Consider the following 144,179-nt stretch of genomic DNA (forward strand, 5'->3'; position numbering starts at 1 on the left):
AATACAGAATATTTTCACAACCATAGCAATATAAAGAAAACAAAGATAAGAGCAACGACACCGGGAATAACATGGTTCGGCAAAGCTTGCATCCACGGGAGCAATCTTTTACTATGAAAATCAAAGATACACAATACAATGATTTTTACTCATCTTCCCCTTTGAAAACATGCCCAGAAGGACTTATATAACAAACTCTCGGAGGTTTCCCTCCAAATACCCAACCATCCCAACGTTCCAATTCAAAATTTGAATTCTTTCTCGTAGCCTAGAGCACTCGTCGACGAGTAGGGCACTCGTTTTGTTGTCTTGAAGTTCATGAATTCTTGGATCTTCTGTGTGAGATGCTAGAAGTCTTCTGTCTTGTCACCACCCTTCTTCTCCTGACCAAGTGTTGTTGTTGACGACTTTCATCATTGCTGACTTTAAAATTTAACAATTCTTTAAATCTCTTCCAAACTTGATATAAAGTTTCACTCTCTTTCTGAACAAAGGTTGAGATTTGTCTCTTCAAAGCATTCGTTTTGTGATGTGGAAAATACTTGTGAAAAAATGCTCTAGTCATCTCAGCCCATGACCCAATCGAACGTGGTCTCAATGAATACAACTAACTCTTTGCTCTTTCTTTTAAAAAATATGGAAAAAATTTTAGTCTGACTGTGTCCATTGTATCAGGTTAATTATGAAAAGTTGCAACTACCTCTTCAAATTCCCTAATGTGCACATATGGGTTTTTGTTTTCAAGTCCATGAAAAGTGGAGAGAAGTGGAATCATCCCCAATTTAAAATCAAAATATGGCACATTATGTGGAAGCATGATACATGAGGGTGTGGCAGTGCATGTAGGATGGAGATACTCGTGAAGAGTTCTAATGGGTTGGTCCTCATGATGACTCATTGTGAATAAAGATTGTGATGCAATGAATGTTGTATCTGAATCAGGAGGCGTATTAAATAGATTTGGAAAGAGAATGTCAGTATCAAAATCAATGTTGTGTCTCTTTGCGAATCTACCTAATTCGTACCTATACCTATGCATACTTTTGAATAAAAATAAAAATAAACTACTTTACTAAAACAAAAAATCAAACTAAAACTAAATAAAGTAATAGAGAGGGGAATGCGATTACTGCCCTTGATGAATCAATTCAGTAAAATATATTCCTCACAATGCTCCTTGTTGTACCTTCTTCTCAGCACTGACGCCAAAGTTTGATTACGCTCAAAGAATAATGCGGTAGTTATAGCACAACTTTGGAGTGTTGATTCCACAGGGAGATGGAAAAAGGAACACAAATGGGCAAATAAAAATAAAAGTAATAGTAAATGATTATTAAAGAAAAACAACTGAGTTCTTCTTAGAAAGATTTAAACTAAGATTATTTTTGTGGATGAAAAAAAGTTTGTAAGAACCAAGGCATTAGCAATCCCTCTCACAAATTAGATAATCAACATATTTTTAATCCATTGGTTTTCTCAACTGAAGATTTTACATCCCAAATCTCCAATCGGAAGATATAGAATTACAAATCTTTGATAAATTCAAAAATAAATTTTCTAAATATTATTCATCTCGTTAAAAACACAAAAGCTATTAACTTTGTTAACAAAATCTAACGACATCAATATATCCGGAGACAATATTGCAGTAGAAGAGTAATGTAACAAAATTTATAGTTTGTTTTGAACATATTCATGGATCCTTACAATTCTATGGAAAAAGTACGACTGAATTCATGAAGAGATTCAAATATATGAATATTCAAGGGTGAAATAAAACAAATAATAATTGATGAACAATAAATAGAAAATATAAAAACATTAAAGAACAACAGTATGGATTAAAAAAAAATTGAAATATCTTTATTTGATCAAGTTCATCCCTAGTCAAGGTTAGGGAATTAGTTCCTCATAATAAGATGAAAGAAAAATAAACTCTAAAAAAAACCTTCACAAAACCAAGAGGGCCACTCAAAATGAGAGTTTTTCTTTATATAGTTCCTTCCCCAAAAGCCTAAAAACGGACTAATATAAAAAGAAAAACGCTAAAAAATATCCTTTAGTTTTTGGGCTTGGATTGTGGCCCACTTTTGGCCTAGTAAACGTCCGTATTAGCGAAATACTATCTCACAATGAATTGTAGCTCTTTTCGTAAGCTTTCCAACGCCACTTGAATCATGCCAATCCGATATCAGATGAGAGAGTTACAATTAAAATACCGAAATATGTCTAAGCTGTCTCCTAGCAAATTTCGTACTTGGATTGTGACCCACTTTTTACCTAGTAAAAGTATGAGTTAGCAAAAGGCTATTGCAAGATAAATTGTAACCCATTATGTAAGGTTTTCAACACAACTTGAATCGCCTAAAACCAATCTTGGATGAGACAGTTATGATGAAAATGCTGAACGGTGCACGAAGACTCTTCCAAAACGAGATTATATCATATATAATATTCTTTTCTCCAATCTAGGTAACTGATCTTCTTCATTTATGCTAAGGGTTGACTTCCAAATCTTCTTAACTTCATTCCTATGATAAAATCATTAAAAATTAATTAGAATTAAAAACTTTATAAAATGAAGATCATGTCAGAAACTTATCACTAATATATTCAAATTGTCCTTATAAATTAGCAAATAAACAAGAAAAAGTAATGTTCAGAGTACACTTTTATGCTCTCATCAATGATGTAATGTATAGAGTTAAAGCAGGTTGGGTAAAATGAAGGAGTGCTTCAAGTGTGCTATGTGATTGTAGAATTTTTTTAAAATTAAAAGGAAAGTTTTATAGGACAGTTATAAGACCAGCTATGCTATATAGATTGGAATGTTGGGTAACGAAGAAATATAATATCCAAAAAGTAAAAGTTGTTAAGATGAGAATACTTAGATGGATGAGTGGTAAAACATTGAAAGATAAATTAAGGAATGAACATATTCGTGATAAGTTAGGTGTAGCTCCTATAGAAGATAAGATAAGGGAGGGACGACTCAAATGGTATGAACACTTGCAACGTAGATCACTTGGTGTACCTGTGAGGAAGAGTGACTTAGTTACTGTGGGGGCAGTAGAAGGGGTAGGGGTAGACCTAAAATAATTTGGGAGGAGATAGTGAGTAAGGATTTAATATTCTTGAATTTATCAATAAAAAGGATCCATAATCGCATAAATTGGCGGAAAATGATTCATATAGCCGACCCCACCTAATGGGACTAAGGCTTGGTTTTTATTGTCATTTTTGTTGTTATCCCTTACTCTATTTACATCAACAACACCATCTTTTAAGTTTTTGTCTACAATAATTCCTACTCCATTCGTATGTTTTTCTTTTCTAGTCTACCAAACTTTAAAATCTTGATTTATTAATTTCTCTAACTTTGTCTCCCACCGACCTAGTTTCCTGAAGGCAAATTATATTAATTTTTCTTCTAATCATTGTGTCTACAATTTCCATGCTTTTACCCGTAAGTGTCGCTATATTCCAAGTTGCTAATCTAATCCCAGTTTCTTAAACTAACTTCTTTACCTGCTCACGTCTAGAATGATGTAGGGAACCCTCGCCTATTTAACACCATACCTAGGCACCAACACGACGCATCACTTCGGGGCGACGATCTAGCCTACTCTCGCCCACTTTTCGCTCACCTGGGGGGTACAAGTACAACGTGTCACTCGTAGGGGATGCCCCAGCCATGGTTTTAAATAACGGCCGCGATGGTTATGTAACGCCGTTACATGATGGTTTTTTTAGCTACCAATATCATTACATACTGCGGAATTGGTGGGGAGAAAATCACGGCTATAACAGCCATTTGGACTGCGACCGTTACGTAAGGGCTGCTATGGCCGTTACGTAACCGCTATAGGACCGTTACACCAAAAAAATTATTTTATTTTTTACTTTTTATTCTCACTTTTTCCCTTTCTTTCATAAATCATTCTCAATATATTATGTGGCAAGGGGGAAAATATTATAAAGAGGATGACAATGATACAAAATTTACTATTTCTTTAAATACTTACAAGAGATGCATTAATTAATAATTTGAAAATACTAACTCGTTAGGATATAATTTTATTTTGATAATATCAGTAATTTGATTTTTGTGTTCTATATTTTCAACTTCAACCTTCTTCTTTTCTAGTTGTTTTATATTTGTATTATTCGTATGTCCTATGTGTCTAATAGATTAATGGAGTGTATAATGTATTTTCTTTTATTAATTAATTTAGCATACATAATAATTTATCACAGATAAGAACAATGAGAAATATAAATACACACAGACACAGACACACACATAATTTTCCTATCAATGGTGGTTTAAAACAAATGTAAACTTGTTGCCCTTACCAAATAATTTAGTCGAACTAAAGGATCTAAAATATACTAAAACTCTTTCTAAGAAGGGTTAGAAGCTTAAAACATGCAAGTACACTAATATGCACAAGGTTATGTGTGCTTAAAAAAAATGCACAGTTGTTACACCCGCTTTCCGTTATGTAACATCCACTATTGTCGCCACCCGTTACACCTATTACCATTACGTTATGTTATCCGCTACCATGATTTAAAACCATGGCCCCAGCAAATATTCGGTAAGAATTCATATCATAGTGATCTGACAAATTTTACGCTGACTGTTAGCTACCTAACACAACCCTCCTTTACCAGGGCTTGGGACTGGCTGTGTGTGAAAGATTAGGACATTAAGTGCATCACAGGCGAAGTTCCCTTCCAAGGACTTTCAAAAAATAATCTCAAACTCAAATTAGCATCCCACCCATTATATTGTAGGCTAAATTTTCTCTTAATAACTTTGTGCCAAAGGGAGGACTCCTCTAAGGGAAATCACGACCACCCATTATATTGTAGGGCAAAATTTCTCTTATAACTTGTGCCGAAAGGAAGACTCCTCTAAGGGAAACCATGACCACCATTAGACACCAACTTACCAAGACCCAAATCCCCCTCCTTTTAGACCTATAGACAACCTCTTAACTGAACAAATGATCTTTATTCTCCCCAATTATGGACCAAACAAAGTCTTTTGTGATCTTCTCAATACTACTGGCTATCCTAAAATGTATTCTAAAGATAGAGAATAAAAAAAAAAAAAGAAAAAGGAATACCAGCAAGGTTACCTTGAATGAGTAGTAGGGATACTGATAGGTTCCTATTGTGCTGTAGAATGGAGCCCAAGGATAATGACCTGAGAAGTGGCTCCGAGGAGACTGCGAGCGATGAGTCTTCTTTTGTGCCTCGGGGTTTGACGAGGAAAGTGTTACGAGAGATCAGGCGGAGTGTGAGGAGACGCGAGTGCTCTTCTTTTACTGTGGGGTGCACCATTGAGAGGTTCACACGCATGCATCCTCCAAAGTTCTCTGGAGGACCTGACCCGACGATAGCAAAGGATTGAGTGGAGAAGACTAAAAGGATTTTGGAGGTCCTGCATTACATGGATAGGCAGCGAGTCCTCTATGCTACCTTCCAGCTATTTGGGGAGGTGGGTCGATGGTGGACTGCGGTGAGTATGCTGGAGAAGCAGAGAGCCGGTCCTGAGGAGATGACGTGGAGCCGTTTCAAGGAGGTGTTCTTTGATAGATACTTCACAGCTTCTGTACGTGATGCAAAGGCAGATGAGTTTTTTGCTCTAACTCAGGGGAGTATGACGGTGTAGGGGTATGCGACTCGGTACATAGAGTTGTCCCGCTTTGCGCCATGTTTGTTATCGAACAAGTATGAGAAGACTCGGAGGTTCGAGAAAGGCCTAAGGAAGGATATCCGCAGATTGGTGGGTATGCTTCAGATTCACGAGTTCTCGATGTTGGTGGATAAAGCCACGGTGATTGAGACCGGTATCTGAGAGGACGAGATGGATTAGGAATCGAGGAAGAGGACAGTACCTTCTGGTTCTCAGATAAGATATTGTCAAGGATCATGGAAGAAGAGGAACAAGGGCTTCGATTACCGTCAGAATATCGAGCGCCAGGGTTTTCAGGAGAGCTAGACTAGGGATCATTGTATCAGATGCCACAGATGGCACGAGGGTGAGTGCCGGTCATTTGGGGGTAACTACTACAACTGTGGCCAGTCAAGTCACATGTTTCGTGATTGTCGTGCACCAAAGCGAGATATGTTTGCATCTAGTGTGAAACGAGAGAGCGATCAGATATCTCGAGGAACCGTTTAGACGAATACAGCTCCTGCCAGAGTATACTCTCTTACTCCAGCGGACACTGAGCATGCAGGGAACGTGGTGACAAGTACCTTATTATTTCTTTCGAATAAAACTTCTATTTTGTTTGATTCGGGTGCAACCCATTCCTTTATATCTGTGAATTTTGTTGGATGGTGTGGGGTTGAGACTCGAGTCATAAACGAGGTGTTGTCTGTTACTACGTCATCGGGGAGTGTATCATTCTATAGGAAGATGTTGGAAGACTGCCCAGTGGTAATTCAGGGGAAGCTGCTACAGGCGAATCTTGTGATATACGACATGTCGGGGTTCGATATCATTCTGGGGATGGATTGGTTGTTCTCCAGTTATGCTGTAATCAACTGTCGTAGGAAGGTAGTTGTTTTCAGGTTTCCTGGGGAGCAGGAGGATGAATTCGTGGGATCGTGTGTGCGTCCAGCACCATAAATTCTATCGGAACTACAGGCGAGGAGGCTACTCTTGGATGGATGTCAGGGGTACCTAGCTTGTATGAAGAAACCGCTGCGGGATGAGTTGAGGCTCGAGGATATTCGGGTAGTCAGTGAGTTCTCAGATGTGTTTCTAGATGATTTACCCGGTTTACCTCCTGATTGTGAGGTGGAGTTTGTGATAGAGTTGCTGCCTGGTAAGGCATTGATCTCTAAAGCTCCGTCCCAGATGACTCTAGCAGAACTTCGAGAGTTGAAGGAGCAGTTGCAGGAATTACTGGACATGGGTTTCATTCTGTAACAACTCGAAGAATAATGGTATTTAAATAATAAAAGAAAGGGAAATGGAAACCGGAAACAGAAGGAGGCAGTCGACTTCGTCGACAACATTGCATTTTGAAAAGGATAAATTTTGAGGAATTTTTCAGCTCCTTGTCGATGAATACAGGGGACTCGTCAACGAGGGTATAACAGGAGCTCGTCGACGAGGGTTGGAGTTCGTCGACAAGGATATACCGAGGGGATGATTTTGAGGTTTCTGAATTTCATCGACGAAGGGGAGAGTTCGTCGACGAATTTTGTATTGACCTCGTTGACAAGGTGACGTGGCTCGTCAACGTAGGCCACAGTTTAAATTGGCCCAAAGTTCATTTTTGGACGAAATTTTTTGCGCAGAACTTCTCTGTCTCTTACCCTTTGGCCCTTTCCCTTTCTCTCTTTTATTTCGAGCCGAATCTTCACCGGATCGACAATCTGAAGCCACCACGATGCTCCTGGGAAAGTTCTCTGCAAGTCTATCGGAGCGGATAGTCGGTGGGGTTGAGGTGGAAACCATCTCAAATCCAGGGTAAGACTTTCTACTTAATATTTGGATTTTTGACAGTTGAGAAAAGTGTTATACGCGTAAAAATACTGAACTTTAGTACTGGGAGTTTTCATTTCCAGGGTGTTGAGTTGGGAATCCTGCGGGTGCGGGACAGATTTTCTTAGGTGCTTTTCAAGAATCAGGTAAGAGGATAAACTAAGCTAGTTCTTTTGAGAAAATGTATGCATATGTAGCATTTGATTTCAGGAAATTAAATATGTCTATATATATATGATTTATATTTGAGAAAACACTGTTGAAAATGATGGTATGTTGAATATATGATAACCTATTAGTGTGGCATGAGTAGAAATTATTATGAAATATTGTTTTCTGGGAATGTGTTATTGATACGAATTTTTATAATGGAAAACTGGCGTACGGGCTGAGATTTTTATATGATTTGCTGGCGTACGGCCGTGTTATGTGTATGATTTGCCAGCGTACGAGTTGAGCTATGGATATATTTTACTAGCGTACGGGCTGTGCTATGGATGTGATTTGCCAGGGTACGGGCTGTGCTATGATATGATTTTTCGGCGTACGGGCCGAGTTATGGATGTGATTTTCCAGTGTATAGGTTGTGCTATGATTTGCCGGCGTACGGGTCGAGCTATGATAAAATGTGTAATACCGACGTACGGGCCGATGATTTTCATGATATACGTATATATGCAAAATGATATGATTGATCTGATAATTAATGATATGAAATATCCATGTTTCACAGTTTCAGTATATGTTATATGATATCAGAACCTGGTTGGCTTGGTTTAGGTTAGCACTTGCACGGTACCCTTGCTATGTGTCCATGGTCTTCGTGATCATGATATTTGTGTTAACGCCGCTGTATGAAGTGGTGTGAGATTGGATGGTCGATGTGATTTTTAAGAAGTGTGTGAGCGCCCCTGGTGTATAGACCAGGTCTGGCAGACCCATCAGACTTATAGACTGTACTTTTGACTTAGCAGTGGTCGGCCAACCATTGTTAGGTCTCGCCTTTAGGCCACACAACCCAGTCATGTGGGGGTAATACATGACAAGAGCCAGCTAACCTACCAGGAATGTTTTTGTGTTATTATTATTATATGAGATGAGATATGTTTATGAAAATGTAGTATATTCTACCATGTTTTGATGATATATATGTTTTCCCAGATATGACAAAGTAGTTACTGAATATGTTCTGTATGGTATATGTATAATACGGAATACTTATGTTGCCACACACTGGTATTAGTTTATTTCTCTTACTAAGAGGTGTCTCACCCCAAAATTTTATAAACTTTTCAGGAGCCCCAGATAGGAGAGCGGGAAAAGCCCCACTGATCTAGAGTTGTTGTTTGCCCTTTTTGAAGGGTGAGTTTTAGTAGGGACAGTTGAATTTTGTGGGAAATGTCCCTAGATTTTGTTTTTGGGATGTATATACTGAAATACAGTGGATATAGTGATTGTGGTATTTATAGTAATGTGATGGATGTTTTCGTATCTATAATATTGTGATTGTATGTTTCTTGCTGCTTAGGCTTCCATAATGTGTTCTGATGTATCCCTGGTACCCACAAGTCCAGGTGGATTATGATATGCGGAGTTGGGATTTGTGATATTAATTTTATAAATAAAAATGTAGAAATTAAGTAGGTCGTCAGGCATTCGACCTAGTGTTTCACCCTGGGGAGCTCCAATACTGTTTGTGAAGAAGAAGGATGGGTCAATGCGGATGTGCATTGATTACCGTGAGATTAATAAGGTGACTATGAAGAATCACTATCCTTTACCTCGTATAGATGATCTCTTTGACCAGTTGCAGGGGACGTGGGTCTTTTCGAAGATCGACTTGCGGTCAGGATATCATCACGTGAGGGTCAAATCGGAGGATGTAGAAAAGACAACTTTCCGAACTAGATACGGCCACTACGAATTCTTGGTCATGCTTTTTGGGTTGACGAATGCTTCGGCGGTGTTCATGGATCTGATGAACAGGGTTTTCCATGAGTACCTAGATCGGTTTGTAGTGGTATTCATTGATGACATTCTGGTATACTCGAGGAGAACAAAAGAGCACGTGGAACATTTGAAGTTAGTGTTACAGATTCTGCGGGAGAAGAAGTTGTATGCTAAACTGAAGAAGTGTGAATTCTAGTTGAATCAGATTGCGTTTTTAGGCCATGTGGTTACTGGGGATGGTATATCAGTTGATTCTAGTAAGATTGAATCTGTGGTTAAATGGGTGAGGCCAAAGAATGTGCACGAGGTTTGGAGTTTTTTGGGACTAGAGGGTTATTATCGTCGGTTCGTGGAGGGGTTCTCTAAACTATTTGGGCCTCTGACTCGATTGACCAGGAAAGGAGTATAGTTTGAATGGACTAGTGATTGCGAGCAGTGATTTCAAGAATTAAAGCACCGGCTGGTTACTGCTCCAGTGTTGACCATTCCTTCGGGGGATGGTGGGTTTGTGATTTATAGCGACGCGTCTCTGAAAGGTCTAAGATGTGTGCTTATGCAGCAGGGTAAGGTAGTAGCTTATGCTTCTGGGCAACTAAAGGAATATGAGAAGAACTATCTTACGCACGATTTGGAATTAGTTGCTGTTATGTATGTACTGAAGATCTGGCGACACTATTTGTATGGTGTGCAGTGTGAGATCTTCACTGATCATAACAGCCTCAGGTATTTCTTCATGCAGAAGGAGTTGAATATGAGGCAGAGATGATGGCTTGAGTTGATTAAGGACTATGATTGCACAATCAGTTATCACCTGGGGAAGGCTAATGTGGTAGCTGATGCGTTGAGTCGGAAGTTAGCACCTGTGGCTGTATTTGCAATTGTAACTCAGTGTCACATCAGACGAGATTTGGAGAGCTCGGGTATAGAGTTGGTATCTGGTGATCATCAGGCTTTCATTGCCAGTTTGGTAGTCCAGCCGACCTTATTTGAGTGTATTAAAGCTGCGCAGGCTAGTGATGCAGAGTTGGCAGAAGTTATGGAAAAGGTATAACAAGGACTAGCTACAAAATTTAACATTTCTGAGGGAGGTGTGCTGAGGTTTGGGACCAGGTTATGTGTTCCAAACGACGATAAGATCAGAAAGACGATTCTTGAGGAAGCATATCGTTCTTTATATATGATACATCCTGGTAGTACAAAGATGTATCGATATTTGCGCAAGACTTTCTGGTGGTCTGGTATGAAGAGGTAGATTGCTCAGTTCGTGGAGCATTGTTTGACGTGTCAGCAAGTGAAAGCTGAACATCAGAGGCCGGCAGGGCCGTTGCAACCTTTGCCTATTCCGGTATGGAAAAGGGAGCATATTTCCATGAATTTTGTGACCGGATTGCCGCTAGCACTTCACGGGCAGAATGCTATTTGGGTGATCATGGATAGATTGACGAAATCTACTCATTTCATAACAATGAAGGTTAACTATCCTTTGAGTAGGTTAGCAGATATGTATGTGCATGAGATTGTGAGAATGCACAGGGTACCAGTGTCCATTGTGTCAGATTGAGATCCGAGGTTTACTTCTCAATTTTGGATGAGCTTGCAGGAGGCATTGGGGACGAAGCTTACTTTCAGTACAGGGTTTCACCCCCAGACTGATGGACAGTTGGAGAGGACGATACATATTTTGGAAGATATGTTGCGAGCTTGTGTGTTGGACTTTGGTGGTAGCTGGATACAGTTTATGTCACTTGTAGAGTTTGCTTATAATAACAGCTTCCATTCTAGTATTAGGATGGCACCGTTCGAGGCTTTGTATGATCGGAGGTGTCGATCTCCTTTGTGTTGGGATGAGGTTGGTGAACGTCAAGTGTTAGGATTTAAACTTGTGCAGCAGGCGTCTGAGAAGGTGGGTTTGATTCGGGAGAGGATTAGATCAGCTCAAAGTCGGCAGCAGAGTTACGCAGATGTTCGCCGCCGTGAGTTAGAGTTCGAAGTGGGAGGTAAAGTATTTCTACGTATTGCTCCGATGAAAGGGTGATGAGATTTGGGAGGAGGGGCAAGTTGAGCTTGAGGTATATCAGACCATTTGAGGTTCTTGAGCAAGTGGGTCCAATAGCCTACAGGATTGCATTACCTCAAGCACTTTCGAGGGTCCGCGATGTGTTTCACGTATCTATGTTGAGAAGGTATGTGCTGGATCCATCACATGTTATTAGCTATGATGAGTTGGAAATTGGGGATACTTTAACGTATGAGGAGATACCTATTCAAGTTCTGGACCGTAAAGTTCATAAGTTTCGTACTAAAGATATACTATTAGTGAATGTATTGTGGCGAAACCACGAGGTTGAGGAAGCTTCTTGGGAACTGGAAACGGAAATATGTCGAAAGTATTCACAATTGTTTTGAGCACTTGTATATTATCCTACCTTGGATTGGGATAGGTGGTTAGTCGTCGGGAGTGTGTGTATTGTGAACTCCTGAGATGGTTGTATATAAACCACGGTATTCCTCCGCCATAAGTGAGGGTATATATGTGTATGTGTATGATGGGGCTGCGCTGTAGTACTCGCCAGTTTCGAGTAACCGGAACTAGCGTCCTGGTGTAGGGAGCGTAGTGGCCGGTGTACTGCGGTTAGCGCTTAGGTAAGTGCTAGGATTGTATTTTGGTGGGTTGCCATTTTGAGATGTATTTGGGCACTCTTTTGTACGTTTGATGGAGCCTGTTTCTGTTCTTATATAGAATCTGGTATGATACTGTATATATATAGAATGACCTTTTCCGCTGTGTATATTCTGTTGTATTTGGATGTGTTTAGGGTGCTTGGGAACCCCACGGGGTTGGACACTCATCCTTTGTACTGTATCTTAGGATGTTTTATCGGATACAGGGATAGGTTAGATTACATTTTCACCCCCGGGTCCCATTTCCGGGTTCGGGGAGTGACAAATCAAACTTCACATTTTTCCTCGTGAGTCATGTTAGTGGATTCGATAATTTGGAGAAACCATCTATGAAGCATTGGTAGTAGCCTGCCAAACCCTGAAAACTCATGACCTCCTGGACATTTCGTGGCCTCACTCAACTCATCACTGTCTCTATCTTACTCGGATCGACTGATAGTCGTCCCTAGAGATCACATGTCTAAGAAAAGTAACCTGTCTTAACCCGAATTCACAGTTCTTGAATTTTGCATACAACTTTCTTTCTCTCTATATTTACAACACCAACCTCAGATGATGCTCGTGCTCCTCAAAACTTCTCAAATAGACCATTATATCATCAATGAATACCATAACAAAATGGTTCAGAAACTGATGGAACACCTAATTCATTAAATCCATAAATACTGTTGGTGCATTAGTCAACCCAAATGGCATCACCAAAAACTCATAGTGCCCGTATTTGGTTCGAAATGTTGTCTTTGATACATCCTCTGCCTTGACTTTCACCTGGTGATATCCTGACCGAAGGTCAATTTTGGAATAGACCCAGGTCCTCTGGAGCTGGTCAAATAGGTCGTCAATCCTAGGAAAAGGATATTTATTCTTAATGGTCAGTTTATTTATTTCCCTATAATCTATGCACATCCTTAAGGTCCCATCTTTCTTTTTCACGAACAAGATCGGTGCTCCCCAAGGCGACACGCTGGGGTTGATAAATCCTTTATCCAGTAACTCTTGCAACTGATCTTTCAATTTCTTCAATTCGGTTGGAGCCATAAGGTATGGTGCTTTAGATACCGGTGCCGACCCTGGTAGTAGATCCATGGTAAATTCAATCTTTCGGTTTGGTGGTAAGCAAGATAATTCCTCTGGAAAAATATTTGGAAATTCTTTAACCACAGGAATATCAGCTTGTTTCAATTCTTCCTTTGGCAGCTCCTTTATGTAGGCAACAAATCCCTAGCAACCACCCAGAAGTAACCTCCTCGCCTGAATAGCTGATACTAACTGTGACAAGGCACGTACCCGTGAACCCATAAATCTACATTCTTGCTTATCTCAGGGTCTGAAAATCACTTCTTTCTGATGACAATCTATGCTAGCGTGATTGGCTGCTAGCCAATCCATACCCAATATCACATCAAATCCCTGCATATCTAATATCACGATATCAGCTGGTAGTACTTTTCCCTGAATGCCCACTAGAAAGTTCCTAAGTACCTTTCTACGTCTCACAATAGATCCAGTCAGCGTGGCCACAGATAACTCAACATCTAACAACTGTGCTTCTACCCCAACTACTTTGCCATACCCCGGCGATACAAAGGAATGGGTGACACCTGTGTCAAACAAAACAACAACTTTATATGGTAAAGCAGTAAGGATACCTGTCACGACATCTCCAGCAGTCTCAGCGTCTCTCGGCGTCAATGTATAAACCCTCTTCAGTGTTGTGTTCCTCTGCTAGCCTCCACGGGGCGCCTGATACTCACCCCGGTAAAGTCTGTGAGCTGGTGCGTGGATCAACGGTCCTCGGCATGATCGTGCCATATGACCAAATCTCCTGCACTTATAGCAAACATTCTCTCCCAACCAACATTCACCTTGGTGCCTCCGACCACATCAAGGAAAGATAAGAATAATCTGCCCACCCTAAACATTGTTGTACCCCATCATATATCTATGGCCTCCTCCATATTTATATCCTCTCCATGGGCCTCGGCTGGGACCTGCCTGATAACTCAGAGGTGTGGGCCTCTTCCTCTGGCTCGGCACCCTCACATCTACCTGCTCACTCTCCTCCGTTACCGTAGCTCTGTCAACTAGCTTAGAGAAATTCAAAATCTTCAGTACTACCACCTGCTTATATATGTCTCGTCTCAAACCCCGCTCGAACATCCTGGCCTTCTTAGCTTCATCTGGTACTTTATATGGAGTGAATCGTGGCAGTTCGATAAATTTTTCCGCATACTGCTGAACTGTCAATGATCCCTAGGTTAAACTCAGAATCTCCTATACTTTAGCCTCTCTGACTGTGGCAGGATAGTATTTGTCAAAGAATATGTCTCTGAATTAGGTCCAGGTTATAGACACTTGGATGGGCCTCTACTCCTCCAGTAATTTTGTAGCCGTCCACCATCTCTCGGCCTCCTCCTATTTATATCCTCTCCATGGACCTCGGCTGGGACCTGCCTAATAACCCGGAGGTGTAGGCCTTTTCTTTTGGCTCAACACCCTCACATATGCCTGCTCGCTCTCCTTCGCTACCGTAGCTCTGTAAACCAGCTCAAAGAAATCTGGAACCTTCAGTACTACCACCTTCTTATATATGTCTCATCTCAAACCCCGCTCGAACATCATAGCCTTCTTAGCTTCATCTGGTACTTTATATGGAGCGAATCGTGACAGTTCGTTAAATTTCGTCGCATACTGTTGAATTGTCAATGATCCCTAGGTTAAACTCAAACTCCTATACTTTAGCCTCGCTGACTGTGGTAGGATAGTATCTGTCAAAGAATATGTCTTTGAATTGGGCTTAGGTCATTGACACTGGGATGGGCCTCTGCTCCTCCAGTAATTTTGTGGTCGTCCACCATCTCTCCGCCTCTCCTGCCAACTTATACGTGGCATAAAGGACCCTCTGCTCGTCGGTGCAGTGGAGCATCGTCAGTACTTTCTCCATCTCCTGCATCCAGTTCTCAGCAACTACAGGATCAGCTGCTCCTGAAAATGCTGGAGGATTCATATTTGTAAACTTTTCTATCGTGCACCCCTGTGTAGTATATGAACCTCCCTACTCCCTGGAGCTCCGTGCTATCTCAGCCATGGCCTGCTGAGCTACACTGCGTAGTACAACATCTGAGTCCCTGCCTCCCATGCCAGACTACTCTACTCCATCATCGCTGCTAGCATGGACACTACTACCTCCAGAGTTCATCCTGTAATAATAACAAATCATTCTGAGAACCCAAACCTCATATTGCTATTCTAACTAAAATATCTTTATACCCTCTATTACTAATTTAAGGTCTAGTCCTATTATATGGAAATAGAAATCGACGATAATTTACTATGATTTTCTTGAAATTGTCACCTTAGGAAAATCATAGAAATCACCCCGAAAGTTCTTGCTTCCAGACTGCAGAACAGAACCCTAAATTCTCATCCTAGTTCTCCAACATTAACTCACTGATATTATGTTCTATTCTTTTCAAAATTCCATTCCTATATTCTGGTATTATTTTTCGTTGTACTCTAGAGTCTACAGAACCTAGTAACGTAGGCTCTGATACTAAACTGAAATTACCCAAAAATCTGGACCATTTTTTTTCCATATTTAATTAGAATTACTTTGATATCCTTGTATTACCTGCTATAACATTTCAAACCCCAAATGAGCATTGAGGAAACACTGTTCATTTCATATACCTACACAGTGGAAAACATAAAACTGTATATCCATATTCACAATACCAGAATTCAGTAATTACCCCAAAATATACATACATATTTACATATCATCCCTGTATCATCTACCCAGATAGTCCTGTACACTACTAAAAAATACAACCTCCTATTAACACTTACCTTACAGTTAGGGTAGTGTAATCACCCTTTCTATTTGTGAGTCTGATCCGCTCGCCTAACTGGATCACCTGAAAAATATTAAATCACTGGGATGAGAACACGCTCAGTAAGAGAAAATATTCTATTACTAGTATGTGGCAGCTGAGTTATATAAATATTATATTGATAAATATAGGAAACTATAAAAACTGGTAAAAACATTGTACGATACAATTCACATCTATTATAGTTTAAAACACAATTGTGATATCTCTGTTTTCTACTTTTCATACTTCTAGTATCATAATATGTCTGCTGATATTCCGTAAATCTGTATACATATACATAAGTGTGATATTTACCATGAAAAATTGTACGTCATAACTTAACCCCTCATGATAGGGTCATGCGACCCGTAGGCGAGACTCAACTCTGGTTGGTCTACTAGGATAAGTCAACTGTACTCAACCATTCCTCAGTCCGACCACCTGCAATCTCTTCGAGGCACAAAACTAGTATCTACCTCGGCAAACCGACCACCTCAACCCAGTCTTCTGGGGAGCCTGCAATCTCTCCAAGCACGATTGACGGAAACCTCCACATACTATCTAAGTTATGTTGTTGCACTCTAATTTGTAATAGCAACGGTACCGTGCTCTGCTGATAACTTATCTAATTTATGAGGATCCGATACTGTATAATACTATTTTCTATATATATATATATATATATATATATATATATATATATATCCTACTGTTTCATCATGATTCCAAAATAACCATAACACCGAAAGCTGTTCTGAAAATACTGTAATATTTGTACTATATAAATTGCAATATCATAGTGTTACGGAGACATAACCATAACACCGGAAGCTGTTCTAAAAATACTGTATTGTCTGAACTGTATAAACTATAATAACTGATCTGTACTATTTGAATTGCATAAGTTGTAAAATCATAGTGTTATGACTTTGCTACTATGGGAATCATTGAAATCTATATTGCTATAAAATATTTGTCTGTATACATACTGTTTTGTAACTTCTGATAAAACATATTTCTACATAAATACTATAAATCATATCAATATGAAATTGTATAATTTCTGTACTAATCTAACATTATCTCATGACGCACAACTACATGAGTAAAATATCACATATTCTGAAAACTGTATTTTTTGAATTACTATAAATCCTGAACTAAATAATAATTGGGAAAACAATACAATTTTACTAATAATCATTCTATAATTCTAGCATAGCATATTTCCCTTACCTATCTGATTGGGAGGCTTGCCTCTAATTTCGACCCTCACGCCCGAGGCGTACCAATCTCAAAATCCTGAAATTATACATATATACATTTCTCTATCAATCAACTGAATTTCCCAGAATAACTCTCATACTTACATTTTCTTGAATTTATAAACTATTAGCATTACTTGAGTTCTTGGGAAAAACACCCATTAAAACCTATCCCTCCTCCAATATTTTCACCAAACCCTGCATTTTACAAAGACCCCAATTTCTCAATTTAACTCTAGAAATTCATTCATATCTATGTTTATACCTTAAATAAGTTAACAATTAACCCAAAAACACCCTTACCTCAGTTTTGGGATTGTGCCGCAAAATCTCAAACTGAAATTCTACTCCACCTACACTGTAGAGAATCTTCCCAAGAACCCTGTAGTGGTTCCTGATCATCAAATGGAGGCTTATTGGAGTAAAAATTGAAGAGAGAAGGGAGAGGGGTCATGGGTTTGTGAAGAGAGAGAGAGAGAGAGAGAGAGAGAGAGAGAGAGAGAGAGAGAGAGAGAGAATAATTTTATGTTTAAGAAAAATAGCTCTCGGTACTTTTAAATCTCAACCCTACAACCGAAAATCGTCGACGGTTTTCTTGGCTTCATAGAAAACCGTCGTCGGTTTTCTATTAACCAACCCAAGAATTACCATTTTTCTTTTACCTGGCAGCAGTAACTTCCAAAACCGTCGCTAGTTTTCTGGTTCCTCCAAAAAACCATCTCCTTCTCCGGCCAAAAACCCATTTTTCTGATTTTTCTTTTATTATTTTATTTTTCCGAGTCACTACAGGTGTGCTCTGTGGGGGTAGGCCAATTTGGGCCAGACCATGTTAAATCTTTGTTTTTACTTGTTTATTTTATTTGTGGTGTGATTATTGCTCCTCGATCCCTAACATGCAATCATTTTTGTGGTTTGCCTATATCATCTCACTTTTAAACTAAGAAAAAATGATGATATACGGGGGCATGGTTTTGAAGAATGAATGGGTTAATTCACCTGGGTTATAATTATTGGCATTCTCTCATTTTGGTCATGTTTTATTTGCATTGCTCAATTTGCAGGGTGCTGCTGCTGCTGCTCCTCCCGAAAAGGGAAGGAAGAAGATAATTTTTGCTGATGAAGTTGGCAGAATGCTGTGTCATGTGAAGCTTTTAGAGGAAGAGGCAGCTTCTCCCCCGTTGGAGTCTCAAAGTGAAAATGGGCAATAATATGGTAAATAATTCAGAGGCATTCGCTGTTTGTATATTGCTGCATTTTTAGTGTTCAACTGCTAATTTAATTGCCCTGGGGTTTGGGGAGGTTGCTTGCACGGCGAGTAAGGGATGAATTGTATACAGCTAGAAGCCTGCAGGCCTGACGCTGTGAATTGATTTTGAAATGCACTGCACTGTTGTTCCTGGCAATCAATTGTTAATCCAAGCCCCTAAAGCATCAAGAAATTAGCGAAATTAAATTTATAGGTTGAATAATATAATTAAGTGCAATTGAAAATATATGTATAAACTAAAACACAATTTTTAAGAATGACAAAATGAATAAGAATTTATTTTAAAGATCCCATGACTAGAAGTAAAAGGTCTCTCAAATTTTCTTAATTTTTACGTTGATTTTTAGGTAAACTTGTAATTTTCACATTCCATTGTAGACAATGGATATCGACATTATAATTGACCTCTGGTAGATTTATAGCCGGCTGAATTCTCAAAGGAAAAAAGAGGGTGAATTTTGTTCAAGCAAAGGAAGGAAAACATATGAAAGAAGTCTTCTTATGCTGGCAGCAGAAAACTCGTCGACGAGTGCCCTGTGCTCGTCGACGAGTAGATACCGAGAGTTAAAAAATCTCATAGTTAAAAACTCGTCGACGAGAGGATAAATTCATCGACGAGTGTGACTGAGCTGTGAGAAGTTATTTGAATTTTGAATTTAAATGTTGTGACAGTTGAGGATTCAGAGGGAAACCTCCGAAGGCTTATTATATATGCTCTTTTGGGCATATTTTGAAATGTAAGAGAGTAAAAGAGGAGTGAGAGAAGAAGAGAAGATCATTGAGTGTGTATCTTTGATTTTCATAGTGAAATCTCTTGCCGATTGCTCTCGTGGATGTAGGCTTTGCCAAACCACGTAATTCCTGATGTCGTTACTCTTATTTTTACTCTCTTTACATTGTTATGGTTGTGGAATAATTTTGTATTTCACCATTTTAGATTGTTGCATATGGTATTGTTTGATCCTTTACAATATTTATTCCGCTATGCATTGTTGGACCACAGGTTATTTTTTTCACAACACTTTGTGATTTATGAGTTTTGGATCCAAATCTCGTGAAGGGATTTGAAACAAAAATTGAGTTACCTTCTAAGTTTTATAGAAAAAAAATATAGAGCAAAAAAATATTAGTGTGGTCTTCCAATTAATCCCCTCGTCGAATGAAACACTCCAATTTGGAAGCTTGAATTTAAATTTATGTAAATATAAAAGAAATTTAGTGTAATTTTACATGAACTTTTGTACAAGTTTATATAAATTCGGATTCAAAATCTGAAAAATTCATGCTCCCATTAGATCGATCTCCCACTGGGCCTTCCCTTCATTGGGTCCATTAATTCCAATCCACTAGTTGGATCAATACATCACTGCTGAGGCCCATGCCAAGAAGCCCGTCAAATTGTTGACTACCTCACTGAGCCCATTATCCAAGGTCAAAATTGAATTGTGGTTGTTGTTGTGCTATCGTGTTGTGGGCTCAATACACTATGGGCCCATCCTACCCCTGGGTTTTTTAGCTTTGAGTATCTCAGTGTTCTTAATGATCCTTCTTAACACCCCTGAGATATGTATATAATTTTCATTTTAATTTTTATGTTTACTAGTGAAAGGCACATGAAAAATATCATTCTATATGTGAAAATATTTAATTTGAATGTTAAATATATTCTTCCTACCTCACTATCTGAAATTCGCCACATCAGATGGATAAATTAGCAAAAATAAATAAAAATATTCAAATTCCTTTTCAGTAAAAAATCATGTTTTTTTGTGATAAAATAAGTTTTAAATTTCTATTATAATTAAAAAAAATGCAATAACAAAAATACAATATAGCCATCAAGATTACATTTGAACTCAAAAGTTCCATAAACATTATCTACAAAAAAGAGAAAAAAATGTCAATGCCAACATTTACACCCAAAAAAAAAAAAATGTTTGAATGGTTTTACACTGTGTCAAAGGAAACAAGTTTTTAAAAGCTTTAATCATTGGTCTCAAAGTCAAAGTAAAATAAAAAATGAACAACCACAAAACAATCAAATATTCTAATAACCTATTCACCTTTATAACCTTCTTACCATTGATATCAACTAATAAAATCAGCCTCTTTGAACAATCTCCTTCTCCATGCAATTAATTTATATTTCGAGTGTTGCTTCGGTGCTACAAATTTGCACCTTTGAAATATAAAGATCTACTAAAAATATTTTTTTTCCAAGAAATCAAGGAGAATTCTACAACCGTGATTAAGAATTCTTCCCTTACTTCTTTTTCCAAGATATCATGATTTAAAAAAATTTCATAATACAAAATAAGTATGAGAGAGAATCCATTGGTTAGCTTGCGTCTGATCTTGTATAGGACAATAAAGAGATCTTTGTTCTCTTGTATAGTATGCCAACTTTTGATTTATTATCCTTTCCAATATTTTAATTAGGTAATTCAATTAATATATTTATTCATCTTTGAGTTTTAGACTGCTTGCTCTTGAAAATATCTAGACATTTTATTCAATAGGAATTTTTTTGAGAGGATTTAAAATGTATAATATACATAATATGCTTAATGTACTTATTGAAAAAAACAAGGTAAATTATGTGCTTGGTTATTAACTTTTGGTAATTATTATTATTATTATTATTATTATTATTATTATTATTATAAAGACACAAAATGGGAAAATAAAGATACAATCAAATTAGAAATTAATTAGATTTAGAAGTAAGGATATGAAATTGTAGCAGAGTTATAAATAAAATATATAATTGAAGAAATTTAAACTTGATACAGAAGTTGATACAATATTATTGCAAACTTTAATACAAACTTGATATAAACTTACAAGATTTAGCAAACTTGAGGAAAATTCATATAGGATTTTGCAAACTTGAGGCTATAAAAGCACCTTTCTTCACAATTTTTTCACGAAAGTGGTAGTGAGTGAAAGAAGAAGTGATGCCTTTAAACTTAGACAGTAGCTTGTTTATCTACTACTGTGCGCATATTTGGGGGATTTTAGAGGAGAATAAAAAATTAAAAAAAAAAAAAGGAGCTCATGTGCACCAGTTTTTTGAGGAGGTCGTAGGGAGCAAGAACAGCAACTACAATTGTTGTGCTCAAAGGGTAGAGAGGAAAACAAAAGGGGAGCTAGAGAGCAAACAAAGGAGAGTTTTGGAGCAGCTGAAAAAAAAAAAAGGAAAAAGGAGAAGACACAACAACTTTAATAGCTGCTGTGTGAGCAAACCAAAAGGGCAGCAAGCTGCTATGTTTCGGCAAATCACACTCTCTCTCACTCTCACTCTCGGCTCACTGTCAATTGTTGGACAGACCATAAATTTGAGCTCCATAGGTGGCATGTTAGCCTTTGCGTGGAGGAAGATCATATTATTTGCTGAAGTGAGGCAAACGACGCTAATATATTAATAAAAGAAAGAAGATAGCAATGCAATTCAGCAGGGCCAAAGAAGGAAGCTCTTAAAGACAGCAAGTAGACATGAATGAGCTAGAGAGAGCATGCATTTAGGAGGTAGCCCATGCGCAGACCAAGGGCAGTCCGAACCAAATAGAGCGGCAACTTGTTTATAACTGCTGCTGCGCGCATATTTGGGGGAGTCTAGAGGAGAATAAAAAAAAGAAAAAAAAAAAGAAAAGGAGCTTATGTGCACCAACTTTTTAAGGAGGTTGTAGGGAGCAAGAACAGTAACTACAATTGTTGTGTGCAGAGGGTAGAGAGGAAAAAAAAAGGGGGGCTGGAGAGCAAACAAAGGGGAGTTTTGGAGCAACTGAATAAAAAAGGAAAAAGTAAAAGACACGACAACTTTAATAGCAACTGCATACAAGACCTAAAGGGTAGTAGCTACTATGTTTTGGCCACTCGCTCTCTCTCTCTCACTCTCACTCTTGGCTCAATGTCAATATTTGGGCAGACCATAAATTTGAGCTTCATAGGCGGCAAGTTAGCCTTTTCGTGGAGGAATATCATGTTCTTTCCTAAAATGAGGCAAAAGATGCTAATATATTAATATAAGAAAGAAGATAGCAATGCAATGCATTAGGGTCAGAGAAGGAAGCTCTTAAAGACAACAAACAGACGTGAATGAGCTAGAGAGAGGCCCATGCAAATGCGTGGGCCATGTATTTAGGAGGTAGCCCATGCGCAGACCACGGGCAATTTGAGCCAACTAGAGTAGCAACTTGTTTATAGTTGCTGCTGTGTGTATAGGAGTCCAGAGGAGAATAAAAAAAAGAAGAAAAGGAGCTGATGTGCACCAGTTTTTTGAGGAGGCCGTAAGGAGCAGGAATAACAACTATAATTGTTGTGTATAGAAAGTAGAGAGGAAAACAAAAGGGGGTTGGAGAGCAAACAAAGGGGAGTTTTGGAGCAACTGAAAAAATGGAAAAAGGAGAAGACATAGCAGCTTTAGTAGCTACTGTGTGCGTAGACCAAAAAAGCAACAAGTTGTTATGTTTTAGCCACTTACTTACTCACTCTCACTCTCTCTCTCTCTCTCTCTCTCTCTCTCTCTCTCTCTCTCTCTCTCTCTCTTGGCTCACTATCAATTGTTGGGCAGACCATAAATTTGAGCTTCATAGGCGGCAAGTTAGCCTTTGCGTGGAAGAAGATCATATTATTTCCTAAAGTGAGGCAAACAACGCTAATATATTAATATAAGAAAGAAGATAGCAATGCAATACAACAGGATCAGAAAAGGAAGCTCTTAAAGACAACAAATAGACGTGAATGAGCTAGAGAGAGACCCATGCAAATGCATGGGCCATGCAGTTAGGAAGTAGCCCATGCACAAACCAAGGATAGTCCGAACCAACTAGAGCAGCAACTTGTTTATAGCTGCTGTTGTGCGCATATTTGCAAGAGTCTAAAGGAGAATAAAAAAAAAAAAAAAAGAGCTAATGTGCACCAATTTTTTGAGGAGACCGTAAGGAGCAAGAACAACAGCAACAATTGTTGTGTGCAAAGGGTCGGGAGGAAAACAAAAAGGGGGCTGGAGGCAAACAAAGGGGAGTTTTGGAGCAGTTGAAAAAAAGGAAAAAGGAGAAGAAACAACACCTTTAGTAGCTACTGTGTTCGCAGACCAAAAGGGCAGCAATCTACTATGTTTCGACCACTCACTCTCTCTCTCACTCTCACTCTCACTCTCACTCTTGGCTCAGTGTCAATTGTTGGGTAGACCATAAATTTGAGCTTCATAGGTGGCAAGTTAGCCTTTGCGCGGAGGAAGATCATATTCTTTCTTGAAGTGAGACAAACGACACTAATATATTAATATAAGAAAGAAGATAGCAATGCAATGCAACAGGGTCATAGAAGGAAGCTCTTAAAAGAGCAAATAGACGTGAATGAGCTAGAGAGAGGCCTATGCAAATGCATTGGCCATGCATTTAGGAGGTAGCCGATGCACAGACCAAGGGTAGTCTGAACCAACTAGAGCAGCAACTTTTTTATAGTTGCTGTTGTGCGCATATTTGGGGAAGTTCAGTGGAGAATAAAAAAAAAAGGTGCTAATGTGCACCAGTTTTTTTAGGAGGCCGTAGGGAGCAGGAACAACAACTACAATTGTTGTGCACAAAGGGTAGAGAGGAAAACAAAAGGGGGGCTAGAGACAAACAAAGGGGAGTTTTGTAGCAACTGAGAAAAAGGAAAAAGGAGAAGACACAACAGCTTTAATAGCTGCTGTGTGCGTAGAACAAAAGGGCAGCAAGCTGCTATGTTTTGGCCACTCACTCTCACTCTTGACTCACTGTCAATTGTTGGGAAGACCATAAATTTGAGCTTCATAGGCCGCAAGTTAGCCTTTGCGTGGAGGAAGATCATATTCTTTCCTGAAGTGACACAAACGACGCTAATATATTAATATAAGAAAGAAGATAGCAATGCAATGCAGCAGGGTCAGAGAAGGATGCTCTTAAAGACAATAAATAGACGTGAATGAGTTAGAGAGAGACCCATGCAAATGCATGGGCCATGCATTTAGGAGGTAGCCCATGCACAAACCAAGGGCAGTCTGAACCAACTACAGCAACAACTTGTTCATAGCTGCTATTGTGTGCATATTTGGGGGAGTCTAGAGGAGAATAAAAAAAAAAAGGAAAAGAGCTTATGTGCACAAGTTTTTTTAGAAGACCATAGGGAGCAGGAATAACAATTACAATTATTGTGCACAGAGGTAGAGAGGAAAACAAAAGGCGGGTTGGAGAGCAAATAAAGTGGAATTTTGGAGCAGCTAAAAAAAAGGAAAAAGGAGAAGACACAATAGCTTTAATAGCTGTTGTGTGCGTAGACCAAAAGGGCAGCAATCTGCTATGTTTCGGCCACTCACTCTCTCTCTCCCTCTCACTCTTGGCTCACTGTCAATTGTTGGGTAGACCATAAATTTGAGCTTCATAGGCGGCAAGTTAGCCTTTGCATGGAGGAAGATCATATTCTTTATTGAAGTGAGGCAAACGACGCTAATATATTAATATAAGAAAGAAGATAGGAATGCAATGCAGCAGGGTCAGAGAAAGAAGCTCTTAAAGACAACAAATAGATGTGAATCAGCTAGAGAGAGGCCCATGCAAATGCATGAACCATGCATTTAGGAGGTAGCCCATGCGTAGACAAAGGGCAGTCCGAACCGATTGGAGCAGCAACTTGTTATAGCTGTTGTTGTGCGCATATTTGGGGGAGGTCAAAGGACAATAAAAAAAAGAAAAGAAAAGGAGCTGATGTGCTCTAGTTTTTTTAGGAGGCCGTAGGGAGTAGGAACAACAACTACAATTGTTTGGCGTAGAGGGTAGAGAGGAAAATAAAAGGGGGGCTAGAGAGCAAACAAAGCGGAGTTTTGGAGCAGCTTAAAAAAAGGAAAAAGGAGAAGACACAACAGCTTTAATAGCTGCTGTGTGCACAGACCAAAAGGGCAGCAAACTGCTATGTTTCGGCCATTCACTCTCTCTCTCTCTCTCTCTCTTACTCTTACTCTTGGCTCAGTGTCAATTGTTGGGCAAACCATATATTTGAGCTCCATGGGCGGAAAGTTAGTCTTTGCGTGGAGGAAGATCATATTCTTTGTTGAAGTGAGGCAAACGACGCTAATATATTAATATAAGAAAGAAGATAGCAATGCAGTGCAGCAAGGTCAGAGAAGGAAGCTCTTAAAGATAGCAAATAAACGTGAATGAACTAGAGAGAGGCCCATGCAAATGCATGGGTCATGCATTTAGGAGGTAACCCATGTGCAGACCAAGGGCAGTGGAAACCAACTAGAGCAGCAACTTGTTTATAGATGTTGTTGTGCGCATATTTGGGGGAGTCTAGAGGAGAATAAAAAAAAAAAGGTGCTAATGTGCACCAGTTTTTTGAGGAGGCCGTAGCGAGCAGGAACAACAACTACAATTGTTGTGCGCAGAGGGTAGAGAGGAAAACAAAATGGGGGCTGGAGAGCAAACAAAGGGGAGTTTTGGAGTAGCTGAGAAAAAGGAAAAAGGAAAAAGGAGAAGACACAGCAGCTTTAATAACTGCTGTGTGCGCAGACCAAAAGGGCAGCGAGTTACTATGTTTCGGCCACTCACTCTCTCTCGCTCACTCACACTCTTGCCTTACTGTAAATTGTTGGGCATACGATAAATTTGAGTTTCATAGGCGGCAAGTTAGCTTTTGACTTGATCGGTCATATCCAATTTTGATAATCACAAATACACTTGGTACTGATGTTTGCATGGAGAGTTGCATGTAGGTTTACTCTACTCGTGTATTTGAACATAATACTATATCATGATAGCGTATGGTGATCACACAGAAGATTGAAGAATATTGTGTTGTATTTGTAATTGTTTTATTATATTCTTCATTCGGGGTTGTAATTAATCATGGACTGTAACATAATACAGCAGGTAATAATCTGCATCATGCATGGTAGGAAAAATATGCTCTGAATGACCTTAGATGGACCTTAGGTTCCTACACTCAATGCACAAAGCCTCAGTATAGTTCTCATATTGTCAGGGGATATTTCAAAACATAGAAAAGGACCTTTGGTAAAAATTAAAACGTATTCAGGCGACCGAACCTGGCAAGTCAAATTGTCTCGGTCGACCAAACCGTGGACTAGTAAAAAAAGTTGACCTAAGTTCGACAAATCAAACAAAAATGAACGTATCTTCCTCGGTCAACCGAATGTCCATTCTACTTTTTCCCACCAACTCGACAGCCAGAACCTCACGTTCAAAATAGCCTCGGGCGACTGAACTTCTGAGTTTGTTATATCGAACTTCAGACCGAGCGACCGAATTGCGGTCTTTTTTAGGAATCGCCTCATTTAGCAAACCAAACTATAATTCAAGCACCCGAACCATGAAATTAACTTTTCCTACTATGTCTGTTCGGTTGGCTGAACTTCAGCTTGGGCACCCGAAACTCTCGAGTTGCTTTTATTTTACCTCGATAATTTGGGGTTAAAGTGAGTTAAAATCTTAAACTCATTTAAATCTTTTTTAATAATACCCATTGAGTCCCCAACAATCATAATTTTGCCTATGCCTATATATACAAGCTCATTTGCAAAATTAAGAGATGATTAGCACATAGATTATCTTGAAAATCCTCTGAAATTTTAAGTGCCTATTTTTCACATACAAACCCAATACACTTTCCTATTGTGATTCCTTTGATAAACCAAGTTTATTAAGAGTGTTATTGAGTGATCTTGAGTAGCTACACTTGCTCAAAACTCTCCTTACTTGAGATTGATTGTTTGATTTTATTGGAGAGTTTCAGCTAAGATTTTTCCCCGGATTAACTAATATTCTTTGTGTGGGAAAATCTTATAGTTAGTGAGTCTTTACATCTTGACTGCAAGACTCATCAAGCTTGTGGATTTTGATTTCAAAAATATTCTTTTACACAAGCTTATATATTTTTAGATATCTCTTGAGCTATTATTTTTTGAGAAAATCTTGTTTGAGATATTTTGAATATCATTGTTAGAACACTTTGAAACTTGTGGTAATTGATTTACATTGTTTGTTTGTTTCAAAGTTTGCTTAGAAATACACTCCAGATCCTCACTGTATATTTCTATTAGATTGAGTGTTTAGAACACATCATTAAGCACTAAACATATTTACTATCATCTATGCTTGCATTACTATCTGGACTGTATTGTGGTACATATCTGCTTGTTGAGAAGCATATTTCTGTGTACGCAAAAATTATATTGCATATTTGTTGTATTTCAGGCGTGGGCCTGAAGAGGGAGACTAGTCCTGTTGAATAGTTCCGGATTGGCTTAGACTCGATTAAGAAAGTTAGGTGCTCCATCCTGGTAAGGTGTATGTAAACGGTGCCGCTCCACCCATTAAGTGAGCCGTATTAGAATCCTTGTGCTGGTGAGCCAAGGCGGGGACGTAGGTACTTTGGCCGAACCTTGATAACATATCGCGTGTACAATTTATTTTTTCTGCTTTTTATTTAACGCACGTGTATGTTTTATTTATGATTGCATAGACAGACCCTTAGTTGCGTAATACTATTGCAAGATTTGTTGACCGAGGGATAAATTTTTAAATCTCCAATTCACCCCCCCCTCTGGATTGCACCAAAGCTGACAAGTGGTATCAGAGTCTCGCTACTTAGACTTAAACGTTACTTAGTAAAAGATCATGATAGCTTGTGTTGGTGCATCCCCTTCATATGAGGGACGGTTAGTTACGAACTCTCCAGTATTTTGTGGTAAAAATTTTGCTCTATGGAAATTTAGAATGACCATATTTGTTAAAGCTTTAAATTGGAGGTTCTAGAAAGTTATTGATCAGGGAGATATTGTGCTTGTAAAAATCATTGACTGTGTTGATGTTCCTAAATTTGAATTTGAGTTGAATGATAATGATAGAAACTTAGTGCAAGTAAATTTTGATGCTATGACCTTGCTGCATGCCTTAGATTCTAATATTCTCTGTAAGGTTATAGCATGTAATAGTGCCAAAGAGATCTAGGAAGAACTTGAGAGAAGATATGGAGCATCTATGCAAAATAAAGTGATCACTCCTTGTAACTCAAGCTCTACGGATCTTGAAGGAGGTAAACCGTGCTTCATTGCCTTGATTAATGATGAGGTAATCTCGACTCCTTCCATTTTATTGGATAAACCTAGAAATGATTCATGTGATGATTTGAATGATGCATCTGATACTGAATCATGTGATAGTAATGATAGTGAAAACATGCCTACTTATGAAGAACTGCAAATTGAATATGTTAGAATTCATAAGTCATTTGTTAAAGCTAATAAAAGATATACTGCTTTGAAAAACAAGTATGAGGCATGTGAGAAATAATGTGAGTCAAAAGTTCTTGTTGAAAGGGAAAATGATTAAAGATTAAACAGTTAGTAAACAAGAATGAAAAGTTAGAAAAAGAGTTGAATGCAGTAAGATCTCAAATATCAAGTGATAATAATAAAGATCTTCTCATAACAGAACTCGAATGTAAAGCAAACAACATGACTAAATAGTTTATAATTTAGGAAATATGAGTATAAAATTTACTCTAGGAAATTCAGTTGATTGACAGGGAAATATATATGTGTAATTTCAGGATTTTGGTATTATGGATGCTGTGGGCGTTAGTTAGAAATTAGCAGATGAGCGTAGTTGCCAAATAGGGAAATATGCTATGCTAGTTGATTTAGAAATATTTACCAATAAAATATGATATATAATTATAGGTATTTTCAGAGTAAGAAAATTATACAGTTCTACAGATTTTAGTATATGTGTTTTATTTAATTAATTGTGTGGCATGAGAGATTATCAGTACAATACAAAATTTATACATATTTCATGTTATCAGGATTTATGTAGTTTTACAGAGTTAAATATTAAGTTTTCTTAGTACTATGGTTATACAATTTATACAGAAAGCACAATACGCAGTATTAGTTAGAATTATGATTTATGTAGATTTATGATTTTTACTGCTAATACAGAAATATGAAATTTAGTTTAAGTAAACCACGATATATAGATTCAAAACCATAACATACAGATATTTCAGTTTATTCAAATCAGTTAATTACAGGGTTATGATTATTACAGCTAAACAAAATCATGGTTAATAAGTAATATAAAAATATCAGTTATATATATATAGTATCAGACCTTGATGGACCAGATTAGTTTTCAGAGCTTGGTACTGTTATTTTAGTTCAGAGTGCAATCACATATCTCAGATAGTGTATGAATTTTCAACAGTCGATCTTGCCTTAGTTGTGGATAGGCTCCCCGTCAATTAGGTTGAGGTGGCCAATCTGATTATCAGAGTTCAGTTGACTTATCCTGGTCGGCTAACTAGTGTTAAGTCTCGCTTACAAGCCACACAACCCTATCATGAGAGGTTAAATCATGACTTTTAGTTATCCATCAAGGGAAGTTTTCTCAGTTATTATTATTATTATTATTATTATTATTATTATTACTATTATTATTATATAACTAGATTTACAAAAACAACAGTCATATCTATAAATATTAAAAGTATGTTTGAATAGAATATTCAAAAACAATTTATGTTAAGCAACATCGGTGTGAGTTGTACTGTGTATTACTTATAAGTGTTTTCTCAGACTCAGTTATTTATAACATATAGTATTTTTTAAATCAGATATTACAACTATGCAAACTCATCTGTCACACACTGGTAATAGCATATTTCGTCTTACTGAGAGTTGTCTCATCCCAGTAAATTATCACTTTTCCACGTGATCTAGGTAGGCGAGCAGATCGGACTCAGAGAGAGAGGGGATTTTGTACTGCCCTGTCTGTAGGGTAAGTATATTGGGAGAGACACATTTTGAGTAGTCCCTAAGTGATCAGGTGGGGCATTTTGGGTATGGTTATGTGTATATATTTTGAAAAATTTTGACACTCTGGTATTGTATATAAATGTGGTTATATGCCCTTATGTAAACCGCTACATAGGTAGTATATGGATATACAGGTTCCACGGTCCCCACTTGGACCGTGATGATGAAATGGACTACTCTCTCTCTCTCTCTCTCTCTCTCTCTCTCTCTCTCTCTCTCTCTCTCTCTCTCTCTCTCACAATTGTTGGGCAAACCATAAAGGCAAGTCAGCCTTAGCATGGAGGAAGATTATATTCTTTCCTGAAGCTTGCGACTAGGATTTTTTTTTTTCTTCTTTTTTTGGGTTGGGCAAACCATAAAGGCAAGTCAGCCTTAGCATGGAGGAAGATTATATTCTTTCCTGAAGCTTGCGACTAGGATTTTTTTTTTTTTCTTCTTTTTTTGGGTGGGGGAGTTTAAATGAACAATACATTGGGTTGGAAGAGGGATTTAAATGAACAATACATTTCAAAAGAATTTGGTTATTTATGAATCCAATGCAAGAATAATAAATAGATGTATGGTATTTTAATAAGCTTAAGTTTTATGAGAATATTAAATTTTATGAACTAAATGTTGAAGGAAAAAAGTATAATAAAAGTGGTACAATTAAATAATATGAATACGTATAGAAAAGATTAGAACTAATTAAGAGATTAATGAAGATGATAAAAAACATATGCAAAATTTGACAACTAATAGATTTATTCTAGATAATCATGGAAGTTAAATTGAACATTAATTAAATTAAATAATTGATAAAAATATATTAATTAATAATAAAAAAAGACACCTATTAGTGAAATCATTTGCTATCTCTATAAAAATGGAATACATATTTATACATAAGATTAGCTGCAAGCTTTAAAAGGCCACGGACTAAAAAAAATATATAAAACAAGAGCTTAGTTACTTAACTCTCCCTCTTAATTATAAAAGTGATAACCTACTATTGTACATATAGTCAAATTTAAAATATGAATGTGAAGCATGTATTTTTTTTTTAAGGGACACTTAATAATTAAACAATAATATATTAGGATTAATTTATTTATTTTTTAAATTTAAATGTTGATAAATGTTAAGGATAAACTAATATTTTACCGTTGTTTATGTTAAAAATTATACCTAGCAATTGGCTGGCCAAAATATTGCAAAATCAAAGTTGGAATTTAGAGTTTTGTAAAATTGTACTACATACCAAAGGCAATATAATTTATGTTTTGTAATTTTATTAATTCTACACAAATTAATCCATGTCGAGCATTTTAAAAGTCATGTTACAATTCAACATTTGTGCCACATCAACTATTGAGCGAACATTCGTGTCACTAATAAATTATCACAGACAACCTAATTTCAATTAATGCATCTTAATTCAATATTTTAATCAAAGTATGGAATTTGAATCTTAAATTATTAGATTGATAATAATTTGACTACAAATTTATGTTATATCTTGCCTTAGAATTTTAAATCTAATAAATTTATAACAACTAATTTATCCTTGGGAGCATAAATTTGAGTTATAGGTTTGGGTTTTTATGAATTGAGTTTAAACATGTACATCACAAAATTATGTCCAAATCTAATGTTCAAAGTCTAAAAGCATATGCTCCTTAACAAAAGATTATAAATATTCTTGGCAAATTAACAAACTTTTTTCTTTTAATAAAAGAGTTTGTTTCATCTAATTGGGTGGTTTAGAAATCATTGCTATTCATAAAAAAACAAAAGTAAATAATAAAAGATAAAGTAGCTACTAATATGGTAGAACACTTTCACCCCACCTGCAGTACACTTTCACCCTCCATCTGCTTCCATTCGTCAAAATTGCTCCATCTGCAATCAGCCTCTGAGTGAGTCACTTAGTCCGCGCTTGGAGACCTCAGCGGTAGTTTGCTTCATTCCTTGGCTAACAGCCTTCTTTCATCGCCTGAAACTCTTCCGTTCGCTGCAATCGCTTTCCAGAATGTCCTTCCGTTCGTCAAAATTGCTCCATCTGCAATCACTTATTGCAAGAGGTAAACTCTCGTCCCCTGCTGTAACAAAAACCTCCCATTCCCATAATTTGAACCAAGCCTCACTTGAAATTTTTTTGAAAACAAACTGTGAGTCAGCTTTGAAGTCCAAAGCCAAGGACAGTGACGCCTCAAAAGCAAGCCTCCGCAGTTACCTCACAAACCAAGGAGTCAACGCTATTACAGTTTGGATCATCGCTCGGCGTCCCATCGTCCTCCACCGCCTCACATTCCGCTGAACTTTCAGCTAAATCCCCCCATAATGCCTCTCTATCCAATAAAAATTATCTGAGAAGTGCCATCGATTCTGCAACTCGGAGTTTGGAGACCGAGTCACCTGCGCATTTCTTAATCAGAAAACTGTTTTTTTCTGGAGCATTTCACACGTGCCTTTTTTAAGTTTAATGTAATTACTATAGCAATTAAAGGCAATAGTTTATCTATTTATTTATTATTGATTTCGAAGCAATAAAAGTAATTTCAAGAAGCGAGTTAATGCAATATGAACTGCATTTTTCTTTTTTTTCTATAATTTTATCATGCACATTTTATCTATTTATTTATTATTGATTTCGAAGCAATAAAAGTAATTTCAAGAAGCGAGTTAATGCAATATGAACTGCATTTTTTTTTTTCTCTATAATTTTATCATGCACATTCCTAATGGTTAGAATTCACATGTAAATATACTGTAGTTACTAGACAAAAAAATTCAGCTATTTTTTGGTAGCTGAGAAAGAGGGAATGGAAATGAAAATTTGGAATTTCTTTTAGCAACTATTCTGACATTAAGTGGTTAAATTGGCTTGCATTAAATTTTCAAGTGGGCGTAGGATGGCTGAATAAGCTTATTGATATTCTTTGTGTTACCTGATACTATTTGTATTCTATAATGTAAAGTAAGGAGGGAAGGAAAAAGTGTTGTTTTCTTCTAGTGGGTGTTATTTGCCTGCAACAGATTTGAATTGCGAAGGTTAAAAATGTCTAACAACAGTGCTTGAGTTTTGGAACTTAATTTTCCTACAATCTCTTTCATAAATCTCATTGTAACTAGGTGGATTGTCAAAATTCAAATGTTGCCTTCAGTTTCTGCCATAACATTAAAAAAGAAGAAATTCCACCCATTCTATTAATGCTCGCTGACTGCTATGTTCCATCACTTTTGCTTAATGTATTGTTTTCCTTCCATATTTATTCATATGTTAATTTCACTTGCAGGTGATATATCTCTTGATTCAGCTAGTTCACCTGATCCAGAATTGTGTTTAAGCATTTTCAGGTCAAAGTTGAAAGGGAAATCAGAAAGAAGGTGAAATGTGTGCACTCGGATAATGGTGGAGAGTACATTGGCCGATTTGATGCATATTGTTATAGTCAAGGCATTAGACATCAAAAGGACCGTCAAGAAATCCCTTAACAAAATGGAATTGCCGAAAGGATGAACTGCACCATAGTGGAGAGAATGGAGACGTATGTTTCTCATGCGAAGTTGCCAAAATCATTTTGAGGTGAAGCAATGAGGACGGCGGTGGACTTGATAAATTTGTCTCCTTCAACTCCTTTGTGAAGTTCCCGAAAAAATTTGGAAAAGTAAGGATGTCACTTATGATCACTTGAAAGTGTTTGGTTGTCGTGCATTTGTTCACATTCTAAAAGATGAAAGATCCAAACTTGATGACAAGACGAGACAATATATTTTTCTTGGCTATGGGCATGATGAATTTGGATATAGATTGTGAGATTCATTGTTAGAAACTGGGATGTTGTATTTTTTTGAGCAATCACAATCTAATGAGAATGATTTCGTTGACTCAGAGTCACCTTCTCCTTCTTTGGCATATGATGAAAATATGGAAAATGTTCATCCACCTCTTGAAGATGTTGGAAATGATGAAATTCCTAGTGATATTGATGATGACAATAAGGGGGAGCAAAGGTGTTAAGGAGGACAAAAGTGAAGTCTGGGGTTTAAACCCTACCAATGAGGGGGAGCAAAGGTGTTAAGGAGGTTCACCAGACGGCCTTGGACAAAGGTGAAGTCTGGGGTTCAAACCTTGCCGCCTGTAGCGCACATCCGCGATTTCCCTCCTACGTGTTGGCTAAGGACATGGCTGGCGTAGGCATGGGATAAGTCTGGCGCATAAGCCCAGGAAACCTGGCATATTAAAAAAAAAGAGTCAAGACCTTCAACTAAATATCCATCAAGTGACTATGTTACTCTAACGAATCAAGGGGAGCCCGAAAACTATCAAGAAGCCATGAAACATGAAAATAAAGCTGAATGGATGGAGGCTATGCAAGAGGAAATGAAGTCCATAGTTGACAATCATACTTATGATTTGCTTAAACTTCCTCCTAGAAAGAAAGTTTTGAAAAACAAATGGGTGTTTAGGTTGGAAAATGATGGAAATAATCTTTGGTACAAGGCTAGGCTCGTGGTAAAAGGCTTTGATTAGAAAAAGGAAATTGACTTTGATGAAATATTCTCACCAGTTGGGAAGATGTCATCTATTCGGGTTGTTCTTGGCATGACAGCAAACTTGAATTTAGAAGTTGAGCAACTATATGTAAAAACCGCTTTCTTACATGGTGACTTGGAAAAAGGAAATTTACATGGAACAACAGGAAAACTTCAAACAAAGAGGGAAAGAAGATTTAGTGTGCAAATTAAAGAAAAGTTTGTATGGGTTGAAGCAAGCACCACGGAGATGGTACAAGAAATTTGATTCTTTCATGATTGATCATGGTTACTCAAAAGCCTCTTCGGATAATTGTGTGTTTGTAAAAAAATTTCCGGATAGTACTTATATTATTCTCTTACTCTATGTTGATGATATGCTCATAGTAGGACAAGACTCTTCCAAGATTGACAAGTTGAAGTTGGAGTTGAGCAAGTCTTTTGCTATGAAAACTTGGGACTGGCAAAGTAAATTTTTGGCATGAGAATTATTCGTGATCGTGAAAATGGGCAAATTTAGTTGTCGCAAGAAAGGTACATTGAAAAAGTGCTTGAGAGGTGAGGTTCAATATGAATAAAGCAAAATCCGTTGGTTGCCCACTTTCTAGTCACTTCAAGCTCAGTACAAAACAAAGTCCTACAAGTGAGAAAGACAGAGAAGAGATGAAGAAAATTCTTTATGCTTCGGCCGTTGGTTCTTTAATGTATGCAATGGTTTGCGCAAGACCGGATTTAACTCATGTCATTGGAGTTGTTAGTCGGTTTCTCTCTAATCCGGGAAAGGAGCATTGGTTAGTGGTAAAATGGATTCTTCAATACGATAAAGGCACTTCAAAAGTGTGTTTGTGCTTTGTAAATGGTAAATCTATGCTCCATGAATTCACGAATGCCGATATGGACGGTGATGTTGATTCCAGAAAATCAACTTCGGGTTATTTGATAGACTTTTGTTCAGTGAGTTGTGGCATGGTAATTAAAATTACAAAAATGTGTTGCTCTATTTACTACAGAAGTCGGGTTTATTGTCATTACCGAAACTTGCAAAGAATTGCTTTCGTTGAAGAAATTCTTGAAAGAGTTGGGCATGGAACAAGGAAGGTATGTTCTTTATTGTGATAGTCACAGTACCATTCATTTGAGCAAGAATTCTATCTTCCAATCAAATTCAAAACATATTGATGTTAGATATCATTGGATTCGGGATGTGTTAGATAAGAAATTGTTGCAATTTGACAAAATTCATACCAATAATAATGGTTCGGATATAATGACAAAAGCATTATATGAAGTGTAGAGTTTTGACCGAATTAGTGGAGTCATCCCCATAAGCCGGGAGGGGCAGACTTGTTGGGTTTCCCTCCTTGTGGGGTCCAATGCCTTGAAAAGGTTTATATTTTTTAATGTCTGAAATCTGGAGCATGCTATATTGAAACTCCAAAAAGGAACCATGCGCAGCAGCCGTATTCTGGAGCTCTAAAAAGAAGCATTATGTGCAGCAAGTAGCTGCGCCCAGTTTTCATCACCATTTTGATCTCCACTCTCTGATTTTCCACTCACACAGCAGCAAGCCGACCCCCACAGTTTTTCTTCCAATTTGATTTTCCCAGACAGCACCTCACTGTGCGCCTCACGCCTGCGCCAGTCTTCTCTGCTGCAGCAACCTGCTGCTGCTCTTCTCTTCCTCCGACTGTGCATTATTTTAAGCTTTTTGGGAGCTTTTGGTTGTGCTCTTTGGTTGGTTGTTTGGAGTTTTGTTCACAATATTTGGTGATGCCTTTTCATCTTGCTGCATTTGTTATATAATTTTGGGTATTTGTTGTTGTTTTTTTGTCCCATATTTGTAGAATAGTTTCACATTAATATAAAAAGTTGTCCTACATTGGAGAGAAGTGTTTTTTGAACTTGAGGTTGAAGTTATATAAAGAGTTCAACTCTTCATTTGTAAAACACACCTCAAAGTTATACTTTGTCAAGAAGTAGTGGATTGATCATCGGCGCCCGAGGACGTAGGTAATTCTATACCGAATCTCGTAAATTTCTTGTTTTGTTCTTTTTACTGTTTTATTATTAGTTTCTGCATTGCTTTAATTTCTTATATATTCAATAGCAATAGTTGTAGCATTGGTGTTTGGCACAAGTGGAGTGCCCGACACAACAATTGATATCAGAGTTAGGTTGAATAGTGTCGATACAGACGTGTTCCTCTGTTAGGATCCTTAATTCTACGTTTGATGCTTAAAAAAGACCTTGTCTAAGCGAGTGCTCAGAAACCATTGCGGGTCAGTCGCTCCCTGAAGGTCGGCCTAATCAAAGTGGAATTTCATAAGATAAAATAGAGTAGACACAGTTGGTACGTACTACTCATCCTAGGCCTTTTGCTTTGTTGGTTGCTATTGAATATATAGAAGATGGCAGAAACTAGTGCAGTAGTAGAAGAAACTCTGTCCACACGAACTCCAACCCCTTCGACTTCGACATCATCATCAAAGACGATAGCTAATGCTCATTTTGAGGTGGAGAAATTTGATGGTACCAATAATTTTGGTATGTGGCAATGTGAGGTGATGAACATCTTGTATCAGCAAGAACTAGATATTGCTTTGGATGATAAACCAGTAGATATGGGTGACAGAGATTGGGAGAAGATCAATCGTCAAGCATGTGGTACGATTGGTCTATGTCTCGCTAAAAATAAAAAATATTGTGTTATAAGGGAGACATCTGCAAATAAATTGTGGAAGACATTGAAAGATACATTTATGACCAAGAGCCTGAAAAATCGGCTCTATTTGAAAAAGAAATTGTTTCGCGTCCAGTATTAACCAAGTATTTTGATTAATGACCACATAAATGCTTTCAATAAAATTTTGACTAATTTGTTAAATTTGGATGAAAAGGTGAAAGATAAGAATAATGTCATGCTGTTACTGAATTCTCTCCCTGATGAGTATGAACATTTGACCACCACTTTATTGTATAGGAAAGATAAAGTTACTTATGACACTATTTGTACAGTATTGATTAGTACTTAATGCAGAAAGATTGATCAAAGGGGCCATAAGGAAACAACAGAAGCACTAACAATAAGAAGACGTTCTCAGAGTCGTATGCCTGGAAGGAAGAGTAAATCTCATGGGATGAATAAATCTCGTGGAAGACCTACTAAAGATGAATGCGCCTTTTGTCGTGAGAGAGGGCATTGGAAGAAAGATTGCCTTAAATTACAGCAGAAGAATAAGGACAAAGCACATTCTAATGCCAATATAGCCAATGATGATGGAAATGAGTTAGATTTTTCTCTTATTGGAACATCTTCATCACATTATTTTGGTGAGTGGATTTTGGATTCTGGTTGTTCCTATCACATGTGTCCAAATAGAGAATAGTTTTCTAATTTTGAAGAATTAGATGGTGGGGTTGTTTTTATGGGAAATTATAATACTTGTAAAACAACTGGAATATGATCAATACAGTTGAAATGTCAAGATGGAACTATTAAGACCTTGACTGATATTAGGTATGTTCTAAACCTAAAAAAGAATCTAATTTCATTGGGTGTCTTGTAATCTAAAGGGTTCACTATTACTTTGAAAGATGGAACCTTAAAGATTAAATCAGGTGCACTAGTGCTGATGAAAGGAATAAGGAAAAATAACTTGTACTATTTACAAGGTAGTACAGTTATTGGCTCAGCAGCTGTTGTTTTTGAGAAAGATGCAGGTTCAGATACAACCAGATTATGGCATATGCGATTAGCACATGCAGGAGAAAAATCTTTGCAACAATTAGTTAAGCGAGGTTTGTTAAAGGGTGCAAAGGTGTGCAAACTTGAATTTTGTGAGCATTACATTCTGGGAAAACAAACTAGAGTGAAATTTGGCACAGCAATCCACCATACTGAAGGTATTTTAGACTACATCCATACAAATGTATGGGGGGGGCCACAAAAATGGCTTCGTTAGGTGGTATGCATTATTTTGTCACTTTTGTTGATGATTTTTTCAGAAAAGTTTGGGTGTATTCTATGAAGCATAAAAATGAAGTGTGTGATATTTTCCTTAAGTGGAAAAAATTAGTTGAAACTCAAATTGGCAGAAAGATTAAACGGCTCAGATCAGATAATGGTAGTGAATACACGAGTGACCCGTTTATGAATGTCAAGATGAAGGTATTGCTCGACACTTCACAGTTCGAGATACACCACAGCAAAATGGGGTGGCAGAGCGCATGAATCGGACTTTGCTGGAGAAAGTTCGATGTATGTTGTCTGATGCTGGGTTAGACAAAAAGTTGTGGGTTGAGGCTGTGAGATATGAGTGTCATCTCATCAATCGTCTACGATCATCTGCAATAGAGGGAAAAATACCCTATGAGGTATGGTTTGGAAAGCCCGCTAGTGATTATGATTCTTTACATGTATTTGGTACTATGGTTTATTATCATGTTAAAATATCTAAATTGGATCCAAGAATCAAGAAAGCAATATTTTTTGGGATAAGTGCAGGAGTCAAAGGATACCGTCTTTGGTGTCTAGAGACGAAAAAACTGATTTTAAGCAGGGATGTAACTTTTGATGAACTTGCAATGATGAAGAAAACAATACGCAAGGAGTCACGAGTTGAAGAGAAGACCGGTGGTACTCAACAACAGGTGGAGGTTGAGACAATTTTGAAAAATCCAGTGAGAAATGAGACTACACAAGGTAACTCTCTAGTTACGGTGGAAAATAGTGTACAAGAAGAAGAGATTTCAATTCAAGAATCTTCACAGCAACAAGAATCAATTGTTTCTCAGAGGCCAAGACAAGAAATTCGAAAACCTGCTCGGTATACTGATATGGTGGCCTATGCACTTCCAGTTGTGTATGATAATATTCCTTATACTTTCAAAGATGTAATGAGGAACTCTGAATCAAACAAGTGAAAAAGAACGATGGATGAAGAAATGCAGTCTCTTCATCAGAATCAGACTTGAGAGTTAGCCCAGCTGCCCAAGGGTAAGAAAACAATTGGTTGCAAATGGGTTTATGTATAGAAAGAAAGATTTCCAGATGCAAATAATGTTCGCTTCAAAGCTAGATTGGTAGCTAAGGGCTACGCACAGAAGGAAGACATTGATTATAATAAGGTATTTTCTCCAGTTGTTAAACATTCTTCCATTTGAATTTTGTTGGCTTTGGTAGCACAATTTGATCTTGAACTAGTTCACCGCGATATAAAAACTGCATTTTTACATGGTGATTTGGAAAAGGAAATCTATATGACTCAGCCAAATAGATTTCAAGTTGCTGGAAAAGAAAATTGGATATGTAAACTAGGTAAATCGTTGTATGGTTTAAAATAGTCTCCAAGACAGTGGTACAAACGATTTCATCAATTTATGATGGGTCAGAAGTACATCAGAAATAAATATGATCATTGTGTTTATTTTCACAGACTACAAAATTGATCTTTTGTATATTTACTCTTGTATGTTAATAATATGTTGATAGCTTCAAAGAATAGGGAAGAAAACAACAAGTTGAAAAGTCAGTTAAATCAAGAATTTGAGATGAAAGATCTTGGTGAAGAAAAGAAGATACTTGGCATGGAGATTCGTAGAGACAGAATGAGAGGAAAAATTAGTTTGTCTCAAAAATAGTATTTGAGGAAGGTAGTACAGAGTTTTGGCATGTCTGAACAGTCAAAACCAGTAAGTACTCCTCTTACTCCTCATTTCAAACTTAGTGCGGCTTTATCTCCTAAATCAAATGAGGTACGTAAGTATATGTCACAGGTTCCTTATGCAAGTGTTGTTAGTAATCTGATGTATGTAATGGTTTGTACTAGACCTGATATTTCACAAGTTGTTAGTATGATGAGCAGGTATATGCATGATTCGGGTAAAGAACATAGGCAAGTTGTGAAATGAATTTTGAGATATATTATGAATACGATTGATGTTGGTATAGTATTTGAGAAAAATAATACTATTGATCAACGTGTTGTTGGATATGTGGATTCTGATTTTGCAGATGATTTGGATAAACGTCGATCAACTACTGGATATGTTTTTACATTTGCTAATGGTCCAATGAGTTGGAGATCTACCTTACAATCTACCATTGCCTTGTCTACAACAGAAGCAAAGTATATGACAGCTTCAGTGGTTGTTAAGGAAGCTATTTGGTTGCAGAATTTACTTGAAAATTTGGGAGTTGTTCAGAAACACATTGTTGTGTTCTGTGATAGCCAAAGTGCTATTCATTTGGCAAAGAACCAAGTCTACCATGCACGAACGAAGCACATCGACATTCGATTTCATTTTATATGGGATATTATTGATGGAGGCAAGATACTTCTTCAAAAGATTGCTACAACTGAAAATCTCACAGATATGTTGACCAAAATTGTGACAATAATCAAGTTCAAACATTGTTTGAACTTGATCAATATCCTGCAAGTTTGAATATTTTTGGAAGGCGCCGATGATGTGGAACTCCATAAAATGTTGGTGACTGAAAAATTTGTTAAATATATCGTCAAGGTGGAGATTTATTGTTTTTTGTCTCACATTGGTAGAATAATTTCACATTAATATAAAAAGTTGTTTTGAATTTTTTGTATTATTTGTCCCACATTAGAGAGAAGTGGTTTTTGGACTTGAGGTTGAAACTATATAACGAGCTTAACTCTTCATTTGTAAAATATACCTCAAAGTTGTACTTTATCAAAAAGTAGTGGATTGATCATTGACGCCCGAGGACATAGGTAATTCTATACCGAATCTTGTAAATTTCTTATTTTATTCTATTTACTGTTTTATTATTAGTTTTTGCATTACTTTAATTTCTTATATATTCAATAGCAATAGTTGTAGTATTGGTGTTTGGCACAAGTGGGGTGCCCGACACAACATTTGTAAGGCTTGTGCCTTTTGTGTCCACTTTGTACGAATTTGGTGATAGTGTTGCACGAATTTGATGATAGTGAACAGTCTTTCATGATTTTATTTCAATTTGTTTGAAACCTCCAGCTTTCTTTTTTTTTTTTTCATTATTCGCTCTCAATAAATTTAATTTCCAATTTAAAAAAAAAAAAATTCTTCTAATGCCTTGAGAGGCAGAGAGAACAGGAGATTAGGAGATTACCTCCTTAAAAAATTCTGTATTCTCTTCATCATTGCAGAATTTATCCTTGAATGGCTCGAGTAAATCAATGGCAGAACTAAATCAAAGAAAGTGAGGGAGTAAGCAAACAGTAAATGTAAAAATATCATTGAAGAAAGACCAGAATAAAGAGCAAAGGACCTTAAATGCTTGTATTGGACACAATGTAAGATAACTCCGCGACAACCATCATGCCAATAGCCTGAATTCTCATCCAATCCATCAAGTAGTCGAAGCAATCTACTCAACTCTCCTTCTGATTGCAAGTTCCTCTGCCAAGTAACCAAGAAAATGTCAATGTTAAAAGATAAAGTAGACAAAATCTCAACAAAAGAAACTTACAATGAGAGATATGACGGCTCTGGGCTCGAGATTGTATCCAGCATCTTCAATTTCTTCATATAGGCTGACAGCATCAGACATTTGCCCATTGGATGCAAGAGCAGAAACCAACACACATTTAATTTCATTCAAGCTCGTAAGTGGCACTTTTTTGTCTAGGACTACCTATTAATACACAGGAGATAGTCTCAGTGAGGTCATAGTAATTAAAATGTTAATGGAAAGCTGCAGCCAGGCTTACCATAATGAGAAACAGTTCCAAAGGAATACATAAGATTAATGTGAAGGATTTGTGGAACAATTCTCAACAAAAGACAAAGAATTATATATAAGGATAATAAATCCAATCGGTTAAAGACCCCAACATTCCTGGGCAGGCAGATATACACAGGAGGAAAGCACGGATGCTAGTTTCAAATTTCAGGATAGGACTTGGAGGGGTTTAAGAAATAGGATCAAATCTGTTCGTGTTTCCCAACCTTAACAGTAATCTAAATCAATTCTGAGGCAAACATACCTGTTTTGCCTTCTCAAATTGTCCACAAGCTGCATAAGCCTTTATAAGTGACCTGAAAATATGCTTTGTAACTCGAACTCCAGCATTCTCAAGCTCATCATAATACTACAATAAAAACCGTCAGATTATGATACCTTATCTGAAACACATACATGTTACACTTGCCAGCAACAAAATGATAAAAATTGTTCAGAATAAATAACGAACATTGTGTTAATAAAGTACTGAGCTTCAAAGTTTTTGCACAATTTAAGAAATTTGATCAAATAAGTGGCGGTAGAGATGAGTAAATTAAGAAATAGAAAAGTTCCTATGAATTAGACTGCCCATCCAATTAGACTTAATAAAATGTTCACTTCAATAGTCTGAAGAAAATTTAAACACATCAGCATAGACTTCTCAGCAACTCTCGCAAGGTTATCAGAACACCGGAGCACAAATTACAGCCTGCACCTAGAAACACTACGCAATCACCTAGTATACATAAATAAATGTCATACATAACCTGGGCTGCTATGCTAACAGTACATTATCTACCGAGTACATAATTCAAATGCAATTTGACAAGTATCGTTCGAGTATTGAACAAAATTTTGTAACAAGAGTCCTGAGACACCAAGAGTTTCCCATAGCAGGTTCAGAAAAGTTGCATTGGACAGCATATCCCTACCATATGGGCAAGAGAAAAAATTGTTGAAAAAAAAAAAATCAAATATCTCAGACATAATCAAAAACTAATTGCTAGTGTGTGGAAATAAAGTGAGATGTGAGTTTACAGTCAAATTTTAAATTTGAAAATCTGAAAAATAAATTATTAAACTACAGGTACATACTATTCCTCACTTGAGAAAAAAAATCACAAATCACCTTGTTAATATCCTCCTCACAATTACAGTTGCCTATTAGATTGCTGAAAGTTTGAGAATCCGGTTTCACATCTGCAGCTTTCATTTGCCTGAGAACCTTTAAGCCACCAAAAAAATTTTTCTGCAGAAATTATGCAACAGGTAGATCAATTAAATATGCAAGAAAGGTCCAAGATTGCATCCTCCACTCTTGAGCCTCAATAGTAATTTATGCATATGAAAACATCACTTCATCATCATATTTGAAAACACAACAAACTAGCCCTAATAGGGATTTTTTTTTTTGGATAAAAAAAATGGGTATCCTGAGAGATAGAGAGAGAGAACACAACTTAGGCGATGATATGAAATCTAAAAAATAAATAAACTAACAATAATTATCCAAAAGATTCCCAGTTTTTTTTAATCGATTTAAGAAGAAGAAGAAGTACAACAGGGAGGATAAGAAATCCTACTTAAAAGATGCAATAACAAAAAAAAAAAAAAAAAAAAGCCAAAACAGCACAGCCACCCAATCATGCTGTAAACCAGAAGAAACCTCTGAAACATCCTGCGGCAAAAATCCCATAAGGCCATGCACTGAATCCTATCGCAAAGCATAATTAGAGACATCCTCATCCCTGAATAAGTACAAGTATCTCGCTCCAAAAAAATCCCCCACAAAACTGCAAAAATCCAAACCACCATAATAATAAACCATCATTACCCCTTTCAAAATAAAAGCCTTAATCTTGAAGGGGACTATAGCCTTCCTAAAAGATCTATGTAGCAGGAAAGATAAGTTTTTATTGGTTAAATGCTGAAAAAAATATTTACAAGAATACTCCCCGAAAGAATAAAAAATCCAGGACCAGTAGTCTCCCCTTCCAGGAAGAAGCCTACCATCCAACACACTTAATAAGGAGGCAAGCTCCAGCACAACCCCATCATTAGGAGCCATATGAAAATGGAAATCCCAATAGAAACCAGCCCTCACTTAATATCTCAAGAGTCAAAGAGAGCCATTTCTGAAATCTGTTTCATAATTATTTAAAATAAAAAGGAAAAAAAAAGGTACATTCTTTTGATTGGAAAGCCTAATTGCCTTTTTTGGACATTCTCTTTTTTTTTTTTGCTCCCTTGCTTTGTAGGAAGATGCCCCACTATTCTTCTTTTACAACTTTGTCTCCTTTCTCAAAAAAAATAAATAAATAAAAAATTACTCATTTATCCTGCTACTGGATTAAGTCTCAGTTATTTAGTATTGCTCCTGTGTGCTAGTAAGCATGTGTCGATGGTCATTGTAATGAATATGACACATATTACAAAAGAGGCAGAGATTTATCATGTGATTAGGTCTTCCAATTTAGAAAACATTGTTTAACATGGTCTCAAAGAATGGTCCCAAAACCTAAAGCCTAAGTGCTACAGCCACCACCAAATCAAGCCCTAAAGCCCAAAATCCCAAAATACTCAGCGTGTCTACCACTATCGGAAGCCTCCTAGCACCACCACAAGCCTGAAAGCCAGTCCAGCAGCTGCCAGAAAACAAAGTAGTCGCTGGAAATTTCCTGGATGACACTGCATGTTCAGGAACATCAAAACCCCTGAGATCTGGTAAACCAACACTGTAGCCACTCAGAGACACTGCCAATCTGCCAAGCCCTGAAATCCCATTGCCGGAGCCTTCCTCATGCACCTTTATGCACCTGGTCAAAGGATGGCAGTGCCGACTCCATGCACTGGTGAATGAGGCTTCATACACCCATGTTTTTGGCTTGAACTGTTCCTATATTGTTCGAATTCCTATATAAATCATATTATCAAATATTTGGTGGAGCTTTGTCCAAAGACCCACCTTTCAGTTGTTCATGCTTGGCACTCCAGGAATGATCATAATGGTACTGTCGGAGGCTGTCTGTTAGCAGTAACTGAGTCCATGGGGGCCTGAAACAATTTTTATGTCATTGTTTTATGATTAGTTCCAGATGTTTATCCAGTTCGTTGGTTGTCTTGGTTGTGAGCAAAGGGATGGATTCCTTGAATCCCTAAAGTATGTTTCCTTCTTCATTGCCACAGATTACAACCCAGAAGTTGGATGGAAAGAATAAAGTGCGTGTGGTCTAAAGCGGTCAATATCTATTTGACAGGCTTGGGCAAATCTGAAAAGAGTTTCAACTTGAACCAGACAAACAAAAAGGAGTATTTAGTTCAGGAAGATGCGTTGATTGCCTCCTAAATGTGGAACTTGATGAAATCCCAGATTATGCAGATGTGCACAAGATTTGGTATTGTGTCAAACTCTTACATTCCAATAGCATTACTTCCATGTACAATCCCTCCCTTGGATACTCTTAAGTCATGGTTTTAAAAATAGCCATTATGTAGTATAACGGCCGTTACAAAATGGAAAACAGGTCCCCAGTCCCATTTCAGACCAAAATAGTGGCGAGGAAGAAAATCACGGCCATAATAGTCGTTAGGCTCGTTCACTTCACAATAGGCTGTAGCAGCTGTTAGCATTAAGGACCATAACGGGCTGTGATTACGCCCAAAGAATAATGCGGTAGTTGTAGCACAACTTTGGGGTATCGATTCCAAAGGGAAAAAAGAAACACAAATGGGCAAATAAAAATAAAAAGAATAGTAAATGATTTTAAAGAAAAACAACTAACTTCTTTTTAGAAAGATTTAAACTAAGATTATTTTTGTGGATGAAAAATCAAGTTTGCAAGAACCAAGACATTAGGAATCCCTCTCACAAATTAGATAATCAATCTATTTTTAATCCATTGGTTTTCTCAGCTGGAGATTTCACATCTCAAATCCCCAATCGGAAGATATAGAATTACAAATCTTTGATAAATTCAAAAGTAAATTTTCTAAATACTATTCATCTTGTTAAAAACTCAAAAGCTATTAACTTTGTTAACAAAATCTAACGACGACAATATATCCAGAGACAATATCGCAACAGAGGAGTAATGTAACAAAATTAATAGTTTGTCTTAAACATATTCATGGATCCCTACAATTCTATGGAAAAAGCATGACTGAATTCATGAAGAAATTCAGATATATGAATATTCAAGCGCAAAATAAAACAAATAATAATTGATGAACAATAAATAGAAAATATAAAAACATTGAAGAACAACAATATGGATTAAAAACAAATTGAAATACCTTCATTTGATCAAGTTCATCTATAGCAAGGCTAGGGAATTAGTTCCTCATAATAAGATGAAAAAAAAATAAACTCTAAAAAAAACTTTCACAAAACCAAGTTAGCAAAAGGCTATTTCAGGATAAATTGTAGCCCATTATGTAAGGTTTCCAACACAACTTGAATCTCCTAAAACCGATCTTGGATGAGATAGTTATGATGAAAATACTGAACGATGCGCGAAGACTCTTCCAAAACAGGATTATATCATATCTAATATTCTTTCCTCCAATCTAGGTGACTGATCTTTATTTTGTTAGGACCCTGTGAGCAACTAGAACAATATGACACCAGAAAATTTAACGTGGTTCGGTCAAGATCGACCTACGTTCACGGGAGCACACCACAAATTCACTATTCACCAGAAAAATACAACTCTCACTCTCTTCCTCCTCTCTTTCTTCTCTCTCATTCTCTGAGCTTCTCTTGCTACCTCTCATGTTCATATTACATTCCTCAGCTCTCAATTTATAGGGCTGATATTTAAATCACAATTAAATACATTAAATTAAAAATGGGAGGTTTCATTTATCAAGATAAAATCAAGTTAAATGCAAATCGCGTTCCAACTCTTCACGTGTCTCCAGCTTCTGGCCCTCTTGTCTCCAGCTACAACAATCTCCCACTTGGAGACGGAGACGCCTCCTCAACCAGTATCATGAATAAATGATGTGCTCAAAATATGTCTTCAGGCATGGGGACCAACTGAAGTTGAACACAACTTCAGCTTCTCTATAGTCACCACCTTAGTTAACATATCTGCCAAATTTCTGCTACCTTGGATTTTTTCAAGTATCAACACACCGTCCTCTATCAAAGATCTGACGAAATGGTAACGTAATCCAATATGCTTAACAAACCCTAAAGCCAAATCATCTCTTTACTGGCTTCTGTCACTGCTACATACTCAACTTCTGTAGTGGATAAAACAACAATCTTCTGTATCTGTGACATCTAACTAACAGCTATTGTGCCAACAGTGAATATGTACCCGGTGGTGCTTCTGCGATGATCAATTTCACCTGCAAAATCAGCATCTACAAATCCTCGGATTTTCAGATCACTTTTACCAAAACATAGGCACTTATCAATACTGTCACGTAAATATCTCAAAATCCACTTCACTGCTTCTCAGTGTGTCTTCCCTGGATTTGACATATACCTACTGACAGCTCCCACTACTTGGCCAATATCCGGTCTGGCACCAACCATAGCATACATTAGACTTCCAACGGCTGAGGCGTATGGTACCTTAGCCATGAAGTCTTTCTCTTCATTTGTTTGGGGAGACTAATCCTTTGAGAGACGGAAATGACCTGCCAATGGTGTATTTACAGCCTTGGCGCTGCTCATGTTGAACCTCTGTAAAACACGGCTGATGTACTCTAACTGAGATAACTGCAACGTGCCTTGTTGCTTATCTCTAGAGATCCGCATTCCAAGAATCTGCTTTGCAGGACCTAAGTCTTTCATATCAAATTCCTCTGACAATTGCTACTTCAATTTTCTAATTTCTTCTATATCTAACCCTACGACTAGCATATCATCAACATATAACAGTAGAATAATATAACTAGCACGATACCTTTTGAAGTAGCAGCAATGATCGCCATTGCACTTCTGAAAATTGTTCCTTTGCATACAGCTATCGAATTTCTTAAACCACTGTTTAGGAACTTGTTTGAGACCATACAAACTCTTTTTTTAATTTGCATACAAGATTCTCTTTACCTTTTTCTGAGAAACCTTCTGGCTGTTGCATATAGATTTCCTCATCAAGATCACCATGAAGAAATGTTGTCTTCACGTCCAACTGCTCAAGATGTAAACCCTCTGAGGTAACAATACTCAGAACAGATCTGATGGTTGTCAGCTTCACAATTGGTGCAAAGATGTCAGTATAGTCAATTCCTTCCTTCTGCTCGAAGCCTTTAACTACCAACCGAGCCTTATACCTCTTGGATCCATCATGCTTTTCTTTGATCATGTACACCCATTTGTTGTGAAAAGCCTTCTTACCATTGGGCAACTTAACTAGTCCCCATGTTTTGTTGGAGTTAAGAGACTTCATCTCGTCTTTCATTGCAAGCTCCCACTTGCTCGAATCTTCAGCTTGACATGCTTCAACATAGCATTTAGGTTCTCCTCCATCTGCAAGAAGTAAATGGTTCACATACCTCCTGTTTGGTACATGCGGCCAAGAAGATCTCCTAAACTCTGGTGCTGAAGTAGGAGGTGGTAGTGCAACAATCTGCTCCACATGTTCCTCTGCCTGAGGAATCTCGATATTCTACTGAGGATTCTCGGTGTTCTGCTGACATGTCCTTACACCTTCTAGAACATCATCCACATCTACAAAGGTCGTTTCAGACTCTGTAGATTTTGTTGTGTGTCTATCTTTGTACATCACATTTTCATCAAAAATCACATCTCTGCTTCTGATCACCTTTTTGTTTTCATCATCCCAAATGCGGTATCCATATTCATCTCCACCGTAACCGATGAAAGTGCATTTTCGGGATTTCGGATCTAGCTTATTCCTGACATGATCATTGATATGTACATATACAACACAACCAAAAACTTTCAAATGTGAAAGTCTTACCTCTTTGTTACTTCAAACTTCTTCCGGTATACTATAGTCCAATGATATTGATGGACTTCTGTTAATCAAATAAGCTGCTGTGTTGACTGCTTCTGCCCAAAACATCTTTGGCAAGCCTGACTGCATACGCATGCTTCTGACTTTTTCTGTCAACGTTATGTTCATCCAATAGGCTATGCCGTTGTGTTAAGGCACACCTAACACAGTTCTTTCCATTCTTATATCATGCTCATAGCAGAATTTCTTGAACTCGGTGTCAACATACTCACCACTGTTATCTGTTCTCAACTTCTTGATTTTCAAACCAGTTTCGTTTTCTACCGTCGCTTTCCAAATTTTAAAAGCATCAAAAACATTAGATTTATACTTCAGGAAGTAAACCCATACCTTCCATGAATGATCATAGATAAACGTGATGAAGTAATGCTTTCCTCCAGTAGACGAAATGGTTGTTGGTCCCCATACATCTGAATGGACAAGCTTAAGTCTCTCCTTCTTTGGGGTACTGATGTATGTCTGGAAACTAACTCTCTTCTGTTTCCCAAATATGCAATCCTCACATGTGTCAATTTTCACCGACTGTAAATCACTCAACTTACCCTTTGAGTGAATTACCCTGAGTCCCTTCTCACTTAGGTGTCCGAGTCGTTGATGCCATGAGTTGCTATCATCATCTGTAGCAACTATAATAGACATACATGCATCAGGAGTTACATAAAGAGTACCACTTTTCTTACCTCGAGCAATTGTCAATGCACCCTTCGAAATATTCCATTCATTACCAATGAAAGATGTGTTATATCCTTCATCTGCCAATTGACCGACTGGGATCAAATTCTTCCTCAGGTCTGGAATATACCTGACATCTCTCAGTTTCCATACTGACCTATTCATTTTGATCATCACTGTCCCCTTACTGGCAATGTCGCAAGGTTGATCATTGCCTAGATATACTTTACTGAAACTTTCACCTGCAGACATGCTCATAGTAAATAGTCTTTTCATGAGATGTACCTTATTTGCGGCTGAAGTCTGCTCGAACATATTAAAGGGCACATCCATTAGAGACTTGGTGGATGATATATGCTTGATATTGAACGCCACAGACTTTGACAACGTCATTCTGATGGCTCCGAGAGCTTTTTGATCAAGCAACTCCCACTCGTCCTCGTTCATGAATGCTGATTTACCCTTCAACGGTAAGTGCAATTCATTCCCAAACAAATAATCTTCTATCTGCATCATCCAGAAACCGAAATTGTTGCCTTTGAACATTTCGATTTTTGAGCTATTTTCGTTCAACATCTCGATTCGCTGATCTAGAGATGAAATTAGCTCAAATGGATAGCACGGGTGGATCCGGAATGATCGAAAACATTAGAAATGGTTCAAATCGCTCGAAAAATGGACTCAAAACGAATTCGAAAAGCTTGGTCAAAGTTCACGTCAAACCTGGTCAACTATGTTGATGTGGCACGTTGACGTGGCAGCTGACGTGGTTGTGGGGTCCGCCTGCTGACGTGGCACTGTGGGGCCCAGCTGACGTGCCGCAGCGACGTGTCACCGAGATGACGTGGCACCCGGATGACATGGTAGTGACTTGGCGCCCCGGGTCTGGATCGGTTCGGGTCGGATACAGATCCGCAGATCAGGTCTTGGGTTGATCCGGCCTGAGTGAGCTTTCGGGTCAGGTCGGGTGTGTACCGAGTTGGGTTGAGGCGGTCCGGGCGAGGAAGACGCGTGGCAACGCGTGGGGTGCGTGAGCAGTAGGTAACCGACGCATGACTAGCGCGTGGCGAAGCATCTTGCTCCTGCAAGGCGAGTGAGGGCGCGTGTAGCTTCGTCATGGCTCCTTTCGAGCTCTGAATTGCACGATTGGCTTCATCTCAGCAAGCTGAATGTGATGGTGGCCTCAAAACTCAGTTTCGAGCCACTGGACGGAGCTTTGATTTCTGGATCACTTCCGATCTGACTTTTCTGCTCCAACCAGGTTTTGATACCACTTGTTAGGACCCTATGAGCAACCAAAACAATATGACACCAGATATTTTAACGTGGCTCGGTCAAGATCGACCTACGTCCACGGGAGCACACCACAGATTCACTATTCGTCGGAAAAATACAACTCTCACTCTCTGAGCTTCTCTTGCTGCCTCTCATGTTCATATTACATTCCTCAGCTCTCTATTTATAGGGCTAATATTTAAATCACAATTAAATACATTAAATTACAAATGGGAGGTTTCATCTATCAAGATAAAATCAAGTTAAATGCAAACCGCGTTCCAACTCTTCACGCGTCTCCAGCTTCTGGCCCTCCTGTCTCCAACTACAACACATTTATGCTAAGGGTTGACTTCTAAATCTTCTTAACTTCATTCTTATGATAAAAATTATTGAAAATTAATTAGAATTAAAAACTTTATAAAATAACTTACCACTAATATATTCAAATTGTCCTTATAAATTAGCAAATAAACAAGAAAAAGTAATGTTCAGAGTACATTTTATGCACTCATCGGGCTGTTATGCACGGTTATGCCAGATGGCACTTCCGACACTCCTATAGTCTGAAAATTACCTCATTTCTTCCCCATCTCTCTGTCCTCTACTGCATCAATATGTCTGCGTTGTTTTGCTCTCCTATATCTCCCCCCAAGGTTAAGTGTTCTATTGTGTTTGGCTGGTCAGGAAGTAATGCCCTGGAAGACTCGATAGATGGGTTAGGGAATGAAGCAACCGGAGGGAATGAAGGGACAGGAGGCTCAATAGGTGGTACTGGTTCAGATGACACAAATTCAGTAGTAAAGAGGTCAAAGAACCGATCTTTACTCCATTTCTCCCCCTGAAGAGAGGGCTTTGGGAAATAAGGAGTGGTTTCAAAGAAAGTTACATCAAGACTAACAAACAATCGTTTTGAGACCGGATCATAGCATTTGTAACCTTTCTGGGTAGGAGAATAACCAAGGAAGACACATTTAATGGCACGAGGATCCAATTTATCGCGATGGTGTGCAGGAACATGAACAAAAGCAGTACAACCAAAGATTTTCAGCGGGAGACTGGAGGGGAGTCGAGAGGTAGGAAAGTGTTCTTGGAATTTCTGAAGAGGGGTGACAAAGGAAAGTGCTCGACTCGACATTCGATTAATGAGATGTGTGGCTGTTAAGATGGCATCACCCCAAAAATAATGTTTCATATTGGAAGTAAACATTAATGCCCGGGCTACTTCAAGTATATGTCTATTTTTCCGTTTAGCAACCCCATTTTGTTGAGGGGTATCCACACAAGAACTCTAATGAACAATCCCATTTTTTTGAAGATAAGTTCCCAGAATAGTATTAAAATATTCCGTACCATTATCAGTACGTAAAATTTGAATATGAGTCTGGAACTGTGTATGAATCATGAAATGAAAACTGATGAAAATGGAGCGAACTTCAATTTTGTCTTTCAGTAAGTAGACCCAACAAAGACGAGTATGGTCATCAATAAAGGTAATGAACCATTTTGTATTGGTGCGATTGAGGGAACGTGAGGGACCCCATACATCACTGTGAAACATAGTAAATAGGCGAGATGGTTTGTATATGAATGATGGAAAAGAAGTACGACGATGTTTTGCAAGCTCACGCACTTCACATTGAAACTCAAAAGACATTTTATTTGAACAAATAGAAGGAAACAAACGTTTTAAATATTAGAAATTGGGATGACCCATCCTTGAATGCCATAACAAAAATTCACTATTTCTAGAAATAGATGCAGAATCACAAATTGCAGTATTACATAGTTCACTCAAGCTTGCCTCCTCAAAGTAGTAGAGTCCCTCATACGCTTTAGCAGTGCCAATCGTCTTCCCCGATGATAGGTCCTGAAAAACACAATGAGAGGAAACAAATTTAGCAGAACAATTTGAGCCTTTTGTTAACTGACTGATGGATAACAGGTTGCAAGATAACTTGGGAACATGTAGGAAAAATTGTAAAGTTATAGAATCAGATATGCGAATACTTCCTTTTCTAGCAACTGGTGAGAGAGAGTCATCTGCAATTTTTACTCTCAAATTCCCAACATATGGTGAGTAGGATGAAAAACATTGATAAGACCCAGTCATATGATCAGATGCACTCGAGTCAATTATCCATGGAGATTTGTAACAGGATGTAGTATTTAAAGTTGATAGATAATTACCTCGGTGAGCCAAGGAACCAGAGGAAGACTGACCCGATGTTTGAATTGACGAAATCATTTTATACAGTTGATCCAACTGTTCAGGACTGAATGCACTACTTGAAGAGGTATGGGTGCTTCCTCCTTGTAATCTTTCAGTTGGCCCGTCAGTGCTAGCCTGGTACCCACAATTTTTTTGGTATTGTCTCAGCTTCCAATCTGTCGGTTTTCCATGAATCTCCCAGCAGGTATTTTTTAAATGACCTGTTTTCGGCAATGTTCGCACCATAATTTACCTTTTTGTGGTCGTTGACTAGGTCCCCCTGGGCCTTTTGATACAAGGGCCGAAATATCAAGCTCATTAGTGTGCCCATCTATTTTTTAGGCGGATATGGGTACGGGGAGATCCAGCCCAACACGATCATTTTGGGGCCTCAGCATCACACACCTCCTGTTCTCCTCCCTCCTAACCTCTGCGAAGACCTCTCGGGTTGAAGGAAGAGGTCGTTGGCCAAGGATCCGTCCCCTCACGTCGTCAAACTCTCGGTTCAAGCCGGCAAGGAACTCGAAGACCCTTTCGTTTTCGAGCCTCTTCGATATCGTGTACTGTCGCCGGAGCACTCCCACTCTTCGTCGATGCTCAGATCGAGCTCCTGCCAGAGATGGGTTATCTCCATGAAATACTCGATAACGCCTCTCACACCTTGCCTCATCTGCCACAATCGGGTCTTGATTTCGAAGATTTGCGAGTAACTCTCGACGTCAGAGTATGTCTCATGAACGGCTTCCCAAACGTCCTTCGCCGTTGGCAAGAACAAGTAGACTTTTCCGATTGACGGCTATATCGAGTTGACAAGCCAAGCTGTGACCATGGAGTTTTCAGACCTCCATTTTTGCAAAGCTACAACGTCGGTAGGGTCTGATTTCCTCCGTTCACCTATAAGATAACCTAGCCTCCCTTTTCCCTCAATCACCAATTTTATGGATTGAGCCCACTCACGGAAATTTTTTCCGTTTAATTTTTCCAATGAGAGTGGAAAGGCTGTGTTATCTAGCCAATTCGAACCCCCAACAGATGTGGCCTCTAAGTCACCGTCGATATTTGCAGAAGAGGTCGACCCTCTGTTGTTGACGGTGCCGCTGGCCATAGTTAGCTAAGGTTGAGAAACCCTAACTCTGATACCATGAAAGCAGAAGTTGTGAATCTTTTCTGCATTGATTTGTTCATATGTACATCCCAATATATAATACGATTACCTATTCTAAACAAGGAAACAATTCCCTTACTGAATAATATCAAATCCCCCATATTTACCCACTTTCCTAATTTTTGTGTTATTTACAATGATACTCGGGATTGGGATTTTAACACCAAGGACTTGAAAAAGTACTATTAACCCCCACTCTAGCATCCCACTATTTTGTACTACAACAAATTTATTGCAAATTACCTTATGACAGAGAATTAGATTCTTAAGGGAGGCACCATAACCATTTCCCCACCAAAAAAATGTTTTGGACACCAAATTACCAAGGCCCAAGCCTCCCTTCCCTTATAGGCAAGTATATTTCTTTATTTGAGGATGCATTCAAATTCTAGTTTCTTTACATGTGAGTCCTTTGGTGGTTCTATTCCTTTTTTTTTTTTAAACTGGGAAATTGTTAAGAATGACAGATTGGGAGTCTCCTATGAGCTTTATATAAATGATATGGTTGGGGGCAAAGAACACATTCTGCTTTCATTCTCTTTTTCCTAAGTAGGACAAGAGTTGCTTTTACTCACCTTATTCTTGTTCCTACGAAGGATTGTTCTATAGTGAAGTACTATCAGTTCAATCAATGACTAGTGCTAGTAAAGTTCTTACCAAGGCCTTGTCCAACAAATTGAGGGTAGTGATAGGTGATACTAATTCTTCCGCTTAGATTGCTTTCATTACAAGATGACAAATCTTGGACAAAACTTTGTGTGGCTAATCAAGTTGTGGATGACTAATAGGAGGAGATATAAGATGAGGTTCTTAAGTTGAATTTTGATAAGGCTTATTATCTTCTAAGTTGGGGTTCCTTGACAAGGTCATGTACAAACAGTTTCCTCCCTTTGGAGCTATATGAAGGAGATCCAATAGGTCGTTTGCCGTCTTCGTTGTTGTCTGCAATTTTTAATGGAGAGCGCAGGTATTGGTTCGCAATCCCTTGGGTCATATGCCTTCTTCATTGTTATTCTTCAATACTTAATTGGAGAGCCCAGTTTTCCTACTTTCAAAGCTCCAAAAGGATGGAAATTTCAATTTCATTGTCAATTTTGATTTCAGTTTCAAAAAAGATTGAAACTAGTAGAGAAGTTTTACATTTATAATATAATATGTGTGTTAAAATATTAGGTTAATTTCAATGAAATTTATAAATCATTTATATATTTATTGTACAAATAAAGATAATTTAGACATGAATGGTTAAATGTTGTAAGATTAATTTTTTGTATAATTCTAAAAGCCCTCGTAAAAATATTTACTTTCAATAAAAAAACATAAATTAAGAGAGAAATTTTCATTGTGCCCCTAAATCTCACAATTGAACTCCAAGGAAATTTCATTTCGTAGTCAAAATGTCAACATGTGTCGCAAAAAATTCAAGATTTCAATAAATTTCAAATGATTCGTTTGAATTCTGATGAAAATCTACTGCCATTTCAATTTTCAGGTTCATGAAAAGCAAAAATTTTAACAAAAACTTTCACAATTTCACGCAAATTTAAGACCATGAATACAAGAAATATTATTCTCGAACACAAAAAGAAAAGAAATCTCCCCAACCTTGTCCAATCTCAAATTGAAGGTCTTTCCCTTGATCTATTAACATCACCTACAGCTAAAGAGCCATAGTACTATTCGTGCAAGAGAGAGAGTGAATTTGAGAAGTAGCTTGTTTTTGGCAGTATAACAGCGCAGTGATACTTCCATAAATCTATTTCGCTCAATTACTAACTCTCCAAAACCTATTAAAGCACCTTTTTTTGGGTTTTATATTGAGATGCCAAATTTTGTGAAAGTTTCTTTTTCTGCAAGTCTTATGCATATGTTAATTTCATTTTTCATTAAATAGAACGAAAAAACTGCGCAATTAACTTAAATTTTCATAGTTTGCCAAATCTTCAGTAGCCTTGCAAATTATTAGTTGGTTGACATTTGTTCTCTCCTCTTGTCAGTCTTTTGCTCATAAGTTCTAACTTACATGAAATGTTCACGCAATTCTTAAGCTCAAAGAAATTTCCATGGATACAGTAAACCTTTTGGAAAATACAAATAAATGATCTTTCATAATTATTCAATATTTTGATCACATCCTTTTAAATTCCTAAAATTTTAAAGTGAAGCCGATCTCGTACTCTATTTAATCTTTGCTTTTTTTTTCCCTGATAAGAAAACAAGATATATTAAGAAAGAGAATGCACAACCAAAGCAAGGCTACTAAATCCTCAAAAAGAAAAAAAGAAAAAATAAATAAAGAACAAAAAGGAAAATAAAATAATAAAAAATGAAAATCAAATAAAAACTAAATTTATCCAAGAAAGCCCTTTTTAATCCCTTTCCTTCATAGTTCACCAAACGCTTCAAATTCGCTAGTTCCCTTGGACCCTTCTTCGCTTTAGATTTGCCCCTTCAAGCCTAATTTCATTTCCTCCATGATCAGCCAACATGAGGCCAAAGCTATCCAGCAAATTCCGAGTTTGAATATCTTTATCAATAGATAATTTAACTAAAGTGGGCAGAATTCCATCTTTTACCTTCAGTTCTTCTATAAAAACAACATCCTCAAAAATATTAATTCCATCTAAACCTTCTAGAGGAGGAAGCGGCACATAAAGGAAATCCCCGAGACAATAGAATAAGAGTCAAATGAAAATCCTTGCTGCTCCCAAATTTGATTGAAAAGGAAACCCTTCTCATGTTCAAAATGCACTAGTACCTATACTATCATCATCCGAAATATCTCCCCATCTCTTACAAACCTTACTTGTAGTAATCCTCTCAACGACTAGCTCCTCCACCACGCTTAAAAACACCTTTACAATCTCTCTTAAGTTTTTTTTTGTTCATCAAATGAGTCCTAATTATCTTCAAAATACTTCCTCCTTTCAAAACCCAATGTCACACCCTTAAGACGAGCATAAATCTTTTGACTCTTCAAATTATCTGGATTGACTCCCTTTTCATTAGAATTCCCTTCCTAAACAACAATAAAGTCCTAATTTTCAACTTAAAAAAGAATCAAAATTCTTAGAAGAAGACCCCCCAAACTCAAACCTAGAACCATGCTTGCTATCATTGTTCTCCAAAAAAGGAGACACGTCTCTCAATAGAAAATTAGTAGATTTTATAGCAACCCATCTATCTCATTCCGCCTGCTTTTCTTTTTCTTTTCTTTTTTTCCAAAGCACCTCCTTCTTCTCTCCTCTTGACCACCATAGATCTTGTTTGAAGAAGACCGAAGCGTTGAACCACTTGCATCCTGTAATTGCCTTAAATTTCCACAAAATTGTCGAAATTTTCGTCAAAATTTCCAGTTTCCATCACCATTGAAATTGAAATGGCAATTGATTCCATCTTGCATAATTTCCATCGAAATTTCTACAAATCATCCAAATTTATTGACACCTCGAAATTTTAGTGAAACTTGTCGAACTTTTAACTATAGAATGAAATTTCCGCGGAATTCAAATGAGAGATTTAGGAGTGAAGTGAAATTTCTCTTTCAATTTAATTTATTTTTTTATTGAAGCATAATATTATTACAAGGGCTTTTGAAATTATTGAAAAAATCAACTTACAACAACATTTTATTAAACTATTCATGTCTAAATTATCATTATTTGCATAATATATAATATTTAAATGATTTATGAACTTCATTTGTATTAACTGAATATGTTTAATGCACATTATCTTACAAATATGTTTGATAAACATATTATATTACAACTTTTCACCTCATACACAACATAGATATATTTAACTTGTAATATATTAGTTCTAAAACTTACATTATATTGTCTATTAACAATTTCTAAAGTTTCATAAAAGAATTCCATACTTCACTACTGATTTCTATTATTTTTTCAAATTGAAATAAAAAATGACATCAAAATCGAAATTTCTGTACTTTTGGAGCATCAAAATTTGAGTCAAAATCAAAATTTAAGACCTTGACTCCCATAGCCTTGCAAGCTTTTAGAAGACAACCTTTTTTTTACTAGAGACCAGACTAAGTATTGGGGCCTGCCCATTCAATTGGCCCATAGCGATTTACCCTGCTGAGTGCTGAACATCCCCCCCCCACCCCCCCCAAAAACTGGCCATTTAAAATTAAAATTATGCTCTTAGGCCTCCTTAACCAAGAGGCCCATCAGAAAATTTAAAAGGCCTTTACTAATCTGAAACATTTGGCCCAAGAGCACTTTATTCTATGCATTTTATCCCCTTTTTGTGTTTTAGATGGCTGATCCAAAGAAAGAGCAAGCTGATGCAATTCATCCCACATCTACCAAACAATCTGCCTCACCCCCAAAGGAAAAGGAAGATCTAGACTCCAATGCTAAGGTCAGTGAGCGACAGCCTGACCTAGTTAATAATAGTACTAGAAAAATGTTGAAAGCATGGGATAGTATTGATAGGGTAGACCATTTTGAACATGGTAGACCGAGGTCTGTTTGAACATATTGTGGTAAAAAGAATATCTTTGTGAGTGCCAAAACCATGGTACATATTGTGGTAGACCTAGGGCTGTTTGTACATATTGTGGTAAAAAGAATATCTTTGTGAGTCCCAAAACCAAGGTACAAGTAATTTGTTGTCTCATTTAACCCCCCCAATGTCCAAAATATCCATATGGAAACAAGGTTAAAGGGAAATCAATCTTAGGTTTCCAACCTAAAAAGGAAGCACCTGAGGCAGTTAATCTTGTATCAACAGCTTTTAGAGTCGAGGCTGGCTTGAGAGCTTTGCAGGAAATGGTTACTGAGGATAAGCTACCCTTTTTATTTGTAGAGGGTCGTGACTTTCCAAAAGTTTGTGCTATAATGCTACCTAAATGGAGAGTTGTCCCATCTCGCTCTACAATCACTAGAGTAGTTGTGAAAATTTATTATAAAGAGAAGAATATATTGAACATAGGACTTGCCTTACCACAGCCACTTGGACATTAGTGCAAAATTTAAACATGTGTCTTACTAGACATTCAGTTGATGATGATTGGAAACACCACAAAAGAACTTTTACTTTTTCCAAGTTTCAAATCACAAACAACGTAGGCCACATAGTGCACCTGTGAGAAAGAGTGACTTAGTTACTATGGGGGGCAGCAGAAGGGGTAGGGGTAGACCTAAAATAAGTTGGAAGGAGATAGTGAATAAGGATTTAATATCCTTCAATCTATCAAAAGAAATGGTCCATAATAGCATAAATTGGCAGAAAAGGATTCATATAGCCGACCCCACCTAGTGGGCCAAAGGCTTGGTTTTGTTGTTGTAGCAAGGTAATTGAGAATTGTTTGCGTGTTGGGAATAGATTGCATTTTCATTGTGGCTATTGACAATGCTAGCTAGCTCTAATAATGGCACAATTAGGCATTTGAAGAGGAGAACAAAGGAGTGGAATGGGGCTATCTTAGATCATGGGTTTTTGCATGCCCATTTTGTGCACACATTCTTAATTTTATTGTGGATGATGGTTTAAAAGATCTCAATGCATCTATTGTGAAGTTCGTAACACGGTAAGACATGTAAGATCCTCCCTCACCATCTAGGCTGCAAAGTTTTGATAACCGGGTTAACAAGAAAACAGTTAAGTGAAAGAGTTTTCTTTGTCTAGATGTGCCAACGAGGTGGAATTCCACTTATTTGATGTTGGATGTGGCCAAAAAGTTTGGAAAGGCCTTTGAGCGGTTGGAGGAGGATTATCCACAGTTTCTACTATCTTTAGATGATGATGTAAATTATGCTGATGTTTGTGAAGCTTTTAGAACTTTTTTACAATGCAACATTGTTATTTTTATGATCATTGTATGTTACCTCCAATGCTTTCTTTGATGAGCTATTTCTAATTCAATCTAAGTGGCTAACTCATTACAAATGGCAATGCTCTTTTAAGTTCAATGGTGGGGAATATGAAAATGAAATTTCACAAATACTGGGGAAACAAGTAGAACTTTAATAATTTGTTATATGTGGTGGTGGTCCTTGATCCTAGGAAGAAACTAAGGTATGTAAGATGGAGATTTTCACAACTTTTTGATAAAAAATAGTCGATATGAAAACTAAGAAAGCAAAAAATTTTGTGCTTCAGATATATGAATTTTATCTCACATGACGCACCTCCAATTCTCCAAGTATTAGAGATTGAGGATGATTATGAGGATCCTAAAAGACTTTTTGCAGCTCAATTTAGTAAGCATTTGCTGCATTTGTTTGAAGAAGATAACTTGAACAACCAGAGGTAGAGAGATATTTGGGAGAACGGTGAGGATCCTAGAACTTTAGATTTTGATATGCATGGTGGAAAGCTAATTCCAAGAAATACCATGTGATGTCCCAACTAGCTCAAGATGTCTTAGTGATTCCAGTGTTTCCTGTTGTCTCGAACTCTGCATTAAACATGGGAGGGTGTGTTCTTGACCCGTTCCGTAACTCATTGTCTCCGTTCATGGTAGAGGTTCTTATATGCTCACAAAATTGGCTTCAGTCCTTCCCAACTCCAATCAGTCTTAGAGATGCTATGGATGATGTCTAGGAATATGAGAAAATCGAGAAAGATATTAAAATATAAGTTCTTTATTCTATAGTTTTACCTTTTTATTTTGCAAAAGTTATTAATTAATTCATTTTATTGTCGGCTTCTTATTTAGAATTTTTGGGGTCTCAAAGTGGCACAGGCCCAGACTAGTTCTTTTTCATGTTGAACACTAGTTTGTTGACCCTTTCCACCTAGATTTTAATCATTTCATGTTATATTTCTAATTTAAAATATTATTTAGTTGATATTTCGATGACATGCTGTCAAAATTTATACAAGATTATTGATTTTGTTTTCTCAAGACTAGCTGCCTGTTGAGACAAGGATGGAAGTTCAGAGTTCTCAGTTCTGGAGGTCTTGTTGAGCAGTTGGCTGCTATGTTATTCTTAGATCTTCCAATTTAGGATGCTTCATCAATTAGATTATAGATGGATGATGGATGTGACACAAACAATTCTGTGATATTTCTTATTTTCATTTTTGGATTAGTTTGTTTGATCTTTGAAGCTTTGAAGGCTAAGCCTAGGATGAATGTCTGTCTATAACAAATAATATTTTGGATTTGCTTGCTTCGAACTATTTTAGTATTTAAGCTCATGTTAGACTGTTGGATAAAGCTTTGAATTAAGAATTTATGGTTATGGCATGCCATGTTACTATCACAGGCTTACCATTTACCAGCAGGTAAGGAATCAAAAAGCATCTCAATAGCCTATATATATATACATATGCTTTCTTTTGAATTTATGTGATGCTTTTGAATTTATGTGGAAAGGAGTCAAAAGACAGCAGCCAACAGGTGAAGAATTTAAGTGATGCTTTCGAATTTGAATGTTGACTTAAATTTGAATCTCATTTAGTAGGCTAAGAATTTATGTTGATTTTCTTTTGAATTTATGGACTTTTTTGGCCCCCTTTGGCAAGCTTGAACTGAATAACTCGACCCAACTCAACCCACCCAGTAATGTCATTCGACCCATGTTGACCCAACTTGATTGTGACTTTGGGTTGAGTTCGGTTGGGTGATCAGTCAACTCGAAAGTGGGTGGCCAGTTGGCAGTTAAGGGTCAAACCAACCCACATGGATCTGTGTGCAGCCGTAGCTATTGATCCCTCAACATCAATGCTCGAATCCAATTCCAATTCTTTAATCAAACAATTCCTCCTCCGCCCATTAGAAACTCTATAGAACAATCTAGTATTGCAATCCCCATCCTTAGACTAACAAACCCTAGATTTCTGACTCCAAATTCTTTCTTCTTTAAACAAAAGCATTTCCAACTCATTGCGTAGTTGAGCCGTCCTTTCCCTCTCTTCTTCCCCAAAAAAAACACACTCCTCTAATTTGTATAAACCCTCCAAAGTATTCAAAATGTTATCCTTTTGATCCCCAATATCCCCAAACACCTATTTGTTCCAACCTTAAGCTTATCTCAAACGAACTTCAGCTTCTTCATCACCCTAAAACTTGCCCACCCCTGAACCTGGCACTCCTTCCACCATTCCCAAATTCTTTCCCAAAAAGACAAATGAGCCAAGCACATATTCTCAAATCTAAAGGAAATGGGTCCCCATTGAATAGAATTAGAGTCCAGGAGAATAGGGCTATGATTGGAAGAAGGTTTGAACAGCAGCTGTTGTATAACTTTCGGAAACAAATCTTCCCAAACATTTGTAAAGAGGAATATATCAATGCGAGAACAAGCTCTACTCCCAAATCCACCCAAGTAAAACTGCCATTATTTAAGGGAATATCACTAAGGCCGCATTCCCAAATAAAATTATCAAACCTTCTCATCCCACTATTCACCTCATAGACCCCCGACCTCTCCCTTTACAAAAAACATTAAAATACCTCCCCCAACCCACCGCTGGTTACAAAGATCAAACAAGCTAGCCAACTCTTCAAAAGAACTATTTTGCTAAGAAGAATAGTAGAGCTGTATACAGATTAAACTACTGCTCTCCAACTCCCTTATTATCTAACAAAACAGACGGGACAAGAACCAAGTATACAGCGAACAAACTCAAGTGTCCCACCATAATTGACCCCAAGAGGCCCCAGAAGAAGGGAAAACTGCCCACTCCCTAGACCTTGAATCCCAAATACTCATTAAAAGTTGGGGACTATGTCCTTTTACTTGACTTCCCGGAGAAATAAAATATTGGGGCCAGTGCTGTTAATCAAATCTCTAACAATTCTCCTCTTACTCAACCCCCCCTAAACCCCTAACATTCAACAAAAAGATCTTCATTTAGCATAAGCTAAGACCCCAGAGCCCCTTCCCTATTCATCACAGTTAACTGAGGACACTAATCTACCCAATTCTCTAACCAACTTTTTGCTTTTCCGTTTTCTCCCCAACCCCCCAAAAAGGCTACCAGTACTGGGCATCCCCCCAACCACTAGTTCCTCATGACATAAAAATAATTTAGAATTAACATGAATAGACCCAAGAATGGAAGGTTACCTGCAGGACTGTCATTGTATTCCTGTTTTGCTCCCGAAAGATCCCTTTCAAGGTTTTTGGTCGAAGCTAAATGGCTCAAGCAAAACTCATTTGAGCTAGGAAAAATATTATTTAGTGTTGATAAGTTGTTACCCTTTAGAATCGAAGCCACATCTGAGCTCTGAGTTCCCTGAACAGAATCCATCCAAGGATTTTCAGATTGTGACGGCCTTGTAATATCACCCCCAGCTCCTTCCCAATCTTCATACCTCCCCACCTTTACTTCCTTGCTATTTCCTCCCCTACCTGCTCTTCTAATATTCTCAACAAATAATTCCTCCTCAGGATCATATGAAGAAAATCAAGTCTCCTCTTCTTCTTTAGGCACCATCAGACTCTCAATGTGATTGTATGGAAGCATTGCCTCCTTACTTTCCTCTTTGATTTCACTTCTTCCTCCTTCCCTTCCAGAATGCACATAGCTTGAATATCGCCACTATATGGGATTTTCTCCACAGATAAAAACCTCCCAAAATCATTGGCCCTCAATCTGAAACGAGAAAATTATTGTATGCTCTGAAAGTCCTAACCCAGGCATTAATAATCTTTGAGAAAAGAAAGGATTTCAATTCTTTTACAATCCAATTTCTCTCCACTAAATATAGATGCATCTAGAACACTTGTCTGATACTCTTTGTTGTGCTGGAGCAAAGAGACGCTTAGCTGGAGACACGCGTGAGGAGATAAATGACGCGTTGCAAGCTGGGCATTTATCCACCATTCATCTCCATTTATCTCATGATTGAAAACCTCCCAAATTTGTAATTTAATGTCTTTAATTGTGATTTAAATATCAGCCCTATAAATAGAGAGTTGAGGAATACAAGAGGCACAAGAGAAGCTCAGAGAGCAGAGGGAAGAAAGAGAGGAGGAAGAGAGGGAGAGAGAGTGTAAGAGTTGTATTTTTCCGGCGAATAGTGAATTTTACTAGTATGCTCCGTGGACGTAGGTCGATACTGACCAAACCACGTTAAATTTCTGGTGTCATATTATTTTCTGGTTGCTCATAGGGTCCTAACAAGTGGTATCAGAGCCCGGTTGGAGTAGAAAAGCCAGATCGGAAGTGATCCTGAAATCAGAGCTCTGTCCACCATCACATTCACCTCACTGAGACGAACAGAACCATGCAAACCGGACCTTGAAAGGAGCTCAGACAAAGCCTCACGCGCCCTCATGCGCCTCACCGGAGCAGGACGCCTCGCCACACTCTGACCACGCACCGGAGACCAGCTGCTCACGCGCCGCACGCGTTGCACACGTCTTCCTCGCCCAATTGGCCTCAACCCAACCCGACCCGACCCGAAGACACCCTCAGACCGGATCAACCCGAGAACTGGTCCCCGACCCGGATCCGTCCCGCCATCTCAAAACCCAGTCACATCAGCGTCGTTGAGTCAGCCACCACGTCAGCACGCCACATCAGCTGCCACGTCATCCGATCCACGTCATCAGTGGGCCCCACACTACCACATCAACAACCATGTCAACAGGTGGACCCCATTGCCACGTCGGCAGAGTTGGCCAGTTTGACCATAACTTTGACTGAGCTTTTCGGAGTCGTTTTGGGTCCGTTTTTCGAGCGACTTGAACCATTTCTAGGGTTTTCGACAATTCTGGATCTAACCGTGCTATCCATTTGAGCTAATTCCATCTCTAGATTAGCGAATCGATATGTCAAACGAAAAGAGCTCAAAAATCGAAATGTTCAATGGCAACAATTTCGGTTTCTGGAAGATGCAGATAAAAGATTATTTATTTGGGAAGGAATTGCATTTACCGTTGAAGGGTAAGTCAGCATCTATGAATGAGGACGAGTAGGAATTGCTTGATCGAAAAGCTCTCAGAGCCATCAGAATGACGTTGTCAAAGTCTGTAGCGTTCAATATCAAACATATATCACTACCAAGTCTTTGATGGATGCGCTCTCTAATATGTACGAGCAGCCTTCAGCCGAAAACAAGGTACATCTCATGAAAAGATTATTTACTATGAGCATGTCTGCAAGTGAAAGTTTCAGCAGGCATTTGAATAATTTCAACGAGTTTTCGGATCAACTCGTCTCAGTTGGGATAACGTTTGATAATGAGATTCGTGCCCTACTGATTCTCAGTCAATTGCCCGAAAGTTGGAATGGTATTGTTACTGTCATCAGTAGCTCCGCAGAAAAATCGAAGCTTGTATACGATGAGGTCATCAGCATGATTTTGACGGAGGAAATTAGAAAGCAGTCGAACCATGGCTCCACTTTGAGTTTAGCCTTAAACATGGAGAGTCGAGGCAGAGGAAACAGGCATGGACGATCAAACAACAGCGGCAGATCTAGGCCCAGGAGGTCTAAATCTAGAAATCCCAGAGGTTCTTAGGACACAGGTTTCCAGAGCACAAAAGTTATTGAGTGCTGGAACCGTGGAAAAAACTGGTCATTACAAGAAACAGTGCAGAAGTTGGAAGAAAGAATATGAGACGAGGGCAAAGACACAAGCAAATATTGCTTTCGAAAATGATGAGTTGTTGATCTGCTCTTTGGAGAGCAAGCAGGAGTCTTGGGTCTTAGACTCCGGAGTCTCATTTTATGCCACTTGCTGCAAAGATTGTCTAGAGGAGTACACACTAGGTAATTTTGGTAAAGTGTAACTTGTCAACGATCAACCTTGCGACATAACCGGCAAGGGAGTTGTGAAGATCAATATAAACGGGTCAATATGGAAGCTGAAGGATATCATATATATTCCAGACCTGAGAAAGAATTTGATCTCAGTTGATCAGCTAGCAGATGAGGGACACACAACGAAATTCATTAGCGATGAATGGAAAGTTTCAAAGGGTGTACTAACGATTGCGCGAGATAAGAAAAGCAGAACACTTTTTCTAACCTCCAATGCCTCCATGTCTATTTCAGTTGCTGCAAGAAATGACGACAGCAACATCTGGCACCAACGACTCGGTCATATGAGTGAGAAATGACTCAGGATGATGCACTCAAAGGGAAAATTGAGTGGTCTACAGTCAGTACAGATTGACATGTGTGATGATTGTATAGTCGGGAAACAGAAGAGGGTCAGTTTCCAAATAAACACTTGTGCCCCAAAGAAGAAGAGACTAGAACTAGTCCACTCAGAATGTGTCGGGACACAACAGTAGAATGCCGAGAATCCTCAGGTGGAGGAACCGGTGAAGCAAATCGTCGCACCACCGCTTCCTACTCCAACTCCGGAGCTTAGGAGATCTACTCGGTCCCATGTACCAAACAGAAGATATATTAATTACTTACTTCCTACAGATGGAGGAGAGCCCAAATGCTATGATAAAGCATGTCAGGTGGCAGATACGAGCAAGTGGGAGCTTGCGATGAAGGATGAGATGAAGTCCCTCACCTCCAACAGAATGTGATAACTAGCTGAGTTGTCTAAAGGCCTTCACAACAAGTGGGTGTACAGAATCAAAGAGGAGCATGACGGCTCCAGAAGGTACAAGCCTCGGTTGGTAGTCAAAGGCTTCGAATAGAAGGAAGGGATTGACTACACCGGCATCTTTGCACCAATTGTGAAGCTAACAGCCATCAGATTAGTCCGCAAGAATCGAGCAGACAGGAAGGTGGTGACTACAGAGAAACTGAAGTTATGTTCAACTTCAGTTGGACATATTTTGAGCACATTATTTATTCATGATACCGGTTGAGGAGGCGTCTCCATCTCCAAGTGGGAGATTGTTGTGCTAGAGCCAAGAGACGCTGAGTTGGAGACACGCATAAGAAGATAAAGCTGCTGAGCTGGAGACACGCATGAGGAGATAAATGACGCGTTGCAAGCTGGGCATTTATCCACCATTCATCTCCATTTATCTCATGATTGTACACCTCCCAAATTTGTAATTTAATGTATTTAATTGTGATTTAAATATCAGCCCTATAAATAGAGAGCTAAGGAATACAAGAGGCACTAGAGAAGCTCAGAGAGCAAAGGGAAGAAAGAGAAGAGGAAGAGAGGGAGAGAGAGTGTAAGAGTTGTATTTTTCCGGCGAATAGTGAATTTTACTGGTGTGCTCTGTGGACGTAGGACGATACTGATCGAACCATGTTAAATTTCTGGTGTCATATTGTTTTCTGGTTGCTCATGGGGTCCTAACACTCTTCTCGGTAATCTTGAAAGTATCTACATCCTCAACAACAGAAAAGGTCTTGCTGCCGATGACCAAAGAAGATTCTCCCATGATCGAAGAAAACTTGGATTACAAGAGAAAGAAATGAAAAGCACTCTGATCTCAGAATTCAAAAGGAAAGAAACAGAGAGGGGAAGGGAAAGTAGGAACACAGAGAAAAACTCTGGGTTTCAGTTATAAGAAACAAAAGATTTAAACTGAGAATAGCGAAGAAAAGCAAAAGAGAAAGGTTTTCGAGTGGAGGTTTAGGTAAAAAAATGAGGAAAAAGTATACATGGCTGTCACAAGGTCGAGGATATGAGAGAAACAAACATTTGACTTCTATGTCACCCAATTTTGGAACTTGTAATGGATTTCTTTTGAGACATTGCTGAGAAACAAATGGTTTCTATTTTCTGGTGAGCTTTGAAAAAGCAGGGTTGCTTGCCTTTGTTAGCTTCCAACCTAGAGACGACAAAGTGCTACACTTCAAATCTTCAAGAGGACTCTAGACTCCAATGCTCAACACCACGCAAATCACAGAAATTTGTCTCTGCCTAAGCTCTTGGATTTTCCCAGATGCAGATCTGATGTCTAAGTTATGATTTAATTATGAGATAGGTACTTATCTGTCATATATTCATATAAGTATTTTAATATTAGTTACAAGATTAGTAATATTTTCCTATATTGTAAAATAGTTTCTCTACTAAAGTCATACTTTTTGTGAGGATATTTTATGAAAGTGGACTCCAAAGTGAGGGTAACCACTTTATATGTGCAATAGATAAGACAGGATATTGCATAGACTACTGTGGAACTGTTGGTTCCATACTCCCATAATTATATAAAAAAACTATTACTTGTTCAAGCATATTTATCCCCAAAGCCTCCAACAATTGCTACTGCGACTAAACATCACCTGCTCATACCACGGGAGAAAAACTGCAGTACTATAGTAGACCAACAGGAAAAGCAAACAAAGCCTTAAGGCCATACAAGAGGAAAAAGCACAAGATGAAGTTATTATACAGAAGCAAACTGCATATAGAGCAGAAATGCCTCATTAAATCCTGGCCTGAAGGACATTACCAGCAGCATTCATGAGAAGTTCCTCACCGTTAAATTTGGCTTGCAAACAGCAAAATCCAAAATGAGGCATGAGATATTTTTTGTTCCATAATCTGCAATTTATCAAGATATCAGTATTAAAAGGCATCTAAAACACAGTTCTATAAGGAAGAAAGCTATATTCAATTTCCCATCACAGTTTAGGCACTCATTTCCATTAAAATTATAGAGGTACAAGAGAATTTAAATACTTCAATCTGTAAATAAGCTGAACAAATCTGTATGCATCACACAGAGAGGTACTTGAATTAATGTATGTTCTTGATGCCTGGATTTTAGCCTGGGCTAGGAAGTTATTCAATATAATCCACAACATTTAAGTTAAATTATGCCATTGCCAAATCTTATGAAATTTGAGTTCAACTTTTTAAAAATTTATATTATATAAAAAAGTGCAACAAATTTAAATCATTTGTGCACAAAAATACCTTTTATCCTTTACTAACAAGACAGAATTAAGTTAAAACAAAATACCATATTCGTATACCACTTGATTGCAAGGGCTGAAGTAGGTAAGGAATGAGCAAATAATGTCTAATACATTAACATTTAAATTCTTTCCATACTCATGCCCAACTTTGCAAAGGAAACAAGAAATTATTAGCTAAATGACCAGATGATAGGAGTAACTGTAGTCCATGCATTGAAATTCAAGAAACCATAGGTAGCCTTCATAAACAATTTTAATGATAAAAATAAAAAATATTAATTACTTAAATTTATTTATTTTTTTTGCAACAAACTTTTTAAATAAACATTCTTGTAATTATGCAATATTTACAAATAAGGTAGAATATCCTTACAAAAGAGTAACATTCAACTAAATTATTTCCATTCCTTTAAAGTTTTTGGCTTTTACTCACCATAAATTATTTGCTTTTCAATATTTAAGTTGCAAGTAGCATAGCTTGACTTTGAGTCTTTGATAACCCTTATTCTCAATTTAATGCATCTTTTTAGTTCAACTTTAATTTTCTCATTAATGGTTAAATTTCATATGATACCTTATCATCTGCACTTTTGTGCTGTGTATATAGTACGAACTGTGGAAATCATTTTTGTGGAAAAAAGAAATCCTTATCTTTTAAAAGCAAGACTTTTAACATTTTTCAAAGAAGTAAGTTTTTACAGTATATATAGAAATAAGGATAGAGTAAATCATTTTAAGGACAAAAATATCCTTATTTTTTAAAAGTAAGACAAAATATTCATTAAAAAAAAGTAAATTCAACCAAACTTGGCTAAAATTATATCTAGGATGCCTATTTTAGAAAAAATAATATTTGAGCCTAAAAGGAAAAACTTCCATTTCGTTACAAATAAACAAAATAAATCAAGCCTTAAGCCCCATTAAGCAAAGGCTACATGAATACTTTTCTATCAATTTACACAATATTGGGCAATCTCCTCAGACAATTTGAGGGTGGTTAAAACCTAATTAACTATCTCATTCCAAGTTATTTTAGGTCAACTAGCCCACTCATCCTCACCGATGCACTATTTGGCTTACATTGCAAGTGCCCAAACCATCTCAACCACCCCTCCCTCATCTTATGTTCTACAAGTGCTATGCTTAACCTTGACTATGTTCATTTCTTAATATACCTTTTAACATGTCACCACTCATCCATGTTAGCATTCTAATTTCAAAAACTTTTACCCGTGGGATATATTGTTTCTTAGTTGCCAAACATTTGATTCCACACAGCATAGGTTATCTAATAAACATCCTAAATTTTTCCTTATAATTTTAAAGGTATTCTATGATCAAACAACACGTGCAAAGCACTTCTCCATTTTACAAATCTGTTTTAACTCGATGTATTACATCTTCTTCAATTTTTCCTTTAGCTTGCATAATAGATCCAAGGTATTGAAGTCTATTAGTGCTTAATCTTTTCTTCAATATTCCTTCTACCATGACTAAAATTACATTTCATATGTTATGTCTAATTCTACTTGTCCTAAAACCACTAGATTCTAAAGATTCTATCCACAATTCTAATTTAGATTCCCCACCCTCCCACTCATCCGGCCGTTTCATTGATCAAGACAAAATTATGCTAAAAATAAAATATCCTTACATTAGAAAATTAAAACACAAAATTCCTTAAAGATGCAAATACAACCAAAATTAGACAAAAGCACCTTCAAAAAATCTATTTTAGATAAGTTTGTTTAAGCCAAAAGAAAGAAATTTCTTTGAGTTTATAAAAAATGAAATAAACTAGCATTGTATATGATTTAGCAACTAAAATGTTATAATCTTTTAAAAGTGAAAAAAAAAAAGTTTTTTAGAAAAAGTGAAAAACTAGATTCAATAAAATTATATAAAATTACATTCAGAAATTTTATTTTAAACAGGTTAAGATTTTATATATATATATATATATATATATATATATATATATATATATAAAGAAGATATCATTAATAGAAAGAGAATTTACAAGAGGGGGAATGAGAAATCTCCCGAGACTAACTAAGATTCTCCAAGACTAAAAAAAAAACATAAAATATGCCCAAGAAAAAAAATCATCCAAACAGCATGTTCCTCCAATCTCTTTGCAGCTCCTAAAAACTTGCCACTTTAAAAAATCCATACCCGACGCACCACAAAGAGGCCAAATATTTTATTTTTTCCCAAACCAACATTTGATTTAATTTTTTCCCAGAAAATATCTGAGTATTATGTTCAGTTGTAAGGCTGTGGCAGTGCTATATCCATTGGTTATTTGTTCACCTCGTCCATCATTGTGTCAGTGCTTCACATAGTTTATGATTGTCCCGATTAGTTTTGATCGTTCTTCACGTTTTTGGTGTGATTGCTAATTTATGAGTGTTGGGATGGATTCTATGAATCCCAACAAATTGTTTCCTACATCGCTGCCACAAATAACAACTCAAAAGTTGGATGGAAAGAACTATGTTCAATGGTCTAAAGTTGTTTGGATTTATTTAGCAGGATTAGGGAAATCTGACCACTTGCTCCAATCTGAGTCTTCTGATGAGAAGAGAAAAGACGTGTGGGTTCAGGAAGATGCCTTGATTGTTCCACTTTCATGGAATTCGATGGAGCCACAAATTGCACGGATGTGTATGCATCTAGATATGTGCAAGTAGATTTGGTATTATGTCAAACTTCTTTCCTCCAGTAACGTTACACGTATGTATGATTTATCCCAGGAGTACTTTTAGTTATAACAAGGAGATAAAAGCATTGGAGATTATTTTGGAGAGATGAAGCGTATTCATGAGGAGCTTAACGTCATGCAACCTATAACCGCCAACATTTGTGAGATGCAGAAGTAGAGGGAGCATCTGATAATTCTCCGTGTTCTAGAAGGCTTGAGATCTGAGTTTGAGGCAATTTGGTCCCAAATATTCAGTAGTGTCGAGCTGCCATCACTTGATGATGTTTATTCGCGTGCCCTTCGTGCTTCCTTTAGCACACATTCTCCTATTCTTACATCTGGCTCTGAGAGGATAGCCATTGCTACACAGAGTGATTCTAGTTCTCTGCCAAATAACCGCAAAAGTTATCGCAGTGGTTCAAGTAGTCGTAGTGGTAGACACGGATGAGGCACAGGTACTCCTCGCAAGTGCACTCATTGTGGACAGAATAATCATAGTATTGAGCAATGTTGGTATCTTCACGGCAGACCTTCATTTGTTACTAATGCAGCCACCACTGACTTCACACCTTTAGGGGCAGCTAATGCAGCCATCATCAACTCCTCACCTTTGGGATTGCTCTATGTCAAAGAAAGAGTATTCCAAGTTCCAGATGTATCAAGTGTCACAACAAGCTTCTCTTCCCATTACATCTCTTGCCTAATCAGGTAAGCACATAGTATGTTTATCATCCCGTACTTCTCGTTATTCTAAGTTCCAGTAGTATCAAGCTTCACAACAAGCTTCACTTCCCATTGCATCTCTTGCCCAATCAGGTAAGCACATGGTATGCCTATCATATAGTACTTCTCGTCCTAGTCCTTGGATCATAGACTCCATTATCATTGATCATATCACAAGTATATCAAGCTTTTTCTCCACTTTTCAATATCCAGTAAATTTGCCTTGTGTTACTCTTGCTAATGGATCCACTATTGCAGTCAAGGGAATTGGGACTATAAATCCCACTTCTTCTATTTTTCTTCCTTTGGTTTTACATATTCCCAAATTTCCTTTAAATCTTATGTTCTTTAGCAAAATTACTAAATCCATGAATTGTTCAATGACATTCTTCCCTGATTCTATGGTTATTCATGATTTGAAGACGAGGAAGACAATCATCGGAGGGCGTGAAGCTGGTGGACTCTATCACTTTGGGCCGCTATCTCCTTCTACCGCTTGCACTATAGGCTACAACTACCACACCTTTCCAAATTCATTGTCGCTTGGGTCATCCTTCATTGGAAAAGTTAAAATGTCTTGTTCCTAGCTTGAGTTATGTGTCTAGTCTCGATTGTGAGCCTTTCAATTGGGAAAGCACCATTGTGTTTCTTTCGCTTCCCGGGTCAAACAAGCTGCAAGCCCTTTTATGTTAGTTCATCAGATGTATGGGGTCCTAGTCGGGTCATGTCCAAGTTAGGTTTCCAATACTTTGTAACCTTTGTGGCTGATTATTCAAGAATGACTTAGTTATATATAATAAAAGATCGTTCCGAGTTATTTCATATATTGTGTACCTTTTGTTCTTAAATAAAGACTCAATTTGATTTTCTAGTTTGAATGCTTCAAAGTGATAATACTAAGGCGTTTTTCAGTGCACAATTCACTACTTATATGACTCAATTTGGTATTGTTCATCAATCATCTTGTGCCCACACTCTTCAACAAAATGGGGTTGTAGAGCGGAAAAATAGACATCTTCTTGAAATCACTCGCACTTTACTTTATCAAATGGATGTACTTAAAGTGTTTTGGAGTGATGATGTACTTACCTCTTGTTATTTGATCAACAGAATACCATCCTCTTTTCTTAATGGTAAGTTCCCTACTCCATTCTCTTTCCTAAGTCGCCTTTATTTTCTCATCCTCCTTGTATATTTGGTGTGTGTCCTTTGTTCATCAACTAACTCCTGTGGAGGATAAGTTGGATCCTCATGCTATAAAGCGTGTCTTTCTAGGCTATTTATATACTCAAAAGGGATATAGTTGTTATAGTCCTACGTTGCATTGCTTCTTTGTTTCTGGCGATGTTGCCTTCTTTGAGTCTACACCTTGCTACACTCAGTCACTAAGCACTTATGAGCTCAGTGAGTCTCTTCCTTTGCCTAATCTTCTAGATTCTACACTGCTATCCTTGCCCAACCAATCATCTGAATCTCCATGTGGTTTAGGTCCTTCTCATCACCTTGATCATCCTAATTTGCAGGTGTATTGACGATGATAGCTCCAAGGAAGAGAGTCCTCGCTAGCTTCTACTAGCACGCCTTTGGTTTCCTTGTCTGATGATCATACTTCCCATGATGTTGATCCTCCTACTACTGTTCGGAAAGGTAAACATACATGTACTCAGCACCCCATTTCCAACTATGTTTCTTATGACTTCTTATCTCCCTCCTATTATTGTTTTGTCACTGCTCTGTCATCTACTACCCTTCCTAAATCTGTTTCAGAAACCTTATCCCATTCAGGGTGGAGGTATGCTATGGTTAAGGAGATGAATGCTTTACATGACAATGGTAGTTGGGACTTGGTACTTCTTCCTCCTAACAAGTCTGTGGTTGATTATCGCTAAATTTACACTGTGAAAGTCAAGCCCGATGGTTTTGTGGCTTGTCTAAAGGCTCGTCTTGTTGCTACGAGATACACTCGAACTTAGTGTGTCGAATCAAGAAGGCTTTATATGGTTTTAAAAAGTCACCCATATTGGTCGTTCCAGTGTTGTAGCACAGTAGGACTTGAGTTTGGTCTTCGATGTTGTGCTGTGGATAATTCCGTGTTTTATCATCATACTTCATCGGGTAAGATCCTTCTTGTTGTTTATGTGGATGATAATGTTATTACAGGTAATGATGATAAAGGTATTCAGTCTCAAACTTTTTTATATACTAAGATTTAGACCAAAGATTTGGGACTGCTGAAATACTTCTTAGGTATAGGAGTATCGAGATCTCATATCGGAACTGTTGTGTCACAAAGTATGTTCTTGATCTGTTAGATGAATCTGGCTTGTTGGGATCTAATCCGGTTGATACACCCATGGATCCTAATAGCAAGTTAATGTCAGATACGGGTGATTTGCTACCTAATCCTGGACAATACCAGAGACTTTTTGGAAAGTTGGATTTTCTCACAATTACTCGGTCGGATATATCTTTTGCAACAAGTGTTGTGAGTCAATTTCTAAATTCTCTGAGGACAAGTCATTGGAACGCAGTAATTCACATCTTGAGATATCTCAAAGGTGCACCTGGAAGAGGCCTTTTATATCGTGATCAGGGTCACACTTATATCCATGGATATACAGATGCAGATTGGGCTGGATTGCCTTCTGATTGGAGATCCACCACCGGGTACTGTATCTTGGTTGGTGGTAATTTGGTTTCTTGGAAAAGTAAGAAACAAACTATGGTGGCAAGGTCAAGTGCTGAATCAAAATATAGAGTCATGGCTCACACTACCTATGAACTTGTCTAGTTGAAGAACGTGTTGGAAGAATTGGGTTTTCCGCATTCTCAACCTATGAAGTTGATGTGTGATAATCAAGTTGTTCTTCATATTGCCTCTAACCCTGGTCTTTCATGAGCGGATGAAGCACATTCAAGTTGATTGCCACTTTGTTCGGGAGAAACTTGTGCAGAAGCTCATTAAAACCACTTATGTGAAGTCGGACAGGCAGCTTGCTGATTTGTTTACCTAAGTGTAGGGGGGTGCTCATGTTAGATTCATTTGTAACAAGCTAAGAGCTTATGACATTTATGCTTCAGCTTAAGGGAGAGTGTTAGAGGTTATATATGTCTTTTATTATTATTATTATTATTATTATTGAGTGTGTTAGCAGGTTAATTAGTGAGAGTTAGTAAGAGTATTATTGTCATTAGAATGTATTTAAATTTGTATTATAAATGGAGGGAGGGACCTATCTTCAAGTTAGATCATTCATTTTTAATCAAATCTTAACAGTTTTTAACTGCCTAGAATCTGCTCCACATATTTTCTTGCATTGTAATTTTGCATGGAAGGTTTGGAACAAGATATTCAGTTATATTGTAGAAAGCTGGATTTTTCCAAGGACAATGGAGGAGTTTTTGCAAAATCTAGTGCTGTAGTGCTTTTTTGCAGTATTTCGCATTTGTGGAAGGAACATAACTCACATATATTTTCAGGGAAAAAATTTGTATTTTTGTTGGTCTAGAAGAACATTCATTTTCTGGCTTCTCTGTGGTGCGTGGGTAATGGAAATTTCATGGGAATATGCTTCTCAGATATTCAGCAGGATTGGCTTTCTCTATTGACTTCTTAGGATGTGCTGATTTCTTTGGGCTGTTTTTTACACCCTTTTTATTTTCACGGAGGTTTCTCAGACTTTGTTAAGGAGATGTCGCTTCTCCTGATTGATCATTCTTATTCTATCTAATGAATTTTCTTTTGCTATCAAAAAAAAAAAAAAAAGACAGCCATAAAACCAGCTATGCTCTATGGATCAAAGCAGTCATATATTGAGTGTTTTTAGAAACTAAAAAAGAATGAAAAATGTATATTATTTATTAATTTTTAATCTATTACTTTATATAAATATTAAAATTTAATATTTCCCATAATTTTAATTAGTGCATTCTTGTTAAAAGTCAAATCATATCCTATATTTTTAAATTTTTTCATATTGTATCTACGTGGTCTTGTAATAGTATCTTGTGCTTATGTCATTTATAATTTTAAACAAAGCATAAATTTTTATAAGTAACTTCGAATATTTATAATGCAATATTTGTAAACTTAATTGTAACACTATATTTCTTAATTTGTTTTAAAAATAAATATAAAATTTATTAAATTTTATAAAAATGTTTTACACAAGATTATTCACATACAATGCACATGACATATTTACTAGTTGGCTTAAAAGGCGTAACTTTAATTGCACTTTCTAAGACTGGATAAGCAAGTATGTACACAAATATTCAGATAAAATTCAAGCAATAAAAATGCCTGCTAACTTTCAGAAGCTAGGCTAGAAGTTACAATCCACATGTTTCTTATTAACCTATGTGTCGCAAAAAAGTTTATATCCAAATATGTATGCAAATATTCAGATGAAACTCCAGCAATAAAAATGCATATTAACCTTCCAGAAGGTAGGCCAGAAGTTACTATTATAGTGTCACATTTTTTCATCCACATTCTTATTTACATACATATTGCAAAAAAGTTTATATCTGAATTCATGTTTGTGAATCATACATTTCATTTTTATGATTTCTTTATGTTGAATTTTAGGGATTACATTTTTGGTCTGAATGTCTTACCCTTCCATAGGGTTTGTTATCACTATATAGAAGAAGTTTACATAGTTGGTGCCATTTTTTCAGGCAGATTTTCAGCACCTAAATGCTGCCAGAATTTCTGGAACATGCTGCCAGAATTTCAGGTACATGTTCAGTGCCTGCATGCTGCCTGATTTGCAGCATTATTTACAGCTGCTTTGAATATAAACTAAACTAAGCTATTTACATCATAAAATACAAAACATGTTTTCCCACACTCCCCCTCAAGCTCGTGAATAGGTATTTTCCATTCCCAGCTTGGATACAATACTCTGAAACACTGAACTACTTTACCCCTGCCTGGATATTTTGCAATTTGTTGGGATCGAACAATCTCCTCCGATTGTGTGGTAGCAGTTGTCTCTGCAACCTCCTACATTCTTCACAAACAATGATGTCTTGGCGATTAAGGCCGATCACTCGAAACCACCAGCAATGAAGGCTGGTAAGAAATAAATTTCAGCAATGAAGGCTGATTACAAACAATGATCCCATGGCAATTAAGGCCTGATCATTCGAAACCACCAGCAATGAAGGCTGATCACAAACAATGATCCCATGGCAATTAAGGCCTGATCATTTGAAACCACTAGCAATCAAGGCTGGTCAACCATCAGCAATGAAGGGTGGTAAGAAATAAATTTCAGCAATGAAGGCTGGTCAACCACCAGCATTGAAGGCTGGTAAGAAATAAATTTCAGCAATGAAGGCTGATCACAAACAATGATCCCATGGCAATTAAGGCCTGATCATTCGGAACCACCAGCAATGAAGGCTGGTAATGGTAGAAATAAGAACAGAAATTGCTCCAATAAATTTCAGCAATGAAGGCTGATCACAAACAATGATCCCATGGCAATTAAGGCCTGATCATTTGAAACCACCAGCATTGAAGGCTGGCAACGGTAGAAATAAGAACAGATCTGCTCCAAGAAATTTCAGCTATGAAGGCTGAACTGAAAAATAACAGAAACAACCAGATAATAAGATCTAAGATTGATAACTGCACCAATTTTCTGCCAACCGCATCCTCTAGCAGCCCCTGAAAGTACACCCTATATCCCATCTAGGAAGTTGGATGATGCAACAGAAGGCAACTTGATTGCAACATATCTGGCACATGATGTTGCAACTGCAGCGGTAGCTGCAGTGGCTGAAGATGCTGCAGTTGCAGCTGTTGAAGCTGTGGCGAATGCAGATGTTGCTGCTGCTGCTGCTGTTGGTGGTCTTCAGGTAATGCAGCATTCTCAACCCAAGAGACAGCAAGGTCTATATCATTTAAAACCATCCCCAGAAGCGTAACAACATAAACCTCAGCAACTTCTAAATATTTATCAACGCCCAACACAAAACGCCCATAACATCCGGCTGTGTTTCTAATATCAGCTTCTGCACCAGCAAGAACATAGTATTGTTCATCCACATACCTCCACTTGTTCAAGAATGCCTCGTGAAATTCTTGAACACCAAAAGAAGACCCTTCTGCTAACTGGAAACACACACTGGCAAGAAGAACTGAAACTGGAATATCAGTAACTGAACTGAACAATTCTTTAAGCTCATCAAGTATTTTTGAAGACCTGCCAAGTTCCTTCCAAGATTGAACTAACACCATACCAGCTGATTCTATAGTCTCTAGCAGCTGGATGTCTTCTTTAGTTTGAGTAGATTTATCACTGCATACTCTCTTTAAAACAGAAGAAGCCAATAATGCTGCCTCCTCAAACATACAGCAAACAAGGTAGCTCTCAGATTGCTCAATTTCTTTCCAAATTGCACTTAATACACTCTTCATGGCAGAGAACTGGTATGGAAGCATTGCACCAACAATCAAACCAATGAAGACCTTTGGGATCAAGACATCAACTGTTGAAATCCCGGCACAACTCACAAAGGCACCGAACAGTGCCAAAGACACCAGTGCAGCAGATCCAATGGCAAATCCCTTTCCTATAGCTGCAGTGGTGTTTCCTGCAGCATCAAGGGCATCAGTTCTCTCACGGATACGATGGCTCATGCCGGCCATCTCAGCAATGCCTTCAGCATTGTCGCTGATGGGGCCAAAAGCATCAATGGCCAATCCAGTAGCAATGGTGCTTAGCATTCCAATAGCTGCCACAGCAATTCCATACATGGCTGCAAAGCTGAAACTAACAAAAATACTGATTGCAATGGCAAAAATAGGACTTGTGACAGACTTGTATCCCAAGGCAAGTCCAAATATAATATTGGTGGCAGCTCCAGTCCTGCAGGAATCTGCAACATCGTGTACGGGGCTGTATGCATTGCTGGTGTAATACTCAGTCACGAACCCAATAATAAGTCCAGCACAAAGACCAACAGCCACACACAGGAACAGCTGCCAGTTCTTAAAAACCTTCTGAGCACCAAAATTGAAGATTGTGAATGATGGTGGAAGGGCAATCCAGCTAACAATTCGAATTCCCAGAGTCATAAGGATGGTGGAAATAATAAGTTGTTTCTTCAATGATGGTTCCATTTCCTTGACAGCCGCGATTTCAAAGAAATCAGTTGCGAAAAGGGTGGTGACCAAACAAACAAGAATACCTATGGAACTAATAAGCAAAGGATAACACATTGCAGTGAAATCATGATGAATTCCGAAGGATGATATGGAAGCAACAACAAGAGCTGCACAAGATGATTCGGCGTATAAGCCAAAAAAATCGGACCCCATTCCTCATAATCCTTCTCAAGCGCAGCAAGATCCTCCCAAGCCTCAGAATTCTCCTTCCTCCATGCCGTCACCGACATACCAGTGCACAAAAGCACGCTTAGCATACATGAGAGCAAACTTGTGGTCAATGCGTGAGAAAACTTCTGCAACACTGGTTGGGTTGGAGATCATGCAGACAGCCCTCTGCACCTTTGCAAGATCACCTCCAGGAACAACAGTTGGAGGCTGATAGTTGATACCACACTTAAATCCAGTAGGACACCAGTCAACAAACTGGATTGTGCGCTTAGTCTTGATGGTGGCCACGGCAACATTCACATTTGGCCATCATAGATGATGGCTTGAAGGCACTGTTGGTGATCTCTGCCACTGAAAGCTGCTCATGGTATGCCTTCTCAGCTAAGATGACAGGGGCATAAGGAACCAGGTTGGTCTGGAATTCAGTCACATCAACATTAAAGGCTCCATCAAACCTCAAGGAGGCAATGAGGGATGACATCACCTGAGACACAAGGCGGTTGAGATTGGTGTAGGTTGGGCGCTCAATGTCAAGTATCCAGAACTTGCAACAATTTAGACCTTCCAAAATCCAAAACTTCAAGAGGCAGCTATGACTGCAGAACTGAGCTTACAATATCCTAGGAGGAATAACTTAACCACAAAGAACAGGGCAGACCACGGAAAAGTACTGCAGGCATTTAATAAACAACCTGGCAGCAGCTACAGGCATTATGCTGGCTGCAACTGCAGCGTTATGCTGGAAGCAATGCAAATAGAGTACAGCTGATAGCAGCCCGTGGAACAGAGGAACAGTAGCAGGCCAAGAGCAGCATAATCAGCAAATCACCATGAAAACATGCAGCTTCCAACCAAGGATGCTGCCCCTAAACGACTCTCAAAACAACCAAATCAGATTTGAGGACTGTCAGGTTTTTTGGCTCCTTGTGCTAAAGCTCTCCAGAGAACCCAGGAAGAGAAAGATCAAAACAGCAAAAGACGTCCTGCTCTGCTTCTCCTCAGAGCAGAGCAGAGGATGAACAGAGGATAGGGAGAGAGATAGGCAGTAATAGAGGTAGCTAGGAAAAAAAGAGCAGTAGGCTCTGATACCATGTTGAATTTTAGGGACTACATTTTTTATCTGAATGTCTTACCCTTCCATAGGGTTTTTTTATCATTATATAGAACAAGTTTACATAGTTGGTGCATTTTTTCACGCAGATTTTCAGCACCTAAATGCTGCCAGAATTTCTGGAACATGCTGCCAGAATTTCAGCACATGTTCAGTGCCAGCATGCTGCCTGATTTGCAGCATTATTTACAGCTGCTTTGAATATAAACTAAACTAAGCTATTTACATCATAAAATACAAAACATGTTTTCCCACACTTTATATAATTATGACCAAAAAACTAACTAATCATATAACTTTACAGCCCAGCTCTTTGGTCCCAGCCTTTAATATGCTACTTGCAATCATTATGCTTTGGACAAGGTTTGCATCCATATGACTTGGTTATTTACAAATATACATCAGAAAGAAATGGATCCCACAAATTTCAATGTAAAGACTTGTAAATCAACACTTCCTTAGTTCCTTCAATATCTCTGGCCTTATTTAAAAAGAAAAGCACAGTAACCCGCACAATGACTCCAAATGCCAATCCTTTAGTCGAGACTAAACAATTACACACATACATTAGATGATGGCCAATTTTTGCATCACGTGAAACTGCTTTATTATATAGCCCAATAAATCAACTTCAGATGCACAATTCATCAGCCTGGTTCACATCTTTGACTTATAAAGATTGTGCCAAAGATTTTCAATAAATTTGTATTTATAATATTTATTTAGATACATTAAGTTTGAACTTCAAAAATTCTGCGCATTTGCTTCCTACAGCAGTTGAAAAGGACTATGTTTCTGTTCTAAAACATTATTTAGTTTTTCATCTTCAAACCTCAACAGATCTATTTGTCAATCATTTCTTGTCACTATCAATCAAAATGTCAGTCACAGCAAAAAAAAAAATCAATTTAGTAGAGAAAAAAAAAACCAAAAACAAAATACACTAGCCACAACTGTGTATAAATATTTAATATTAATCACTTACAATTGCTCAAATGCAATGCACATGAGAGAAAAAAAAAAAGCAGTAATCCATTTTTAAAAAACACTTTAGGGATAAACAAGACTCAGAAATTTTGACTCTGCTATTGCAAAATTTCTGAGAAGATATCAGTTGCAATTGATAATACCATTATCCAAGCCGTGAAAATGTTTTATCACATCCTTAAATATTAATTTAAACCAGTATCATAGAAAACAAGGAGATGAAAAATTCTGAACATACCACTAGCTTAAATAGCTTTGAGTGCCAAAATGAACTTCTCTGCAAAGGATTCCAATGACAGGCTTCCCAAAGACTTAAAAATACAGGTTACATGGTCCACTGAAGAAATTTTTGTTATATCTATGACTTCTAACACTTGCAATATCTCCTCCTTCCGGTCACTTTAACAGAGCGCTGACAAATAATTTTCTGCAATAAATATCAGATGTTAAAGTTATCCAGTAAAGCCAAATGGTAAAATAAGAACTCTAAGTGCAATACTCACCCGCCCACCAGCAGACCCACCCACCCCCCTGGTCCATGTTTGTTTGTGCTACTACTTGACACCCCATCATGCAAACAGGTAGTTGCAGTTCCTTAATTTTCATAATTGTATAATTAACAATAAACCATGAACACCATCCATGTCTATGGTGTGTTTAGTTGCAGTTCCTTAATTTTCATAATTGCATAATTAACAATAAACCATGAACACCGTCCATGTGTATGGTATATATGTCTAAATCCATCAGGCATGATCACTTCATGGACACTGTTAAATACATTTGATGCTCCTCAGATATGTTCAGCAATTTTCCACACTTTTCCAACACTATCCAATGCTATCTTAGCAATACAAATATAATACAAGAATTTAATTTTCTTGTATCTAATCAACAACAGAATATAAATTGCTTTAAAAAAAAAAAAAAAGCACCCACATAATATTTTTTCTAAACTTATAATAAACCTAACTCAATTGACAGTAGAAGTAGCACTATATTAAGAATCTCTATTGAAGGAAAGAATGTATAAAGAGGAGAAAAGATCCTCATACAAAAAGAAGAGACCAAAACAGGCTAGAAAACAATCAAAGTAAAAAACCAACTCCTGATCTCTTTGAAGATCCAAGGAAGGCACCCCTTTAAAACCTCCAGTTACAAAAATTGACAAAAAGAGAAGTATTGAATCCAATCCCAAAGCAGAGTACCAAAATTCCTCTTCCCAGAAAAGATACACGCATTTCTTTCCATCCAAAATCCCCATAAAAACTGCACAGATGCCACAAGTCCACAAGACTAAACCATCGCCACTCTTCCCAAAACCTGTAAAAGAGATATGTAATAACTTCTCCATTGTATATAAGCAAACCTAATTCTCCCCACAACAGCAAATAACTAATTCCAAATCCCCCAAACAAAAGGGCAATGCAAAAGCACAAATGAGATTATGAGCTATCAAAACACAAGAAACAAACATCCAGAGATAAAGCATTCAAAGGCCTCCTACTCTGCAAGTGCATTGTTTGTGCTAACTCTATTAAGAAAAGCCAACCAAGTAAAGGCCTTAATCTTAGGGGGGATTTTAGCTTTCCAAATGAAATGATGAATCGTAAAGGATTTAAAAGATTTGATTAAATCCTCAAAGTAAGGTTTTGAAATGGCAGCCCTCCAACAAGACCAACGAAGAAAATAATTCCTCCAATTCCCTATTGCTTAAAAGCCTACGAAAGTGGAAATCCCAATAAAAAATAGACCCACTCGAGTTAAGGAAGGAAGTAATGATGTTGGAAATAATAGTCAACATCATTTTAATTTCCAAAATGTAAAAGTTGTTGAGATGAGAATGCTTAGATGCATGAGTGGTATAACATTGAAAGATAAATTAAGGAATGAACATATTCGTGGTAAGTTAGGTGTAGCTCCTATAAAGATAAGATAAGGGAGGGACGACTCAAATGGTATGGACACTTGCAACGTAGGCCTTATAGTACACCTGTGAGAAAGAGTGACTTAGTTACTGTAGAGGCAGTAGAAGGGGTAGGGGTAAACCTAAAATAACTTGGGAGGAGATGGTGAGTAAGGATTTAATATCCTTGAATCTATCAAAAGAAATGGTCCATGATCGCATAAATTGGCGAAAAAGGATTCATATAGCCGACCCCACTTAGTGGGACTAAGGCTTGGTTTTGTTGTATCATTTTAATTTACAGAATCTACTATTCGACTATTCCTTAATCCACTAGGGACATACTCTACAATAGGTTTCCCTTTACCACATAATCCAAACCTTATTTTAAGAAGCTATCCACTAACCTCGAAAAAATATAATATAATAACTTGGAAAATAATACCAATAAAAATATCTTAAGAAAAAGACCGTGAAACTCTAAACAAAAAATAAACAAAAGAACAGAATCACCAGAATATGACAAATGACACACCTCAAATATTGGCTTTGTCTCCATCATCATCCACTGCAATGTAATTACAAAGCTCTTGAATCTTTTCTTTATTGTTGACTCCGGTCCAAAGCAGCATCTCATAGTAGCCTAATCTTGAAAGTGAACCAGGATTCTCATTTTTAATAATTCCGCACAAAAAATGGAATTCTTCTATCATACCCACATCAATAAAAAACATGAGAAATGGGCCATCAGTTTCATCTTCTAGCTGAAAACCTTGTTCCCTCATTAATTTAAAAAGTTGAAAAGCTTTATTAATTAGGCCTAAACAAACATCTTTATCATTTGTGCTCCTTGCCTTCTCTATGCAAAGTCATATTAATGCATTGTACTCTTTCGCACCAGTGTCTCTTTTAAATTTGCCAAGAAACTGAAGGGTAGCATCTGCTCCTAGTTCGCTTACCCACATTCTAACTAACTGCTCAAAATGGGAACACTGGGTATTCTTGAAAATCCTTTTTGGTTTTCTTTCACGTGATACTTCTTTACGGAGTAGTGATATTTTATTGGCGAGCAAATTTGAAACCCGTGGTATATCTAAAAATGTCTCCAAAGATTTCTCATCATTAGTCGATTGACACAATTCTGGATCAGGTGAACTAGCTGAATCAAGAGATATATCACCTTCAAGTGAAATTAACATATGAATAAATATGGAAGGAAAACAATACATTAAGCAAAAGTGATGGAACATAGCAGTCAGCAAGCATTAATAGAATGGGTGGAATTTTTCTTTTTTAATGTTATGGCAGAAACTGAAGGCAACATTTGAATTTTGACAATCCACCTAGTTACAATGAGATTTATGAAAGAGATTGTAGGAAAATTAAGTTCCAAAACTCATGCACTGTTGTTAGACATTTTTAATCTTCGCAATTCAAATCTGATGCAGGCAAATAACCCCCACTAGAAGAAAAAAACACTTTTTCCTTCCCTCCTTACTTTACATTATAGAATACAAATAGTATCAGGTAACACAAAGAATATCAATAAGCTTATTCAGCCATCCTACGCCCGCTTGAAAATTAAATGCAAGCCAATTTAACCACTTAATGTCAGAATAGTTGCTAAAAGAAATTCCAAATTTTCATTTCCATTCCCTCTTTCTTAGCTACCAAAAAATAGCTGAATTTTTTTGTCTAGTAACTACAGTATATTTACATGTGAATTCTAACCATTAGGAATGTGCATGATAAAATTATAGAAAAAAAAAAATGCAGTTCATATTGCATTAACTCGCTTCTTGAAATTACTTTTATTGCTTCGAAATCAATAATAAATAAATAGATAAACTATTGCCTTTAATTGCTAAAGAAATTACATTAAACTTAAAAAGGGCATGTTTAAAATGCTCCAGAAAAAACAGTTTTCTGATTAAGAAATGCGCACCAGTAGGTGAGTCTGTCTCCAAACTCCGAGTTGCAGAATCGATGGCATTTCTCAGATAATTTTTATTGGATAGAGAGGCATTATGGGGAGACTTAGCTGAAAGTTCAGCGGAATGTGAGGCGGTGGAGGACGATGGGACGCCGAGCGATGATCCAAACTGTAATAGCGTTGAGTCCTTGGTTTGTGAGGTAACTGCGGAGGCTTTTGAGGCGGCACTGTCCTTGGCTTTGGACTTCAAAGCTGATTCACAGTTTGTTTTCAAAAAAATTTCAAGTGAGGCTTGGTTCAAATTATGGGAATGGGAGGTTTTTGTTACAGCAGGGGACGAGAGTTTACCTCTTGCAATAAGTGATTGCAGATGGAGCAATTTTGACGAACGGAAGGACATTCTGGAAAGCGATTGCAGCGAACGGAAGAGTTTCAGGCGATGAAAGAAGGCTGTTAGCCAAGGAATGAAGCAAACTACCACTGAGGTCTCTAAGCGCGGACTAAGTGACTCACTCAGAGGCTGATTGCAGATGGAGCAATTTTGACGAATGGAAGCAGATGGAGGGTGAAAGTGTACTGCAGGTGGCGGGAGAGCAAACTAGCTAAGCTTGGCTGCACCCATCCGCAGCAATCGAAGGATCCGCCGCACCGCCGCCGCCGCCGCTCTCCGGCGCTCCTCCCGCGCGCTCTCCGCCTGAAACCGCCTCCAACCGCGCCACCGCCGCTTCCAATCTCTGTATCAACCTCTCCTCCATTGTTCAATCCAAGATCTCTCTCAGATAAGGATAAGGACGAGATCTGGGGTGGATTGTTGTTTAGGGGTGTTTATATATGCCAGTGCTCGGCCAGACACTACCTTGCTGCCAGTGCGCCCTTCGTCGCCGCCACAGCCCCAGCCACAGCAGCCTCCACGCTCGGCAGCTCTCTGCTGCTTCCCAGCGCCGCCGCTGCGTTTCTCCAGTCGTCGTCACCGCTTTTCCCTGCGAAGCGAACGCCAAGACTCGAGGTTTATTGTTTTTCTAAGAAGACACACGAGGAGTAACACAAAACAACAACGATGTGTGCCAAAAACGGCGAGCTGTCGCCGTCGAGGACAGATAACGGAAACTAAAAGTCGTCCCTCTCCATGGAGTCGCGAAACAATGCAGGTCAGCCTATTTTCTATTTAGAAAAATTTGACTTTAATCTCAATATTTTATAATACAGTGTCGTCCCCCGTCGATGGCCGCACCATCGATAGAGAATGTCATCCAGGCTAGTCCCGAGGTGCAATCATATGTACAAATTATGAGTAAAAAAGTGAAGATGCATGTGTTTAAAATTCTCATGAGATTGTCCATTAATATTAATGAGGAATTGGGATTTATTTTCTCAGAAGTATAGATGGTTAAGGTTGAGGAAGAATTTCGTTTTGCATTAGTAATGAAAATTTTGAAGAATCGGCCATCTATTGATAAAATTCAGCTTTTAATTGTGAAAATGTGGAGTTTGACGAAAATTCCAACGGTCAGTGTTATGGATGATTATCACGTGTTAATTCACATGAAAAACGAACGTGACTTTCTGCATGGTTGGGTTGGGCAAGGGAAGATAGAATTATGGAAGGCAATTCTTTTCAGATGTTCAAGTGGACGAAAAATTTTGATACCAAAAAGAATCCCCATTGGCTCCTCAATGGATTTTTTTACTGGGGTTACCAATGCATCTTTACCGAACAAATTTTCTCTAAATAATAGCGACTCATTTTGGTCGTTATCTTGGAACTGATAATGCAACAATTAATCGTACGAGAGCATCGGGGGCATGTATTTGCGTGGAAGTTGACCTAACAATGGAGCCGGTAAAGGGATTTCCTCTTGTTTTATCTTCGAAACAATGTATTTGGCAAGAGGTCAAATATGAAAAGATGACTTTTTTCTACTCTAAATGTTGCAGGCAAGGACACACCCCGATTGTTTGCAGAGTAGGAGAGAAGCAAAGGGAGAAGAAAAAATATAAAGAAAAAAAAGATATGGAAACCAATGACTAATGACGGTGTAATAGAAACCAATTCCGACGTGGATAAAGGAGCAAAGAAGGTGGTGCAAGAAGCAGGACTCATAAATGTGCATAAAACGAAGCAGATTAATGATAGGGGCCCTGAAATAGCGAAAACTCCTGTAGTTCAAGAAAATGGGGATCATGCAAGGCAAAAGTCTGATATATCGCAGAGAGCATTAGAAAATAATGGGAATGAAGATTCAATAAAGAGCAATGAAGGAGAGTGTGAAGAAGTCAGATGTGATGATGATTCTCGAGTTTCAAACGATGAACCTCTATCTCAAGAGGAAGTGGATCATGTGGATAGTTCTAAACTGACTGAAGATGTAAAAACCCGAAATATGAAAAATGGGTTTAAATATTAAAAGAGGGGCAAAATTGGAAATTGTTGGGTCAAAGGGTTATAAAAGGAAATTTCCTTTACTTCCTCATTAAGAAATCTCAAATATCTCTCTCTCTCTCTCTCTCTCTCTCTCTCTCTCTCTCTCTCTCTCTCTCTCTCTCTCTCTCTCTAAACCTCTCCCTACTCCTTCTCTCTAGAATTCTTCGCCGATCGTTGACGGAATCGGAAAATGGAAGCTACCACGAGGATCGTGGAAGGATTCTCTACAACTTCTACGAATCGGAATCTCGTTTCAGAGATTTTCGGGTTTCAGCGTAAAATTGAGGTAAGGCTCGATTTTCAATTCTTATTTGGTAGATTTGTAGGTAACTGTCTTGTGAACATATTTTGTACTGTGATTTGTAGGTTTTGGAACTCGGTTCGCTATTTAGGGACCTTGGAGTTTGGGATTTGCTTACAGGGTTAAGGTAAGGGGAACTATGTTTATAGTGGTTATTTTTTAAATTGGACTTGGTAGAACTGTGGTCCACGGTCCTATGTGTGTTTTGGCTACTCATTTGGAGGGATCTAATGGGAAAAACTATGGATTTTTCATTATTACAATTTTGGAAAAAAGAGGGCGACAGGCTGAATCCCGGGTTTTGTTGAAAACTGAGTATATGTGTGATTTATTTTGTGATATTGTGTTGGTCGTGTCTTGACTTGTTTAAACTGTATTTGTTTGGAAAACCATGATTTAGATTACTAAATGATTGTGGTTTGTTTGGTTATATGAGCATGCATGTGTGTGTGATATGTTGAAATGCTAGTAGGAACGCGGTTCCGAAATTGTTCCAGGTACTGAGAGTGTCCGGCTCTATATCCGAGGGCATGTATTTTACCACTTGCCATGTGGGCAAGAGTGTCCGATTCTATATCCGAAGGCGTGAGCCTATTCTGACAGATCAGGCCGAAGGGTATGGATCGACCAGTTTAGAGCTGGTACGATGCCATGGGAGTTGGGGACTAGCCATGTGCCGGTGGCACCGTGTTCACGGGTTGGCTACGGGCCAACGCCGTATGTCGCGGGCCGGCTTCGGGCCGAAGAGTGTGACGAAAATGAGGATTACTGATCATGTGTATGTATTGTGACGAGGCTGCGTATAAATGGTCATCGTATGTGTGCGTGTATACACTGTGTAAATTAGTACTAGAATGCATTTAACTGCGTGTATGTTGTATTATGATAATACTCAAATGCCACACACCGATATAACATGTGTTCTTCCTTACTGAGAGGTGTCTTACCCCTACTGTACGTACATTTTTACAGGTCCTTCGGGTAACTGGAACTAGCGTCCTAGTGTAGGGAGCATAGTGGCCAGTGTACTGCGTTAGTGCTTGGGTAAGTACTATGACTGTAGTTTTGTTGGGTTGTCATTTTGAATTGTATTTGGGCACCCAATTTGTACGTTTTGTTAGAGTCATGTTCTGCTATTATATAGACTCTGGTATGGTACTACATATGTTGATATAGAATGACTTTTTCCGCTGCGTATATGATTATGATTGGATGTGTTTAGGGTGCCTGGGAACCCCACGGTGTCGAACCCTCATCCTTTGTACTGTATCTATGATGATTTGTATGATACAGGGACAGGTTAGATTATATTTTCACCATCGGGTCCCATTTTCAGGTTCGGGGCATGACAGCTTGGTATCAGAGCTAACCAGGTTACTAGATCTTGTAGACTTAGTTAGGCTTAGTTATAAGTACATACCAGAGTATAGGATGTGGATCTAGGTAGAGTTGGTTGAGGGTTGTTCGGTTGCTAGATCGGGAATTTTCGACGGTATTTCGTGTTTTTCCTGGGATGACGATTCCAGTAAAAGTAGGGCAGATCATTGATGACTTTCGTGTCGGTGTGATAGGACAAACCTAGACCTGACAAGAAGTAGTTAACACGATTAGTGTAGATCATTGTGTTAACTGTATGTGTTGTAGGGATACTAATAGATTCCTATTATGTTGCAGCATGGAGCCTAAGGATAATAACCTGGGAAGTGGCTCCGAGGAGACTATGAGTGATGAGTCTCCTTTTGTGCCTTGAGGTTTGACGAGGCAGGTATTGCGGGAGATCGGGTGGAGTGTAAGGAGACGTAAGCGCTCTCCTACTACTGCGGGGTGCACCATTTAGAGGTTCACATGCATGCATCCTCTGACGTTCTCTGGAGGACCTAACCCGACGACAGCAGAGGACTGGATGGAAAAGACTGAGAGGATCTTGGAGGTCCTGCACTTCACAGATAGGCAGCAAGTTCTTTATGCTACCTTCTAGCTGTCTGGGGAGGCGGGTCAATGGTGGACTGCGGTGAATCTGTTGGAGAAGCAGAGAGCTGGTCCTGAGGAGATGACGTGGAGCTGATTCAAGGAGGTCTTCTTTGACAGATACTTCCCGGCTTCCGTACGAGATGTGAAGGCAGATGAGTTTTCTGCGCTGACTTAGGGGAGTTTGACGGTGCAGGGGTATGCGGCTTGATACATAGAGTTGTATCGCTTTGCACCATATATGATCTCGAGGGAGTATGAGAAGACTCGGAGGTTCGAGAAGGGTTTGAGGAAAGATATCCGCAGACTAGTGGGTATGCTTCAGATCTGCGAGTTCTCGGTGTTAGTGGATAAAGCCACGATGATCGAAACTGATATCCGAGAGGACGAGGTGGATCAAGAATCGAGGAAGAGGATGGTACCTTCTGGTTCTCAGACAAGATCTCGTCAAGGGTCGTGGAAGAAGAGGAGCAAGGGCTCGGGTTACCGCCAGAATACAGAGCGTTAGGACTTTCAGATGAGCCAGACCAATGGTCGTTGTACCAGATGTCACAGGTGGCACAAGGGAGAGTGTCGCTCATTTGGGGGTAGTTGCTACAACTGTGGCCAGCCAAGCCACATGTCTCGCGATTGTCGAGCACCGAGGCGAGACTTGCCTACAGTTATTGGGGACCGAGGGAGTAATCAAGTACCTCGAGGAACTGCTCAGACGAATACAACTCTGGCCAGAGTATATTCTCTTACTCCAACGAATGCTGAGCATGCAGGTAATGTGGTGACAGGTACCTTATTATTGCTTTCGAATAAAGCTTCTGTTTTGTTTGATTCGGGTGCAACCCATTCCTTTGTGTCTATGAATTTTATGGGACGGTGTGGGGTTAAGACTCGAGACATGAATGAGGTGTTATCTGTTACTACACCATCTGGGAGTGGATCTTTTTGTAGGAAGATGTTGATAGACAGCCCAATGAAAATTCAGAGAAAGCTGTTACCAGTGAATCTTGTGGTGTACAACATGTCAGGGTTCGACGTCATTCTGGGGATGGACTGGTTGTTCTCCAGTTATGCCGTGATCGACTGTCGTAGAAAAGTGGTAGTTTTCAGACCTCCTGGGGAGCAGGAGCACGAGTTCATTGGATCGTGTGTGCGTTCAGCGCCACAGATTCTGTCGGCACTACAGACGAGGAGTCTACTCTTGGACGGATGTCAGGGATACTTAACTTGTGTGGAGGAACCGCCGCAGGATGAGTTGAAACTCAAGGATATTCGGGTAGTTAGCGAATTCCCCGATCTGTTCCCAGATGATTTACTCGGTTTACTTCCGGATCGTGAGGTGGAGTTTGCGATAGAGTTGCTGCCTGGTAAGGCGTCGATCTCTAAAGCTCCGTACTAGATGGCTCCAGCAAAACTTTGGGAGTTGAAGGAGCAGCTGCAGGAATTACTGGATAGGGGATTCATTCGACCTAGTGTTTCGCCCTGGGGAGCTCCAATACTGTTTATGAAGAAAAAGGACGAGTCAATGCGGATGTGCATTGATTATCGTGAGATTAATAAGGTAACTGTGAAGAATCGTTATCCTTCACCTCGTATAGATGATCTCTTTGACCAGTTGTAGGGGACGCGGGTCTTTTTGAAGATCAATTTGTGGTCAGGATATCATCAGGTGAGGGTTAGAGCGGAGGATGTAGCGAAAACAGCTTTCCGAACCAGATATGGCCACTACGAGTTTTTAGTCATGCCTTTTGGGTTGACGAATGCTCCGGCGGTGTTCATGGATCTGATGAACAGGGTTTTCCATGAGTACCTAAATCAATTCATAGTGGTATTCATTTATGACATTCTGGTATACTCAAGGAGTACGAAAGAACACGTGGAACATTTGAGGTTAGTGTTACAGATTCTGCGAGAAAAGAAGTTGTATGCTAAGTTGAAGAAATGTGAATTCTGGTTGAGTCAGACTGCGTTCTTAGGCCATGTGGTTACTGGGGATGGAATATCAGTTAATCCTAGCAAGATTGAAGCTATGGTCGACTGGGTAAGGCTGAAGAATGTGTAGGAGGTTCGAAGTTTTCTAGGACTGGCGGGATACTATTGTCGGTTCGTAGAGGGTTTCTCTAAACTGTCTAGACCTCTGACACGATTGACCAGGAAGGGAGTTTAGTTTGAGTGGACCAGTGATTGCGAGTAGTGCTTTCAAGAGTTGAAGCACCAACTGGTTACTTCTCCAGTGTTAACCATTCCTTCAGGGGATGGTGGATTTGTGATTTATAGAGACGTGTCTCTGAAGGGCTTAGGATGTGTGCTTATGCAGCAGGATAAGGTTATGGCGTATGCTTCTCGGCAACTGAAGGAGTATGAGAATAATTACCCTACGCGTGATCTGGAGTTGGCTGCTGTCGTGTGTGCACTGAAGATCTGGCGACACTATTTGTACGGGGTGCAATGTGAGATCTTCACTGACCATAAAAGCCTCAGGTATTTCTTCATGCAAAAGGAGTTGAATATGAGGTATAGGCGGTGGCTAGAGTTGATCAAGGACTACGATTGCACGATCAATTATCACCCAGGGAAGGCAAATGTGGTGGCTGATGCGTTGAGTCGGAAGTCAAGACCTACAGCTATATCTGCGGTTGTAACTCAGCGTCACATCAGACGGGATTTGGAGAGCTCAGGTATAGAGTTGGTGGTTGGTGATCATCGGGGTTATTTTATTGGTTTGGTGGTCCAACCGACCCTATTTGAGCGTATAAAAGCGGCGCAGACTAGTGATGCAGAGTTGGCAGAGGTTATGGAAAAGGTATAGCAGGGATTGGCTACAGAGTTTAACATCTCTGAAGCAGGTGTGTTGAGATTTGGGACCAAACTGTGTGTTCTGAACGATGATGAGATCAGAAGGACTATTCTAGAGGAGGGGCATTGTTCTATGTATACGGTACATCCTAGTAGTACAAAGATGAATCAAGACTTGTGCGAGACCTTCTGGTGGTCTGGTATGAAGAGACAGATTGCTCAGTTTGTGGAGCAGTGTCTGACGTGTCAGCAGGTGAAAGCTGAACATCAGAGGCCGGCAGGGCCGTTGCAGCCTTTGCTTATTCTGGTGTGGAAATAGGAGCATATTTCAATGGATTTTGTGACCGGTTTACCACCAGTGCTTCACGGGCAGAATGCTATTTGGGTGATCGTGGATAGATTGATAAAATCTGCTCATTTAATACCAATGAAAGTTAGCTATCATTTGAGTAGGCTAGCAGATTTGTATGTGCATGAGATTGTGAGAATGCACGGGATACCGGTGTCCATAGTATCAGATCAGGACTCGAGATTTACTTCCCAATTCTGGATGAGCTTGCAGGAGGCATTGGGGATGAAGCTTACTTTCAATACAGCGTTCTACACCTAGACTGATGGACAGTTGGAAAGGACGATACAGATATTGGAAGATATGTTGCGAGCTTGTGTGTTAGACTTCGGTGGTAGCTGGATACGGTTTATGCCACTTGTGGAGTTTGTTTATAACAATAGCTTCCAATCTAGTATCGGGATGGCACCGTTCGAGGCTTTGTATGGTCGGAGGTGTCGATCTCCTTTGTGTTGGGATGAGGTTAGTGAACGTCAGGTGTTAGGACCTGAACTTGTGCAACAGGAGTCTGAGAAGGTAGGTTTGATCCGGGAGAGAATTAAATTTGCTCAGAGTCGGTAAAAGATTTATGTAGATGTTTGATGCCGTGAGTTAGAGTTTAAAGTGGGAGGTAAGGTATTTCTGCGTATTGCTCCGATAAAAGGAGTGATGAGATTCAGCAGGAAGGGCGAGCTGAGCCCGAGGTATATCAGACCATTCGAGGTACTTGAGCGAGTGGGTCCGGTAGCCTACAGAGTTGCATTACCTCCAGCACTTTCGAGGGTCCATGATGTGTTTCATGTCTCCATGTTGAGGTGGTACGTGTTGGATCCTTCACATGTGATTAGTTATGGTGAGTTGGAAATTGGGGATACTTTAGCATATGAGGAAATACCTATTCAGGTTCTGGACCGTAAAGTTCAGAAGCTTCGTACTAGAGATATATTGTTAGTGAAGGTATTGTGGTGAAACCACGAGGTTGAGGAAGTTTCTTCGGAACTGGAAACGGAAATACGTTGGAAGTATCCACAGTTATTTTGAGCACTTGTTCATGATCCTACTGTGGGTTGGGATAGGTGGTTAGTCATCGGGAGTGTGAGTATTGTGAACTCCTGAGACTGTTGTATATGTAACCACGGTATTCCTCCGCAATAAGTGAGGGTATGTATGTGTATGTGTATGGTGGGACTGCGCTGTGGTGATTGCCAGTTCGCTCTTCAGTTGTGTCCATGTTTATGTGTATAATGGGATTGCGCTGTGGTGATCACCAGTTCGCTCTTAAGTTGTGTCCATGTGTATGTGTATGATGGGACTGCGATGTGATGATCGCCAATTCGCTCTTGAGTTATGTCTATGTATTTGATTGTATATATGAATCTGGGAATGAGAGATGGCAAATTTTGAGGACGAAATTTTTGTAAGGAGGGGAGATTGTAAGAACCTGAAATATGAAAAATAGGTTTAAATATTAAGAGATGGGCTAAATTGGACATTGTGGGGTCAAAGGGCTATAAAAGGAAATTTCCTTTGCTCCCTCATTAAGAAATCTCAAATATCTCTCTCTCTATCTCTCTCTAAACCTCTCCCTACTCCTTCTCTCTAGAATTCTTCGCCGATCGTTGACGGAATCGGAAAACGGAAGCTACCACAAGGATCATGGAAGGATTCTCTACAACTTCTACAGATCGGAATCTCGTTTCGGAGATTTTCAGGTTTCGGCATAAAATCGAGGTAAGACTCGATTTTCAATTCTGATCTGGTAAATTTGTTGGTAACTGTCTTGTAAACATATTTTGTATTGTGATTTGTAGGTTTTGGAACTCGGTTCGCTATTTAGGGACCTTGGAGTTCAAGATTTGCTTATGGGGTTAAGGTAAGGGGAACTATGTTTATATTGGTTATTTTTGAAATCGGACTCGGTGGAACTATGGTCCACGGTCCTGTGTGTGTGTTTGGCTACTCATTTGGGGGGATCTAATGAGGGAAAACTATGGGTTTTTCATTATTACAGTTTTGCGAAAAAAGGGGCGACGGGCTGAATCCTGAGTTTTGTTGAAAACCGAGTGTATGTGTGATTTATACTATGATATTGGGATGGTCGTGCCTTGACTTGTTTAAACTGTATTTGTTTGGAAAACCATGACTTAGATTACCAAATGATTGTGGTTTGTTTGGTTATATGAGCATGCATGTGTGTGTGATATATTGAAATGCTAGTAGGAACGCGATTCTGAAATTGTTCCAGGTACTGAGAGTGTCCGACTCTATATCCGAAGATGTGTATTTTACCGCCTACCATGTGGGCAAGAGTGTCCGGCTCTATATCCGAGGGCGTGAGCCTATTCCAGCAGATCAGGCCGAAGGGTGTGGATCGACTAGTTTAGCATCGGTACGATGTCATGGGAGTCGAGGACTAGCCATGTGCCAGTGGCGCCATGTTTGCGGGTTGGCTACGGGCCAACGCCGTATGTCGTGGGCCGGCTTCGGGCCAAAGAGTGTGACGACACTGAGGATTACTGATCATGTGTATGTATTGTGACGGGATTGCATATAAATGGCCGCCGTATGTGTGCGTGTATGCACTGTGTAAATTAGTACTGGAATGCATTTAACTTCATGTATGTTGTATCATGATAACACTCAAATGCCACACACCCATATAACCTGTATTCTTCCTTACCGAGAGGTGTCTCACCCCTACTGTACGTACATTTTTACAGGTCTTTCGAATAACCAGAACTAGCGTCTTGGTGTAGGGAGCGTAGTGGCCGGTGTACTACGTTAGCGCTTGGGTAAGTGCTAAGACTATAGTTTTGTTGGGTTGCCATTTTGAGTTGTATTTGGGCACCCAATTTGTACGTTTTGTTAGAGTCATGTTCTGCTCTTGTATAGATTATGGTATGGTACTGCATATGTTGATACAGAATGACTTTTTCTGCTACGTATATGATTACGATTGGATGTGTTTAGGGTGCCTGGGAACTCCACGAGGTCGGACCCTCATCCTTTGTACTATATCTGTGATGATTTGTATGATATAGGGGCAGGTTAGATTATATTTTCACCCTCGGGTCCCATTTTCGGGTTCAGGGCGTGACAGAAGATCGGGACCAAGGTTTGCAGCAGGAGGAATTGGCTCGGGGTTATTCGTTTAAGAGGGAGGAAGGTGAAATATCAGTTTTAAATGGCAAAGAAAAAATGTATGACTTTGATACAGGGCAGGGATGGATTTCCGTAAAAAATTCGGTGAGGAAATCTCAAAGGGTTCTCATCCAACCGCATAAATTAAATTTATGACGAATACAATTCTTTTATGGAATATTAGGGGGTTGGGCAGGTTAAATATGCTAACTAAAAAGTTTAATGTTGGGTTGTTTGCTATTTCATAATCGTTTATGGCTGAGGAGTGGATGGTAATGTTAGGTAATTTTTTGAATTACCACCATTTTATATCTAATGAAAATCAGGGCGATAAATTGTGGCTATTTTGGAAGGATATAGATGCCTTTGAGGTGATTTCAATCATGACTCAGAAGATTTCTAGGTGGTTTTTTAAGGATGGACAAAAAATTTTAGTGAGTTTTGTCTATGCCAAATGTTCTTATGTTGAAAGAAGAGAGTTATGGCGGCAACTGGAGGAGTGCCAATCAGATTTTCCTTGGTTGGTCATGGGTGATTTTAATGTGATTCGAACGGATACTGAAAGAATTGGTGGAAATCCAAAACCACTGTTACCTATGATGGAATTTAATGGCTACTTACATCATTGTGGTCTCTTTGATTTATCAAACACAGGCTCACGAATGTCGTGGTGCAATGGCCATGAAGGGGTGGCTCGTAGTTGGGTTAAGCTTGATTATGTTCTTATTAATAATGGTTTTTCCAACCTATATGGTTCGGCTCAATTCAAATATCTGAGTCGGAAATCATCAGATCATAGCCCTATGGTGGTGTATACAAATACGTCTTTCTCCCGGTATGGCCCTACCCTATTTCGGTTCTTAAATATGTGGAGCTCGCATGATATGTTTTTATTGTACGTTAAAGATGCTTAGATCAGGAATGACTAGCCTCAGGCCTTCTGAAACTTGCTATTCGCCTTAAGAGAAATAAAGTTGCATTATGTGCTTGGAATAAAAATGTCTTTGGGAGAGTGGAAGAAAATTTAAAAGCTTTTGAGGAAATGATGGAATATCTAGAAAATCAACTACAAGCAGGTTTTTCTGAGGACGTCGAAGCTGATTACTTGACTACTAAGGTGGAGATTCAGGTGTGGGAGAAGAGGGAAGCATCTCGCTTAGGACAAATTGTGAAAAAAAATGGTTGACTGAGGGGGATCAAAACTCTGAATTCTTTCATTCAGTTATCAATCAAAAGTGGAATAAAAGTCGTATAGACCGTATGGTCCAGAACGATGGGAGGATATTGGAGGGTGTGAAAGCAATTCATAATGAGACAACTGTTTTTTTCCAGAATTTTCTTTCAGAGTCTTCAGTTGTTGAACCATGTGATCTCTCTGAGTTAATTCAAAGGAAAATTTCAGATGTTGATAATAATTTACTCTGCGCTAATCCAACAGAAGAAGAAGTTAAAAGAGTGGTGTTCTCTATTCCCAAAGAAAGCAGTCCAAGACCGAATGGATTTGGATCTTAATTTTATAAATCTTGCTGGGACATTGTAAAAAAAGATCTCTTGGAAACGACAATGGATTTTTTTCAGGGCACTACTCTTTCCAAGTTTTTTTCTTTTTCATTTATTGTTTTAATTCCGAAGGTGGATAATCCTTCTAGCTTTGATAAATTCTGGCCTATTAGTTTATGCTCTGTGGCTTATAAAATTTTTTCCAAGATTATTGTTTTTAGACTAACCGAGGTTGTTGATAAGTTGGTCTCGCATGAACAAGGCGCTTTTATTCCTGGGCGAAGTATTTTTGAAAATATTACACTAACTCAAGAAATGGTTCAGTCTTTGTACAAAAAAATAGCTGGCGGCAATGTGATGATAAAACTAGATATGGCTAAGGCTTACAATAGAGTGAATTGGAATTTTCTTCTAGAGGTATTAAAGGCTTTTGTTTTCTCTGAGAGGTTTTGCAAGCTCATAAAAAATTGTGTGGAGTGTCCATGGTTTTCTGTTTTGATGAACGAAACCTTTAAGGGGTTTTTTCAATCTACGAGAGGATTGCGGTAAGGGGATCCACTGTCTCCTTATTTATTCATCATAATGGAGGAAGTTTTGACAAGGTTGCTTAGGAAAAACTATGAGACTGGTCTGATTAGTAAATTTAATCATCCGATTGGGACTCCATTGGTTTCGCACTTGTTATATGCGAATGATATTCTTATTTTTGTGAATGGTGGGAAGAGGTCTATGAGAAATTTAGTTTTCGGTCTAGAAAGGTATGAGAAGTGGTCGGGTCAAAAAATCAGTAAGACTAAGTCAGCGTTATTCCTCTCAAAATACATCACTCCCGCTAGGAAGCATGGTTTATTGAGAACCATGGGTTTCATGGAAGGTAAATTCCATATTTCATATTTGGGTGCGCCTTTGGTGTCAGGAAAATTGTCTTCAAGGACATTGGAGCCTCTTGTGGAAAAGATTAGAAAGAAAATTGTAGGGTGGAAATCTAAGTTGCTAACGTAAGGTGGAAGATTAATTTTATTAAGACATGTGTTGTCTAGTATGCCTATTCATTTGATGTTTGTTATTAAGATTTCGCAGGTCACATATTCTCGCATTAGCTCTCTGAAATTAGGAATAACTTCCCAAGAGGGGGGGTGAATTGGCTTTTAAAAATTTCTTTTAATTCCTTTTGAGATACCGTAAACTTCTTTTATTTATTTTAACCAATTCTTGACTTGTTTGTTTAATTATTTAATCAATCGAGAACTTAGTTCTTTTTTCCGATCAATAACACAATTAAACAACCAATCAATTAAACAATATCTTCAAGCCAAACAATCAAATTATTTGCCAAGTACAAGTTAAACAACAAACAACCAAACCAAGATATAAAGTATTCAGCACTTTGGTAATATAACAACTCAAGATGGTTGTTTGTTTATATTTTCCAAATTTGAACCAAGCCCTGTAGTGAATGAGAATTTTTGGTTGCTGATGTAAAGCCCTGTATAGATGAATCAAATCATTCTTTCCAAATATTTAGAACTCAAATAAACTCTTGGTAAATTTATCTTTGGGATGTTAACCAAGTAATGTACTCTGGTAAGGTTTCCGCAAGATATGGTGTAACCAACGTACTCCCTTTCGGTTTCTACAACCCAAATCAAAATTAAACCTTAAGTTTGTTTGATTTCCAAATATATGTAGTTTATGTGATTTTCAAATTTAAAACCATCCACACAATTTAAATATGCTGAAGATAAAGAGTAAGGGAAAAAGAGAATGAGACGGAGATTTTTACGAGGTTCGGCTTATACCCAGCCTATGTCCTCGCCTTTGGCAAACCACCAAAGGATTCACTAGTTCAGTTCCGTTGACGGGTGGAATAATACCGATTACAACACTCCTTAGTTAAGGCTAGAGCCCGCCTTCTCCAAATGATATTCCCTCATTCGGTCACTCTTTACATAGGCTAGAGCCCGCCTCTCTAAGCAATATTTCCTTGCTTAGCCAACGATCCAAACAACCCTTGGAACGTCAAAAAACTATAAGAAACACAAGATAAGATCTGCGTACAAGTATACTCTCTCAAAGAGCAAGTTAGTACAATTTCAGCACTATATACTTTGAATGTAAAATATCAATATGAAATATAATGAAGTTCAAGTGTAGAATTCACCAATATCCTTCTTAGAAGAGGATTAGCAATAGGAACTCAGAGAAAGAAGGATCAGCACTTCAGAATTCTCAGCAAAAGAATTTTCAATGAGTGAACAAGAGAGCTGTGGAAGAACAAGAGTGTTTTCAACTTTATAAGCAGATTTTTCAATTCTTAGATAAGTTTTGATTTGTAAAACCATGTATTTATAGGCTTTCAAACTTGTTTTCATGTTGCAAAAGTTTCCTTTAAGTGTTTCCCAAAATTTTAGAAAGTTTAGAGCTCAAACAGCTATATTTTAAAATATTAGAATTTAAAAAATTTTCCCGTTGAACAGTGTTCAGATGACTAAAGGTTCAAGTTCAGTCATCTGAAGTTCCTGAAGCCCCTTTAAAATAGAACTAGATACAGGGTCAAATGTCTGAAGTCAGAGTTCAGACGTCTGATGTCGCAGGTTCAGTCGTCTGAAGTCGCAAGTTCAGACGTCTGAAGTCGCTGCTGCAACTCTCTAGTCGCTGCTGCAACTCTCTGCCTATTCTTTGACAGTAGTGATCCCGTTTCAGTGTTTTGGCCATAAATTTTTCTGTATAACTTGAAATTAAGTGTTCTTGGTGTCAAATAAAATCTAAGAGAAAATCCTAAAACTTTTATGTTGACCACTTTTTAAAATAATTAGTTTTTGATAGAGAAAAATTCACCTTAATGTGGCTGTATAAAAACTGACAGCAAATGGAAAAACTCTTTTTGATGCTTTTCATTCCAAAAATGACTCTAACCTTTTTAAAATAATTTTTGACCTTATAAAAATATTTTCTAGGTATTTTAAAAAGTATTTAGGTCTAAGTTAACCTAAAAGCTTCAAAATATTTCAAATGATATTTTAAACATTAAAGTACTTACATGAAAACTTCTAAAACTTTTCTTATTCTAGGTTCTTGAGTCTTTTTGTTTTATCCTTGGATTGAGTCCATATTTTCTTCAAGCTTCCATATTCTTTAAGCTTTCTCACTTTGCCTTTCTTTGACTCTTTTGACTTTAATATGCCTTGGCTTTCAACAACTCATTCATGTCCTCATATTCTTCAAGATTTCATATATCATCTTTAAATCCATGCTTTGACTCTTTTAAGTTTCATTTGATCCTTGTGAGCACTTTGACCTTATTTTCTCATATATGAGCCTTGAAATATCATTACTCACCCAAATACATTAAATTCCACTTGTTTGTTTGTATCAAAACACGATAACAAGATTTTAAACCTTGTAAGGCCAACACTCTCTTCTTTCAAATTTTTTATGAGGAGAGGTGAAAGATAAAAGGAAGATTCATTGGCGCTCTTGGTGGAAAATTTGTAAACCTACTTCGGAAGGGGGTCTGGGCCTGAGAGATCTTAAGGAAGTTCAAAAATCTCTTTTTATGAAATTTGCCTTCAGATTGCTCACTTCTAACAATCTGTGAGCAGATTTTTTCAGAGCTAAATATTGCAGAAATGATCATTTATTAATAAGGAAGGGGAGACCAAATGACTCTCGATTTTGGAAATCAATTATGGCCACCATTCCAGAAGTTATGGATAATGTTAAAATTTTGGTAAGAGGTGGGAACTCTTCTTTTTGATTCGACAGGTGGCTATCATTAGGCCCGTTATCTGTGAGCACTGAGGATATTTTGAACAAGAAACTGTGTATTAAGGATTGCTAACTAAATAATAATTGGAACTTTGATTTAGTATGAGAATTGGTTGGTGCTGATAAAACAAGGGAAATTTTGCAACAGGTGCCGGCGGGTAAAAGTGGGCAGGATATTTTTGTCTGGAAGCCTGCCCCGGACGATAATTTTTCTACAGAAACGGCTTGGGAGGCAGTGAGGAGCAGAAGTGATAATTTTTTGTGGAATGACTGGTTTTGGCATTCTTTATTGCCCAGAAGGATCTCAATGTGTTTATAGAGAGCCTGGTTTAGATGTTTGGTTGTAGATGATAGAATTCAAACCAAAGGAATATCGATGGCTTCGGCTTGTGATTGCTGCATTCAAAGAAGCCAAGAAAACATTGATCATATTCTTTCTTTAGGAGAGGTGGCTTTAGAGGTTTGGCATCGGGCTAGTGTGGCATTGGGGATTCCTTTCCAAAGATCTCTTCCTTGAAAAAATAAAATAGCAAATCGGTTCCACTATGCAAAAAAATCGTCTATTAAAGGTATTTTAATCGGGCTGATTCCATGTTTGATTATGTGGTGCCTTTGGAATCGAAGATGTAAAGCAAGAATGGAAGGAGTTTATCAAAGTACAAATCAGATGTGGAGAAGTGTTCGATTCTGGGTTAGATTTATTGCTGAAAGCACCATTTCTTTTCAAAAATTGAAGAAGTCGGATATTAAGATTTTGAATGAGTTTCAACTTAAGCATCAAGGAGTTTGCGATAGGCCTGGAAAAATTATTTCATGAGTTAAACCTCTAGTAGGGTGGATAAAACTTAATTGTGATGGGAGTTGTAGGGGCAATTTGGGTACTTCAGGAGGTGGAGGAATTATTCGGGATTGTCATGGCATAGTAAAAGTGGCTTTTTCAAGTTATTTTGGTAATGGTACGACTAATAGTGTGGAATTAAAAGCAATCAAGGAAGGAATTCGTTTGTGTAAATGTTTGCATTATGTTAATGTGATTATTGAAAGTAACTCGCGAATTGTAGTTGATTAACTTCAGAAAGGTAGATGTAATTTGTGGTATCTTTGGGAATTTTGAGAGGAGCTCGTGGCAGAGTTAGAAGGAGTGAATGTCATGATGATGCATCAGTATAGGGAATGCAATAGTGCGACTGATTTTCTTACTAAAGGAGGAGAAATAAGAGACAATGTAATCTACGAAGAACAACATCTTCTACCACATTATCTGTAAGGTATCATTCGAATGGATAAGTGGGGTTTTATTTCCGTTCGTCGTTAGTTCATCTCTAGAGTTTTCGTTTAGTGTATTTCGTTTTGTTTTTTATTGTTTTTATGTTTTTATCTCCTTTGTTAGTTATATTTAATTTTGTTTGTCCTAATTTGGTTGGTTGGTTTTAACTTGTAATCACGGTATTCCTCTGCCAAAAGTAAGGGTTTATTAATAAATAAATGGAGGTGCCGCATTCTTTTAGCAAAAAAAAAAAGAAAAAGCTAAGCTCTAATTAACCAAAACATTCTACCATATTAGTAGCTACTTTATCTTTTATTATTTACTTTTGTTTTTATATGAATAGCAATGATTTCTAAACCACCCAATTAGATGAAACAAACTATTTTATTAAAAGAAAAAAGTTTGTTAATTTGCCAGGAATATTTATAATCTTTTGTTTAGGAGCATATGCTTTTAGACTATTGTGAAAATATAACATAGTTTAGTGATGTACATGTTTAAACTTCATTCAAAAAAACCCAAACCTATAACTCAAATTTATGCTTCCAAACACTGATGGAGCATAAATTAGTTGTTATGAATTTATTAGATTTAAAATTCTAAGGCAAGATATAACATAAATTTGTAGTGCACATGTTTTATCCGAATTATTATCAATCTAATAATTTAAGATTCAAATTCCATACTTCGATTAAAATATTGAATTAAGATGCATTAATTGAAATTAGGTTGTCTGAGATAATTTATTAGTGATGCAAATGTTCGCTCAATAGTCGATGTGGCACAAATGGTGAATTGTAACATGACTTTTAAAATGCTAGACATGGATTAATTTGTGTAGAATTAATAAAATTACAAAACATAAATTATATTGCCTTTGGTATGTAGTACAATTTTACAAAACTCTAAATTCCAACTTTGATTTTGCAATATTCTAGCCAGCCAATTGCTAGGTATAATTTTTAACATAAACAACAGTAAAAAATTAGTTATCCTTAACATTTATCAACATTTAAATAAAAAATTAATACTTATATATTATTGTTTAATTATTAAGTGTCCCTTAAAAAAATACATGCTTCACATTCATATTTTAAATTCGACTATATGTACAATAGAAGGTCATCACTTTTATAATTAAGAGGGAGAGTAAAGTAACTAATGTAAGGATCCGAACCTGAGTGAGTTTCTACATATAAATTTTTCAGCGGACGCAAATAAATCTAAATTATTTTTATTATCAGAGTACTAATTAGCTTTATTACAAAATATGTCTCAACTATTAAAATACAATTTTCTAAAATTCTAAAATACACAAACATATTTTAAATTGTATTATGCTAAATTTTTATTCTACTCTACTCTTTCTATTCCTGCTCATACACTTACTACGCCAGATATCTGGTATACTATTTAAAATGATCTGAAATGTAAAATAATGATTTGAGTGAGACGACGTTCAGTAAGTAAATTAGATTATTATTAGTGTGTGGTAGCTTTCATAATTTCGTAAAATAATATTTAATACTATAACTTCAAAAATTGTTTTTTAAATAAATGTAATTTAAAAATTTATGCATAAAAACTTTTGCCATCAACTATAACAGTAAAATTTTATAGTCATATACTATAACTGTTAAATTAAACTTTTAACTTTAAAAATTGTAATTATAATTTTTAATTATATACATATATATACTCTTCCTTATACGTTTCTTTTATATCATCATTTAGGCACAATAATGGCTATATTCATATAAACTTATATTTTACCTTCAAATCATCAATAACTCTGTACACGTAATTAAATATGTATATATATATATACTGTAAAAATCACTCTTGGGCCTGTTAATCATAAGTCATGTTTACCCCCATGACTAGGTTGTGCGGTCCGAAAACTGAACTTAGCTAGCTAGCCGGCCAAACTAAATCAACGTACATCATCCTTAAGTAGATTTTCCCTATTAAATCCTGGTTTGACCCACGTGTGCACTCAGGAAAAATCCACTACCATATAAAATTACTCTATAAACAGTGTGGGTGCATCCTGATCCGTTTAAATTTTAAGCTCCGGTACCGAGTATTCGTAATATTCTGTATCGTCTGAGTCACAAAGGGGTTTAAAAATATTTTTATTATATAATTTCTATAATTAAAATAATATCATGAAAATCTCATTTTTACTCATATTTTCATGAAATACGCAACATAAAAATAAAAAATCAACTCGTGTAATTTTTACTCATATTTTCGTGAAATATGTAACGTATAAACAAACTCATGCCACACAATTTTCGTATTAAAAATATTTTATTGAATAGAAATTAATGATATAAAATATCCGAGGGGTTTAGAACATTTCTTAACTCAAAAATAAATGCAAGTATATTAAAGATAAAACTAGCATAATTAAATATGTGTAAAACTAAACTCAAAAGAATTTTATGAAACTAATTAACATAATCAAAATTTTATTACAAATAATCTCGAGTATGCATTTTAAATAAAAATCTAATATAATCAAATTTACTTACCTCTTCCTTTATCTTGCGCTACAAACACAATGAATGTCTGTAAGATCCTCAAAATTTTCATCATTTTTATTATTATTATTATTATTATTATTATTATTATTATTATTATTATTATTATTATTATTATTATTATTATTTAATAATAAGTTACTCCAATACTTGCATGTAATGGGCATCCCTATGCAGCGGAAAAACATTAATCACATAACCACATGTACATGCATATACAATACCAGAATTCAGTATTTTCAACCATAGCTACATAATACATCTCTCTCTCCAGTGTCAACTACCCAAAAATACAAAACCCTACACAAAACTTACCCTCTAAACCAGGGTAATCAATATATTCTCTACCTGCGAGCCTGATCTGCTCGCCCAGCTGTCTCACCTGAAAAATGGTAATGTAATGGGGTGAGTCGACGCTCAGTAAGTGGAAATATACTATTACTAGTGTGTGATGACCAAGTCATAAAATTATAATAATAATATTTAAAAACTGTATAATCTGGCAATTCTGTACAACACATGTATAATAATTTAAAACATTTGTATCATCTGAACTTTCTATCATTCATAGTGCTACATCATACTATATACAATAAAAGGTGTAAAGTTGTATACATATACTTAACTGTGTTCTTTTCCTAGGATTCTGTATGTCATAATTTGACCCCTTATGACAGGGTTGTGCGGCCCGTAGGCAGGACTTAATCTAGTTGGCCCTCCAGATAAGTCAATATACTCTACACTACTCCAGCCCAGCTAAACTACATACACTCCTAAGCTCGGGACTGGTTGCTACCTCGTCAAGCCGGCCTCCCTCAACCCAGCGAACTGGGGAGCTGCATACTCTCCGAGCACGGCTGACGGTACCCACACACTATCTAAGATATGTGGTTGCACTCTATCTATATCTAGCAACGGTACGGTGCTCTATATTCTGTGTCTGTACTGTATCTATCTGTAATCTTTCCACAGGGATCTAATACTATATATATACATACTATACTCTTTATATTGTTTTCATTATATTTCCAAAATAACCATAACACTATATTTTTGCACTGTAAATACTGTAATATTCATAGCATCTTGATGCTATAACTGTGTAATCTGTATATACTTTCTTTCTATATAATCTGTCTGTACTTTCTTTCTATATAATCTATCTGTACTTTCTTTTTGTATAATCTAAGTGTTATGGCATTTTGGGAAAAACCTAACTTTCTATATTCACTATATACATTGTTCTGAAAAAATATTCGTATACTGATATATATATACATGCAAACTATGTCTGTATAAAATCTACAATTATCTCACTATATCTGTATAGTTTGAAATACTGAAAACTACCTAAAACTCCATGTCAATATCATATACTCAGGCCACACATGCTTTAAAAATTCATATCCTGTATAATATCTAGTATACATGCATACATATATAATATTTCTGATAACATAAGTAAATTTCCTAGCATATCGTATTTCCCTTACCTTATCTCTGAAAAGACCCCTACTGTACTCTAGCCCGATACCCATAGGGCTCTCCACTCAATACCCTGAAAACCACATCCCTCAGAACATAACATTAGTATTTCTTCATGTATTGTATTTCCTATAACTGAGGGAAAGACAAATACTGAATAAAATGTCTTACCCTGAGATTGGGACGAAATCCAAATAAACTTTTCCAACGATCAGCTCCGGCAGACTTGCAGAAAACTTCGCCAAGAGCGTTGTGGTAGCCTTAGATCTTCACTCCGGCAAGAAATGGGCCCAAAAATAAAGAGAGAAGGGGAGGGAGTCGTAGGAGAGAGAGAGAGAAGAGTTCTGCGCTGAAAATTTTTCTAAAATCCGGGTTTTTCACTCTTTATAGGGTTAGATTCATCAACGAGACACATCACCTCATTGACGAGTCCTTCAATAATTTCGTCGACGAACTTCCTCCCTCGTCGACGAATTTCAGATTGCCCCAAAAATCCTCGTCGACCAGGCGTAGCTTCGTCGATGACTTCCCTTATGCACTCGTCAACGAACTCCCTGTGTTCGTCGACGAGGACCTATGGAAAATCTTTTGGGTTATTCTTTACGAAGCCTACTGTCTCCTTCTGTTTCTGTTTCCATTTCCCTCTCTCTTAATATGTAAATATCATTATTTTTTGGGTCATTACAATATCTCTAAAAATGAGATCGGAAAAAAGTGGATGAGTGAGAATTTCATTATAATAGAAATTCTCACTCCACCACTAATTATTTCACTCACTAATCATTCTCTTCCTTTGAAATTTTTTTTGTGAAAAATGAAGGTTGAGAGCTTCCTATATATAGGAAAATTTTGGGGAAGAAAATGGAATTTGTAAAAGTGTGAGGAGAGAGGTGAATGGGCATGGGATGGGTTAGGCATGGGTTAGGTATGGGATAGGGATGGGGGTCATGTGGGAGTGCTTGCCACTACTCCCATTTAATTAATTTTTAATTAATTACTTAATTAATTAATTATTTATTATTTTATTTTATTTTTAATAAATTTTTTAAAAATCATTATTATTATTATTATTATTATTATTATTATTATTATTATTATTATCAATGTTATTATTTTTAAGCCATGTTTTTGTATTTTTTTTAAAAAAAATTAAATTTGAATTTCGAAAACTCATGTAGATCCCACATGATCTTGTGAACCCCACACAACTTCAAGACCTAAGTAGGTCCTACGTAACTTCAATAGTCCTCATACGGTTTTATGAGTCCTACATAGTTTTGAGACTTATGTGGATCCCAAACAACTTCGAGACTCGTGGGCCCCACACAGTCTTGTGGGCCCCATATAGGATACCTATATTATTATTATTATTATTATTATTATTATTATTATTATTATTATTATTATTTTACCACGTATTTTTACAAATTATGTCTGTCAAAACACTATTTTATGTATATGTACTTATTTAGATATACAAACAATGTCTATCCTATTTATCCTATGAAATTTTATTTTGACTAGATTGACCTCTAGGGAGCGACTAAGCCACAATGGTCTCTGAACACTCGTTAAGATAAGGTCTTTCTTAGGCATCAAACATGGAATGAAGGATCCTACAAAAAAACACTTCTGTATTGATATTAACTTAATGACTATTTTTATTTTATTATTATTATTATTATTATTATTATTATTATTATGCTTTAATCGTGTATATATTTTTGGGTCATCACATTCTCCCCTCCTTATATGTTTGAATTGGTGAAAGCCCAAGAGAGGGGTGAACTGGTATTTAAAAATTTATCCCCTAGGTCAATCCACTAGCAACAGTATTACATAAGCTTAAGGTCAATCTTTGCAATCAATCAATAAAAATACACGTGCAATAATAGTAAAATTCGGAAAGGTAAACAGTACACGCGATATGTTAATGAGGTTCGACCAAATTGCCTATGTCCCTGCCTTAGCTAATAAGCATAAGAATTACCACTATACTTTCTTACTTAAACGAGTGGAGCGGCACCTAAACAACCCAGGTCAATTAACACAAGGCTGACCTCAACCTTTACAACTAGGTCAATTAACACAAGGCTGACCTCAACCTACACACCTTACCAGGATGGCGCACCTAGCTTTCCTAACCGGGTCTAAGCCAGTCCGGGACTATTTCACAGGGCTAGTCTCCCTTTTCAGACCCGTGCCTGGAATACAATAGATTTTTCAATAAAATCAAATGGTACAGTGATTATGCTTTCATGTAAAACAAATATGTACCTTAATACTCACAGTATAGTCAATACACTACCAAGAGATAGGATTTGATAAGCTCAATGTACTTTATGTGTCTACTCTCAAATAATTATATGAGCGATGTAATTAGTGCATGAGAGTGCAAATGATATGATCTTTATATCACACAATATATTCAATCACAATGCACAATCAAAGATCACAAGCACATTTCAAATATCTCAACCAATATTTTTGTCAATATAAACCACAAGAGATATTCAAATAATGGTTTGTAAAAATATTTATTTAATCTTTGTGATAAAATGATAATTTCAATGAAAAGGTATAGCAACAAAGATCTTCTGCACGCAAGCAAATATCTTAAAATATTTCTTAAGGATACATACAAGAGATATTTTTGAAAATGATGTATAATATTTTTGCAACCAAAATACAATATGAACTTTTGAGTATTGCAATGAGAATGCAAAACTCATAAGCCAAAGAAGTTTTCCTACGAAAGGCTTATTTACGAAGCCCCCTAGGAGAACTTGCAGCTTACTCTCTATGAAATATAAATCTCAAATAGAACAACCAAGAGAGAGTTTAAGCTTGGTGAGATAAGCATAAGAATACTCTTACAAAGAGGTATTTGCAATATGAATGAGTAAGAGTGGGAGTTTAAAGCTTGAATATGAAATATAGGCTTTTTGAGATTGAGAGGATATTGGCTAATTATATTTGCTAATCTCTTGCTAATTATTCCAAATGAGGGGGGTATATATAGACAACCCCTAAAATATAACCGTTAAGGACACATATGGAATTAGTAGGAAAGTTTTAATATATTTTAACCAAGTTAACCCTGGTTAAAAATATTAACCATAGTAAAAATTAAGTCCAACCCAAGAGCTTCGGTCGACCAGAAACATTTTCGGTCAACCCAAGTTCATATGGTTCGGTCGACCAGGAACAAAACGAACTAGGGACTTGGTTAACTGGACACATGTGTCGAGGACAAAATTACCGAGGTTCGGTCGACCAAGGGGAAATGAACTATGGTCTCGACCGACCGGGAAGGGCGTTTTTTTCAATTAGTGCGGTTTGGTCGACCAGGAGTATTTGAATTGGAAAGTTTGGTCGACCAGGTAGTTGGGACATCTCCCGAGGACCCTCGGTCAACCAAAGCGTTGGAATACATTTTGGGCTCAATCGACTAGGTGGTCAAAAAGTTGACTCCCTAGGGGGTTCGGTCGACCGGGTATAAATGAACTATATAAGTTCGGTCGACCGGGCTATGGTCAAACTGTTGACTTAGCACCGATTCGGTCGACTAGGCACTTTACTACAGGTAAGGTCAGTCGACCGAGTGTGCACATTTTGTGCATTTCGGTCCTATTTCAAGCATTCAATCACCTGAATCAAATAATCAATCATATGTATGCATGAGTGAGTGTCCTAGGGTCATTTCTAAGCCTTTTTCAAGACACCGAAAAAATCTGGTGTCGGTTGACTTCCCTAAGGTCCATCTATGGTCTTAAGCTTATTGATCGTACCATGCAGGTAAGACATTAATTATTAAAGACCATATTCCTATTTAAATATTACATACCCGAATAATAATGAAATACAATAAATATGATCTTCAGGGTCTTCGGTTCTTCACTTCATGTGCCATGTGCGTGCACCATATGATACGTTCGATTGGTCCTGCACACAAACTCATCAATCCATTAAATACTAGAGTATTTTTCATAATCAAAACAGGATATGACCTATAGGGTCAACATTATAAAAATTTTGTCCTCAAAATTTGTTAATATAAAATGAGTATTGCATAATTGGTTGCGCTATTTGAAAAAGTAAATTAATGAACAATTTGACTAAGTCTTAGAATAGATTGAGGGTAAATTTGGCGAAATATTTTATTTTGGGAATTGAAGTGTGAATCGTCGGTCTAACAGGGGTTAAAATAGAAAAGAAATTCAGAAGATGTAGAAAAGGATAATTATATATATATATATATATATAACAAAATGAAATGAAATCTGGCCTTTAGAGCCTTAGCTCAACGTCAACATATATCGAAGTGCTAGCGGTTACACTGCTAATTGCCTGAGTTCTTTCTTAATAGAGTTGACCTCTTATAATGTTGCCGGCTTGGGTCGGAAAAAGGGAGAGAACGCCTGTTTGTTCGGCAAGAGAGGAAGAACTACCCTCTTCCCTTTGTGGCCTTTGATGGGGATGCTTATAACGAGCCATCGGTGGCCTGTACATGAGTCTCAACGCGTATTGGATCTCTTGGCAATGGTGGAGTAGGCCAGCATTATCTGAAACCCTTACTGTGGTGACTGCGATACTGCCATTGTAAGGGGTATGACTCATTGGTGTGATATTAGTTGTAAGTTTCATAGACGGAATATTGTCGATAGGGATAAGGGTACAAGTAGTTGGGAAAATGGCAGGGTTACTGCTCGAGGCGGTAGTGGCAGAGGAGGTAAGATGGATAATTGGTGGGGTAGTAGTTGAGATAGTGGCTTCTTCAACTGATCCCCGCCTACGCCTACGGTTCTCAAACCAAAAGCGTACATTTCTCGACTCGATTAAACCATATCGTCGGAGTTGTGCTACAAGCAAAATAGCTCACTCCACAGAAGGGAGTTCCCCTTGACTGCTTTACTGAGTTTCCATCTTTGGATTGGCGATCTAGTGCTGCTCTTAACAACTTGGGGAGTTGGGTGATTTGACAACATTTTCGAGTAATGAGACAACTAAGAGAAAAGTTGGGAAGAACTAATCTCTGCAAACCGAAATGTGGTTATTCAAGATGGTAGAAAGTTGTGATGCTTAAAGTTTGAGGAGGGCAGACCCTTTTTATAAGGGAATGTCCGCGTGTTGTAAAAATCGAGAGAGAGTGACGTGTGCCGCGAGAATCGAGAGAAAGCAACGCGTGTCACTGATATCGAGAAATGCATTTTGTAAAAATCGAGGTAGAGCAACATATGCCGCGAGAATCGAGAGAAAGCGATATGTGTCACGGATATCAAACGACGCGTTTTACAAAAATTGAGGGAGAGCAACATGTGCCGCGAGAATTGAGAGAGAGTGACGCGTGCCTCGAGTGACGCGCTTTGCAAAAATTGAGAGAGAGCGATATGTATCACGAAAATTGAGAGAGAGTGACGCGTGTTGCGAAAATCGAGCGAGCGACGCATATAGCAAAATTTGCAGACTCAAGGTTCTGTTTATGTTTCTACATCTTTATTAATACTTTAACAATAATTAATCTCATCCTTAGGTCACTACTTGGGTGGGTGGCCTAGTGGTAAGGAACCGGTCATTCATCCATGTGATCGCGGGTTCGAATCCCCACTATGCCCAAGTGGTCTCATGCCTTGGCCTTGCTTCGGGGGTAAGTGAGCTATAGCCAATAATTTCACCCATGAGGCTATTTATATATATATATATATATATATATATATATATATATATATATATATAGTAAAATTTAAGTTGTATTAACTTTTATAAATTTATACAAAATAAAACTTAAAGATTCCGTCAAAATTTGTACTCCTAAATCAAATTTGGATACTTAATGGGAATTGAATGTGCAATGAAATTTTTTTTTTTTTCATATTTAACTTGCACATGGTGAGGATTTTTTTTTTAATTTAAAAATAATACAGTAACATTTAAATTATATTTAATTCCTCATAAACTGATACAAAATTAAAATTAAAGATTTTGTCAAAATATATATTCCTAAATTAAGTTTGAATGTATTGATGAGAACTAAATATGTAATGTAAAAATACATATTCATATTCAACTTGTACATGCAAAAGAATTTTGGGTAAATCTAGATTTCAAAATAGATCGTTTGTTCATATCTATTTGTACGTGTAGCACCTCTAAACCTAGTAGGGTCTAATGTGCTATTTATCACGCCCCAAATTCGATAATGGGACCCAGGGGTGAAAATGTAATCTAACCTGTCCATGTATCCAACAAATCATCGAAAGATAGAATACATTGAATGAGGGTCCGACCACGTGGGGTTCCCAGACACCCTATACACATCCACAAATAACAGAATATACATAGCAGAAAAATGTCATTCTATACATACTCGGTACCATACCAGAGTCTATACAAAGGAGTCAAACTCCACAAAAATAGCACGAACCCAAGTGGCAGCCAATACTCCCAAAAGACCATCCAACACAAGCTTAGGACTTACCCAAGTACCCCCCGCAAAACATCGACCACTACGCTCCTACACCAAGAAGCTAGCTCCGGTTACCTGAAGGACTTGAAAAATATGTACGTACTGGTGGATCCACACCCTTCGGTGATCAGCCAGTAAGGCTCACGCCCTCGGATATACAATCGGACACTCTTTCCAAACATGGCCTAGCAATTTCACATGCCCACGGATATAGAGTTGGAGACTCTTAGTACCTGAAACAACTCAGAACCCAGTTCCAATTGCATTCCATAAAACACAACTATGCATGCTTATATAACCAAACATACCACACCCATTTGGTAATCTAAAATTATGGTTTTCCAAACATATACAATTTAAATAAAGTCAAGGTACGGTCATCCCTATTACACAGTATAAATCATCATATACCTACGGTTTCCACAAAACCAGGGATGCAACCCAATACCCCTTTTTTTCCCAAAACTGTAATCATGAAAAATCCATAGTTTTACCCATTAGATCCCTCAAAATGAGTAACCAAAACACACACAGGACCGTGGACCACAGTTCCACCGAGTTCGATTTTGAAAATAACCGACATAAATTGATTCCCTTTACCTTTTCCTTAAATAGCAAATCTCGAACTCCAAGGTCCCTAAACAGCGAACCGAGTTCCAAAACCTACAATATGCAGTACAGAATATACTCACGACTCCATTCTCTACAAAACTACTAGAACAGAAATTGAAACCGAGCCTTACCTCGATTTTACGCGAAACCCAAAAATGGCCAAACCGAAAATTTGATCCGTAGAACTTGTAGAGAATCCTTCCACGATTCTCGTGGTAACCTTGGATTAATGATTCTCACGATGAACGATGAAGAAATCTAGAGAGATCGAGAGGAGGTTGAGTTTCTAGAGAGATAGAGAGAGAAAATGAGATTTCTTAACTAAGATGTAATGAGAATATCTATTTATATACCCTTGACTCAGCAGTCCTTGTTGACGAATTACATCCTCGTCGACAAGGCCTTATAGATAGCTCGTCGATGAGACAAGGACCTCGTCGACGAATCTAATATTATCGGTTTCCCAGAACCCCTCAGTTTCTCCTCATCGATGAGCTTCTGAATTTCGTCGAAAAGCAGCACATGGACTTCGTCGATGAAGCCTGCTCAATTCCCAATTTGCCCCTCTCTTAATTAATTAAACCCGCCTATCAAGGTTTGGGTTCTTACAACCTCCCCTTCTTACAAAAATTTTATCCTCGAAATTTGCCATCTCTCATTCATAAACTCAACATACAAGCAAACACATATGCGCAATTCTATAAAGAAATTGGCGACCACCACAACGCAGCCCCATCACAATAGATACATACCCTCACTTGTGGCGGAGGAATACCATGGTTACATGCACAATCGTCTCAGGAGTTCACAATATCATACACTCCCAACGATTAACCACTTATCCTAACCCAAAGTAGAGAAATGTACACATACTCAGAACAACTGTGGATACTTCCGGCGTATTTCCTTTTCCAGTTCCCAAGAAGCTTCCTCAATCTCATGATTCCGCCACAATACCTTCACTAATGGTATGTCCTTGGTACGAAGTTTCTGAACTTTGTAGTCCATAATCTGAACAGGTATTTCCTCATACTCTAAAGTATCCCCAATCTCCACATTCTCGTAGCTAATAACATGTGAAGGATCCAACACGTACCTCCTCAACATGGATACGTGAAACACATCGTGGATCTTCGAGAGTGCTGGGGGTAGTGCAATCATGTAGGCTATTGAACCCACTCGCTCCAAAATCTCGAATGGTCTAATATACCTCGGGCTCAGCTTGCCCTTCTTCCTAAATTTCATCACCCTTTTCATCGAAGTGATCCTAAAAAATACCCTACCTCCCACCTCGAACTCTAACTCACGGCGGCGAACACCTGCGTAGTTCTTCTGCCGACTCTAAGATGATTTAATCCTTTCTCGAATCAAACCTACCTTCTCAGATGCCTGCTGCACAAGTTCAGGTCCTAACACCTGACGATCGCCAACCTCATTCCAATGCAGAGGAGATCGACACCTTAGACCATACAGAGCCTCGAATGGTGGCATCCTGATACTAGTCTAAAAGATGTTATTATATGCGAACTCTACTAGTGGCATAAACTGTATTCAGCTACCACCGAAGTCTAACACACAAGCTCACAACATATCTTCCAAGATTTGTATTGTCTTCTCCGACTGTCCATCAGTCTGGGGGTGGAATATTATACCGAAAATAAGCTTCGTCCCCAGTGCTTCCTGCAAGCTCGACCAGAATCGAGAAGTAAATCTCGGGTCTTGATCTAATACAATGGACATCGGTACTCCGTGCATTCTCACAATCTCACGCACATATATGTCTGCTAGCCTACTCAAAAGATAGCTAACCTTCATCGGTATGAAATGAACAGATTTCGTCAACCTATCCACGATCACCCAAATAGCATTCTTCCCATGAAGTACTGGCAGCAATCTAGTCACAAAGTCTATGGAAATATGCTCCCATTTCCACACCGGAATAGCTAAGGGTTATAACGTACCTGTCGGCTTCTGATGTTCAGCTTTCACTTGCTGACACATCAGACACTGCTCCATGAACTGAACAATCTGCCTCTTCATACCACTCCACCAGAAGGTCTCATGCAAATCTCGATACATCTTTGTACTACCAGGATGTACCGTATATAACAAACGATGCGCTTCCCCTAGAATCGTCTTTCTGATCTCATCGTCGTTCGGAACACACAGCCTGGTCCCAAACCTCAATATACCTCCTTCGGAGATGTTCAATTCCGCAGCCACCCCCTGCTGTACCTTTTCCATAACCTCTGCCAACTCCGCATCACTAGCCTGCGCGACTTTTATATGCTCAAACAAAGTCGGCTGGACCACCAAACTAGCAAAGAAAGCTGATGATCACCACGCACAAACTCTGTACCTAAGCTCTCCAAATCGTGTCTGATGTGATGCTAAACTACAACTGCAGATACAGTCTTAGGTTCCAACTTCCGACTCTATGCATCGGCTACCACATTAGCCGTCCCTAGGTGATAACTTATGGTGCAATCGTAGTCTTTAATCAACTCAAGCCACCGTCTTTGCCTCATATTCAACTCCTTTTGTGTGAAGAAAAACCTGAGGCTTTGGTGGTCAGTAAAGATTTCGCATTGCACACTATACAAGTAGTGTCGCCAGATCTTTAGTGTATAAACAACAGCAGCCAACTCCAAATCATACGTAGGATAATTCTTCTCATATTCTTTCAGCTGTCGAGAAGCATATGCTATTACCTTACCCTGTTGCATAAGCACATACCCCAGACCCGTCAGAGACGCGTCGCTATAAATCACAAACCCGCTATCCCCCGAAGGAATGGTCAAAATCGAAGCAGTAACCAGCCGGTACTTCAACTCTTGAAAACACTGCTCGCAGTCACTGGTCCACTCAAACTTCACCCCTTTCCTGGTCAATTGAGTCAGAGGCCCATACAATTTAGAGAACCCCTCCACGAATTGACGATAGTAACCCGCCAGTCCTAGAAAACTCTGAACCTCCTGCACACTCCTCGGCCTCACCCAGTCGACCATAACTTCAATCTTACTAGGATCAACTGAGATACCATTCCCAGATACCACATGGCCTAAGAATGCAATTTGACTTAACTAGAATTCACACTTCTTCAGCTTGGCATACAACTTCTTCTCCCGCAGAATCTGTAATACTAACCTCAGATGGTTCTTATGCTCTTCCAAACTCTTCGAATACACCAAAATGTCATCAATGAACACCACTACGAATTGATCCAGGTACTCATGGAAAACCCGGTTCATCAGGTCCATAAATACCGCCGGAGCATTTGTCAACCCAAAATGCATGACTAAGAACTCGTAGTGGCCATATCTAGTTTGAAAATCAGTCTTCGCCACATCCTCAGATCGAACCCTCACCTGATGATATCCTGATCGCAGGTCAATCTTCGAAAAGACCTGAGTCCCCTACAGCTAGTCGAAGAGATCATCAATATGAGGCAACGAGTAGTGATTCTTCATAATCACCTTATTGATCTCATGGTAATTAATGCACATGCTGATCAATCCGTCCTTCTTCTTCACAAACAGTACTGGACCTCCCTAGGGCGAAACACTAGGTCGAATGAAACCCCTATCCAGTAATTCCTGTAACTATTCCTTCAACTCCCGAAGTTATGCTGGAGCCATCCGGTACGGGGCTTTAGAGATCGGTGCCTTGCCAGGCAGCAATTCTATAGCAAACTCCACCTCACAATCTGGAGGTAAATTGGGTAAATCATCTGAAAACACATCTGAGAACTCACTGACCACCCAAATATCCTCAAGTCTCAACTCATCCTGCGGCGGTTCTCTCACGCAAACCAGGTACCCCTGACATCCATCCAAGTGTAGCCTCCTTGCCTGTAGTGCCGATAGAATCTATGGCGTCGAATGCACGCACGATCCTTTAAACTCGTACTCCTGCTCCCTAAGAGGTCTGAACCACCCTTCTATGACAGTTAATCACAACATAACTGGAGAACAACCAATCCATCCCCAAAATAACATTGAACCCCGACATGTTGTATACCGCAAGATTCGCTGGTAGCAATTTCCCCTAAATTACCACTGGAAAGTCTTCCAACATCCTCCTACTGAAGGATACACTCCCAGATGGTGTGGTTACAGACAATACTTTATCCATGACTTAGGTCTCCACCCCACAAAGATTCACAAAATTAACAGAGATAAAAGAGTGGGTCGCACCCGAATCAAATAAAACTACGGCTCTATTTAAAAGCAACATCAAAGTACCTGTCACCACATTCCCCGCATGCTCGACATCCGCTGGAGTAAGCGAATACACTCATGTCGGAGCTGTGTTCGCTTGATATGTCTGCTGGGATACCTAATTACTTCCCCAATTCTGACTCGAAGAAGGCGTACCCCTCTTTGGCGCATGACAATCCCGAACCATGCGACCTAACTGGCCACAATTGTACATTATGCCATCTGCGGCACGATCACTCGACTGACTTGCCTGAGAACTCTGACGCTCGGTATTCTAACGATAACCCGAGCCCCTGTTTCTCCTCCTCCATGATCCCTAACGAGATCCAGATTGAGAACCAGAAGATGATGGCCTCTTCTTCAGCTCCTGATCCACCTTGTCCTCTTGGATACTGGTCTCAATCATAGTAGCTTTATCCACCAAAACCAAGAACTCGAGGATTTGAAGCATACCCACTAATCTGCGGATGTCCCTCCTCAAGCCCTTCTCGAACCTTCGAGTCTTCTCATACTCATTCGAGATCAAACACGACGCGAACTGGGACAGCTCTATGTACTGAGCCACATACCCCTACACCGTTATACTCCCCTGAGTCAGTGCAGAAAACTCATTCGCCTTAGCATCACGTACAGAAGTCGGGAAGTATCTGTCGAAGAACACTTCCTTGAAATGGCTCCATGTCATCTCCATTGGACCAGCTCTCTGCTTCTCTAGTAGACTTATCGCAGTCCACCATCGACCCGCCTCCTTAGATAACTGGAAGGTAGCATAAAGGACTCGTTGCCTATCTGTGCAGTGCAGGACCTCCACGTTCCTCTCAGTCTTCTCTACCCAGTCCTCTGCTATCGTTGGGTCATGTCCCCCAGAGAACGTCGGAGGATGCATGCATGTGAACCTCTCAATGGTGCACCCCGCAGGCATAGGAGAGCATTCACGTCTCCTGACACTCCGCTTGATCTCCCGCAGAACCCGCCTCGTCAGTCCTTGAGGCACCATGGGAGACTCATCACTTACGGTCTCCTCGAAGCCACTTCCCAAGTTATTATCCTTGGGCTCCATTCTGAAAACACAATAGAATTCTATCAAGACTCCTATAACACGTACAAACATACAGTTAACACAATTATCTATCCCAAATCATGTTAACTACTCCCAGTCAGGTCTAGGTCAGTCCTATCACACCGACACGAAAGTTATCAATGGTCTGTCCTGCTTTTACTGAAATCATCATTCTAGGAAAAACATGGAATACCACCGACAAGTCCTGGTCTAGCAATGGAACAACCCTCAACCACTCCACCCACTTCCAACATCCTATACTCTGGTATGTACACACAGCTAAGCCTAACCAAGTCTACAAGACCTAACAACCTGGTTAGCTCTGATACCAAGTTGTCATGCCTCGAACCCGATAACGAGACCCAGGGGTGAAAATGTAATCTAACCTGTCCCTGTATCCAACAAATCATCCAAAGATACAGTACAGTGAATAAGGGTCCGACCCTGTGGGTTTCCTAAGCACCCTATACACATCCATAAATAACATAATATACACAGCAGAAAAGGTCATTTTATACATATTGGGTACCATACCAGAGTCTATACAAAGGAGTCAAACTCCACAAAAATATCACAAACCCAAGTCGCAGCCAATACTCCCAAAAGACCATCCAGCACAAGCTTAGGACTTACCCAGGTATCTATCGCAAAACACCGACCACTACGCTCCTACACAAAGAAGCTAGTTCCGGTTACCCGAAAGACCTAAAAAATATGTACGTACAGCAGGGGTGAGACACCTCTTGGTAAGGAAGAATACAAGTTATATCGGTGTGGCATTCGAGTGTTATCATGATACACAATACATACACAATTAAATGCTGTTCCAGTACTAGTTTCACAACAGTGCATACAAGCACACACATACATGATCAAACAACTCGGTGTCGTCACACCCTTCGGCCAGAAGCCAGCCCGCAATACCCGGCATTAACCCGTAGCTGACCCTCGGTACACGGCGTCCCCGGTACATGGCTAGTCCCAAACTCCAATGGTGGATTCACACCCTTCTGTGATCAGCCGGTAAGGCTCACGCCCTCGGATATACAATCGGACACTCTTTCCAAACATGACCTAGTGATTTCATATGCCCACGAATATAGGGTCGGACACTCTCAGTACCTGAAACAACTCAGAACCCAGTTCCAATTGCATTCCATAAAACACAACTATGCATGCTTATATAACCAAACATACCACACCCATTTGGTAATCTAAAATTATGGTTTTCCAAACATATACAGTTTAAATAAAGTCAAGGTACAGTCATCCCTATTACACAGTATAAATCATCATATATCTACGGTTTCCACAAAACCAGGGATGCAACCCAATACCCCTTTTTTTCCCAAAACTGTAATCATGAAAAATCCATAGTTTTACCCATTAGATCCCTCAAAATGAGTAACCAAAACACACACAGGACCGTGGACTACAGTTTTACCGAGTCCAATTTTGAAAATAACCGACATAAACTGATTCCCCTTACCTTTTCCCTAAATAGCAAATCTCAAACTCCGAGGTCCCTAAACAACGAACCGAGTTCCAAAACCTACAACATGCAATACAGAATATACTCACGACTCCACACTCTACAAAACTACTAGAACAGAAATTGAAACCGAGCCTTACCTCGATTTTACGCCAAAACCCGAAAATGGCCAAACTAAAAATTCGATCCGTAGAACTTGTAGAGAATCCTTCCACGATCCTCATGATAACCTTGGATTAACGATTCTCATGACGAACGACAAAGAAATTTAGAGGGATGGAGAGCAGGTTGAGTTTCTAGAGAGATAGAGAGAGAAAATGAGATTTCTTAACTAAGAAGTAATGAGAATATCTATTTATATACCCTTGACTCAGCAGTCCTCATTGACGAATTACATCCTCGTCGACGAGGCCTTATAGATAGCTCGTCGATGAGACAAGGACCTCGTTGATGAATCTAATATTACCGGTTTCCCGGAATCCCTTGGTTTCTCCTCGTTGACAAGTAGCACATGGACTTCGTCGACGAACTCTGGCTACGTCGACGAGCCTCTGAATTTCTTCGACGAGGAGCACATGGACTTCGTCGACGAACTCTGGCTTCGTCGACGAAGCCTGCTCAATTCCCAATTTGCCCTTCTTTTAATTAATTAAACCCACCTTTCACGGTTCGGGTTCTTACTTTATTTCTTATATTTTTAGTTAAAGTAATAAAAAAGAAAATAAATAAATCTCGGATATTATTATATTATTATATTTATATTTATGAAAATTTTAAATTATTAATGCATCTGATAATTAATTTTGAATCATCAATATGGGTACGTGTTTCTATAAACATAAATAATATATTTAAATTAATTAACGTGTCTTCAAAAATACTACCATTTTTCTTAGAGAATTTAGGATTGTTACCTGTCCTTGGGAGCCTTCACGTTAATCTCATTTCCTCCAATGTTACTATCTTTAGGATCCATTCTTTAATAATGATCAAATTTTATTTTAAAATCATAAATATATTATTAATGTATAATAATATAACAAACTAAAAGAAATATCCTAAACTACCCAATCTTATCTAAATTATGTTTTATGCCTAAACTCTGATAAAATCTATAAGTTAGAGTATGCAGAACCTATATCCTATTCTCTGATAACAATTGTAAGGACCCGAACCGGAGTGGGTTTCTACATATAAATTTTTTAGCGAACGCAAATAAATCTAAATTATTTTTATTATCAGAGCACTAATTAGTTCTATTACAAATATATGTCTCAACTATTAAAATACAATTTTTTAAAATTCTAAAATACATAAACATATTCTAAATTGTATCATGCTAAATTTTTATTCTACTATGCTCTTTCTATCCCCGCTCATGCACTTACTACGCTAGATTTCTGGTACACTCTTCAAAATGATCTGAAATGTAAAATAATGATTGGGGTGAGACGATGCTCAATAAGTAAATAAGATTATTATTAGTGTGTGGACAAAATGAGCTTTCATAATTTCGTAAAATAATATTTAATACTATAACTTCAAAAAATACTTTTAAAATAAATGTAAATTTAAAAATTTTTGCATAAAAACTTTTGCCATCAACTATAACAGTAAAATTTTGTAGTCATATACTGTAATTGTTAAATTAAATTTTTAACTTTAAAAAATGTAATTATAATTTGTAATTATATACATATATATATATATATATATATTATTCCTTATACGTTTCCTTTAGATCATCATTTAGGCACAATAATGACCATGTTCATATAAACTTATATTTTACCTTCAAATCATCAATAACTTTGTACACGTAATTAAATATGTATATACAGATACTGTAAAAATCACCCTTAGACTTGTTAATCGTAAGTCATGTTTACCCCCATAACTGGGTTGTGCGGTCCGAATACTAGATTTAGCTGGCTGGTCGGTCAAACTAAATCAACGTATATCATCATTAAGTGAGATTTTCCTTATTAAATCCTGATCCGACCCAGGTGTGCACTTAGGAAAAATTTATTACCATATAAAACTACTTTGTAAACAATGTGGGTGCACTCTGATCTGTTTAAATTTTAAATTACGGTACCGAGCATTCGTAATTTTTTGTATCGTCTGAGTCATAAGGGGTTTTAAAAATATTTTTATTATATGATTTCTATAATTAAAATAATATCATAAAAATCTCATTTTTACTCATATTTTCATGAAATACGCAACATAAAAAAAAAATCAACTCGCGTAATCTTTACTCATATTTTCGTGAAATATGCAACGTATAAATAAACTCATGCCACACAATTTTCGTGTTAAAAATATTTTCTTGAATAGAAATTAATGATGTAAAATACTCGAGGGGTTTAGAACATTTCTTAATTAAAAAATAAATACAAGTATATTGAAGATAAAATTAGTATAATTAAATATGCGTAAAAATAAACTCAAGAGAATTTTATGAAACTAACTAACATAATCGAAATTTTATTACAAACTCAGGTATGAATTTTAAATAAAAATCAAATATAATCAAATTTACTTACCTCTTCCTTTATCTTGTGCTACGAATACAACGAATATATTTAAAAATGATATCGAAAAAAGTGGGTGAGTGAGAATTTAATTATAAAAGAAATTCTCACTCCACCATATTTTTTTCACTCATTAATCATTCTCTTCCTTTGAAATTTCTTTTGTGAAAAATGAAGGTTGAGAGCTTCCTATTTATAGGAAAATTTTGGGAAAAAAAATGAAATTTGTAAAAGTGTGAGGAGAGTGATGAAATTATAATTTTTTTTAAAAAAATTAAAGAATGGACATGTGATGGGTTAGACATGAATTAGGTATAGGATAGGGATGGAGGTCATGTGAGAGTGCTTGCCACCACTCACATTTAATTAATTTTTAATTAATTACTTAATTAATTAATTATTTAATTATTTTATTTTTTTAATAAATTTTTAAAAATCGTTATTATTATTATTATTATTATTATTATTATTATTATTATTATTATTATTATTAAGTCATGTTTTAGTATTTTTTTTAAAAAGAATTAAATTCGAATTTTGAAAACTCATGCGGTCCACATGGTCTTGTTTGCCTCACACAACTTTGAGACTTAAGTGGGTCCTACGTAACTTCAATACTCCTCACACGGTTTTATAAGTCCTACATAGTTTCGGGACTCATGTGGATCCCACATGACTTTGAGACTCATGTGAGCCCCACACAGTCTTGTGGGCCCCACATAGGATACCTATATTATGATTATTATTATTATTATTTTACTATGTACTTTTACAAATTATGTCTGTCAAAACACTATTTTATGTATATGTACTTATTTATGTGTACAAACAATGTCTATCATGTTTATCCTATGAAATTCCATTTTGAACAGACTGACCTCTAGGGAGCGACTGAGCCGCAATAGTCTCTGAGCACTCGCTAAGATAAGGTCTTTCTTAGGCATCAAACATGGAATTAAGGATCCTACAAAAAAACACTTCTGTATTGATATTAACTTAATGACCATTTGTGTTATTTTATTATTATTATTATGCATTAATCGTGTATATATTTTTGGGTCATCACAACTAAGCTCTTGTTTTATATTTTTTTTCAATCATTGGCCTTTTAAAACTTGCATAATATTGACTAGTTAATCTTATGTATACATATGTATTCTATTTTTATTGAGATAGAAAATGATTTAACTAATAGGTGTCTTTTTTTTATTAATTAATATATTTTTATTAATTATTTAATTTAATTAATGTTCAATTTAACTTCCATGATTATCTATAATAAATCTATTAGTTGTCAAATTTTGCATATTTTTTTATCATCTTCATTAATCTCTTAATTAGTTCTAATCTTTTCTATACGTATCATATTATTTAATTATACCATTTTTATTTTACTTTTTTCCTTCAACATTTAGTTCATAAAACTTAATGTTCTCATAAAACTTAGGCTTATTAAAATACCATATATCTATTCATTATTTCGATTCATAAATAACCAAATTCTTTTGAAATGTATTGTTCATTTGAATCCCCCGACCCAATGTATTGTTCATTTGACTCCCCCCCCCCCCAACCACCACCACCACCAAAAAAAAAAAAAAATAAAATAAAATCCTAGTCACAAGCTTTAGGAAAGAATATAATCTTCCTCCACGCTAAGGTTAACTTGCCTCCTATGAAACTCAACTTTATGGTCTGCCCAACAATTGATAGTGAGCCAAAAGTGAGGGTGAGAGAAAAAGAGAGTGAGTGATCGAAACATGGCTGTAACGACCTGATTTTTCATGCTATTTTTTTTTATATATGTATACTATAAAATTTCACTACTCTGATACCCTAAAATATAGTCCATTTAATCATCACAGTCCAAGTGGGGATCGTGGAACCTGTATATCCATATATTACCTATGCGGCGGTTTACATTAGGGCATATAACCACATTTATATACAATACTAGAGTGTCAGAAATTTTCAAAATTTATACACCTAACCATACCCAAAATGCCCCACTAGATCACTTAGGGACCACTCAAAATGTGTCTCTCCCAATATACTTACCCTACAGACAGGGCAGTACAAAATCCCCTCTATCTCTCTGAGCCCAATCTGCTCGCCTACTTGGATCATATGGAAAAGTGATAATTTACTGAAATGAGACAACTTTCAGTAAGACGAAATATGCTATTACCAGTGTGTGACAGATGAGTTTGCATAATTGTAATATCTGATTTAAAAAATATTGTATGCTGTAAACAACTGAGTCTAAGAAAACACTTATGAATAATACACAATACAACTCACACTGATGTTGCTTAGCATAAATTGTTTCTGAATATTCTATTCAAACATACTTTTAATATGTATAGATATGACTGCTATTTTTGTAAATCTAGTTATATAATAATAATAATAATAATAATAATAATAATAATAATAATAACTGAGAAAACTTCCCTGGATGGATAACTGAAATTGTGTATTTTCAGTATTATAGATCAGTATAGTTTTAAAATGTCATTTCGGATACAGTTATAATGGAAGTTTTATATTCACATTAAAACTCATGTTAGCCATACACTGGTAATAGTCTAATCCGTTTTGACCTTATAGGTTACGCCCGGTTTTGATTATGACAAATACTCATTGTATCTAATAGGTATTTGAGGTTATGTGCGGGAACCTAAATTGTCAAGATCATAATGCACATGCACATGGAGCAAATGATGAATGAAGACCAATTTATATTTAGTGTTGTAATATATTTTATTTGTGAAAATTGGTCTGTAATAGTAATTAGGACTCTGGTTTGTAATAAACTCACACACATCACATGCATGATTTATTACGGGTTTACCAATGAAGGCCCCAAGGATAGGGAAACCTACTCGCCCATACAAGTAGGTTCCCTCTGCCCTAATGCGTTATGTAGCTGTAGCTACTGCTACATCTGATACAACTAGCGCACTCGCCTTTCTCTGCAAGCCCTTAGACGAAGAGTGTGTCCTGCCCAATCGTAACATGTTCTACATGCATAGATACTTCTAATATCATAATACATTGTTTTTTCTATCATTATTCAACTATTTACCTATGTTCATTTCATTTTACATTGTTCACATTTCACACTTTATTTTCATTTCATTCATTTTCATTTTCATTTCATTTCATTATATACTCAGCATCTTTCAGCTGTTTTACCTAACATTTTTCAGCTGTTTTACCCAGTATCTTTCGGCTGTTTACATGGTTGCATTAACGTACACAAGCAGCATAGTTCATATCATATTTCATTCTCAATACAATACTTACTTAACCTGCATCTCATACATTTAACATATATTTCCATACAACATTCCTATTTACTCATGCCACACAATATAATAATAAAATTTATACACTGCCTGTAAAATTAGCCAACCAACATTTAATATTTATATGCAAATATTTTATGTTTTATGTTTTAAGTCTTCTATATATTATGAATGGTTGTGAAACATACTGGTATTGTGAATATTGAATATTTTTGGGAGATATGTGTATATATGGGAATACAGGTGGATGCATGGTTTATTATTGTGTGTAGATAGATTTAGAAAATTCTGGTATTATATTTGTTGGAAGATTATAATTATGTTTTTCATTGCGTACATGATATTAGAATGTGAATTACTAGGTAAATGAATGGATTAGTAGCACTCCGGGCCCACGTAGGGGGTTGGGGCGTTACAGATGGTATTAGAGTAATGTCCAGCCGAAAGTGTGATTAATTTCACATCGCCTGGATATGGAAATATTAAAGTATTAGGTTAGAGATGATTTATACCAGAGTATATGGTTGAGTTGCGATAAGGATAGGAAGGGGTAGATTAAGATACCGTTAGGAATTCTGAGTTGTGTTTCGTAAGTTTGGGGGCAGAATCCCTTGATGGTCTTCTGTGTTTTTCTAAAGAAGTAGTTAGCTTCAAAAAATCATGGTAAATCCATCGATGGTGATGTTTCCGAGCAAAGAAATTAGAACTTGGAATTTGAACTCCGAAGTTAGGTTGGTTGATTTAGGGAGAAAAATCTTTGAAGGAGAATAATTTAGGTAATGTGGTTTAACAGTTTGGGATCAACTTGGTTGTTTGATATTTAAATTGGAATATATGGAAATGTGTGGAATTCTTGAAATGAGGAAATGATTGATTAGTTAGCGAAATTTCGAGGACGAAATTTTCTAAAGGAGGGAAGAATGTAATAACTCGAAAATTTTTTTTAAACAAATTAATTAATTAAAATTATTAATCAATTAATTAGTTAAACATTATTAAATTAATGTATTAAATAAACAAATAAAAAGTAATAGTATGAAAATAAAAAAAGTTAAGACTAATTTAAAGGGTTGGTATTTTAAATCCATACGGAAACATATGCACGTATATGTAATACAATTCATTTTTCATAAAATTCATAAAAAATTTAGTTTAATATATATTTTTCCCCTTACCCGATTTCTTGAACTACACTAACAGGGACTCTGAAAAATACCTGCGGCGCTCACCTAAACCCTGAATCAAAAATCATAATTCTATTAAATTAACCCTAAATAAAATATTATTTTAATATTTTCTAAACCCATAAATTCTAAATAAATATTTATACCCTTAAATATAGTCAATTTACCAAAATTTTCAAATCTCACTCTCACTTTGGAATGAGGTTTAGAAAACCTCAATTGGAAATTTACTTATGTCAAAATGACGACCATCGTGGGTAGGACCCCATGGTGGTGCCTAATCGTCAATTTGACTCTAAATTTAAGGAGAAACTAACGATTTAGAGGAAATATATATTTCCTTAGGAGTGGTGCTTACGCCGCTCCTACGATAAATTCGCTCTAGTAGAAATGTTGGTGGCGGAGTTAAGAACCCAACGGTACCTTCTGTTTTCCAATTGGTCTAATATCTGCTGAGAAATTGAGAAAAGAGAGACACGAAGACGGAGGAGTGGATGAAGAAAGAAGGAGACTGAGAGAGGCGCAACGAGATTAAAGGAGAAAAAAGAAGATGGAATTGGATTTCAAATTGAAATCCAATCTATCTTATTACATTTAATATATATTATTTTAATATTATATATATATATTTATATATCTTTATTTCATTTTTTTATTTACTATTCCTTTTTATTTATTTATTTAATTAATTATTTCAATCATGTTTAATTAATTAATTAATTAATAATTAATCTTAACTTTTTATTTTCATACTATTTCTTTTTATTTGTTTATTTAATACATTAATTTAATAATGTTTAACTAATTAATTGATTAATAATTTTAATTAATTAATTTTTTTTTTGGGTTATTACACGAATGGTACCTAATTAATTAAGAATTATCCCCAAATTGAATTTTAATAAACTTTTAATTACTCCTTAAAAAAAATAAACAAATAAATGAATAAATTTACAAAATTAATAGAGTATACAAAAAATCTAGATGTGAATTAGGAATGTCTAATAAGACCTCCAAAAGAGGGGATCTTGTTAGAAAAACTCTCCTCAGAACTAATACAAGTGAGGTATAAAAATACCCATTGCCCTTTTTATAATCATCGGGACACACCTACACCAAAAAAAAATAATTAAAAAAAATCATCAAAAGGATTTTTTTTTTTTAAACATTCCCGGGTTTTTCAAAGTCTTTGTAGAATTTTTCTAAACATTTTTCAAAAAAAAACCTCCAAGATTTTTCAAATATTTTTCTCATTTTTTTCGTAGTTTTATTTTTCTATTTTTTTTATTTCAAGTCAAAATTACTCAAAGTTTTTTATTTTTATGATTTTTTAATATATTTTTTATACTCTATAATGAAAAACCACATTCAAGCATGCACATATTACTATATATATTTCACACTAAATGCATTATAAACACATATGTCAACACACACAGATATATAATATGCCTAGAGTAATCACAAACAGTTGTATATACAGGTATAAACTCACACCAAATACACATTCACGCACACACATGTATATAGATATATATTGGGGGATATATATATATATATATATATATATGTGTGTGTGTGTGTGTGTGTGTGTGTAAGTGGAGAGCGGAGGGATACACATGGGTGTGTGAAAGTATAAGTGGAGATTAAAAAAAATTAAAAACTCACTTCACCGGCTCTTCCTTTTCTTTTTCTCTTCTTCTTCCGGGTGAGGCTCTCTCTCTCTCTCTCTCTCTCTCTCTCATTTGTGAACAGTGTTGAAATTCTACACTTCGTCTCTCCCTCATCTATTTCTTTCTCTGCTCTGCGCTTCGTCTCTCCCTCCCTCTCTCTCTCTCTCTCTCTCTCCAATCTTCTTCTGTTTTCTTTTTTTTCTTTTATTTCACCCTCTCCGAAATCATCTCTCGAATCTCTTTTTTTTTTTTTTTTTGAATCTCATATTTTATTTTCATTTCTTGCATATCTAGACCACAAAAAAAATTTCAAGAACGGATTGAACTTCTCTAAGATAAGTTCCTCGTCCCATTTTTTATTTATTTCCTAGTTGGTTTACATTTTCTCAGGAAAATTTTCGCAAATTTTCTTGTTAATCAAACAACCCAAAAATTAAAATTTTGGAGTCAATATTTTCAATCTAAACACATATTTATTTTGAGCAACTAGAATTTTAATTTCAAAATTTGTGTAATTTAAAATAAAATAAAATAATAATAAAAAATAAAAACTAACCTCACTCTTCACGCTCCTTCGGTCTTCAACGTCCCCATTTAAAGTCCCATGATCTGAAACAAACTTTGAATTCTGATTGTTTGAATGACCTCTGGCGGTGTGCAAATTCCCTGCAATGTGAAAGTTGCCTTCTTTACTTTTGTGGATCTTGTGTGTGACCGAAATGCTTCCTCGCTTCAATGAATATTGCGTGCACTTTACAAATTCCTCACTATAGCTCTCACACTGAATTTCTTCACACACTGTCTGCTCTCAATATTTTGAATCCCCCCCCCCCCCCGGTTTTTGCTTTCCTTGAATCCCAATTTATAAGTTTAGGAAGACATTTAATTTTAAGCTCCCAACCAATTCACCACCCAGTCAGCCAATTTTCACCGGCTTATTAATTATTTATTAGCCAACAATTTCATTTATTGCTAATTTTCCTAACTGTTAATTTTTTTCGTCTCTTGTGCAGGTATGCAAGAATCGGCAAAGTCCCAAGACATTAATTTAATTTTGTTGTATTTTAATTTTTTTTTTTGTATTTTTTATGATGTTTATTTTTATTTTTATGATGCATTTCTCTTTTTTTGTATAATAATAATAATAATAATTTGTTATATTTGGTCTGGACAAAATGAGGTGTCTACATATACATAGTATATGTTGTATATAGTGAGTCAAGTGTGGTTGTAAAGAGAATTGAGAGGATTCTTGTATTACTCTTGTAATTTACACAAGAAGATAGTGAATCCTTATCGTTTGCTCCCGTAGATGTAGGCATTACTGAACCACATAATTCTCTGTGTCTTTGTGATTGTTATTGCTTTAATTTACTTGATGTGGTTGTGGATTGTTCTGTATATTCATCATTAGATTGTTGCAGTGTATGTTTGATCTTTTACATAAATATATATATTTCGTTGTGCATATTTGGGGGTTTTTTTACAACACTTTCTTTTATTTCTATAATCTTATATGAGTCTCCTATGCATGAATAAAACCATTGCCATTTTAAAGTGTCGTAAATATGGTATTATAAAAGCCATTTTTTTTCTTATAATAGAAAATATTTTATTTGAAATGGTGATCATAAGATTGAGTTATTTGATTCTTACATTAAGGGAAAGCAACATGATCTTCCTATAGATGGTCTTACCTACTATGATAGTTGATGAGATTTTAATAGTAGTTTGTAAGTGTTTGGAAAACTAACTATTAAATATTAAACATCTTCCATCGATGTCATGGACACTTTAATGTGAGAAAAATATATATGGTATCTCTTCATTCTATCCTATTTGTTTTGTTAGAACATATGGTCAAACATTCTTTTACTTTACTAAATTTATTGTTAGATTATTGTTTATATGTTTTTACATTGAAGTTTTCAAATAATCCAAGGTTTATAAATATATGTGTATTGTTAATTTCCTGAAACAATTTGCTCTATAATAGGGGAGATATTGTTGTTGATCATTATTCGGAATAGGCATCGATTATTATTTGGAATAGGCAATTAACACAACACTCAAATTTTTCAGTTACATCCTTATTTTATCAATCTTTGCAACTTTTGAAATATAAAAATACTAGCTTCATCTCTATCCTAAACTATTTAAGTTACTTTGCTAGGCTACAGGAGTGAGTTTTTTTTTTCTTGTGGTTGAATGAGAGGCTTTGGCGTCTAAATATGACGAGAAATTCTGAACCATCTTCCATTGGATTGTAACTTCAATAATATTTGATCCCAATCTCTCTTTCTTTTCAAGATCAAATATACAATGCGTGCAAGGCACATTCTAAAATTATGTACATGTGTATATATGTATGAAGCAAAATGAGAGACAAATCAAAAGAAATAAAAACACTATAATTTGCAGAGTTTGGTAAGGTGAGATGCTTGCGTCTATGAAATTAACTTGTGTGAAATCTCTAATGTATTATGAACGCTTAGTTACATATACATACAACCCTTAATTAATAGTGCTGTATAACAACATAATGATACCATGTCCTAACTCAAAATTACCAATATTAACATTGATGAGAGAGAAATATGGTCACATGCAATAAGGAGTGATTGGCAATTGACGAGAGTACTGTTGGGCTATCCCTAGGAAATAATAGGGCATGCCAGCACTATTAAGAAGAAATATAAAGGGGCTCCTTGAGATATTACTGTTACAGTTATTTAATTATATATATTCTATCTTGACTTTAACTTGAATGGTTCTGTTAGTATACTTCCTAAGTTACCCTTGTATCCTTGTATATTTCCTAAGTTACCCTTGTACCCTTGTATAAAGTCTTGTATAGTGTTAATAAGATTTACTGTGTGTTTCTCTTCTAACATGGTATCAGAGCCTACTAGGGTTCTTTAATTTTTTTTCCGCCGCCGTCGTCCCGTGAAGCTAGCACCAGCAGCCTCCCGTGCAATCCGCCATCGTCTCCAGTCACCCGAGCTCCTCGTCCAGCCGTGACAGCCAGCACCCGAACCACCATCTCTCCTGTAGCAATAGACCGTCGTGGTTTGTTCGTGGCTCCCTCTCGGTGTTCTCCAGGCGTCGTCTTCGTTCTCCACCGTCTCACGTCTCCTTCTCCAGCGTCGTCTCTGCACTCATCGTGGTCGTGTTCTGTTTGTGGCATCTTGGTTCATCGTCTCCTTCTCCGGTGTCGTCTCTGTTTCTCCGGTGTCGTCTCCGTTTGTCGTCTCTACACTCGTGGTGGTCGTGGTCTTCCGTTCTCAGCCATCTTGGTGGTGGTCCTTCTTGATTCTCCGGCGACCTTGCTTATCGGCGTCGTCTCATCGGCTTTGTCCCTCCGGCAGCAATAGCATCAGTTCCATTGCTGCACCTTCTGGCAGTCCCTCCGCACGGCCGTCTGTGCTCCACTGCAAGTCACTAAAGAAGCACCCCTTCTCTCTTTACAGTGCTACCATTTTATTTATTTTTTCCTACTCTCCAATAGAAGCCCACTACTAAACACAAAAAAAAAAAAAATCTGCTGAGTTCTTACTCTCCTTCCTGTGCTTCAAATTTTCCACCATTGTCCTTACATTTATTCTTATTATTTTTTAATGGCGTCTTTCATCGATGTTGCTCGCCCTATAGAGATTATTTTGAATGACTCCAACTACAATGCGTGGGCTCAACAAATGTCAGTTTTTTTGATTGGTCGACGATTATGGCGTTTTGTCATTGGAACAAAACCGAAACCTACCAAAACTGCCACGCAATCTACTGAGGAGTTTGATGAGGCTTTTGATGAATGGGAAAGTATTCACTGTAAGATTCTTTCTTGGTTTATTAATACCTCCGTTCCTACTATTCAGAGTCTCCTTCCTAAGTTTCGTAATGCCAAACTTGCTTGGGATTTTTGGGCCAAATGATACAACTGTGGCAGTGATGGTGTTCTTGAGTTTCAGTTGGAAACTAGGCTTTCTCATATGCATCAGGCACCTGGACAGTCTATTGCCGAGTTTCATGCTCAGGTTAGTGGCATTTGGGATCAGCTTTCTCATGCTGACCCTGATTTTTCTGATGAGCAATCAATTCAGCTTTTTGCGGCATACTGGGATCGCCGTCAGTTCCTATACTTTATGATGCATATCCGGGATGAATTTGAGACTACTCGAGCTTCTTTGTTACATCGATCTCCTCTTCCTACACTTGAAGTTGCTCTTGCGGAGCTCATTTCTGAGGAGACACGACAACAGACTCGTTGGGTTCATTCTACCGATAAGATCTTGGCTACTGCTTCATCTAGTTCATCTACTCCTACTGCGGCTGTTGCTTCTTCTAGACCGCGACGTTTTAATGGCCAGTGCCACTATTGTAAGGAGGAAGGTCACTGTATTTCTGATTGTCCTAAGAAGAAGGCCAAGGATGCTAGGGATGCTCTCAAGGCCAAGACATCTTCCTCTTCTAGGCATGTTGCTGCTGTCTCCACCAGCTCCTCAGTTAATGCTCCATCTCCTGCACCTCCTTTGTCGTCTCTTTCTGCAGTTGACCTTAAGGCAATTGTCACCCAGGTTCTCTCTCGCACTTCTATTGCCTTATCAGTCTCCACAGGTATCTCTTCACCTTGGTTTATTGATTCTGCCTGTTGCAATCATATGACCTCTAATTCCTCTTTAGTGACGCATAAGCAGTCTCTAACTCCTGTTCCCTTGATTTATACTGTTGATGGTTCGCATATGTCTGTTAGTCATCTTAGTTATGTTTCTACTCCTTTTCTTTCTGTACCTAACACATATGTTGTGCCTAACTCGTCTCTCAATCTCCTTTCTGTTGGTCAACTTGTTGAGAGTGGTTTGATTTTAACCTTTTCTCACAAAGGTTGTGATGTGCAAGATCCGAAGACGGGCCAGCTTGTTGGGACCGGGCGTAAAGTTGGTTGCCTTTTTCGAGCTCACATCTCTGCATTTGCCTCGTTCGTGTTCTCCCCCATCTATTTCTGTTGCAGTGTCTTCCTGTGTTTGGCATTCTCGTCTCGGTCATACGTCATTACCTCGTGTTTAGTCTTTAGCTTCTAGTGGTTGCTTGGGAAATGTTAAGTTTGAACCTTTTGATTGTATGTCTTGTCAACTTGGGAAACAGAAAGCTTTACCTTTTAATGAAAGTACTTCTCTGTCTTTTTCACCTTTTGATTTGGTTCATTCTGATATTTGGGGACCTGCTCCTGTCCCTACTAAGGGTGGGTCTCGTTACTTTGTTATTTTTATCGATGACTACTATTGGTTTACATGAATTTATCTTTTGCATGATCGCATTGGGTTACTTATTGTTTTTCGTGACTTTAAGAAAATGATTAAAACTTAATTTAATCGCAACATTAAAGTCTTTCGGTCCGACAATGCCCTAGAATATACTTCTACTCCTTTCATTGCAGAACTTCACGAGGCTGGCACCTTATCCCATCGATCCTGTCCATTCACCTCCCAACAGAATGGTCATGCTGAACGTAAGCATCGCCACATCCTTGACACTATTTGCTCTCAACTCTTCTTTGCATCCCTCCTAGAATCCTTTTGGGGAGAAGCTGCTCTTACAGCTGTTTACACTATTAATCGGGTTCCCACCCCTACTCTTTCTAATAAATCCCCATATGAGGCTCTCTATGGAAAGGTACCTGATTATTCTCTTCTCAGAGTATTTGGTTGTGCTTGTTTTGTTTTGCTCCCACCTCATGAACATACAAAACTTGAACCTCGTTCTCATCTCTGTTGCTTTCTTGGTTATGGCATTGAACACAAGGGTTATAGGTGCTACGACCCCATAGCCAAGCGTCTTCGAGTCTCTCGACATGTTCAGTTTTGGGAACACAAAATGTTCACTAGTATCTCTCCATTTTCTTCTAATTGTCCCTTATACTCTCCCATTTTCAATGATCCTGCCATCGATCTCTCTCCCGATTTTTCCTCTAGTGCAGGTCATGACAGCTCATCAAGTGATCACTCTGTGTCTGCCTCTCCCGAACCTGGCCCGTCTGATGATCATGCCATCGCATCCACTCCACCTGAGTCCTATGATTTGGATGTCCGTAGTTCTAGTCGGGTAAGGGCACCTCCTACCTATCTTAGTGATTATCACTGCTTTTCTACTCTTGACTCCCTTCACGAGCCTCACGATTATCATGAAGCTTGTTCTATTCCTGTTTGGCAGCAAGCTATGTCTGAAGAACTAGACGCCCTTCACAAAACTCATACTTGGGACCTAGTTGACCTGCCTCCTGGAAAGACTGTAGTTGGGAACAAATGGGTGTATAAACGGAAAACGAACTCCGATGTTTTTGAAGTAAGATATAAAACTCGTTTAGTGGCAAAGGGCTTTACTCAGGAATATGGCATTGATTATGAGGAGACATTTGCTCCTGTTGCTCGTATTACCTCCGTTCGCTCACCGTTGACTATTGCCTTTGCTCGCCGATGGCCTTTATTTCAGATGGATGTTAAGAATGCCTTCTTACATGGTGATTTGGCTGAGGAGGTATATATGCAGCCCCCTCCGGGATATCCTCATCCTTCTAGTAAGGTCTGTCGTCTCCGTCGTGCTTTATATGGGCTTAAGCAAGCTCCTCGTGCTTGGTTTGCCAAGTTCAGCTCCACTATTGCACAACTTGGGTTTGCCTCTAGCCCTTATGATTCAGCCCTTTTTACTTGTCACACAGCTACTAGCATCACTATTTTACTACTTTATGTTGATGATATGATCATTACTGGTAATGATACTACTGGTATTAATGAGCTTAAGCAATTTCTGTGTCAGCAGTTTGAGATGAAAGACCTTGGTTCTCTTCGCTACTTCCTTGGCTTAGAAGTGTCTCCTACCTCTGATGGCTACTCTTTGACTCAAGCTAAATATGCTTCTAATCTTCTGACACGTGCCGGTATCACAGATTGTAAGATCACTGATAGTCTACTGGAGCCCAAGATCAAACTCCGTCCTACTGATGGGAGCTTCTTCCTGATGCCACTCGTTACCGACAACTTGTTGGGAGCTTGATTTATCTCACTGTCACTAGACCGGACATTGCCTATGCAGTGCACCTTGTTAGCCAATTTATGTCAACTCCTCGTTCCGTTCACTATGCAGCTGTTCTTCGCATCTTACGATATGTGAAGGGAACCCTATTTCATGGGCTTTTCTTTTCCTCTCACTCATCCTTGACATTGCAGGTTTATTCAGATGCTGATTGAGCAGGGGACCCTACTGATCGTCGATCTACCACTGGTTTTCTTTTTCTACTTAGTGACTCTCTTATCTTTTAGCGGAGCAAAAAGCAGATTGTTGTTGCTCGCTCTAGTACTGAGGCTGAGTATTGGGTTCTTGCTGATACAACTTCTGAGCTTCTTTGGCTTCGTTGGCCTCTCCATGATATGGGTGTTCCTCAGCCCTCACGCACTCCGCTTTATTATGACAATCACAGTGCTGTCCAGATCGCTCACAACGATGTTTTTCATGAACGCACTAAACACATCGAGATCGATTGTCATTTCGTGCGTCATCATCTTCAGGAAGGGACACTTCGCCTCCTGTCAGTTCCTTCGACTAATCAATTGGCTGATATCTTCACAAAGGCTCATCCACCTGGTCGCCATCGTGTTTTAGTATGCAAACTCCAGTTGACATCTTCAATACCACCTTGAGTTTGAGGGGGCATATTAGTATACTTCCTAAGTCACCCTTATATCCTTGTATATTTCCTAAGTTACCCTTATACCCTTGTATAAAGCCTTGTATAGTGTTAATAAGATTTACTGTGTATTTCTCTTCTAACAGGTTCAAAAGGCCTCTTGATGCCAGAAGATGTATGTCTCTAACACTCTTACTCCTAGGTTATACTGATTGTATGTGAATGCGAAAAATCAGTGTTCCATTTTTTGCATCAACCAACATATCATGACACAAGAGACTTTTACTTCAAGATTCGAGCTTAAAATTTCCCATTTAATTCATACTGTTCGATTGATTTACGTGCTCTTTTTCCATTATCTGTGTTCTCTAATTATCATTCACTACCATATTTTCAAACAACTCCTTTCTAAGGAATATGTACACGCATTTAATTAAACAGAGAACCAAAAATGTTAGTTGTCTGCAGGCTCCCTCTTAAGGTCGGCGGGAGGCAGAAAACAGTCCATGGACAACCCACAAATATTGAAATCAACGTCTTCGATTTTCCACGTCTCCTCGATGCGCTTCTTGGTGCTGACGGCGCCGCCGTACCGCAAAAGAGTGGCGACGGTCTTGCCGCCGTGGGCGATGTTGATGCTGTCGACGTAGCGGTAATCTCCGACAGCGGTTTCCATGGTGGTTTCCCAGAAAACGCTGTCGTCTCCGCGGACGGGCTTCATGCGCACCAGCTTGCTGTCCTCGAACTGGACGAGGAGGCCGGTGCGCTGGCTGAAGTAGCCCCAGATGGTGTGGTGGACGATCTCGGTGTGGGCGGTGCTCTGGGTCTTCAGCGTGCTGGCCCCCGTCTCCAGCTTTAGGATGAAGCAGTCTTCGTTGTTTATGTTCTTCTCTCCTATGCACACTGCCTCCAAGAACAGGTTGGCCGTTGACCTAGGGTCCAGTCCCTGGCTCACAGAAGAATTAACCAAGCATGATGATAACAGGGTTCGGAACTTACTAGGACGAAATGAAAGTGGGAAGGAATGGAATCCATTTGAATGAGAAATATAATAAAATCAAGTGAAAAATTTGATCTCATTTTCTTTCACTGCAAAAGTGTAATTAAATCAGAAATACAATAAAATCAAGTGATAAATTCGATTTCATTTTCTTTCATTTTATTCTATTCTTTTATAAAAAAAGTACAGAAATATAATTAGATATGAAATAAATGTGAAAGAAACATAAATTTACTTTTATTAATTTATAAAAATATTATAATCATAAATTTCAATTCATCAATTTAAATTTAAACAAATCTAGGTAAAATTTAATATAATTTTCACTGCACAAAATTAAATCTATGGGATTTTTCAAAAATACATTCCTTGTAATCTAGTTTACAGCAGTTTGATAGCTGTAAAATGGGTCTGCTTGAATTTTTTCAATTCGACCAGACACCTCAGTTAATTATCTTAACATAAGTTTCAATTAAAATTAATAGATCCCAATTCTTTGTTGGTATCTCTCTCTTATTTATTTATTTATTTATTTTGTTTAAGAAGAAATTGTTAAGTTAGGTTTCTTAATTATTTTAAATTTTAATCTTTAAACGATTGTGAAATAGTTGGACTCTAATAAATAATCATTCAACATTTAATGCTTTGATTATTTTCTAAAATATGACTTGATTAAATAACCTAATGTAATAATTATAGTTGACTTTTTAAAATCATTTGCTATAAAAAAAATTCGATCTTATAATTTATTAATTCCTTTTGTTTTGCTAAGCATGATTTATTAATGTTTAAGAACATGGAATTTTCCAGTCTTAAACTTAAATTCACATGAACTTAATCAAACCCTTAAAAAAAATATATACGAACCCAAATTAATTTAGAATTTGAAACTCAAAGCTCCTAAAGGCAATGCTGCAGAAATTGGATTAATTGAGAAGGTGAAGATGAATGAATGATACCTGGAAGAAGCGACGGAGAGGTCTGGGAGGGCCCCTGTTGGCATGGGAAGCCTGGGACGTCGACTCGCTCCAGGCGACCTTGCCGTCGCTGCCGGCGCTGACCTTGTAGCCGGAGACGACGAGCTCAAGGTACCACAGGTCGGGGTTCTTCTGCCACAGCACGAAGCCGCCGACCTCGCTGCTTCCCCTGGCCATGTGCATGCTTTCGTCGCCGTGCCTCATGTCCGACGCCACCATCTTCACCTGCCCCACGGCGTACATGCTGTTCACCGAGTTCAGCGCCGCCAGCCCCCCGGTCGCCGCCACGTACTGTTGCACTATGTACTGTGCCGTGGAGGCTTCCTGTTCTTATTACAACCCCCCAAAACTAATTCAATTAGTACATACGTACCACTGCAAATTACATACATCAATATAATATAAAACATTTTGCAAAAATTCTTTCTTAAAATCAATTTTTTTATCAAGATATATTATCGTAAAATTATAACTTAATTTTAGACAAAAGGCACTACCACTGCTGAGGCTTTAATTTCAAAAATTTCACAGGCTTAATGTTTGGAACTTGAAAAAATATTTAAAAAAAATTGAAATTAGGAAGAATTTTAATTTAAAACGGAGGAAGAAAATAAAAAAAAAAAAATCAAATAAGTAAATAAAATTTTAATTTTATACATTTGTAATATTTAAATTTTTCAAAATTTTAATCATTTTGATATAAAGAAAAAAAATAGTAAAAAATGATTTTCCTTCTTCTTTTATTTTTCTTTCCTTTTTCCAAATAAAATCCTTAATCCAAATTGACCTTTTAAGTTTATAAAAAAGATACAAATCATCTTTTATATTTAGTAAAAAAAAATTAAGAAATATACACTAATATTTTAAGAATCAAATATTAAAATTTTTGAAATTTCAAAAAAAAATGTGAGACTGCTCCCTATTATAAAAGAATTCCACTTTTCATATTTATTGTCAAGAAAAGTAAGAAAGAAAATAAAAAAATAAAATTTGACAATGCTTAACATTTGATTTTTCTTAATTTTTAATCATATTTAGAATAATTTTTTACTTTAAATAATATTTAATATAATCAAGAATTAATCTCCTTATTTTCATTTTTTTCTTTTTCTAAACAAAATTCTTAATTCGTTGAGGAGAAGTCAACTGATTTTTGATGAATGAAGAAGAAGGTGGATGATGCTTACAATGGAACAATCTTTGAGGGGGCGAGCGATGGCGGCTTGCCGCAACTGGACCTGGAAGGGGACGAGGGGAGAGCCGACGAGTTTTAGCAACGACACGAACTCGTGGCTGGAGCCGGCGGCGAAGAGGCGCGCGTTGTTGGTGGAAGAGGAAGATTTGTGATCGGCGGTGGCGGCGTACTGCTGGGTTTTGAGCCATGCGCGCATGTTCTGCCACCTCATGGCGGCGGTGCTGCCCATGCCGGTGAACATTTCCTCCGGGATGGGCACCTCCAGCACCGTCTCCAGCCCATCTTCCCTGTCGAAATTGGGACACAACGTCCTCATATGCATGCATCAAATCTCAACACTACTGCATCAAATATTGGAAGCAATGGGGCTTGGGATCTCTCTCTCTCTCTCTATCTCTCTATCTCTCTTTCTTCTCACCTCTCCTCTCTCTCTCTCTCTCTCTCTCTCCGTGTGTGTTGGTTGAGAATTGAGAAATTGAGATGGAGGTGGTGCTGGGTCGTAGGTGTCGTGAGGGCACGATTATGGGGGGAGGGTCTTCCGTCTAAAATTTAGGAACACCGGACACCGGCCACGGCCAGTATCTCGGAAATAACTTAGCACCCGTTTATCTACCAAAATAGTTTTTATTTTATTTTATTTTTTCTTTCTTTAAGAAATTATAAAACTGTTAGTTTATTTTCGGGATTTGTATTTTTAAAAGGCTAGAAAATAATTCTTGAATAATAACAAAAATAAATTTATTGACTAAAATTATGCGAAAATCATTCATCTAGAAAACAATAGAAAATGTTTTCTTTTTAAATAAATAAAGAATAATTTAGTAAGTTTGTAAATATTTGAAAATTTGAATTTGAAAAATGAATTATTTTTCATAAGTGAATATGGCCATATTTTATATTATTTTGTAATTTATAAAAATGTTATAAAACTGAAAACAAAAATAGTTGTATTTTTCTTGTAGTTTTTTGAAAACTTAAAAAGAAAATAATAAAAGCTATTTTTCATAAAGACTACCTTAAGTGTCACAGTCCCTTTTAAAATTATGTCACAATTATATTGTTTATCGACATGATTTTAGTGAAAGAGTGTTTCTTTTGAGAGTAATATTATAGTCTTCTCAAATTCCGATTGCACTTTGTCTTCTCAAAATACTCTCGATGAAAAGTCTAACAGTAACTTTTTAAAATTTTGAAATTTTGACCCCAAACATTTTAGAAATTATTATATTAACCTCCTAATGATATCATATTTTACGTCAAGTCACATTGTTATATTTTTAATAAATTTCAATTAATGGTTACCTATTTAAGTCAAATTTTCTGAAAAATTACCAAAAAAATATCATAATGCATTGCAAATTAAAGAACTATAGAAGAATATTCAACAATTAAGGAAATGAGTTAAATACTATTTCCCTCTACATAAAAAAATTTCTTTTGCAAAATACACTCGCTAGCATTACATTTGCATCAAATCCTTTATAATCTTAATTATTGAAGTCTACATTTTTTTTTAATAAAATTTTTAAAAATAAAATTAATAAAGTACATATTACAATGTCAACCCTCTCCCGGTCATAACTCTTCTTAAATCATTATAACTTTCTGTCTTGTACATATCTATATTTTATATAAAAAAAACCATAACAAGATGTTCTCTTTAACCCTCCAAACCTTAATGCTAAATTTTGGTAATTTTAAATTTTAGGATTAAAATAATTTCTAAGAACCAATTATACATTTTTGTACATTAAAAATAAACAGAACGCTGTCCATAAAATAATAACTAAAATCTCATAATATTTATACATGTAATTATGTTGTGATGCTAATGTTCATAGCCAATAAATATGAGAAGAGATTAGGTTTCCAATTTTTATTTTTATTTTTTCATTTTTAAGATGTTGTACTTGATCAACTCATTTTCTCAACTTAATTTATTATTCATCCTAATTTTATTATTACAATTAAATAAAAAGGTTAAAAAATATAATTTTATTAAGGATACTTGATAGTTGACTATAACAGTTTACTAATAAAAAGTTCATTAATAAAATTAAATCTTTGATTTTTTTTATAGTTCATAAAAAATGGGTGAGTGATGTGTCATATTTAGAAAACTCACAGAGTGACCTGCATAAAAAATCGATGAAAATTGACTATAAACCTTTCAAGTTTCAAGTACTCAATTGCATCGCTTACAACTGCTTCCTTGGCCCACAATATTTTAAAAATATGAGTATTGATCTCTTAATTTTTCAAAAAGGAAATTAAATACGTTCATTAAATACATAAATTGACTCATAAATCTATTAATTGCATGTTTTTGTTTATAAACTATGATTAATTAGTGTAATTATTTTTTTAAGGGTGTTGACAACTAATAAAGGCACATTTTTAGTGGTTTATTTAAAGATTAATCTGTTAAATTGAAATGAATAATTAGCTTTGGAGAGAGAGAAAAAGAAAGAATAGAAAATTCATCTAACTTTATCACCGGATCAATTCGAACCAAACTAACAACCAAAAATTGTTTCAAATTGGTTTGACTAATAGAGTGGAATCTTTAGTAATCAAATGTATTGGTCTGAATATAAGTTTAGTGTGCAATCTAACCCGACCTAATTCGATTTGTATTGAATGCTTGGCAAAAATATTTTATTGAGTGCTTGGCAAAAATATTTTATTGAGTGCTTGGCAAAAATATTTTAAATAATAGGAGGTGAATTAGGATTGAAGCCCACACATTTCTCAAGTCTTGAT

General features: G+C 37.5%; 3 protein-coding genes and 1 pseudogene across 13 annotated transcripts; all 4 read right to left on the reverse strand.

Moving 5' to 3' along the window:
• Nucleotides 1-18,483: 18,483 nt before the first annotated feature.
• On the reverse strand, nucleotides 18,484-87,610 carry LOC131163002 (pentatricopeptide repeat-containing protein At4g21880, mitochondrial-like). 11 transcript variants are annotated; one of them, XM_058119667.1, is made up of 12 exons: nucleotides 87,012-87,610; nucleotides 86,847-86,899; nucleotides 86,511-86,750; nucleotides 85,101-85,213; nucleotides 82,898-83,086; nucleotides 69,312-69,403; nucleotides 43,804-43,923; nucleotides 42,937-43,041; nucleotides 42,420-42,584; nucleotides 42,219-42,349; nucleotides 42,060-42,135; nucleotides 18,484-18,708 (listed from the first exon to the last, which is right to left on the reverse strand). In XM_058119667.1, the coding sequence occupies exons 6-12, from the start codon at nucleotides 69,318-69,320 to the stop codon at nucleotides 18,556-18,558; spliced, it is 759 nt and encodes a 252-aa protein (XP_057975650.1). In that variant the 5' UTR covers nucleotides 69,321-69,403; nucleotides 82,898-83,086; nucleotides 85,101-85,213; nucleotides 86,511-86,750; nucleotides 86,847-86,899; nucleotides 87,012-87,610; the 3' UTR covers nucleotides 18,484-18,555. The 11 variants fall into 11 exon arrangements, with proteins under 11 accessions (XP_057975650.1, XP_057975652.1, XP_057975647.1 ...); XM_058119669.1 differs by having other exon boundaries at nucleotides 69,339-69,403; nucleotides 85,101-85,208; nucleotides 86,847-87,610; XM_058119664.1 differs by having other exon boundaries at nucleotides 85,101-85,208; nucleotides 86,847-87,610.
• On the reverse strand, nucleotides 77,807-80,594 carry LOC131163001 (pyrophosphate-energized vacuolar membrane proton pump 1-like). Its single transcript, XM_058119663.1, has one exon. The coding sequence runs from the start codon at nucleotides 80,541-80,543 to the stop codon at nucleotides 78,912-78,914; it is 1,632 nt and encodes a 543-aa protein (XP_057975646.1). The 5' UTR covers nucleotides 80,544-80,594; the 3' UTR covers nucleotides 77,807-78,911.
• LOC131161738 (tubulin alpha chain-like) lies at nucleotides 80,549-81,273 on the reverse strand (annotated as a pseudogene).
• Nucleotides 87,611-138,698: 51,088 nt separating the features above from the next.
• Nucleotides 138,699-141,738, reverse strand: LOC131162826 (uncharacterized). The gene is made up of 3 exons (XM_058119421.1): nucleotides 141,409-141,738; nucleotides 140,204-140,545; nucleotides 138,699-139,190 (listed from the first exon to the last, which is right to left on the reverse strand). The coding sequence occupies exons 1-3, from the start codon at nucleotides 141,736-141,738 to the stop codon at nucleotides 138,699-138,701; spliced, it is 1,164 nt and encodes a 387-aa protein (XP_057975404.1).
• Between the last annotated feature and the right edge of the window lie 2,441 nt (nucleotides 141,739-144,179).

This window comes from Malania oleifera, chromosome 8, assembly GCF_029873635.1.
Source record: "Malania oleifera isolate guangnan ecotype guangnan chromosome 8, ASM2987363v1, whole genome shotgun sequence".
NCBI lineage: Eukaryota > Viridiplantae > Streptophyta > Magnoliopsida > Santalales > Ximeniaceae > Malania > Malania oleifera.

Bases quoted from the DNA above. Each gene is read 5' to 3' on its own strand.
- LOC131162826 (XM_058119421.1), bottom strand. From the start codon at position 141,738: ATGCATATGAGGACGTTGTGTCCCAATTTCGACAGGGAAGATGGGCTG. The intron at 140,546-141,408 runs GTAAGCATCATC...TAATAAGAACAG, and splicing joins CCCTCAAAGATTGTTCCATT to GAAGCCTCCACGGCACAGTA. The intron at 139,191-140,203 runs GTATCATTCATT...TCTGTGAGCCAG, and splicing joins CTCTCCGTCGCTTCTTCCAG to GGACTGGACCCTAGGTCAAC.
- LOC131163002 (XM_058119667.1), bottom strand. The intron at 42,585-42,936 runs GTATGTTTGCCT...GTGTATTAATAG, and splicing joins AATTTGAGAAGGCAAAACAG to GTAGTCCTAGACAAAAAAGT. The intron at 42,136-42,218 runs GTCCTTTGCTCT...TCTTTGATTTAG, and splicing joins GTCCAATACAAGCATTTAAG to TTCTGCCATTGATTTACTCG.
- LOC131163001 (XM_058119663.1), bottom strand. From the start codon at position 80,543: ATGGGGTCCGATTTTTTTGGCTTATACGCCGAATCATCTTGTGCAGCT.